Source organism: Vicia villosa, linkage group LG2, assembly GCF_029867415.1.
Source record: "Vicia villosa cultivar HV-30 ecotype Madison, WI linkage group LG2, Vvil1.0, whole genome shotgun sequence".
Lineage (NCBI taxonomy): Eukaryota > Viridiplantae > Streptophyta > Magnoliopsida > Fabales > Fabaceae > Vicia > Vicia villosa.
Genome location: NC_081181.1, coordinates 116,890,787 through 116,993,651, shown reverse-complemented (window position 1 = coordinate 116,993,651; position 102,865 = coordinate 116,890,787). Strand labels below are relative to the sequence as shown.

General features: G+C 35.8%; 3 protein-coding genes, 1 long non-coding RNA gene and 1 pseudogene across 5 annotated transcripts; 3 read left to right on the top strand and 2 right to left on the bottom strand.

Annotated features, from left to right (window-relative positions):
• The first annotated feature begins 12,872 nt into the window (after positions 1-12,872).
• LOC131651860 (uncharacterized) lies at positions 12,873-48,235 on the top strand. 2 transcript variants are annotated; one of them, XM_058921582.1, is made up of 23 exons: positions 12,873-13,117; positions 13,455-13,740; positions 14,145-14,213; positions 14,296-14,433; positions 14,550-14,667; positions 15,204-15,286; positions 16,429-16,524; positions 16,752-16,920; positions 17,029-17,171; positions 17,292-17,378; positions 17,635-17,820; positions 18,131-18,298; positions 18,972-19,092; positions 19,195-19,264; positions 19,978-20,065; positions 20,175-20,295; positions 20,432-20,625; positions 20,765-20,873; positions 39,217-39,375; positions 39,892-39,994; positions 40,188-40,361; positions 46,607-46,752; positions 47,725-48,235. In XM_058921582.1, the coding sequence occupies exons 1-23, from the start codon at positions 12,987-12,989 to the stop codon at positions 47,916-47,918; spliced, it is 3,153 nt and encodes a 1,050-aa protein (XP_058777565.1). In that variant the 5' UTR covers positions 12,873-12,986; the 3' UTR covers positions 47,919-48,235. The 2 variants fall into 2 exon arrangements, with proteins under 2 accessions (XP_058777565.1, XP_058777566.1); XM_058921583.1 differs by having other exon boundaries at positions 12,975-13,160.
• An 820-nt stretch (positions 48,236-49,055) lies between these two features.
• Positions 49,056-50,588, bottom strand: LOC131651861 (ubiquinol oxidase 1, mitochondrial-like). Its single transcript, XM_058921584.1, has 3 exons — positions 50,130-50,588; positions 49,410-50,027; positions 49,056-49,295 (listed from the first exon to the last, which is right to left on the bottom strand). Exons 1-3 carry the CDS (start codon positions 50,454-50,456, stop codon positions 49,236-49,238), a joined length of 1,005 nt encoding a protein of 334 aa, XP_058777567.1. The 5' UTR covers positions 50,457-50,588; the 3' UTR covers positions 49,056-49,235.
• A 2,737-nt stretch (positions 50,589-53,325) lies between these two features.
• On the bottom strand, positions 53,326-55,257 carry LOC131651862 (uncharacterized). The gene is made up of 4 exons (XR_009298501.1): positions 54,930-55,257; positions 54,726-54,795; positions 54,109-54,282; positions 53,326-53,990 (listed from the first exon to the last, which is right to left on the bottom strand). It is a non-coding gene; the product is annotated as an uncharacterized LOC131651862 (long non-coding RNA).
• A 9,803-nt stretch (positions 55,258-65,060) lies between these two features.
• Positions 65,061-69,086, top strand: LOC131649851 (uncharacterized). The gene is made up of 8 exons (XM_058919602.1): positions 65,061-65,267; positions 65,598-65,979; positions 66,403-66,645; positions 66,946-67,110; positions 67,816-68,052; positions 68,149-68,249; positions 68,382-68,628; positions 68,716-69,086. The coding sequence occupies exons 1-8, from the start codon at positions 65,061-65,063 to the stop codon at positions 69,084-69,086; spliced, it is 1,953 nt and encodes a 650-aa protein (XP_058775585.1).
• Positions 69,087-81,639: 12,553 nt separating this feature from the next.
• Positions 81,640-102,865, top strand: part of LOC131649850 (uncharacterized) — a 26,576-nt pseudogene continuing 5,350 nt past the window's right edge.

The following is a 102,865-nucleotide window of genomic DNA, read 5'->3' as shown; positions in this document are numbered from 1 at the left end:
GTTTAGGAGCTCTTGACGGCACTTACATCAAGGTCAATGTGCCTGAAGCTGATAAATGTAGATTCAGAACAAGGAAGGGTGATATAGCGACAAACGTGTTAGGTGTATGTTCACCAGATTTGCAATTTATATATGTATTGCCTGGGTGGGAGGATTCAGCAGCCGATTCTAGAGTCCTTAGAGATGCTATTTCTCGAACGTCGGAAAGCATTTTAATATTTAAGCAATTTTAGTTTTTTTTTTTTTTTGCTTTATAGCACCGGTTTAGTCCGGTTCGGGGGCGAGTTCTGGCATCAAGTGGTTCCATCCCCCTCCCGATCGCAGTTGCGGGGGATCGAACCGTGGTTCTCCCTACCAAGTCCAGCGCCAATCACCACTGGACCAACTAACGATTATTTAAGCAATTTCTATTTTATTTGTTTTATTTAATTTTGTTTTGGATTAAAAGCCCATAAGGCCCAATAGGGTTTATTTGTTTTATGCATTTAAAGACCTTTGGCATAGCCTTAAGGATTATCTCTTTTATTATATAGAATCCAAAGTTTTCTTTATTCCTGGTGGACTCCAGACCTTATCTATAGGGTTTGCGCTTGCAACCTTGTTTTCATTCAAGGTTTAGCGCTTGCTATTCCTTTGGACGGCTTTCCGACTGCGTCAGTTGGCATCAGAGCAGGTTTTCTCCTGTTCTTTTCGTAGCTTGACAACTATGGCGGATCAACCGGTGACCAAAGCAGATCTTGAGGGAATTACCACGGCTTTTACCGCGGCTCTAACTGCTTTGACTGAACAGATGGCGAATTTAGCAAATCAGGTGAACAACGCCAACAATAATAGGAATCGGCGAAGAGACAGGAGAGAGGAACCAATTAGGGTTCTACGGGGTGGAAACTGTGTCAAAGATTCGAGTTCTGATGAAGAAGAACCTCACGATGAAGAGGTTAATCGTGGGAATCTACAGAACAACCCTGACTATCGAGTGAAGGCTGATATTCCATTGTTCTACGGAACTATGGGAGTGGAGGAGTTTCTTGATTGGCAGATCGACGTCGACAGGTTCTTCGACGTTATGGGTGTCCCTGAGAACAAGCAAGTCAAGATGGTTGCGATTAGGCTTAAAAGTACTGCAGCTGTCTGGTGGGATAAACTTGTTGTTCAAAGGCAGAGGCAAAGAAAGGGGCCAGTCAGAACTTGACGAAGAATGAAACAATTGATGTTGGAGCGGTTTTTACCGGAAGATTATGAACAGATTCTTTATAAGATGTACATTGAGTGTGTTCAGGGCAAGAGAACCGTGACTGAATACACAGCTGAGTTCCTGAGGTTTTCTGAGCGCAATGAATTGGGAGAATCAGAGAATCAGAAAGTGGCTCGATACATCAGTGGCCTAAAGGGATCCTTACAGGAGAAGATGGGTTTACAGACTGTATGGACTGTAGCCGAAGCATCCAGTTTAGCTTTGAAGGCTGAATTGATGGAGAAATCTCCTCGAAATTTCTCGTCTATTGAAAGGTACTCACCCCAAAGTAACTGTGAATCAGCAGGTGACAAGGAAAAGAATGCAACATCCCGAGATTCCAACCTTGGGAATAAGGGGGCTAGCAGCTCTAGCAGTGTGCAGCAGGGTAAAGCACCAATTCAGAGGCCGAATAATCCATATGCTAGACCCACTATAGACACATGTTATCGTTGTAACAGAAGAGGCCACAAATCGAATGTTTGTCCAACAAGGAGAGCCGCTGTTGTTGTGGAAGAAAGGGAGGAAGATGAAGAAAGAGAAGATTCTACCGTTAAGAACGATGAGTATGCCGATGTTGAGTTTGCGGTGGAAGAATCTGATGAGAGGGTAAATTTTGTGTTGCAGCGAATGTTACTAGCATCCAAAGACGAAGGGCAGCGAAAGAATTTGTTCAAGACACATTGTTCTATCAAGAAAAAAGTGTGTAATCTAATTATGGATAGTGGCAGCATGGAGAATCTGGTGTCAAAAAAATTGGTAGATTATTTGAAGTTGTCCACAAAACCACATGAGAAGCCATACAACCTCGGTTGGGTAAGTAAGGGCTCCCAAGTTCGAGTAACACTAACCTGCAGAGTTCCTATCTCCATCGGAAAATATTATAGAGAAGAGGTACTTTGTGATGTTCTTGATATGGATGTTTGTCATATTTTACTTGGTAGGCCTTGGCAGTTTGATAATGATATCACTTATCGAGGACGGGATAACGTGATGATGTTTACATGGGGCACACATAAAATTACTATGGCTCCTGTTTTACACTTTGATAAGAATCCAGAAGGAAAGAAGTCTAGATTCTTGATGATGATGCAGAGTGAAAAGGAGCTTGATGAGGCTGTAAAAGAAACTGAATGTTTCTGTCCAGTGATGATCAAAGGGTTGATGAATGTTGTAAAGGAGGAAACAACAATTCCAGAAGAACTGCTAGGGATCCTAAAGGATTTCACGGAGTTGACCGCAGATGAGCTGACAAACGATTTGTCTCCTATGCGAGATAAACACATGGAAATCAAAGTTTTCAATGTGGGAGAAGATGTGATGGCGTTTCGGCGTAAGGAGAGGTTTTCAGTTGGTACTTACAATTATAGCAAGCTGCCAGAAGAAGTTCTTTATCAAGAAGAGAACTCGGGGTCGAGTTCTTCAGAAGTGAAGGAGACTGATGTAGGAGGATTGTGCGTATCAAAGAAGAAATCGAACGTCGGAAAGCATTTTAATATTTAAGCAATTTTAGTTTTAATATTTAAGCAATTTCTATTTTATTTGTTTTATTTAATTTTGTTTTGGATTAAAAGCCCATAAGGCCCAATAGGGTTTATTTGTTTTATGTATTTAAAGACCTTTGGCATATCCATAAGGATTATCTCTTTTATTATATAGAATCTAAAGTTTTCTTTATTCCTGGTGGACTCCAGACCTTATCTATAGGGTTTGCGCTTGCAACCCTGTTTTCATTCAAGGTTTAGCGCTTGCTATTCCTTTGGACGGCTTTCCAACTGCGTCACTCATTAACATAAAACATGTCTTTCATATTTATAGGATAATAACTTTAATTTTTGTTGGTGGTAGGATATTATTATTTATGCGATGCTGGATACATGAACGGGGAAGGTTTTCTTACTCCGTATAGAGGTCAAAGGTATCACCTTAGTGAATGGAGGAATGGCTTACACCTAAAGAGTTTTTCAACATGAAACATTCATCAGCTAGAAATGTAATCGAAAGATGCTTTGGACTTTTGAAGGGACGTTGGGCTATATTGAGAGAGAAGTCATTGTACCCTCTGAAAACTCAAATAAGAATTATAACAGCTTGTTGTCTTCTACATAATCATATTCGAATCGAAATGACACGAGATCCGTTAGAAAGGGATTTAGGAGATGTTGAATCGTCTAACGAGTTCATGTCTGTGGAAATGATACCTGTCGTGGAGTTCATGTCTAGAGATATATACATACAATTCTTGTCTGCTGGTTAGCATTTAGAGAGAATTTACTCAATTTGTAGCACAACCAAGTAAAAGCTTAATTTAATATATTTTACAAAGATGAGTCATGTTCCATGAAGACGAATTAGATGCTGGTTATAGTAATTTTTAATGATTCTATGTGCTTACCTAACCATAAGTAGGTAGCATTTGAATATAAGAATTGTTATTAAGCATGATAAAGTGATTTTTGGTTTTTATGATTATTTTTGTTATTAAATATAGAAAGGATATTTCAATAATTTTATAGTTTTTTCCTGGGATTATTATTCTAAACCAAACATTTTTTCCTATTCCCAGGAATTTTAAGAAAAATAATCCAGGAATTCTAATTGATAACCAAACCCTTTTTCAAAATATTCCAAGAAATATAATTCCCATTGTTTTATTCCTTGGAAACTTATTCCAGGGAATAATTTTTACATCCATGAAACAAACACACCCTACATCTACGGAAGATTTTAAAAATAGAGTGTTCCGTAGATGTACCTACGGAATATTCTGTTATATTTTAAATCAATTACATTTCACTCAAAAACTCAATTTTTATAACAAAAATGGAATATCAAATTATAGTAAATCAAAATAGTACAATTGAGGTTTTCCAATTACTTTGATTTACTATAATTTGACATTCCATTTTTGTTAAAAAATTGGAGTTTAGGAATGAAACGTAGTTGATTTGAAAATATAACAGAATGTCCCGTAGATACATCTACGAAACACTCTATTTTCAAAACTTTCCGTAGATGTAGCTGCGAAAGATTTCATGAACTTAATTAATTTGGGATTTTCCCAATTTTAACTCTTCCGGAGGTACATCTACGGAAGCAGAGGGGCAATTTTGGCAACTCGCATGGTGGGGAGAGATCCAAGGGGTGGGGTTAGAGATTCTCAAAAATTATGGTTTAGAGAACTGTATTACTAAACTGGAGGCAATTTCTTTTCCCACCCTTATGCCTTCTCACGAATCTTTGGTAAAAATCTAAAAGTATTCTTAGAGTTTGGAGATCCATCTTCGAATGCACCTATTCCCTGTTATACTTAATTTTAATTCGGAGATCCATTTCCAAATGCACTCATTTTCCATTATACTTAATTTTAGATCGGAGATACATCTCCGGAATTATATGTCATATGTTTCGGAGATATATATCCGAAAATATCTCTGATACTTCAAATGAAAAAAAATACAGAGACAGTATGAATATCATTAGTTAATCAGAAATTTAGTATTAATAATCATAACTCGACTTTAAATTAAAACACTCACATTACATAGATAATTGATAATTGATAATTGGAAAACTAACACTACACATTGCTATAAACGGGTAGTTCCGGACGTTGCAACATGTCGATAATATCTTCAACGAATCTTGTAATCTTTGCATCCAATTCAATCAGACTCTTTGTTTCGTATTGGTGAAAGTACTCCACATAACCTCTAAATCTGCACCCGTCTTTAGTTCAAAGTTGGTGAACTGTATCTTCCTGTTGCTGTCAAACAAGGGTGAACGATACTCGAACTTGACTACGCGTCGATTTTTTGGATATCACAGAAGCGTATTTAGTTCGGATATCAAGTCAATGCGAGTTATGTCCTCGCAGACCCTAAACTGAAGTGGCGGCTACTCACCATTGAAATACACAAATGCAAGGTGGAGTTATGAATTCATTTTATGATATTGGGTGTTTTGTTAAAAAAATAGGATGAGAGGCACCCTATTTATACAAGGTTTGGATCACTTTGCACCTTAGAAACCTTATCATGTCATCATAGCACTTTTCAGAGATGCATATACAGATAAATCCTATGATTTTACTTAAAAAGGGTTTATTCGAATATGCACATCCGAAAAGTTTTATCGTGTTTTTTTTTTAAATTAAAATGGGGTTTATTCGGATATGCATATCCAGAATCAATCCTGAACCAAAAACAAACAGAAACTTAAAAAACATAAACAGAAGTTGTAAACCAGAAAATGTGTAAACAAAAACAGTCAATATTTACGACATAATTACTGAATATATATTACTTATGTATTAAATCATATCAAGATTACATCGTTAACGATAATACATTAAAAAAAAGTATTGATTACAATTTAAAATGCATCAAAAGATGCATCACTAAATAAATCTATGACTGGTTCCACCTTCGACTTTTCCTTATTTAATTCTCTTTCAAACTCGCTCAATTTGGTGATCTCTTTCATCCTTTCCAGAAATTGATCCGGTCAAGTTTCTGCCTCTTTTATGGAATGTGTCGTCCACTCCAATGATGTACTTGGTATAAGACACCCCGGTTTCAAATAAACTTCAGCTAAATGTAAGAATTTTGAAAGCCACCCTATACACATGATGCATCCGGAAGAATCTTTAGGTGGGGCACTCTGAAGTGGAAAATATGTCTGTGTGAAACCATATCTTGTCAGATCGATATACACACTATGTCACGAACAATGATTTTATCCTCTCAACCTCTATATCTAGAAACATAGTGGTTGTCATCTAAAAGCTTCAAAAGTTGTTGCATTTAGGATCTTGAACCTCTTATTGCCATGTTATTTCAACAACGCACATTGTATACCTGTTTGATATTTGAAACACTTTCAGGTATTTTCCGTTTCAAATATGCAAGTAAGTTTTTAGACGCCATGCTTATTAAAGACATGGTCGAAACAATTTTCGTCTCCTCCAATTTAAGACAACATGCAATGGGATGACTGGTTAGCTCAGTTTGCAATGCATGTTTATGTAAGCAAGAAATCACATTAAATTTTCATGTATCATCTGTTTTACGGTACCCAGGCAATTTAAACGGGTACTTACATTGTCTTGATCCGGTGTCATCGCGTTTCAATTTTTGAATCGGTGGAACATACGTGTCACTTATCTTGCATCTCATAGTTACAAACATTTACATTCGACTAAAACCATTATCGTACATTCCAATCACACTGCCAACCCCAATTTCCCGGTCTCCATGCGAATCCATTCAAGCATATGTTCACGAGCAGTAAACAGCTGTTCATTTCTAAACTATTGACCAACATTTATCTCGACTTCAATCGGTTTAACATCGTCTTTTACCTCATCCGATTTAATATCATTCTTCATTTCATCACGTTTTGCATCATTACTTACAACAGCTTTGGAAAACATATCTAGGTGCACCATATCTAATTCAAACCAAAACAGAAAAATAATAAAAAAAATTACAGGAACTGACAAATTCAGAGATGCATCTCCGAAACATATAGCAGGTTAATTCAGAGATGCATCTCTAGACTCAACGCACATTTTTTCAGCTAAAGAACAAGATTAATGCAAGCAATGAAGGATAAAATGAGTGAATTTTACCTTAAATTGCACCTCTTTTGCTCCCTTTGATGCGATAAAACACAAGAGTGATGATTTGGAGTCGAAAAGTTCATTAAGAATGAAAGTTTTTTTAAAGGTTTTGGGGTATGAAGGATGAATGAAGCATGTGAGAGATGATCATGCAAGGTGGTGATATATTCAATTTCTAACTTGATATTTTCGGAGATGCATCTTTTAAAATTTCACTAAATGATTAAATGATAATTCTCATTGAAAAATACTTAGAAAATGGGCTCAGGGGTGTTTTCGAAGATTCATCCGGTGAGGTAATATCATTTCACTTATCTCTTTGTTCATAAGTTTTTATCTCCTGAGTTGGGATAGATTTCACTTATCTCTTTTTTCACTTATCACTTATATCCGGTCTTTTCGATAACAATTTGGGATAAACGATTGTAGATCGAGATTATTTTAGTGCACCAAATCTATGTTACCTAAAACATCTTTCAAATCTCAAAAAAAGAAATGAAATGAGAAACTTACCAAATTAGAGTTATGGATGAGAAGCTTGAATCGAGTGAGAGTGACTTTGCAGTAAATGAAGTAAAATAAAGTGAGTAAACATAAAGAAACATGATCAAATGGGATCTGGAAATGACTTTGCATCAAAATAGCTCAAACGAGATCTTTTTATAACTTTGTAGAAAATGAAGAAAGAAGAGGGAAGAGTCTGAGGTGTGTATGTGAAATAAATGCGTCCGGAGATGCATTTTCGTAAAACTCTTTAAATTTTGAATTAAGAATTTTTACGGAGATGCATTATCAAACTCACCCTTATGTTGATACGAAGATACATCTTCGGATTAACTTTTGTCAAAATAATAGTGACTCATCAATTTCCGCTTATGAGTGTAAAAAAAAAGTGTTCAAAGATGTATCTCCAATTACTAGGAGCAATTGTGACTTTTCACAATGATAAAGAAACAAAATGAAAAGTAATTCACTTCTTTTATTTTGTAGCTGTCTTATTAATGGGGTTGAGATTGAGTAACTTTAAGGAGGGAAAGACATGGTTCCTTTAGTACATTTTTGGGTGTTTTAGATAAAAAATAAATAAAATAAACATAATAATTAGGATGAGAGAGAGGAATATTGGAGAGAGATAGAGAGAGACACCATGCCTTTATCTCCCTAAAGTTAGTCAATCCTTACCCCCTATTATTGTTATTACCATATGTTATTGCTCCCGAGGATATGAGTTGCCCTTGTACATATTTCCATTGATTGCAGAATGTATTTCTATATGTATAGCTTTTTTATGTAGCTATATATAGGCTCTTAACTTAAAAAAAAAAGAAACTCCCAACTTCTTGGGGTTCTCACGCATCATGTGCGTTTTTAAAAATATTCTCGATTTCGAAAGGTGTATTTTTGGAAACACATTTTTTATTTAACGTTGAATTGTTTCGTAGGTGTATCTACGAAACCTTTTTTTAACGTTTAAACGGTCCTATAGATGAATCTACGGAACAATTCAATTTTGAATAAAAAAAAAGTGCTTTCAGAGATACGATTCTAGAAGTACGAGGCAAAAATAAATTTTGCCAAGTACCTAAGAATATTATGAGGTGGATTGAAATATTGGAAAAGAAAAAAGAAGATAATTTTTAGTAATTATGTTATATTTGATAATCCTAGCGTCTAGATTCATTCACAATACTCCTATCAGAATGACTCCGGGCAATGTGTTTCTTTTAACACACGATTGATTGCTTATAAATTTTTTTACACAATTAGTTTATAACAATTAAACTTGTTTTTAAATTTTCTTCAAAATTATTACATGAAATGCTTGTGTCATCTAAATAGTTCAAAATTTATTTAAAAGATTATTAACATGAAATGCAAGGAAGTTTTTGTTGCAGTCGAAGTAAAACTGTTATCGTCCTTGTTACATTTTAATCATTTCTTCTCTAATTACTAATTTCATAAACACATTTTAGTTCTAAATTACTTTAGTTAAGTTGATAGAGAAATATACTATCGTGTATGAATATTGAAACCGAATTTTGAAATTAAAAACCACACAAACACCATAAAAGGAACCGCATGCACAAAGTTTCTTAATTCATTTAAGGCTTATTTAGTCTTGAAGTCGTATAAATTAATTTCAGTTTTTATTTTGGTCCCTTATGTGATAAACGTTACAACTAAGTCCCTTAACAAAATTTTTGTTACTCAAGTTGTCCATTCTGTTAATTTGAGTGTGAAAACGTTAAGTTGGGTGATCTGGCATGACAATATGACTTATTTAGCATTTGTGACTCAACATATGTATTAAAAATTTATTTTTTAAACTACAGGGACTTTGTTTTTGGAGTTAAAAACCTCCGTAAATTATTAATAATATGTAAAAAATATATATAAGAACTTTTCTCCAATAAGCTTTTCTAAACAAAAGGTCATTTTACTACTGAAAAATTTGTAAATCCTGCACATAACACCACAAAGGAACCATTAATATAAGCTACAAAAACTTCATACTCAAACCATGGACAAGAAACAAAAATTCACTACATAGATCACTACAGTATAAATCCTTCTAACATTCAATACACATTATATAACGTCACTGATCATTGTATTTTCCCTTTCTCTGGTTATCTTTATCCCAAAATACCTGCCAAAATAGAAAAATCACAAAACATGCTTATTATTATTAATCAAACATCAATTCAAACACCTACCAAAATAAATGATCAAAATTACGAAACTTAACTTCAACTTCCAACTTCAACAACTGGAGTTGCATTCTAAGCCCTGTCAACAATATAAAGGCACATGCCCCTATGATATGTTCACAAGAATAAAGGCACGTTCCGCAATCTTTATGGGTCTTTAACCACGAGCTGAAGAACATCTTCAACAGAACATATTCATGTTATACATAGCCTTTTCTGAAAGGATCAATCCTTTGCCAATCTTCTCCAAGGTGGATTGTGTTTCTTGTATACTACAATCAAGTAAAAGTTTCATTATGATATGATTTGGAATTTTTAGTTATTTTAGAGTAGTTTTGAAATTGAATTAGAATGTGTTATTTAGGTGTAGAAATGAATTGATAGGTTTAGCAATAGTGTTTAGAGACAATGTAGGGGTTGTTTGAGGTTTTAAAAGGACGATCAAGCCACAAAAATTGAGTTTGTAGTGGCTGGAACTGTACTCAGACGCCATTGTTGCGTTTCTGAGTTTCAGTTGCTTCCGTAGATCCATCTACGAAAGAGATGGACGTTGGGGCTTTCCGTAAGTCCATCTACGGAAGCACCCAATGTTTTTGTAACTAACATGCTTCCGTAGGTCCATCTACGGAAGAACCCAATGTTTATGAAACTACCATGCTTCCGTAGGTCCATCTACGGAAAGAGTATTTTTTTTAATTTCTTGTTTATTTGTATTTCATTGTTCATGTACGGTTACCTATGCAGACATTATGACTCATGGGCCAGATAGAGATATACGTGGGAGGATTGCGCAACACGCATCTATGCGTCGCGAACGGACGCATGTTATATCTCAGGTGACTGATGGAGCTGCTGTTCCACCTAATACACCTGCTACAGGCATTCTACACTTATCCCAGTTGAGGGGCTCTCAGCTGCTGCTCGAGTTCATACACCCGCTACAGCGGGGCATTCTACACTTGTCCCAGTTGAGGGGCCTTCCCCGTCTAGTACTATTTCACGGAGGCCTCGAAATGATGCTGAGGGTTCCTCACAGATGCCACCCCCCGCAGACGTCATCGTGGCACTACTTCTACTTCTACTCCTGTGCCTTCTACAACCATGGACGGAAGATTAAAGATCTCGCGCAGCCTAACGAGCCATGGTTTCAGGAGGGTACTGGCAGCTTCAGGCATGAGAGACCTCTGTACGTTCGGCTACCATACTATACATAATGGTATGCTTGTGTCCTTTGTTCAGAGAGATGATGCATCCAGAGACATCCTCATTTCATCTACCCCATGGTGAGATTACCATCACCCTAGATGATGTGGCATGCCTACTTCATCTACCTATCAGGGGTACCCTCTTTCGTCACGGTAGGATGACGAAGGCAGTTGTTGAGCTGGGGGTTGATCCCGATGACGCTCTTGAGGAGGGGGAGAGGACACAAGTGGCCCATGTTCAGTTTATCTTTCTGCAGAGACAGTGTGATGCGAAGCTCACCGCGACACACCAGGCTAAGGGAGACGAGTTGGAGCAGGCTACACACAGAGAGCGGGCGTTGAGATGTTACTTCCTATATTTGATAGGCACTCATCTCTTTGTGGACACGAGCTCGACATACACAAACGTCGTCTACTTGACGTACTTATCGGATACAACACGTATCCATGAGTACAACTACGTAGTGGCTGTACTGGCGTACAATTACCACAAACATGAAGAGGGATGCCTGTGGAAGGCAAGGACAGATGCGGACAACTGTATTCTATTGGTGGTAACAATCTTATAATCTTCTACTTTTTTTTTATATTTTTCATAGTATTTTAAAATAACTGTGTTTTTTTTTCAGGGTTGGATACTACAGCACTTCCCAGAGATTATTGGCTTGGAAAAGGTAGAGGAGTACACAGAGGTCATGCCGTGTGCTAGTGCTTTCACCCCCCGTAGAGGGAACCAGATGCCGGATCCCTACTGGCGCAGTCTTGATCGCATGGCCGCGGAGGACATCAGATATTGCTGCTATGATGTGCACCGAGAGACGGTTCCGTTTGACGAGATAGCTCTATATTCTTGATGGTTGGCCGCCAGCTCGACCATTATTGTATGCTATCTTCCGGAGCGCGTCATGCGTTAGTTTGGATATGAGCAGACGATACCCCATGATCCTATTGTCTCAGCTCCAATCGCCATGACTTGCATGCAGTTAGAGGAGGTCTTTGCAGACTGGGAGCATCACCTGGTCCCTGAGGAGGTACGGGCGACGAGAGCAGAGCACGACTAAAGCTATGCCGAGGAGTACATCACTTGGTACTACAGAGTCTCACACCCATACATTCTTCAAGCTACAGAGGGAGGTCCGCCCAGACCAGCCCACGAGGAGATTCTCCGTGCGTATCAGGCTCAGTTGAACCACACTCAGGATCTTCTACGTCTGTGTCGTCAGATAGCTGACAGGGGCATCCGAGCCATTGCAGAGGGTTTATTCCCTGAGGGGACTACTTCTAGGCGTGTGCTGGATGATATGATCAGGACGACAGAGAGTGCATTTTTGTACCGTCGACATCGTGTCAGGACCCGTGGGACACTTGATGCTAGTGGTAGAGCCTGTAGAGCCCTTGGTGGACTCGGAGTGGATGATACGCAGGATGACACCCGACATACTCAATAGTTATATTAGATGATGTATTTATATTTTTTTTTTTATGTATTTGATGATGTACTTGACCCTTTTGCTTTCATTATTTATATATTGTATTTTTATTGGTCTACCTACTGTTGTCTTTTATTAGAATTTAGCGGTGTATATTTATGAACAATAAAGCAAACATTGGGTGATCTACAATACATTCAAAAAATTCAAAAAATAGCAGACAGTTCCGTAGATGGATCGGAAGTACCTTTGTTCCAAAAATATTGGATGCTTCTGTAGATGTATCTACGAAAGTATTGCTAAACAGAACGTAAGATGAAATTAACTGTGTTTTATACGCTTCCGTAGATGCATCTACGGAAGGAATCAAATTTTTTCAAAATATAGAATGCTTTCAGATGTGCACTTACGAAAGTCGAAGACAAAATTAAAATTTTGCGTGATGTGTAAAATAACCATGGGGCGGGTTGAAAAATCTTCAAACTTTAATAACTTCTCATAAAACTTCATTTTAAACATGATGCAATTTAGATAATTCCAATCTATGGAGTCAATTATTGGTACTTAGTTTTAGAAATAAATGATTATAGTCCAGCTGTCACTTGAACATAAACAAAGTATCACGTGTTATCCCATGTCTTAACGAATTGATTCTTCTACAGTTCCACTCCACACTCTCTTTCCTTTCACCTTTTCTTCCATTTATGTCTTAACGAATAAATAATTAATATTGATTTTAAAAATACAAAATGATATAAATAAAGTCCACGAGCACAAAAAACGATGGAACAAGCTTTGAGTTGCAGTTACCGAATTTCCAGAGCCGGAGCGAGTCCGTTTTCACCGCCGTTGGCATCTCCGTTCAGTCATCATCATCGGAACAATCCACTTTCCTCTTCGATAATCACTCTCAGGTTCCTTCTTTGATTCTTCCACGTCACACTTCGGAACTTACAGGTCCTTTTGCAATGCTACTATCTCTGCCTTTGAATTCAGTATTCCTTTTCAGTCATTGCATGCTTTAATCGCCGATCGATCGAACTGAACTTGTTTTTAGTGAAGCTTAAGTAGTTTATTCATCAATTTCACTTTATTTTTGCTGAATTGAGAAAAATGAGCGTTATTGTAATCATCATTATCGTTTTCTGACTTGAATTTTATAGTAGTTACTAGTTAAGCATTTTTACGATCATACTTTTTGTGTGGTTTGCACGGCTATAAATTGTTTTTTGTGCTATTTTTGGCTTGCAGAAGAAAGAGATTTACTGAGAAGTTTACATCCAAAATGGCTAATTATGAAGGACAAGTCTCTAGTGGTGGTAGCGATGTGAGATCAGGGAATATGATTTTTGAGCCTATTTTGGATGATGGAGTGTTTCGATTTGATTGTTCTGCTGATGATAGAGATGCAGCATATCCTAGTATTTCTTTTCTGAATAGCAAGGATAGAGAGACTCCCATCGCTAATACTCACAAGTTTCCTTCGTATATCCCTAGATTTGAGTGCCTTCTAGAGCAGCAAGTTGTTCAACTCGAGGTCAGTTGCTTTTTTTGGTTTGTGGTATCAGAACTTTTTGTTGTTATCGTAATAAAATGCGCGTAACCTTTTGGATTAAGCATTGTTTCTTTGTTTTATTTTCCCGATCCTGTTTGGATATATAACTTAATTAAGCACTAGCAAAAGATAAAATAAAGTCCACATGTATTTGTATAAGCTATAACTTGTTTTCATAAGCTATCGTGGAGAGTTTAGGGTAGTAAGCTGAAAACATCTTATGGACATATCATAAGTTGTTTCCGTAATCTCTTCCAAACATTATGACTAAGTACTCATGCCAGTAGTCAAACTCAAATAAGTCAATCCAAATAGGCCCCGATGCTTATACTATTCAACCTTACAAATTTGACTTCAAAGATTAATTGAATTTGTTTCCCAACCAGCTACCTACAGGTACTTCCCTCTACGGAACAGGAGAAGTTAGTGGACAGCTTGAGAGAACAGGCAAAAGAGTAAGTCAGCTTTATGAAATTTTTAGTTTCAAAGAGATTTTATAATTATCTATGTACTCATCTGTTATAATTTTATTTTAAGGTTTTCACATGGAATACTGATGCCTGGGGTTATGGTCCTGGAACTTCATCCTTATACCAATCACACCCATGGGTGTTAGCTGTTCTTCCAAATGGCGAGGCCCTGGGAGTTCTTGCTGACACTACAAGACGCTGTGAGGTGCTGTTACGTTTAGTATTATGTCATTTATTGAGGTTAACCTAGATATATCACATATGCGCTTTGGCAATGATATAATGATTCGTTTGATGATCTTTTTCTATGCTCGTGAGCAGATAGATCTAAGGAAAGAATCAACAATACGTTTCATTTCTCCATCCTCATATCCTGTCATTACATTTGGTCCTTTTGCTTCACCTACAGAAGTTTTGATATCTCTATCAAAAGCAATTGGTAATTTTCTAAACAGACTGCAATTATAAATGATATAGCGTCACATAAGATGCTATGCACTTTTTTGTTTGGACAAACTGAAGTTCCTCTTTGGTTAATAAATGTAGTTCATATCATTTGAAGAACATAGTACCAAAATTGACCCACATGAAATCAGGATTCATATGATACACATTTTATCATGTTGGATGCGGACACAGATATCCGTAATATACTAATATAGTATTCTTTTATTAAACTAAAAGCTAATCAAACATGTTTGAAAATAACGACACCATTGGTAATTTTGTTCTTATTCATGTAAAATTCAAATCGAGAAAATATGCGATGAGTTCTGTGTATTATTTATTATCTTCTATTCTCTGACATGCAATAAGATTCAGGATATTTTATGTTAAGATTCAAGAAAGGCCTATTTTAAGTTAAAATTCCATGCTTGTATATGTGAACGTTATTTTGTACAATAATTTCCAGTAGCATCATTTACTTTATTTTGGTGGGGAAAGATACTTCATTACAGATTCTGTTATCATTAGGAACCGTGTTTATGCCCCCAAAGTGGTCGCTAGGCTATCAACAATGTCGTTGGAGCTATTTATCTGATCAGAGAGTTCTGGAGGTACTTGGTGCTGCTCCCACTTTCTCTCAATAGTGATGATCCAAGGATTACTAGTTTAGTATCATCTGCATATGTAGAAAGCTTGAGCTTGAGATGCTGAATATGACATGTATTCCAAGTTCTGACTGCTTTTGACTGCTGTTATTATCTTTTCCCCTTTGTTATTTGTTTGGATAAGTGTGAAAGGAAATCCTTTTAAGAACTTTCAGATCTCATAATAAATCTGGAGTCTTTGTTTTGAGGCATGCAAAAGTATTACTGTAAAAAAGAGATTGGGAAAATAACATTATCATGTTTGGTACAATTTTTAAAAAATATTCCTGGGTATCATGGATTATTGGTAATGTCTTTTACCAATGTTGTCCTTCTTTTTCACCCCTATGTGATAAAGAATGAAAATCCTACATTCTCATGGAAAGAAAATTCATTTTAAAACTCAACTAAACCATAAATTCAGACTTCCATCTTATTCTACCTCAGTTTTATTTATTTATTTTTAAAGTAACTAATTTAAAAATATACCTAGGAATTTTGAGAATTACCAAATGTATTTATGAAAGATGCCCAAATATAATGTTTCTGTACTGTAGTATTATTCACAGGAACACCATTCTTGGTAATATAAGTCTATCCCGTAAAACAAACACAGCACCCCTTGGATTTTAAAATTCTAATGCACATCATACCAGATACTACCTCCGTCCCTAAATATAAGACCCCATAGAGAAAATTGCGAGAATTAAAAAAGTTGGTTAAAGTATTAAATTTAGACTATTTTGTATAATTTTACAAATTTATCCTTAGGAAAGAGAAATAGTTAATGTGTACGTAACTATATATTATATATTGCAGAAAAAGATGTAATATAATTAGAGGTATGTTTGGAAAAAAATCATTAATGCACTTTGAAAGTTGAGGATGGTCTTATAAAAAGTGACAAGAAAAAAACTCAAGAGGGTCTTTTAATTAGGGACAGAGGTAGTATATTACATGCTTATATGCATTGTATACGTTCAAATATTCGTTGCCATTACTTGCCATCATCTTTTAGTTTTTTTTGTATGTTCTGACTGTCTGTTGCTTGTTGATTTTGCCATAGATTGCTTCATTTTAATTACCTGTTAGCAATTTAACATTTGCAGGTTGCAAAGACATTTCGAGAAAAGAGCATACCATGTGATGTGATATGGATGGATATCGATTACATGGATGGTTTTCGTTGTTTTACCTTTGACAAGGCATGTTTTTCCTCTACAATCAGTAATCAGTTTACAGTGTCATTATTTTGATTTTCAAATAAGGTCTTTTTACTCTTGCACATTAATTGTTCAAATATGAGTACATGTAGTCTGCGGCACATAAGTTAAAGTAATGAATTGAAAAGTTTTCGTTTAGGGCCTAACATTTTTAATGCCTATAATAATAATTTTTTGACTAGAAAAGTAAGTAGTATGCTATCTTTCAGGAGCGCTTTAGGGATCCCAAGTCTTTAGTGGAAGATCTCCATTATAGTGGTTTCAAAGGTATTTGGATGCTTGATCCTGGGCTCAAGCAAGAAAAGGGTTATTTTGTATATGACAGTGGTTCTGAAAATGATGTCTGGGTCCAAAAGGCAGATGGAACACCTTTTGTTGGTAATTTGTACATTAATACTTCTTCACATTATTAATACTTCTTCACGTTATGTCCTTTTGTTGCCTTTTCCTTTTGGCGATGCATTGAGCCCACCTATCCATTCTCAGGGGATGTGTGGCCTGGACCTTGTGTCTTCCCTGACTATGCACAGTCAAAAGTTCGTGCATGGTGGGCAAATTTAGTTAAGGACTTCGTTTCCAATGGCGTTGATGGTATATGGAACGATATGAACGAACCAGCTGTCTTTAAGGTGATTATAATCTTATTGGTTTATTTTCTCTGAATAGTTAACAATATATGTACCAAGCCTCACTAATTGAGACTCTTGATATTTTCAATTACAACCTTTTTAAATTTCTTTCATTTCCAGACTGTAACGAAAACAATGCCAGAGACCAATGTCCATAGAGGAGATGGTGAACTTGGAGGTTGTCAGAATCATTCTTTCTATCATAATGTAATATTCTTTGCCCTTTATTATGATTTGTAGTCTTATATCTATTTACTATAAACTTGTGGACAATGCTTACAAGTGGCATGCACTTTGATTATGTAGACTCACTAATTTGATGTGAATATGGTGTGACTTGATTCTGATGTTAGTTTATGAATATATAGGTGTTGAGTTATTTTATCCCTTATCCTGTTGTGTGATGTGACTTGATTCTGGTGCGCGCTGGAATTTTATTATTTATCATGACTTTTCATTATAGGTGTATGGTCTTCTGATGGCAAGATCGACCTATGAAGGCATGAAACTGGCTAATGAAAATAAGCGTCCTTTTGTTCTCACCAGAGCTGGATTTAGTGGAAGCCAAAGGTATGCTGCAACATGGACTGGGGATAATCTTTCAACTTGGGAGCATCTTCATATGAGTATCTCTATGGTACTTCAGCTGGTAAGGGTCTTCAGAGCATCAAGCTACTTTTGTTGAACAACATTGTCATTCGATATATCCTTTTAGTTCTGCACTTTTTTGTAAGCATTATTCTGGTATATTGGATACACAATGTATGTCTGCCTGGATATAGAAATATTATTTTCACATAAGTAGTTTTATAATTTTTGGATATGTAGTTCAGTTCCAGAAGAATTGAGATGTCATTCTCTTGTTTATGATATAGTATTTATTTAAATTTAAATATAAAGTGTCACATTAAACATATTTTCAATTTTTTTTCTTCATAATTTGCTTTCATTATGTTCAGGGACTCAGTGGTCAGCCACTTTCAGGTCCTGATATTGGTGGATTTGCTGGCAATGCAACACCGAGGCTTTTTGGAAGGTGGATGGGTGTAGGTTCCTTATTTCCCTTTTGCCGTGGGCATTCTGAAGCTGGAACCACTGACCATGAACCCTGGTCCTTTGGAGAAGAGGTTGGATCAATTTTAGCTGCATATAATCATCAATCATTATAATGATTTCCATCCTGTCATATATGGGACATTTATATAAATTCGAAGATAAAATTGTCTCTGCAAATACATCATGGGGACTGCGGAATAAAATTCTTAAGGTTGTGTCTTTGAGCTTGATCATTAGCTTAGGCATCAGGTTACCAATTTTTAGTTAATGAAAAAAGAAAAGAAAATAGTGTCATATATTTCTCTAAATGCTTTAGGTTCTGGTTGTACATATGTTGTCAACATATTTAGTGTCAAGTGTCAACGTTTCAAACTTGTTTTGTAGCTTCCCCATGCCCTCCCAAAAAATTGGAATTTTAGTGGAACTTTTTAAACATTGGATTATTTTTTTCATCTCAATCAAGATAATCTAAAGCATAAAAAGATATTTACCTCGCCCTTCTGACTACATTTTGAATGAATGGTGGTGTTTCTTTAATAGAAATCCCTTTTAATTCTTTAAAATGTGACCCTAGCACTGTCAAGTGAGATCCAAGGACAAGTTTGTTTGATGAAGTATAGTATGGGACAACTGGTTGTCCTTATGATTCGTTTTTTTTTTCCTTATTTGACGAAATGGTGTTCTGTAGTTTCAAATTACTTATACGCTAAAACTGTGCATTACTAATTCAGCTCTAATTTTTAGTGTGAAGAAGTTTGCCGATTGGCATTGAACAGGCGCTACCGTCTTATCCCCCTTATCTACACACTTTTTTATTTTGCTCATACAAGGGGCACTCCAGTGGCAACCCCTACTTTCTTTGCTGGTGGGTTCTCGTGCTGTTGATTACTTCTAGTATCTTTGGTTTCATGAGTGATATTTGAACTTTCTTCTTACGCATCGTGAATTTTTATTTTTGATTTTGCAGATACAAAAGATCCGAGCTTGAGGAAACTTGAAAATTCGTTTTTGCTTGGCTCAGTTTTAGTGTATGCAAGGTTATAATACTTTCTTACTCTGTCTATCATCAATTTAGACGACAGTGCTATGTGTTAAGAGGTGTCTTCGCACAAATTAGGCTTGGTTTTCGTGATGCTATTGTGTATTTTAGCGGGTTTTTAATAGCTTTTAGTCACTGAGAAAGGGGGGATGATAGGAAAAGGATATTACAGGTCATATTTTCAAGTTGTAAAATAAGAGTAATTTTTTATCATACTAAATCTTCTATTAAACCATACAACGTCCATCATTTATTTTCTTTTATAAGCTATGCTAATGATGATGGTGGTGGTGGAACTGGTGTTGGCGGTGGTTCACCCTTGTGAATTATGATCATTTCCAAGCTTGTGCGTAGGATCAATTGGACTTTGAACATGCTGAAACTTCTAAACTGAAATTTAAGTCGGATCTGAATTATGAATCGGATAATTCAAAGCTTAATATAATCTAATTGAAACTATCATCCTAACAAACTTCTACACTAAAGTCAAGCTTTTCTATTTTTATTGAAACTCGAGATACATTATCACTGTCTATGGGCATATTCTACTGGTTTCTGCCGTTTTTTTTGTTTTATTTAAGATTTGTCCATTTCGCATTAGAGAGGCAAATATTTAAAATGGAAGAGTCATGTTTTTTATTCTCATTTATGACTCTATCTTACAAGTAGTACTGATTTAATATTTTAATGTCTTGTTGGTATCTTGATCAGCACCACACGCACTCAGGGGTTGGATAAGTTGGAGGTTAATCTACCAAAGGGGATATGGCTGGGTTTTGATTTCGGTGATGCACATCCGGTATTTTATTCTGCTCAGTTTGTTTGTATTTTATTTTGTACTACTGATAATTATATGTATTTTTTATTATCCTTACAAAAAATTATTTGTTCTGATTGGAGCATGCCAGGATTTGCCAGCTTTATATTTAAAAGGTGGCTCAATTATTCCCGTAGGCCTCCCTGTTCAGCATGTTGGAGAAGCTAAACCATCGGATGAATTGACACTTCTTGTGGCTTTAGATGAATCTGGTAAGTACATGCATTAAATGTTACCTTGCATGTTTGAATACGATAAGTAGATAACTGATATTTTAATATGGTCTTTACTCTTCAGATTAGTGTCTCGCTCTTAAAGACTTACGATTAAGATTTAAATCATTGTCAGGCAAAGCGGAAGGTTTTCTATTTGAGGATGACGGCGATGGCTATGAATTCACTAAGGGCAATTATTTATTAACACATTATGTGGCTGAACTTCAATCGTCGGTTGTTACAGTGAGTGTGCACAAAACTGAAGGATCGTGGAAAAGACCTAAGCGCAACATCCACATTCAATTATTACTTGGCGGGGGTGCAACGGTATGTTATTTTTCATAAGAGGAGATTATGAAGATGAAACTAGTGTACAGATGAATGTGCCTGCCTGGTTTGTTCATTGATCTATCTTTTTTGAGTTCAGTAATCTTAATATTTATATACACTTTGATTTTGTAAACAGGTTGATACTCGAGGAGTGGATGGGGAAGTTCTGCATGTTAGTTTTCCTTCAGAAGAGGAGGCATCAACACTGGTATCTACCAGTCAGAAGCAATACAAGGAACGTTTGGGTATGTGCTTGTTTAAATCCATACATGATCAATCTATGAATATTATCTAGGGTGAAAAAATTGTTATATTTGATGGATCAAAACAATTTATTAATCCTTTAACAATTCACTAAAAGCTCTTCAAAAAAATTTAATCAAATTCATCCACTGTCATGTTTTCAATTGACGGGTGTCCATCCAATCTATCTATAAAGGTATGTTAAAGAAATTAAGAAAACAAAATATGAAATCTTCCAACATTGGAGGCCAATTTAATTTTTCCAGCTATAGCTTTTACCGTTAAATCAACTTTTTTTAATCGTAAACTAGCTCGTAAGTTTCTATCAAATTTAATAAAATCTGTGGAAAGAAATGAATATTAGGGAAATGCTTGAGTTACAAAGCACTCAAGTGATCTGATTATATACAATCAAGAGAGTAATTACATGATTAAGATTGAACTATTTCCTAGGTACACGTATGTAATTTACAAGGCATAGATTCCTAGACCCCTAGATACATGAATAGGCACTTAAATTATATTTCCAATAATTCCAATAATTGGAATAATTCCACTAATTCCAACACTCCCCCTCAAGTTGGTGAATGGATATCAATCATTCCCAACTTGCAAGTCAATTGATTGAAACGATCAGGTGGCAAGCCCTTTGTCAACACATCTGCTAGTTGATGTCCAGAAGGAATATAGGATGTAGCTATTAAACCACTATCTAGTTTTTCCTTAATGAAATGGCGGTCAATCTCTATATGTTTTGTCCTGTCATGCTGAACAGGATTATGAGCAATACTGATTGCTGACTTGTTATCACATAACAACTTCATAGGCCCTTCACATTGTATTTTCAGATCATTTAGAATGATCTTTATCCAGAGTAATTCACAGATTCCTTGTGCCAAAGCCCGAAATTCTGCTTCAGCACTTGATCGAGCCACTACATTTTGTTTCTTACTTCTCCATGTGACAAGATTTCCACACAAGAGGGTGCAAAATCCTGAAGTGGATCTTCTATCACTTATCGATCCTGCATAGTCAGCATCGGTGTAGGCTTCTTGTTACAGACTAACAAGCAATAAGGAATGTAGCAGTAAAACAGTTATGAAAATATGAGGAAAAGAGGCTTTATTGATGGAAAATGGAAACAAGTACAGAGAATAGAAAATGTAAATCCCAGAATGGGCCCAGAGCTACGCTCCTATAGGATACTATGAGATCCTATTCATTCCTCCCAGATCTAGCTACAATCCAGAGATGATTATTCTCTCTGCTGACTGCTCCTTATATTGTGGAAACGTACTGCTCCCCTCTTTCATGCCACCTCATGATTGCTAACTAACTCAGCCCCCAATTCCCTTTTTGCCCCTTCTAGAATATACTTTCCAAACTTTGGGACCACTAGAGGCATAGTGAATTAATTGTTCTGGTAACTGTGAATTATTATTGTTTCTATCAATACTCCTCTCTTCAACTACAACCTTGTCCTCAAGGTTGAATTGTGGAAATTGACTTTTGAGCATGATATAATCCTCCCAAGTAGCTTCCTCTACTGTCTTCCCCTTCCAATGGATAAGTAACTGTTTAACCTCTTCACCTTGCTTCTGTACCTTCCTCACAGCCAGCACAGTTTCAGGTTCAAACACCTCTTCCTGCTCTCCTGCCATAAGGTATGGCAGCTCTTCATTCTCATGGTACTGTCCCACAGCTTTTTTCAATAGTGATACATGAAACACCGGATGAACTCTGGAACTTGTTGGCAATCTCAACTTGTAGGCGACAGCTCCAATTCTCTCCGTAATAGGGTAAGGGCCATAGTATCTAGCAGCCAGCTTAGCATTAATTCTAGTAACTACAGAATTTTGCCTATGTGCTCTCAACTTAACAAAGACCCATTCTCCTACTTCAAAGCTCCTATCACTTCTCTTCTTATCAGCCTGAGCCTTCATTCTATCCTGTGCTCTGTGCAAATGACTTCTCAGTTGTCTGATTGCCTCATCCCTTTCTATTAAGTCCCTCTGTACTGCCTCAACCCTTGTCTCTCCTTGAACCCATCTACCCATCACAGGAGGAGGTCTACCATAGACTAGTTCAAAAGGGGTGTGCTCTGTAGTAGTGTGAAATGAAGTATTGAACCAGTATTCAGCCCAATGTAGCCATGACATCCAAGTCTTGGGCTGATCGGAGATGAAGCATCTAAGGTACGTCTCTAAACACCGGTTAACTACCTCTGTCTGGCCATCGGACTCCGGGTGATAGGCCGAGCTCATCTTGAGCTGAGTTCCCTGGGCCCTAAACAATTCTCTCCAAAAATTGCTCATGAAGATAGGATCTCTATCACTCACTATAGATATAGGTATGCCATGCAACCTGACTACTTCCTTGCTAAAAATCTCAGCCAAACTTCTAGCCGTATATGGATGCTTAAGAGGAATAAAGTGACAATATTTAGACAACCTGTCCACTACTACGAAAATAGCTTCATACCCCTTGGATTTCGGCAAGCCGGTGATGAAGTCCATAGAAATGTCTTCCCAAATGCGTTCAGGTATTGGCAGAGGTTGTAACAAACCCCCTGGTGAAGAAGCTAAGTATTTTTGCCTTTGGCAAACATCACAACTTCTTACAAATTCCTGCACTACTCCCTTCATTCCCACCCAATATACATTTGCTGCCAGCCTTCTATATGTCTTATAAAACCCCGAATGTCCTCCTTGTGGAGTGCTATGGAACTCTTTCAGTAGCGTAGGAATCATGGCTGAATGTCTTGAAAGGACTAGTCTACCGTCATACATTAAAACTCCATGTTTGTAGACATATCCAGGTTTGGAAACCGGATCTTGTGACAGTTCAGCTATTATCTTCTGTAATTCCTCATCATTCTGCACCTCCTCCTTCATTAATTGTGCCTGATCCCACTGCATAAAGGATGTGATACTCCTCAACTCCATTCCCTCGTGCATTCTAGACAAGGCGTCAGCTCCTCTATTTAATTTACCTTGCTTATAGACAACCTCAAAGTCATAACCCAGTAGTTTTGCAGCCCAGTTTTGCTGCTCTGCAGTGGATATTCTCTGCTGCAACAGTTGCTTCAGGCTCTTTTGGTCGGTAGAGACAATGAATTTCCGACCAAGGAGGTAAGGTCTCCAATGTTGTATAGCCAACCCCAATGCCATAAGTTCTTTCTCATATGCAGACTTGGACAGATTTCTTACTCCCAACACCTTACTAAAGTAAGCTATCGGCCGTTTGTCCTGCATTAGAATTGCCCCTATACCACTACCCGAGGCATCACACTCGATTACAAATGGCTTACTAAAATCAGGTAGAGCCAGGACAGGTGCTGTAGTTAGCTTCACCTTCAACTCTTCAAAAGCTCTTTGAGTTTCATCTCCCCACTTAAACCCGTCTTTCTTTGTCAACTCTGTTAACGGCTTAGCTATCCTGCCATAGTGTTTAATAAATTTTCTGTAATATCCCGTCAGCCCTAAGAAGCCTCTAACTCCCTTCACATTCTTAGGTGTAGGCCATTGGGTCACACTGACTACCTTATTAGGATCCACAGCGACTCCCTCTTGGGATATGACATGCCCCAAATAATCGATGGATTTCTGAGCAAAGAGACACTTCTTCTTGTTGGCTACTAACCCATTGTCATCTAATACTTGCAACACCATTTGTAAATGTTGCAAATGGGTCTCCCAATTAGTACTGTATACTAAGATATCGTCGAAGAAAACCAACACATATTTCCTAAGCATGGGTTTAAACACTTCATTCATGAGGCTTTGGAATGTGGAGGGTGCATTCATAAGGCCAAATGGCATCACGAGGAACTCGTAGTGTCCCTCATGAGTACGGAAAGCGGTCTTGTGTACATCTCCTTCTTTGACCCTCACTTGATGATAACCAGATTTTAAATCCAGTTTAGAAAAAAACCTAGCACCATGCAACTCATCTAACAACTCTTGTATAACAGGTATTGGGAATTTATCAGGGATGGTTACCTTATTTAGGGCCCTGTAGTCTATGCACATGCGCCACGAACTATCCTTCTTCTTCACCAATATTACCGGACTGGAGAAAGAGCTTGTGCTGTTCCTGATTATTCCGGTAGCCAACATCTCCTTGATTTGTTTCTCAATTTCATCTTTGTGATGATGAGGATATCTATAGGGCCTTACATTCACCGGACTTGTTCCTTCTACTAAATTAATGGCATGTTCCTTCTCTCTGATTGGAGGTAGCCCCTTAGGCTCTTCGAACACCGAAGCAAAATTGTGTAATAACTGAGCCACCCTCTCTTTCTGTTGTTGAGATAAATGCCCCTCTTGTGCTCCACTCCCCTGCTTCTCTATACTCCCTAACTTCCTTTCTCTCCACTGCTTAGGCTTCTCTAATATACTTTGCAAAGCCACCATGGACTCATTGGTGCTCCCTAAGCCTTGTAATGTAACCCACTCCTTATTACTCCAAAAACTCATGAGTTGCTTCTTCCAATTCATAATCATATCTCCAAGAGTATTCAGCCACTCTATTCCCAATACGACATCGATTCCACCTAACTCAAACAGATGCATATCTGCTTGAATCCCAAATCCTCCAATCTTCAATTCCACCTCCCTGCAAACTCCTTGAGTCATAGTTTGAAACCCATCACCCAACTTGATTCGCATTTGTGAGCTTTTCTCCATTGGCCAGTCCATCTTGCATACCAACTTCTGAGAAATGAAGTTATGCGTAGCTCCGCTGTCTACCAACACAAGCACCGGAACTCCTTTGATCTCACCTTGGAATCGTATAACTTGAGGGGTGTGATTAGCCATCTGATCCAAATGCATCAAACTCATCTCTCCCATCTCATCGTCCTCCGCCTCATTCACTTCGATCGCCAAAACTTGACCCTCTATCTCCTCCGTATCGCTGTCATCAACAAGAAGGATTCGGAGGTGTTTATCGGGGCATTGATGTGTAGGAGAGAAAGGCCCCTTACATTTGAAGCAAAGACCCTTCTGTTTTCTATCCATCAATTCTTGATAGGATAAATGCTGAAATCCCCTATCACGAGGCCCATTCCTTCTCTTATCTCCATGGGCTGTTCTTTCCTCTCTAAGCCCAACAGGATTACTTTTAGAACCCCCATTCACCCCACCTTCTCTATTTTTCACTAAAACCCAATCTGAATTCCCTCGACCCGCTCCATGAGTTCCGGGTCGGTGTGACCCGTTTCCAGATCTGGTCCCCCTACTACTAGATGACCCATTTTCTCCATAGATCTCCTTCTCAACTGCACGAGTCACCTGTAACAACCTCGCGCGACTCATTTCCCCCATAGCTACGAAGCTGCGAACTCTACCTCTAATCTCCGCCTTCAACCCGTGAAGAAAATACCCCAAAAATTGCTTGTCAGGCAATTTCGGAATCTGAGCCATAAGATACTCAAACTCGGTGATGTATTCTTCCACCGTTCCACTCTGTTTCAGCCCTGTTAATTGCTCATATACGTCACCGTCGCCGTGACCACCATATCTGGCCAACAGTGATTCCTTCAACTTCTCCCACGACAAACCTTCTTCTTCTCCGACTAGAGAATTGAAGAAATGAATCGTAGCTCCCTCCATACACAACTGAGCTAGACTCACCTTCAACTCCGGTAGTGTCCCCTGAACACTGAAATACACTTCAGCACGTGAAATCCACCCTGCGGGATCTTCGCCGTTGAAAGACGGTAGCTCCACCTTCTTGATGGATTGACGGAACTCTGCCAATGCATCCCCACTGAGATTGTGAAGCACGGATCCGGAGGAGTTCCCCTTCCCTGATGAGCGTCCTCCTTTGTTAATCACACTATCTGCTTCTTCCCTCATCGTCTTGCCTAGACACCGTTCGAACATGGCCATGAGACTCTCATGGCTAGTCTTCACCGCATTCTGGACGTCTAACAACGTCGACTTCACCTCCGACATCTCGCCTTCTAACGCCGCTACCTTCGCTTCCATCTTAACAAACTCCGAGTAGTTAGCCTTCTTTGGGGGCATTCACTGGTTCCGGGAATGATATCCGGCAGGTCGGACCAGTTTGTTACAGACTAACAAGCAATAAGGAATGTAGCAGTAAAACAGTTATGAAAATATGAGGAAAAGAGGCTTTATTGATGGAAAATGGAAACAAGTACAGAGAATAGAAAATGTAAATCCCAGAATGGGCCCAGAGCTACGCTCCTATAGGATACTATGAGATCCTATTCATTCCTCCCAGATCTAGCTACAATCCAGAGATGATTATTCTCTCTGCTGACTGCTCCTTATATTGTGGAAACGTACTGCTCCCCTCTTTCATGCCACCTCATGATTGCTAACTAACTCAGCCCCCAATTCCCTTTTTGCCCCTTCTAGAATATACTTTCCAAACTTTGGGACCACTAGAGGCATAGTGAATTAATTGTTCTGGTAACTGTGAATTATTATTGTTTCTATCACTTCTATAGTTAAGTTTCCGCCTCTTTTGAACAATAGTCCTCTTCCCGGAGTAGTTTTGAGGTATTGTAAAATGCGATCAACTGCTTGTAAGTGTCGCATCCTCGGGTCATGCATAAATTGACTCACCACACTGACTGCATACGCCAAGTCAGGTCTAGTGTGTGCCAGGTAAATCAACTTCCCAACCAATCTTTGATATTGGATTTTGTCAACTTTGGCACTCTCTTCTTCAAGGCTCAACTTGTGGTTTTGCTCTATAGGAACACTTGAAGGTTTGCATCCTAATTTCCCTGTTTCCTGCAAGAGATCGAGTACATACTTCCTCTGAGAAATGAAAATGCCTTGATTCGAGTAGGCAACCTCAATTCCCAAGAAGTATTTGAGTTGTCCAAGGTCCTTCATTTCAAATTCTACCGATAGTTTTTCCTGTAACAATTCTCTCTCTATCAAGTCATCTCCTGTAATAATAATATCATCAACATAGACAAGGAGGATAGTTAATTTTCCTTTTTGTGAGTGCTTGAAAAAAAGAGTGTGATCTCCTTGGCTCTGCTTGTAACCTAAGTATACCATTGCTTTTGTGAATCGTCCAAACCATGCCCTAGGAGACTGTTTTAATCCATATAAGGCTTTCCTTAATCGACACACCTTATTGGATCCACATGTAGGGCCAAACCCAGGTGGGATCTCCATGTATACTTCTTCTTCTTCTTCTAAGTCTCCATGCAAGAATGCATTTTTGACATCAAATTGATGCAATTCCCATCCGGAGTGAGCAGCAAGAGATAATAATATCCGAACAGTGTTCATTTTTGCAACTGGAGCGAAGGTTTCTTCATAATCTATGCCATAAGTCTGTGTGTATCCTTTGGCCACTAGTCTAGCTTTGTATCGATCAAGTGATCCATCTGACTTGTGTTTTACTGTATAGATCCACTTGCAGCCAACTGGTTTCTTGTCTTTGTGTCTCTCAACAATCTCCCAAGTTCCATTTCTTTCAAGGGCCTTCATCTCCTCATTCATAGCTTGGACCCAATTTTGATTTTTCAATGCCTCTTGAACAGATGATGGAATAATCACAGAGTCAACTGCAGAAATAAAACTCTGATGCTGCAAAGAAAGATTTTTTGTGGAGACAAACTGGGAAATAGGATACTTAGCACAAGATCTTTTCTCTTTTTGTGGAAAGAAATGAATATTAGGGAAATGCTTGAGTTACAAAGCACTCAAGTGATCTCATTATATACAATCAAGAGAGTAATTACATGATTAAGATTGAAGCTATTTCCTAGGTACACGTATGTAATTTACAAGGCATAGATTCCTAGACCCCTAGATACATGAATAGGCACTTAAATTATATTTCCAATAATTCCAATAATTGGAATAATTCCACTAATTCCAACACTCCCCCTCAAGTTGGTGAATGGATATCAATCATTCCCAACTTGCAAGTCAGTTGATTGAAACGATCAGGTGGCAAGCCCTTTGTCAACACATCTGCTAGTTGATGTCCAGAAGGAATATAAGATGTAGCTATTAAACCACTATCTAGTTTTTCCTTAATGAAATGGCGGTCAATTTCTATATGTTTTGTCCTGTCATGCTGAACAGGATTATGAGCAATACTTATTGCTGACTTGTTATCACATAACAACTTCATAGGCCCTTCACATTGTATTTTCAGATCATTTAGAATGATCTTTATCCAGAGTAATTCACAGATTCCTTGTGCCAAAGCCCGAAATTCTGCTTCAGCACTTGATCGAGCAACTACATTTTGTTTCTTACTTCTCCATGTGACAAGATTTCCACACAAGAGGGTGCAAAATCCCGAAGTGGATCTTCTATCACTTATCGATCCTGCATAGTCAGCATCGGTGTAGGCTTCTATAGTTAAGTTTCCGCCTCTTTTGAACAATAGTCCTCTTCCCGGAGTAGTTTTGAGATATTGTAAAATGCGATCAACCGCTTGTAAGTGTCGCATCCTTGGGTCATGCATAAATTGGCTCACCACACTGACTGCATACGCCAAGTCAGGTCTAGTGTGTGCCAGGTAAATCAACTTCCCAACCAATCTTTGATATTGAATTTTGTCAACTTTGGCACTCTCTTCTTCAAGGCTCAACTTGTGGTTTTGCTCTATAGGAACACTTGACGGTTTGCATCCTAATTTCCCTGTTTCCTGCAAGAGATCGAGTACATACTTCCTCTGAGAAATGAAAATGCCTTGATTCGAGTAGGCAACCTCAATTCCCAAGAAGTATTTGAGTTGTCCAAGGTCCTTCATTTCAAATTCTACCGATAGTTTTTCCTGTAGCAATTGTCTCTCTATCAAGTCATCTCCTGTAATAATAATATCATCAACATAGACAAGGAGGATAGTTAATTTTCCTTTTTGTGAGTGCTTGAAAAAAAGAGTGTGATCTCCTTGGCTCTGCTTGTAACCTAAGTATACCATTGCTTTTGTGAATCGTCCAAACCATGCCCTAGGAGACTGTTTTAGTCCATATAAGGCTTTCCTTAATCGACACACCTTATTGGATCCACATGTAGGGCCAAACCCAGGTGGGATCTCCATGTATACTTCTTCTTCTAAGTCTCCATGCAAGAATGCATTTTTGACATCAAATTGATGCAATTCCCATCCGGAGTGAGCAGCAAGAGATAATAATATCCGAACAGTGTTCATTTTTGCAACTGGAGCGAAGGTTTCTTCATAATCTATGCCATAAGTCTGTGTGTATCCTTTGGCCACTAGTCTAGCTTTGTATCGATCAAGTGATCCATCTGACTTGTGTTTTACTGTATAGATCCACTTGCAGCCAACTGGTTTCTTGTCTTTGTGTCTCTCAACAATCTCCCAAGTTCCATTTCTTTCAAGGGCCTTCATCTCCTCATTCATAGCTTGGACCCAATTTTGATCTTTCAATGCCTCTTGAACAGATGAAGGAATAATCACAGAGTCAAATGCAGAAATAAAACTATGATGCTGCAAAGAAAGATTTTTTGTGGAGACAAACTGGGAAATAGGATACTTAGCACAAGATCTTTTCTCTTTTCTTAAAGCAATAGGCAAATCATCTTTATCAGTGTTACAATTTTCAGAACTTTTAAACTCAGTAATAGGTGGGTTAATTTCAGTACTTACCTCTGGTTCAAGTGATTGAGGCTGTTTCTGGAGTAGGTCGAGTTTACTTCTTCTCTGGTACACCAAGGTTGGTTCGCCAGCCTTAGTTTTTCTGGGAAGGGTTGAAGGTGATGATTCTTCCAACGAAGGAGGATCCGAACCAGAAGTGGATGACTCTAAGGTAGGAACTAAGGGCTCAGACTCTGATGAGGGTATAGAATTAGGACTCGAAGTGGGAGACTCTTGTAGATCTAGAAACACAGACTCAGACTCAGATTCCAAATCACTTGAATTCTCCCCCTGAAGCTGAGGGTGAGTGAAGTAAGACACATTTTCATGAAACGTGACATCTTTGGAGACAAAGTGCCTACGACTAGGAGGATGGTAGCATTTGTATCCTTGTTTATTGGGAGCGTAACCAACAAAGACACATCTGACTGCACGAGGGTCCAACTTACTTCGATTTTGTTTGTGAATATGGACAAATGTTACACAACCAAACACTCGTGGCTCAAGTTTTGAAATATGAACCGAGGGAAACTGATCAGACAGAAACTGAACAGGACTGATGTTACCTAACAGACGAGATGGGACTCGATTAATCAAGTAGGCAGCAGTCAATACTGCTTCCCCCCAATAGGATTTGGGAACAGACATTTGAAAGAGAAGAGCTCGAGTAACTTCAAGTAAGTGACGATTTTTTCTTTCTGCGACACCATTTTGTTGAGGTGTGTCAACACATGTAAATTCTTGGAGTATTCCATGTTCACTCGAAAATTTTGACAAGACATGATTTGTATATTCTGTGCCATTATCAGAGCGAAGTCTCTTAATGCTTCGTCCAAACTGGGTGTGCACCATATGATAAAATTTAATAAACAGTTGTGGGACTTCAGATTTGTCCTTCATCAAAAAAATCCAAGTGACTCTAGTACAATCATCAATAAACGTAATAAACCATTTTGCACCAGTAACATTAGAATTGGGTGCGGGTCCCCAAACATCAGAGTGAATAAGATTAAAAGGTTCAGTACTTTTATTGCAACTAGGAAGAAAAGGAACCCGATGATGTTTAGCAAACTGACATATATCACAGTTAAATGATTCGACTGCATGATATAAAAATAAAGTTGGAAACATAGACTTAATTAACGAAAATGGGGGGTGTCCAAGACGTTTGTGGAGAAGCCAAATTTGTGCGGCAGATTGGGAAGACTCAGACTTTAAGCAAGAGGACAACACCTTCGGACCATCTGTTTTTCCAGAGATGTAGTACAACCCTTCCTTTTCCTCACATGCCCCAATCACCCGATCCGTTGGAAGATCCTGAAAGACACCATAAGAGGAAAAAAGAGTTACTTTACAGTTATGATCACGGGCAAGTTTATGAGCAGATATAAGATTGTGAGAGAGTTTTGGAACATGCAGCACATTTTTCAATTCAAGAAATGGCTGCAATTGAACATTGCCAGAACCCTCAATGCGAGCAAATGAACCATTAGCAACTGTAATACATCTATTGCTTGTAGAGGGAGTATAAGAAGAGAATAGTGTGGAGTCGGGTGTCATATGATCAGTGGCACCAGAATCAAGAAGCCAAGCATCTTTGGGAATAGTACCATAAATGCTAAAAGAACGAGAGCATAAACCCTTACCAGTCATTACTAGAGAACAAGATCCAGAGGGCTTACTGAGAGATTCGAGTAGGGACTTCAACCGATTCAAATCATCCGTACTGATAAGAGAGTCATTTTCCACTGTTTTGGAGTTTCCTGTGTCGGGAGACATTGTGGCAGCATGGGCTTGGCTTTGACGTATACCTTTGAAGCCTCCAGAGCGGTTGAGAACATGGTTTTTCCCATGTAACTTGAAGCACCGGTCCTTTGTATGACCTGTCCTTTTGCAATGGTCGCAATAACGATCATCTCTACCGGTCTTACTGGCGGGTTGCTTTCCTGCTATGTTGGCAACAAGGGCAGTACCTTCAGAAGGTTTGTTACCAAGCATGACGTCACGACGACTTTCTTCTCCCCGCACAATGGAGAAAACCTCAGCAAGTGGAGGAAGACGATCCTTGCCTAAAATTTGCACTCTAATGGGGTCATAATCAGAATTCAATCCAGCCAGGAACTCAAAGATTCGATCGGTTTCAATACAAGTATTCAAAGCAATCGTGTCGTTGGCGGTTTCCATCTTGAGAGTTTGGTATTGATCCAACTCAATCCAATAACCTTTCATAGTGGCAAAATACTCAGAGACAGTCATGGTTCCTTGTTTAGTATTGAAGATCTTGTTCTTTAGATCAAAGCGGGCAGAGAGGTCCTGTTTCTTAGAGTATGTTTGCATCAGATTCTCCCAAATATCTCGTGCAGTAGGAAGAAACATATACTGACTACTAATTTCTGGAATCATACTATTCCACATCCATGACATGATGAGTGAGTCTTCATTGTCCCAAAGAGTGAAGCCGGGATCGGTGGCAGGGAGTGGGTCACCTTCAATGTGGTTCAATTTTCCCCGACCTTTCAAATTTGCACGCATGAACTGGGCCCAACTGAAATAATTCTTCCCATTGAGTCGATGACTTTGATGCAGAGTTGGTAGCGAGTTTGCCGTCATGAGGTTTGATGATTCAACAAGAGGTGGTGGGGGTGGTGGAGGATTTTGGACACCACCATTATCATTCTCTACCTCCATCTCAATAAGTCAGATTGCTGTAAGTTGGAAAGAAAAAAAAACAGCAACAGTATCGGACAAACAAGCCAAAGAGAACTCAAAAAATAAAGATTCGGAAATCAGAGAATAGAACTCTAAAACAGATTGAGAGAAGGTCAATCAACAATTTGTAACAAAGGAGGGTGGCGAAAAAAAGGTCGTAGGGAGGCGTATAAACCACAAGCGCTGGGACGGAAAGAAAAGGGTGGCGGCGAGTGGCGGCGAGTGGGGCAGCGGATGGTGGTGAGATTTTAAAGGGTGGGTCGGAATGTTGTGGTGAGTTTGATGGTGTGGGTGGTGAGGTGGGTGGAGCAATGTAGAGAGGTGAATAAGATAAATTCTAGAAAGGGGAAAGAGAAGACAAAAAACGTTGCAATGAAGGCAACAGGGAAAGAGAAAAAAAAAAAAAAAAAAAAAATTAGGGCTGCAATGAAGGCAGCAGTTAACCTGCTCTTGATACCATGTGGAAAGAAATGAATATTAGGGAAATGCTTGAGTTACAAAGCACTCAAGTGATCTCATTATATACAATCAAGAGAGTAATTACATGATTAAGATTGAAGCTATTTCCTAGGTACACGTATGTAATTTACAAGGCATAGATTCCTAGACCCCTAGATACATGAATAGGCACTTAAATTATATTTCCAATAATTCCAATAATTGGAATAATTCCACTAATTCCAACACTTTTCTTAAAGCAATAAGCAAATCATCTTTATCAGTGTTACAATTTTCAGAACTTTTAAACTCAGTAATAGGTGGGTTAATTTTAGTACTTACCTCTGGTTCAAGTGATTGAGGCTGTTTCTGGAGTAGGTCGAGTTTACTTCTTCTCTGGTACACCAAGGTTGGTTCGCCAGCCTTAGTTTTTCTGGGAAGGGTTGAAGGTGATGATTCTTCCAACGAAGGAGGATCCAAACCAGAAGTGGATGACTCTAAGGTAGGAACTAAGGGCTCGGACTCTGATGAGGGTATAGAATTAGGACTCGGAGTGGGAGACTCTTGTAGATCTAGAAACACAGACTCGGACTCAGATTCCAAATCACTAGAATTCTCCCCCTGAAGCTGAGGATGAGTGAAGTAAGACACATTTTTATGAAACGTGACATCTTTGGAGACAAAGTGCCTCCGACTAGGAGGATGGTAGCATTTGTATCCTTGTTTGTTGGGAGCATAACCAACAAAGACACATTTGACTGCACGAGGGTCCAACTTCAATTTTGTTTGTGAATATGGACAAATGTTACACAACCAAACACTCGTGGCTCAAGTTTTGAAATATGAACCGAGGGAAACTGATCAGACAGAAACTGAACAGGACTGATATTACCTAACAGACGAGATGGGACTCGAATAATCAAGTAGGCAGCAGTCAATACTGCTTCCCCCCAATAGGATTTGGGAACAGACATTTGAAAGAGAAGAGCTCGAGTAACTTCAAGTAAGTGACGATTTTTTCTTTCTGCGACACCATTTTGTTGAGGTGTGTCAACACATGTAAATTCTTGGAGTATTCCATGTTCACTGGAAAAATTTGACAAGACAAGATTTGTATATTCTGTGCCATTATCAGAGCGAAGTCTCTTAATGCTTCGTCCAAACTGGGTGTGCACCATATGATAAAATTTAATAAACAGTTGTGGGACTTCAGATTTGTCCTTCATCAAAAAAATCCAAGTGACTCTAGTACAATCATCAATAAACGTAATAAACCATTTTGCACCAGTAACATTAGAATTGGGTGCGGGTCCCCAAACATCAGAGTGAATAAGATTAAAAGGTTCAGTACTTTTATTGCAACTAGGAAGAAAAGAAACCCGATGATGTTTAGCAAATTGACATATATCACAGTTAAATGATTCGACTGCATGATATAAAAATAAAGTTGGAAACATAGACTTAATTAACGAAAATGGGGGGTGTCCAAGACGTTTGTGGAGAAGCCAAATTTGTGCGGCAGATTGGGAAGACTCAGACTTTAAGCAAGAGGACAACACCTTCGGACCATCAGTTTTTCCAGAGATGTAGTACAACCCTTCCTTTTCCTCACATGCCCCAATCACCCGATCCGTTGGAAGATCCTGAAAGACACCATAAGAGGAAAAAAGAGTTACTTTACAATTATGATCACGGGCGAGTTTATGAGCAGATATAAGATTGTGAGAGAGTTTTGGAACATGCAGCACATTCTTCAATTCAAGAAATGGCTGCAATTGAACATTGCCAGAACCTTCAATGCGAGCAAATGAACCATTAGCAACTGTAATACATCTATTGCTTGTAGAGGGAGTATAAGAAGAGAATAGCGTGGAGTCGGGTGTCATATGGTCAGTGGCACCAGAATCAAGAAGCCAAGCATCTTTGGGAATAGTACCATAGATGCTAAAAGAACGAGAGCATAAACCCTTACCAGTCATTACTAGAGAACAAGATCCAGAGGGCTTACTGAGAGATTCGAGTAGGGACTTCAACCGATTCAAATCATCCGTACTGATAAGAGAGTCATTTTCTACTGTTTTGTGGTTTCCTGTGTCGGGAGACATTGTGGCAGCATGGGCTTGGCTTTGACGTATACCTTTGAAGCCTCCAGAGCGGTTGAGAACTTGACTTTTCCCATGTAACTTGAAGCACCGGTCCTTTGTATGACCTGTCCTTTTGCAATGGTCGCAATAACGATCATCTCTACCGGTCTTACTGGCTGGTTGCTTTCCTGCTATGTTGGCAACAAGGGCAGTACCTTCAGAAGGTTTGTTACCAAGCATGACGTCACGACGACTTTCTTCTCCCTGCACAATGGAGAAAACCTCAGCAAGTGGAGGAAGACGATCCTTGCCTAAAATTTGCACTCTAATGGGGTCATAATCAGAATTTAATCCAGCCAAGAACTCAAAGATTCGATCGGTTTCAATACAAGTATTCAAAGCAATCGTGTCATTGGCGGTTTCCATCTTGAGAGTTTGGTATTGATCCAACTCAATCCAATAACCTTTCATAGTGGCAAAATACTCAGAGACAGTCATGGTTCCTTGTTTAGTATTGAAGATCTTGTTCTTTAGATCAAAGCGGGCAGAGAGGTCCTGTTTCTTGGAGTATGTTTGCATCAGATTCTCCCAAATATCTCGTGCAGTAGGAAGAAACATATACTGACTACTAATTTCTGGAATCATACTATTCCACATCCATGACATGATGAGTGAGTCTTCATTGTCCCAAAGAGTGAAGCCGGGATCGGTGGCAGGGAGTGGGTCAACTTCAATGTGGTTCAATTTTCCCCGACCTTTCAAATTTGCACGCATGAACTGGGCCCAACTGAAATAATTCCTCCCATTGAGTCGATGACTTTGATGCAGAGTTGGTAGCGAGTTAGCCGTCATGAGGTTTGATGATTCAACAAGAGGTGGTGGGGGTGGTGGAGGATTTTGGACTCCACCATTATCATTCTCTACCTCCATCTCAATAAGTCAGATTGCTGTAAGTTGGAAAAAGAAAGACAGCAACAATATCGCACAAACAAGCCAAAGAGAACTCAAAAAATAAAGATTCGGAAATCAGAGAATAGAACTCTAAAACAGATCGAGAGAAGGCCAATCAACAATTTGTAACAAAGGAGGGTGGCGAAAAAAAGTTCGTAGGGAGGCGTGTGGACCACAAGCGCTGGGACGGAAAGAAAAGGGTGGCGGCAAGTGGCGGCGAGTGGGGCAGCGGACGGTGATGAGATTTTAAAGGGTGGGTCGGAATGTTGTGGTGAGTTTGATGGTGTGGGTGGTGAGGTGGGTGGAGCAACGTAGAGAGGTGGATAAGATAATTTCTAGAAAGGGGAAAGAGAAGAAAAAAAACGTTGCAATGAAGGCAACAGGGAAAAAAAAAAGAAAAAAAAATTAGGGCTGCAATGAAGGCAGGAGTTAACCTGCTCTTGATACCATGTGGAAAGAAATGAATATTAGGGAAATGCTTGAGTTACAAAGCACTCAAGTGATCTGATTATATACAATCAAGAGAGTAATTACATGATTAAGATTGAAGCTATTTCCTAGGTACACGTATGTAATTTACAAGGCATAGATTCCTAGACCCCTAGATACATGAATAGGCACTTAAATTATATTTCCAATAATTCCAATAATTCCAATAATTCCACTAATTCCAACAAAATCCTGTACTATAAATTTGGATAGAAATTCTTGCTAAACATTAAAGAATGCAGATTGAATAATGTTTGCACAGTGATATAGAAAGTAAAAGACAAACTAGAAGAATGTCTCTGACCAGAAACTGGAAAAACAGACTTGAAGCCAACAAAGATGAAGAATTCCCGCTGCAGATTGACGAATGTGTGTACATTGATATTAAATAAAGACAAACTAGAAGAATGTCTCTGATCAGAATCTGGAAAAACAGACTTGAAGCCAACAAAGTTGAAAAATGTGAAACAAATAAAACATGACAAACATTTTTATGCTACAATTACTTTATGTGTTGTTTTTTAGTTCTAGCTTTTATAAGTTCCAGAATATGTTAGATTAAACGAGCTACCATTAATAGAGTAGTTAGATTTGAAGGAGGGGAGGGGAGAAATAGGAGAGTGGTAGTTCATAGTGGTGGTCTGCGGTGGCACTTGGTGGTCCCATGTGGCGGTAGCCGGAGGAAGAATTGGCAGGGCGGCATTGCCTGTGCTTTTTTATTTTTAATTAATCATAAACAAAATATTTAATTTTTAAAATGATTATAAAGTTTTTTTGTTCTTATAAATCTATTTTATTTAAAAAAACATAGTAACTATAAATAAAAGAAAAAAATGATCCATAGTAGTAGTTCATAGTGGTGGTCTGCGGTGGCGCTTGGTGGTCGCATGTGGCGGTAGCCAGAGGAAGAAATTGGAAGGGCGGCATTGCCTGTGCTTTTTTATTTTAAATTAGTAATTAACAAAATATTTAATTTTTAAAATGATTATAAAGCTTTTTTGTTCTTATAAATCTATTCTATTTAAAAAAAGCATATTAACAATAAATAAAAGAAAGAAATGATCCATTGGATTTTCAGAAAATGTTCGATGGGATTGATCAATCTATATTGTTAAATGGATGGATTGGGTCCAATACAGGAATAACTTTATCCTGTAGTGGATGAATTTATTGTTGGATGATGGATAAATGAACTCAATTGCCACCCCTAATATTATCTTATATCTGTCATATATGCTTATTATTAAATGTATATCTAGCTAGTGAGTTAGTAGTAAGCTAGCCATGTGTAACTGTCTGCACTAACACCTGTTAGTTGCTGCATTACTGTCACCTGCTACAACAGGTAACTGGTTGCAACTATAAATGCAACCAGTTCTCTCTTTCTGTAACTAACTTTCAAGAAATGAAAAGTTGTTGGATCATAATGAAAATAGCTCTCTATGTTTTCTATCACTTGTGAATAAGATAGTGAGCATTGAAAAGAGAGTATTAGAGTGAGTGTTGCTAGCACTCCTCTACACTTAAGAGTAGTCCTAGCAACATTTACTCCAACACTCACTGTCTTATTGGGTGAAATCATGTGGGTCCCACCACTTTATGGGAGATCTATTTTCATAATTGTTGAATGCGCATGGATTTCACCAATGAAGATAGAGTTTGTTGAACAAAAAGTATTAGAGTGACTGATGCTAGCACTCCTCTTACACTTGGTTCTTATTTTCTTTACCATCCGCCTTCCCCTTTATCTGTTGATCTATATGTTATTCTGTGGTATATTGTATTTTCTAGTTTATCTCTTGAAAGATATAATACGACATTTACCTAAGGTTATTTTTGGATTGAATGTTTACCTTGCTATTTCTATGATGTACTATCGATAGTTTTATCTTTCATATGGGTTTTACCCTCTCTCGAGAATCAAGATTCTTTTGCATGGGTTTTAGTTCTACTGCCCCCTCTCCATGGGCAGCGCAGAGTTTAAGCACTGGCAGTATTCTGCATATGTATCGAAAAAAATGCCAAATCTGTATCAACTTGTGCTACTATTTTCTTTTTGCAGAAAAAGCAATTCAAATTCCTGATGCAGAAGACGAAGTTTCTGGACCCAAGGGTATGGAGCTTTCAAGAACTCCCATTGAACTGAAAAGTAGTGAGTGGCTTCTTAAAGTGGTTCCCTGGATTGGGGGTAGAATCATCTCCATGATACACTTTCCTTCAGGTAAATTGAATATCCATTAGCTCTTTATTTAATATTTTTTTTTTAATATATGGAAGTGTAAGAAATTCCTGAAATTTTCCATTTCCCTTTTTATAAAAGAAAAAACTTACAGTTTATACAGTGCAGCAGTTATGCATTTAGGACATTTTTTCTCCTCACTCAGCTAGAAGGGGATTGCTTGTAATAATACTCTAGTGGCTTAAAGCCAATTTAAATAAACTTTTCAGAAAGTGTGCTTATGAAAATAAAAGTCAAAGGGATCTTGTAATGATTGAGTCTCCTATATAATAGCATCCTGATTCAGTTGAAACTTAAATCAGCTTAAACAGTTATAGAATTCTTATTATTTTCATAACCCATATAGTTATCAGATCCATAAATTGTAGACTCGGTGACTTAGTCCAGAGTCGTTGTAACATAGATGGATCCGTTTTTTCTTATGCTACAATGGAATAATTTATATTTTTCTTATAATATTCACTGTATTATTCATAACAATAAACTATTTGTTTTCAGGAACCCAATGGCTCCATGGCAGGATTGAAATCAGTGGATATGAAGAGTACAGTGGTACAGAATATCGTTCTGCTGGGTGTTCTGAGGAATATTCTATAATCAAGTAAGTTTCCCTTGCACTTCAAAGCTTCATTTGAGAAACAAACACTATTGTTGAAGAGACTCCAAAAGCCACTTCAATCCTTTTATATACTCTTTAATTATCATGTTCTTGTATTCTGGCCCTACCCTTTTCCCCGTCTTACATTTTGGTATTCAACATGTCCCCTTTTCGGAAAACTTCTTTTCCCTTGCAGTCGAGAACTTGGGCATGCTGGAGAGGAGGAATCTGTGGTATTAGAGGGTGATATTGGTGGAGGATTGGTTCTTCAACGGAAGATATATTTTCCAAAGAATGCTGCTAACATCATCCAAATCAACTCTAACATAATAGCGCACAGCGTCGGAGCTGGTTCTGGAGGATTCTCAAGGTTTTATTTGAAACTTTTCTTGTACACTAACAATAATAGCATTATACATCATTTATTGTAATTGTTGTAGTTGCAGAGTAAAGAAATATATTTTATATTTTCTTCTGTTTGATGAGAATTACATATGCTGTATTTATAGACTGCATAAGGCAGAATTTGAAAGAGCAATCTGACCTAAGAATCAAGGGAATTAATTTCCCATGAATGCTGATTCTAATTACAGAAAAGAACAGGAAATAATAACTAATTAATTACATTAATCCTAATCCTTAATGAGCTGTACAAACAGAATCATTTGATTCTGTATTAATTATTCCACACTCCCCCTCAATCTGGGTGGTAGATGTCTATCATACCCAGATTGGATCTGATATTCTCGTATATGTTTCTTGGAAGGGCTTTTGTTAGAATGTCTGCAGTTTGCTGGCATGATGGAATATGGTTAACACTTATAACTTCATTATCAATTTTCTCCTTGATGAAGTGTCGGTCTATCTCCACATGCTTTGTTCTATCATGCTGTACCGGGTTCTTAGCAATGCTAATAGCAGCCTTGTTATCACATAATATCTTCATGGGGTGATTGGTAGGAATTTTGATCTCATCTAGCATTCGCTTAAGCCAAATTCCTTCACAAATACCTTGTGACATAGCTCTGAATTCTGCTTCTGCACTACTCCTGGCCACAACAGATTGTTTTTTGCTTCTCCAAGTTACCATATTACCCCATACAAATGTGCAGTAGCCTGTAGTCGATTTCCTGTCAGATAAACATCCCGCCCAATCAGAATCGGTGTAGACTTCAATACCTCTGTTTGAGTTCTTTTGAAAATAAAGTCCTCGGCCTGGCGTACCTTTCAGGTATTGGAGAATTCTGTTCACATTTCTCATGTCATTTTCAGTTGGATTTGACATATAACGACTAGCCATGCTTACAGCAAAACCAATGTCTGGTCTGGTGTGTGTTAGATAGATTAGTTTTCCTACTAGACTTTGATATCTATCTTTATTAGCTGGTACATCCTCGTCTTCACTCCTTTTTACTTGTTCTATGGGAGTATTGGCAGCTTTGCATCCAAGCATACCTGTTTCTTGAAGTAAATCCAAAGTGTACTTCCTTTGAGAAACTGAAATACCATTCTTTGTTCGTGCAACTTCCATCCCTAAAAAATACTTGAGTTGTCCCAAGTCTTTGACTTCAAATTCTTTTGCTAGAATTTTCTTTAACTGGTTGACTTGTGCATCATCATCTCCCGTAATTACGATATCATCAACATAGACAATAAACAAAGCTATCTTCCCATCCAAAGAGTGCTTGACAAACATAGTATGGTCTGTTTGACATTGAACAAAACCATCTTGCTTGACAACTTTTGTTAGTCTATCAAACCATGCCCTTGGTGATTGTTTGAGGCCATATAGAGATTTGCGAAGTCGACACACCATGTTTGAGGTTCCAGGTGATTCAAGTCCCGGAGGAATTTGCATATATACCTCTTCTTCTAACTCTCCATTTAGAAATGCATTCTTTATGTCTAGTTGGTGTAGGGGCCAATCTAGATTTGCTGCCAGAGATAGTAGAACCCGGACAGAATTGAGCTTCGCAACAGGTGCAAAAGTCTCCTCATAATCCACCCCATATGATTGTGTGAATCCCTTAGCAACCAACCGAGCTTTGTACCTGTTTATACTCCCATCAGCATTGTGTTTAATTGAAAATATCCACTTGCATCCTACTGCTTTCTTCCCTTCTGGTATAACAGTGATCTCCCATGTGCCATTTCTTACTAGTGCTTGAACTTCTTCAGTTACAGCTGCTGCCCATTCAGGTTTCTGCAATGCTTCTTGAATATTATTTGGAATTTCTATGTTGTCAACAGCTGCTACAAAGGACCTGTAACTTTGTGATAGTTTTCCATAGGAGATATATTTTTCAATAGGGTGTTTAGTGCAAGTTCTAACCCCTTTTCTCATAGCAATAGGAATATCAATATCTGCTGTATCAACATGTTCAGAGTTAGGAAGAATATTACCTGTGGGAACTTCATTTTCTAGAGTCTGGTTTGACTCATGGCCTTGCATTGGAGATATGCTTGACTCTACCTCCTTCCTCCTTTTATAACAAAAACCCTTCCAATTACCTGTTTTTGGATCACAATCCTGTTGAGATGTGGTTGAGATTATAATTGGTCCTGTTTCCGTCATAGCTTCATTTGTCCTTTCACTCGGCTGAATATTAGAGGTTTGTTCTGGTAATTTTTCAGCTGGTTTATGCATAGGTTCGGCTGAAGTGTTGTCGGTTTGGTCTGGTAAGATTTTGTCATGTTCGGTTAGTTCAAGAGGCAAAAGTTGGTATTCTGAATTTACGATATGCTCCCCCTGAATACCATTTTTGGTGTAATAGGGTTGATTTTCAAAGAAGGTTACATCCATAGTGTGGTAAAATTTTTTGGTATGGGGAGAGTAACACCTATATCCCTTTTGGTGAGGGGAGTAACCAAGAAAAATGCATTTGATGGATTTTGGGTCTAATTTGCTTCGGTGAGGGTTGAGGTTATGGACAAAAGTTGAGCATCCAAATATTTTTAATGGAATAGAGGAAAATATTTTGCTGGTTGGAAATAGGTTTTGAAGTGTGGAGAGTGGGGTCTTAAAGTTAAGGATACGGGAGGGCATTCGATTTATAAGGTGAGTTGCGGAAAGGACAGCTTCTCCCCAAAAGTGTTGTGGGACATTTGTGGCTAACATGATTGATCTAGTCACTTCCAAAAGGTGTCTATTCTTCCTTTCCGCTACTCCATTTTGTTGGGGAGTGTCCACACACGAGCTTTGGTGAACAATTTCAACCTTTTGAAGATAGGAATTTAGAGCAAGGTTGCAATACTCACGACCATTGTCAGTTCTAAGTATCTGAATATTGCCTTGGAATTGTGTTTGTACCATGTTATGATAAATTTCAAATATTCTCCCTACTTCTGATTTTTCCTTCATTAGAAACACCCAGGTAACACGTGTGTGATCATCAATAAAGGTGACAAACCATCTCGAGCCTGTAATGTTGCGGACTCGTGATGGTCCCCATACATCACTATGAATTAATGAAAAAGGTTTGGAGGGTTTATAGGATTGGGGTGGGTAATGGTTTCGGGTATGTTTAGACAATTGGCAAATTTCACACTGAAAATATTCCTTGTTTTTATTGAATAAAGAGGGAAACATTTTTTCCAAGTATATGAAATTTGGGTGGCCTAATCTATAGTGCCACATCATTACAGGATTATCATCACTTGAAACTACAGCTGCAACATGATAATTATTCTTGAGTTTTGCCTCTGATTTTTCCACTTGAAGGAGGTAGAGTCCAGCACACTCTTCAGCATTGCCAATCGTCTTCCCCGACTCTAAATTCTGAAATTCACACAAGTTAGGGAAGAATTTAGTAACACATTTCAAATCTCTTGTAATCTTGCTAATAGACAACAAGTTACAATCTAGTTTAGGCACATACAAAACAGAGTCAAGTGTAATATTTGGTGAAATGATAATTGACCCTTTACCCATGACCTTAGAATGTGTACCATCAGCTATTCGAACATTATGGTTATAGGGACATGGAGAATAAGTACTAAACAAAGTAAAATCACCAGTCATGTGATCTGAAGCCCTTGAGTCAATAATCCATGATTTTGTTTTTTCCTTACTAGTGCTTAGAGCATGTATGTAATTACCTCTTTGAGCCACTACAGCAGTACCACCTTTTTCTGCAGTTAACATGGTTTGCTGAAGGAGTTTTTGAAGAGCCTGCATTTGTTCTTTGCTAAAAGGAGATGAGTTAGAGTATACCTCAGCTTCTTGATTGTTAAATGCTGTGTTACCTCTGCCCTCCTTGCCTTTGAACAATTTGGTCTCCGAAGGCTTTCCATGTATGATCCAACATGTTTCCTTTGTGTGGCCTGGTCTCTTGCAGTGATCACACCAGGGGCGGGTTTTCTTTTGTAGTTGCCGAGGCTGATTCCCTCTTGCTGCCATTGCAGAGCTCTCGCTGTACGAAACTGAGTTGGGTGTTCCCAACATGATTTTCTTCCTGCTTTCTTCCCTTCTCACTTCTGAAAAGGCTTCTCGAATTTTGAGAAGTGGTTTGGTTCCAAGGATCCTTCCACGAACTTCATCTAGGTCCTTGTTTAGCCCTAATAGGAATTTGTAAATCCTATCTTTTTCCACCAGCTCCTTATACTTCTTTTGATCTTCTGTACAACACCATGTAACCTCTTCATATACGTCGAGTTGCTGCCAGTGTTTGTTAAGTATATTAAAATACTCAGTAACAGAAGATTCTCCTTGTCGAAGGTCATGAAGAATGCTTTTAATCTCAAATATGACAGATGTATTGTCAACATTTGAGTATGTTTCTTTCACTGCATCCCATATCTCTTTTGCAGTGTCATAGAACATGAAATTTTCACCAATTTCATTTGTCATGGTATTGAGCAGCCATGACATTACTTGGCTGTTCTCAAGTTTCCATTTCTGAAAGTTTTTGTCTCCTTTTTCGGGACATTTAGAATCTCCTGTAGTGTAGCCTTCCCTTCCTTTTCCTTCGAGGAAGATCTTGACCGACCTTACCCATTGGGTATAGTTTTGACCATTTAATTTATGGCTTGTGATGAGGTGAGTGAGCCCTTCGTGTGAACTGGTCGGAAATGATCCAGTCTCCACTTTGAGTGATTCATCAGATTTGGGATCCTCCATCGTTTGGCGGCTCTAGGTTAGGGATGGTTCAGATCGTGCTCTGATACCATAAAGAAATATATTTTATATTTTCTTCTGTTTGATGAGAATTACATATGCTGTATTTATAGACTGCATAAGGCAGAATTTGAAAGAGCAATCTGACCTAAGAATCAAGGGAATTAATTTCCCATGAATGCTGATTCTAATTACAGAAAAGAACAGGAAATAATAACTAATTAATTACATTAATCCTAATCCTTAATGAGCTGTACAAACAGAATCATTTGATTCTGTATTAATTATTCCACACAGAGTTTTAAACAATAACACTTTGAATTGTTATTATTGACTACAAAGACAAAGCCCTGACCCTTATTTATACTGATCAGATTTCATATGGTGAAATAATTCATGCAACCAACCAACTTATCCCACTAAGTGGAGTCGGCTACATGGATCAAATAAAGCCATAATAATGTTTTATCAACGACCATGTTTCTAAAAATTTCGAGATCATCATAGTGAAATAACTCATGATAATGACTAAAAATAGTAAAACTAGTCCTAAGATTAGATTATAGATGTACCCTATGGAAAATAGAATCAAATAGAATTTCTTATGCGGCTAGAAAAAATGGCCACTAGTTCAAAAGAGAGAACTTGGGAAAGAAAAATGGCTGGAATTTGTTATGAGACAGAAAGAATAATCTTTGAAATTTTAGAAGATTTCCAAACTTTGGAGAACTCAACAGCGAAATAGGGATGAGAAAGATCTTGAAAGATAGTACTGCTCTGATCCCATGTTCAAGTTATAAGGTTTTAGACAAGGAAAGAGAAGAGAAAGAATAAATAAGATTATGAATTGTTCGGTGCTCTTATAGGCACCTTCTCTCCTATCATTTGAGTCTTGGTTTAAGCATGCAAATGGAGAGCTCTATTGTAGATGCTCTAATCATTATTATAATAGTCCTAGATTTGTAATTCTAATCAAATAGGGAAACAAATAATGATAATAAGTATAATCCTTAGAAATAAAATAAAATTTCTAAGTTGATTCTACAATTGAAGAAGTAATGACTAATGTATAAGTTGCTTCTATAAGCCAAACAATTCGTTTGCTATTTTTGGCAATTTCACGATCCAAAGTTCAGCTCACCAAATCCAAACAAGTTCATGTTTCAAACTTAATTTTGTGGGACATTCCCCAACATATAACTTATTCTATAAAAAAAAAATTCTTTCAAAAGAAATTTTACTCATAATCAGTGGTACAAATATTATCCAAACTCACATGCTCTAGCATTGTATTAGACGACTATATTTGATTGCTATGACTTTTTTTCTGAGCAAAGATTTAGGCTCAAATGAACCCAGCTAAATATTTTTTAAATTCTGAGTGACTACAGCACTTCTGAACATATCCTTTTATCTGTTATTTTCTCTACTAAAATTGATTTGGCTCTTGCTGATTCAGATACTATGATTTCTACTAAAATTTCTTATTTATTCTGCAGGTTGGTCTGCTTAAGAATTCACCCAACATTCAATCTTTTGCACCCGACAGAATCTTTTGTCTCATTTACTTCAATTGATGGATCGACGCATGAAGTATTTCCAGATGGTGGGGAGCAAATCTTCGAAGGACACCTTATTCCTAACGGTAATGGTCATTTTATCCTTTTCCTGATTTATTAGTTTATTACCCATATAAAATGATGTAATTTCTTCTGAGCCAAATAAATAAGTAAATACATAGGCAAATTAATCAAGATTGACTTGTTAGGAGATAGGCAAAATGTGTATTGTATATTTATAATGTCATTTTACTTGAGACATGGCAAAGCATAGACTCATCTGAGTCATCTCGTTATCCCATGCTAAATTTAAATCAATGACAAAAAAAGGGTTGGGGAGTTTTCAACCTTATCAAAGAGACACTATGTAAGTGTCACTCAAGTTTCTTTGGGGTGGGTAGTTTCTATTTTATTTTTTGTTACTAAACACATCAGTCATATATAATTGTTGTTCTATTTTCTTGTTTTTGCGCTCTCTCAAGTAAGTTTCTTACAATTTTTCTCGTATAACAAATTTATGATTCACCTCACCATATATGTTCATTGAAAACATTTAATTCTTTTGTTAGCAAATATAAACCAGAAGAGAGTGAATTCTGCCTTGTGTTTCAAGATACAATTGAATCTTGAATTCTAGATCTCAATTTACATTTGTTTTTATTTAGATTTTTATTTTGTGACTAGTTCTGTTCTTGTGTATTATTCCCTTTATGAAATTTGTATTTTTAGGGTTTCAGTTCAGAATATGATGAGTCTTCAGACTGACAAGTTTCACAAGAGAGTTTAAGAGACATTAACTGAAAATGTTTATTTATTAAAGGAATAAGAACCAATGATTTTAGACAATTCATACCATTAGACACTACCATGACCAGACCAAAAAGCAGTGGGCGAGATGCTTTCTTTCCGCATCCCATCTTTCCATACTCCCACCAAAATAAAGGAAAAAGAAAGATAAATCTAGCATCCCTTTTAAGACCGATGTACTTGTAGGTGGATGTTGAACAAGGTTTTTGTGTTAAAGTGCATAATTGTTCTTTATGAAATTTCTGTTTCAGGTGAGTGGAGGCTCGTCGATAAATGTCTTGGCTTGGCACTGGTCAATCGATTTAATGTTAAAGAGATTTTGAAGTGTCTTGTTCACTGGGATTTTGGCACTGTCAACCTGGAGCTTTGGTCGGAGAGCAGACCTGTCTCAGAGCAATCTCCTATTGAGATTTCTCATCAGTACGAGGTTATACGAATTCCTTAGTGTTTTCCGTTAGTCACTCACAAGGTTTCGGACTATTTGAAAGGGCAGAATGGTGCTACTACAGATTATTAAGCATATAACAACTATGTATCTAAATTCAAACAGGCTCTCCATTTGCACTGGGTATTTGGTTGGACTTTGATCATTAAATAAAATGGATGGAGTTCAGGAGGAGGAATAATGATAATAGCATATTGGAACTCTGAAGCCTAATAGAGTGTGCTCTTTTACTTGGCGGCCTAATGTATTGCTGGATCTTGTGTCAAAATAAATAAATAAAAATCAGCATTACTTGTCTTGTGTCAAAATAATAAAAATCAGCATTGCTCTCTAAGGCGGCCATGTGGGATTTGTTTTGTTTCAAAACAAAATTATACATATATGAAGGGGTTTAGCTCCCAATCCCCCGTCTCTCTCATCTAAAGCACACTTCAGTTCTTTGATTAAACTAAAATATACATAAGCCAATGTATAGAGCGTAAAGCTAATCAATTAATGATCATCATAATGCACTTCCATGGCAATTGGCAATCTAACACTGGTCAGCGCCTCAAGCTTCCAACTATTGCACCTTCAATACCCAGAATATGTGGACTAAAAAACAGTACAAAATATGTTGTTAAGTTTCAGACTTCATGGAAAAGGATAGATTATAACAATTTTATTTTTAAAAAAAGTTGAGTTGACCAAAACAAACCCTCATCGGGTTGTCCCGTTTGAGCTTCCCTTAGTCGGGAAAGAACAACGAGGGCAGAGCTTATTTTACAACTTTAAAAGCCAGAGCTACTCTTTTCCATGATTGTTGCCCCTTGAATTTCATCATTATATTTACTCACAATTCTTATAATCAAGCAGGATATATAGAAAGATGTTCTGAATCCATGTGGACGAAATTCCTCCACATATCCTCAAAACCGGTTCCACATTATTGCTTTTCCAAGATAATAATTTCATTCTTCTCATTGATCTCCTTAAAGTTGAAATCCAATTCCAGCATGTCTCTAACAGTAGTTATGTTACAATATATGTTATAGAAGCTTTGGTCAAATATAACAATATGTCAAGGAATCATTAAGCAAAAACTTATCATGAAGCTCTCAGAAATATCATACAGTAGAATTCAAACACTCTCATGACTTCAAACAAATAAAGATTCCATACCACCCTGTTTTTTACATTGCCATCATTAGACAAATCAATAACAACTAATACTAATTGTCACCAAATACTTTATTTCCTTTTTATAGCCAAAATGACTTCAGAATTTGAGTCTTAACTTTGACAGTTCACCACCAAAATAGACCAGCAGAATGGACTCTAGTGATAACCAATTGGAGCAGCAGCTTCTCTTAATTCCCTTCCCTGGTAATGTATATCCTGCAATTCATCACATTACAATACAATCAGAACTCTTCAATCTCAATCAACATAAGCAAATGAAGCATACATTTTTTATAGATATAAGGAGATATCGAGAGACGAATAACTTACTGATGCAAAGTGGTTGACATCGCGATGATGTGCTTCATCAGCTCTGACAACCATAACAACATCCCTCAAAGTAGAGTTTGGTGGAAGCTGCCAATAGTCAATAGCAATAGCTGGAGCAGGAACATTTTCTATATTCCCTTTATCAAGCTCCTTCAGAAACTCAGTATAAGAATGAATAGCTTCTTCCTCAAGGTAACCAACCATACGGTGAGCAAATTTCGGCGACACCAAATAGCCTAAGAAATAAGCATTAAAGAAAACACCTTGCACAGTTATGACAAGAGCACGCTCATACCACCTCGGTTTCGCTACTTCCATGAATGTCATCAGATGCATCCGCTCGTTCTCGGCTTCTTCTAGCAATGCCTTGATCCATCCACCACTTTGCTCGAATCGGCGCAACGATTTGCAGTGAAGTAGCATTCCTCCCACCATGCCAGGAACAGCGGCAACCGTCTCAAGCATCATTGCTCGGCATCCATACCTTCTCTGGAAAAAGAGATCTGTAGGGTACCTAAGACTCTTAACAGTCCAATAAGCCATTTTGTCCAGAAAAGTTGTTGGTGCATGATGTTTGGTCAGATCAATTGTAACATCTGCTTTGTATGTCTCCCATGGCTACAATTACAAAATCCAAAATAAAAAACGATTAAAAAAAGCTATATATGTATGTATATATATTATATACATATACAAAACATTGGATACAATGATACATACCCTGAAGCAATTCCACTTCCATTCAGTACCATCTTGTTTTGTGATCTTTGAGGGCTGAATACCCCAATAGCTCATTATTCCCTTTTCATCTTTGTTTCCACCATTAGCACCAGCACTACCTTGAGAAGATGATTTCATCTTCTCAAGATGGTTATTATTCTCCTTCTGATCTGACAAATTAGCAGCAAGAGTACTACCATTCCTCAAAACCAAAGAACCCCATTTGTTTGGAGCAGCAACTTCACCACCTAGTAAACCTTTCTTTGCTAAAAACATTGCAGTGTTCCTAGCACCATTGCCACCATGCCTCATCATCATCATCATCATTGATTCAAAACAATGAAATCAAACAAAAAGGAAGAGTTTATATGACTTGTTTCGAAAGAATATGGGAAAGTTTGTATAAAATGCGTTTTGTTTTGTATTTGGTTTAGTTTTCTTGTGGAGAACGAAAGGGTTTAACGGAAGGGTCTATATTTATATTTACGGTTTTAGAAGCTATTAACGTGTCCTTGTTGGCATCTTAAGCTGTCCATGTTAAATTATTCCAATTTTCCTTTTATTTATTTATTTTGTTTTTTATGATTACACTATTAAAAATATAGCATCATAGCATAATTTTTAATAAAGGAAAAATATATTATAATATAATTTGATTGAATGCATTTATACAATTTACTAATGGATAAAAATTAATATCATATTTATATATGTTGATTAAATATTTGGGGCAACTAGAGATAAAAATATAACAAATAAGAATCAAAATTTTATACTCCTTCTTAATATTCAATTATTTAATTATCTTTTTAATTAATTTAATTCAGGCAATTTGTATTTTATAATGTAGTGATGTAGTGTACTATCAAATTTGATTAATCTTACGACACATCTTACATGTCGTACCAATGCAGATACTTTGTACTACTTGTAATTCATAACCGCCATAATTTATTGTTATTTTCTAATTACCAAGAAAAACGACTTGCTATATTTTTAATATTTATTATTTATTATTATTTATATATTATGTACGATCAAATTTGAATAACCTTATATGTCGTACCATATTGCGTTTAGTATTTAATAACAGCCATAATTGATTATTAATTAATTGCTATGAAAACGGGTTTGGTATTTCTTGGAGACCAAGTTCGTTGAATTTTCGTGTTGTTCAAGTCAAAACCTCTGGTCCACATTCATGAGATGCTGGAGAATAAACGAAGGTTCGAAACCGACTTATATAAGGGTATGGTGGATGTTATAAATACGTAGCATACTTATTGAACCACTATTTTATTGATATATATTGAAAAAAAATCGTAATCGGTATTTTTCTCATCAGATCAACTAACAATTTATAGTATATAAACTAGTCAGAGACCCGTGCGGTGAATTTATTTTAATATTGACGAAATAATTTTTTTTACATACATACGAAAAACTCATATTTGTTGGAAAAATACAATGAAAAATTATGAAACAAAATATTATAATAAATAATATGATTCTACAAAATATAATGGAAAATTTGACGAATGATATATTTAGATACACATGTTAATTTATATTTAATTAGATAATGATAAAATAAATAATTATTATATAGACCCAATCATATTAAATAATTTTAAAAAAACTTGTGACATGTAGAAAAAAACTGATATTTGAAAATAATGGTAATAATTTGATAATGACTCGTAAAATAAAAAGTTATTGAAGTTAAAAAATAGATTAATTAGTATTTTTAGTGATAATAAACGAATAGAATAGATCAAATATTTTTTAAATACAAATTTTTTCAATATATTGGTCATATGATGAACAATGGTGCATCGTCTAAATCTTAAAAGAATATTGGTCGGATGATAATCATAGAATCTCATTTGAAAAGAAAACATGAGTTTTTATAGGATTCATCTAATATTACAAATATTTATGAATATCACTAATAATTATAAATATTTACAAATATTTTATTGATTAAAAAAATGTAAAATGGTGATAGTGACCCGTGAAAATAGTAAATTTGAGTGATTCTAATTTTCCCGTTCATCAAATTTTTGTTTAAATATAAGTCAAGATAATTTTTGTCAACCCGTTTACATGAATTTATTCTATTGGTTTCTAACATTGATTTTATATCTATTTTAATTTAAAGTGATAATAATTCCTTAATTTTTTTTGGCAAAGAGCAATAGACACGGGTTGTGCTTTTGTTGAATGGTTTCTTTTCTCAGTTTCCCTTTCTTCTTTAAGCAAAGTAAACTCTTTTTTAATTTGTGAAAAAGAAAGGTTGCTTTTTACATTCTTACTTATACCACTAATGTTAGAAACAATCATCACTAATTGGCGAATCATTTGGGAATTAATTTCATATAGGCTTTAAATTAGTAATCAAACTATTATGGTTGTTAATTATCTTTATGATGGCAAGCAATGCATGCGAGTAGGACTGTTTCACTATATTGCCTGAATTTCATTTTAAAGTATTTCTTGTTAGTAATTTTGGTTCTGCTTTAGTGTCCATGTTGATTGTTTATCTGACATTGGATATCAAGAATATTGATTTTGACTTCATTGTGTTAGGTGGTTTTAACTTTTTTGTTTAGTAAATTAGATTATTGGAATGGATACATTGGATTAACTGAATGGTTAGAGTAAAATATTTAACTTACTTTTAAAAGGTTGTCATTCATTTTATCATATTTCCAAGAGTTCATGACAAGAAATTATCAAACATGTGCAATAATAACTCTAGTACAAGTTATTCATTACATATATTTCAATGATAAAATTGATAGGAGTTCGTAAAATTTACTCTATTGTTTTTTTAAAATACAATAATAAATTTATAATTTTTTATAATAAAGTTTATAGAAATGACATTAAAAATTACAAAATTTATTAATTACCAAGTTGAGTAGATAATTTTTTATAATAAAATTTATAGGAATGACATTAAAAATTACAAAATTTATTAATTACCAAGTTGAGTAGCTATTAGACATAAAAAATTAGATTATTTTAACAATATGATTAAAGATATACATAAAATTAGATTAGAATGTCTTAGTAACCTGATATTAGCAATTGGGAATCTCCATAGTCATTACAAGTCAATCATTACTCATGTCCAGTTTTACTTTCTTTGTTGTATTAGCATGAAGCTGTAAAAAAAAAACCTTAAAAATATGGTTTTGATAGTCTTTTAGAAGTTAGGCTGTTAGAGGCGTTATGTGAAATTATGCATTGTATTTTTGTTAATTACAAAGGCCAATATTATTTCATATTATTTTTTATTTTTTTGGTAATGATATTATTTCATTAACCATACTTGCCCTTTAATTATACTGGAATACACAATGCTTTTAATTAGTTGACACAATGCAGATGTAGTTACTGTTTTTTTTTTAAAGGCCAACATAAAGAATTATATTAACCAAATGGTATAAGAGATACCAAAATAACAAAAGTTCTTGCTAACTAACAGCAGTTCACCACACAGATACCAAAAAAAGCATATTGCATAAGCTAAAACTCCTACATACTTGGACTTATAACTCAATGTAACCAAAGCAAAACCAATTCAACTAACAACTTGTTACATCTAATTTTCTGCAGAGAAACACCAACAACCCTGTCCAAAATGAGAGACTAAACACCATAACAGATTGCCTGAAAACCCAACGGCACCGCCACACCTTAGATCAATAACTGCTAACGCCATTAGAACATGCCTCCAAAACACGCGGCTGATGCGAGCAACCAGACGAGAAGCTATCCACACTGCTTTGCAAGCAGAGCCCTTGAAAAACAGCACCCCGAAACACACGAACATCGGTAAAGCAAACTTGAATTCTGAAAATTTAAAGATAATACATCAACAGCTCCAAAATGGGAAAGAGGGAAATGCCCTCTGTTAAGAAAGCTTGACAGCAGCCAGATCAACCTCTAAGATTTACAACTCCCTACATACCGTGGCTTGAAAGCTATCCAACAGTTATATCACAAAGTCTAAAGACCGATCGGGACAGCCATTTGGACAGAGCTTCTACAGAACCAATGCAGCCGACAGCTGCCCCCACCTCTCGAACGAACTTTTATTCTTTTCATCCTAAGCATAGTTTGTAATGATAATGTAGCCTAAGTACTGTAATCAAATTGAAAGTTATAGAAAAAGAGTAAGTCAATCCATTATGTGTTGTGTGTATAACAATGAATGAGCATATAGTACTAAATGTTAAATTAGAGTTAAGACCAGAAGTACTAAAAACCTCTGAACAAACCAAACCTCACAAACTGCTTCACAATAGAAGTAATTTCCTAATCCCGTGAGCTTCATCAATCACCAAACATACTAAGTACTTTACAAAACATTTACCTTGAATGAATTAATCATACATATAAATAAATAAAGATACAAAGCTTTGTCAAATGAAGCAAATCACAACTTAGGATGCATAAAACAGATCGCAGTAAAAACATTGTGTAATTAATTTAAAGAAATCACCCGGAAGAATGTCTTTTTCCAAAACATTGTGAAACTAATTTAAACATTCAGGAAATCATCTAAAGTAGTTATACATGACGAACCTTTTCGCTTCTTTTCTGTTTGTTTCTGTTCTTTTCTTAGACACTTTCAATCCAAAAGATAAATAAAATTCTGAAATAGAAAGTAAGAATAAATAATATCAAAAACCAAAACCCATATTTATGACATTTAAACTCTAAATAACATACTGAAACTAACTGCCTAATCTACAACAGATCTTTGTTTACGACATGGAACTTGAAAACCTTAGATCTAGATCAAGATCCAGTTTCTTCACCATCGAACTCAACCATAGGATCTGTGTCTTGCTGTTGAGAGTTTGTTGCAGTCACAAGTATTTTGTGTGTTAAAATCATCGAAAAACATTCTGCAAAAATCAAAATAAAAACTGTTTCAAAACCCTAATATAACTTAGTAAATATAAAATAGAGATGAAGTGGCGGCGGTGGAGAAAGGATGGCGGAGCTAGGGTTTCGAATTGGAGTTGGGGATGGGTAGAGTGAAGATGGAGAGAAATAGTGAAGAAGAAGGAGAGAAGGAAAGTCTCGGAAATAAAATACCAGGATGTTGAAATTGAATTTGAAATTTGATGGTGAGAAAAAATATATTTTAATTTGGACTAATAAAAGGATGACAAGTGGTGCATCTAGTTAAGAAAGATGATGAAGTGAAAGGTTAATTTGTCAATTATTAAGATGTCCAAAGTGTAGTGTAAATTTTTTTAGAGAAAAGGGTATTTTCGGGAGTTTGGCCAATCTCTTATTAATGGGTAGATAGTAGATAGTAGATAGATAGTAGATAATATGTATTATTATGAACTTAATAAAAAACAATGAAGTAGAATAGTAAAGGCGAAGGAAGGGAAAGAAATGATAAAAGAAAATATTAGAAAATATCTTACTCCACTCATTATCCTACTTCCGAGATCTCTCACCCCCTATACGAGTTGTCTAAAATATACTTCTGCTTCCGTAGATATATTTTTGAAAGCATTTTTTTTTTGTTTAATGTTGTTTTGTTCCGTAGATGTACATACGGAAATTTACAGAAACATTTGATGTTATATTCGCGTCACTCTTCCTCTCACCCATTCTCCAGTTTTCACATTTTCAAACACCCAAACTCTCCAAACCTTAAATATCAAACCTCCACAAAACTTGTTTTCTTTCTCTCGAGTTCGGCCGATAACGTCAACATCAACTCTCATCACATTCCAACAACTTCAAAACTTAATTTAATTGAGTTATTTTAGAATTTTTGTAATAGAGTTTGAATTCGATTTTTAGGTGTAGAAATGATTAGGTAGTTTTATAAATATAGTTTAGAGACAATGTAGGTAGTGTTTGATGTGTAAAACGGACGATCAAGCCACCAAAATAGGGTTTTCAATCCTCTACAAGAGTGACTAGACGCCATTCTTGCATTTTGGAGGTTTTAGAATCTTTCGTAGATTCATTGATCCGCTGTCGCGCGCGAATCAAAAACGAGTAGTTTTTCAAAAACGTAATATAGCGACAATGACTCGAGTCGTATCGCAAGGATTCTTGTTTTGTTATTAACTAATATAAATAAAATTGGGGTTTATGGTTTTAGATCGATTTATGAACAATAGGGCAAATAAGTGATTAAAATAAGTGATTATAAAATAAGCTAAAACGACAATTTGCTGATTCGGTTCCTATCTATCATTGATTATTGTAATTCCAATCTCCTAAGCGGATTATCTATTCCTATTCGATCATAATATCCATTGACAAGCGCAATTGATAGTATAAGTTGTATGTTCCTATTATCCGAATTAAGCAAACGGGATTAAGTTTCATGAATTAAGCAAACATGAATTAAACGAACACGATAACGAATTAAGCAAACGATAACGTGACTATAGTTAGGATCATACAACCAATCGAATTAAATCAATATAGTCTATGCAAATCGAATTAAGCAAACAAGAGACATAGATTAATATTGAAAGGAATAGAACTGAATTATAATTATAATAACCTCAAGGTCGGAACCTGAATACAGCAATTTGTCTCAAAGGAATTAGTTCTCCATGGAATTCGTGCAAGCTTGACTCATAATTTCTTGAATAATAAAAATGTCACAATAAACATTAGCGGCTAGACCTAGGTAAATGTGAGAAACAATAATTCGGGTCATAACCCAACTGGGTCAAACAAACATAATCCAGGCCCAAAACTAACGATCCAAAACTAAATCAAACTAATGCTGCAGCTTCAAACGAAATTCTGGAAAATATGCGCTCCGAATCTGACTTTGACTCCAACACGAAAGTTGTAGCTCTTTCTCTTAGCTTTCCGGCGATTATTAGAACGCCTCAATCGGATTCCCGGAGCTCCACTTATGATCATTTTAGTGCAGACTACTAATGCTGAAAATAAAGTGCGAAAATCAAATTAAACCAAAAATAAATTAAATTAGAAAAACATTATAAAACATAAAAGTAAACAAAGAAAATCAAAGAAATGCTTAAGAACAAACATAGGAGAATGTGCATTAAAATGCACTGATCATTCATCTACGGAAGAATGAAACGTTGGGTCATTCCGTAGATGCACCTACGGAAGAAAATCAGTTTTTTGAAACATAAGGTACTTCCGTAGATGCATCTACGGAAGAACAAATATTTTTTTTCTATCTTATCTTGTTATAACAACATATTATCTAACTCAATTTTATTTGTATCACAATGCAGACATTATGGCCAACCATCCATATCACATTATACATGGGAGGACTACCCATCATGCATCTGTGTGGCGTGAACAGATACATGTAGTATCACAGGTGACTCATGGAGTTACTGTTTCAGCGGATGTATCTGCTACACCCGTTCCAGCCAGGCCTTCTCCATCCGTTCCAGTCGAGGGGCTTTCTCCATCCGTTCCAGCTAAGAGGCCTTCTCCATCTACTACTTCTTCATAGAGGCCTCAGAATGATGTTGAGGGTTCCTCAACGATGCCCTCTGCCCGCAGACGTCGACGGGGCAGTTCTTCTACTTTTGTGCCTATGCTAGTGACGACCGAGGTAATATCTTTGATGCCACCTCCTGAGCTGCACGAGGATGATCCGGTGCCAGAGCTTGTTTGGTATCCGGGGGTCCTATAGATGCATTCCTGTTGACAGGATATACAGATCATTCAACCAGACATATTTAGGAGATGGAGGTAAATTTTCTTTGGTTATTACTTATTATTATTTTTCTTCAGTTTATGACTTTGCTTATTAATAACAGTATTTCTTTTTTTTGGAAAATTTCAAGATAGGGATCCCAAGAGGTTCTACAACCACGGCCGAAAGATTGCCACTCTCGTGCAGCCTGACGAGCCGTGGTTCTAGGATGCACTCGCAGCTTCTGGGGTGAGGGACCTCTGTCAGGTCGACTTCCAAACGATTCATATTTGGATGTTGATGGAATTTACAGAGAGGTGTCATCCAAATACTTCGTCCTTTCATCTTCCTCACGATGAGATTACCATCACTATTGACGATATTGCATGCATGCCTTTTGCATCTACTTGTCAGGTATACCCTCCTTGGTCACTGTAGGCTGACAAAGGAGGAAGCGGTGGAGATGGTGATTGAGGAGCTAGGGGCTGATCCTGATGACGTGCTTAAGGAGGTGGAGAGGACCCGCGGGGCACACGTGAGGTTTCACTCCTTGCAGCGGATATATGATTTCGAGCTTCTTGCGGCACATGAGGTTGCTGGTGACGAGGCAGAGGCGGATATACACAGAGATCGGGTGCTGAGTTGTTACTTCTTATATTTGATAGGCACTTAGCTCTTTGTGGACAAGAGTTCGACGTACACAGACGTCGTTTACCTGACATGCTTATCAGATATTGCACATGTCCATGAGTACAATTGGGGAGCTGCTACACTAGCGTACACCTACCACAGACTCATAGAGGGATGCATGTGGAAGGCAAGGACTGTGGTTGGCAGTTGTATCTGCTTAGTGGTAACAATCTTATATCCTTATACATTTTCTCAAAGTCTATTATATATTTGTGATAGTATGTTTGATCATCGTATTTTTTCCAAGGTTGGATACTACATCACTTCTCTAACATTATTGACTGGGGAGAGGTGCCGAGTTACACTGAGGCGATGCCACGTGCTAAAGCCTTCGTCCCCTCAGAGGGAACCAGATTCCAGATCCTTACAGGGGATGTCTTGCCTGCATGGCCGCTGAGGAAGTCCGATATGACTGTTATGATGATCACCGTGAGACGGTTCGGTGGGATGACATCGCCCTATATTCTGGATGGTTGGCTTCCAGTTCGACCATTATTGTTCGTTATCTTCCAGAGCGCGTCATGCGTCAGTTTGACTACTAGCGGACGATACCCCGCCAACCATCTGACACTGCTCTTATCGCCATGACCCATCGGCAGCTAGATGATGTCTTTGCAGACTGGGAGCATCACATGGTTCCTGACGAGGCTCGGGCGACCAAATCAAAGGTAGACTAGAGCAGCTTCGACAAGTACATCACCTGGTACTACAGATTGTCACACCCATACATGATTCCGACCGCACCTGGATCACCGTCCAGACTAGCCAACGAGGAGATTTTGTAGACTCATCAGGCTCAGTTGGACCACACTCAGGATGCTCTTCCTCGATATCGTTAGATAGCTAACATGGGATGGGCAGGCATTGCAGATGGTTTCTTTCTTGAGGGGTCCGATCCCAGACGTGTAGTGGATGGTATGATTAGGCTGGCAGGGGAGGCGTTTACGTACCATCGACATCGTGTTAGGATAGGTGGGGCACTTGAAGGTAGAGGCAAAGTAGCAGCAGACGGCGTGGTGGACATAGAGGCGGAGGCGGGTCATAGGCAGAGGAGAGGCGCAGGATGATGTCCGACACACACCGTAGTGATGCCTGTGATTTTTTTGATATCTATATTTATATTTCATTTATGTACGTTACTTTGATTATGCATTTGACATTATGGCCGATGATTTATACGATGTATTTTTTTGTGTACTATTTGCTATTGCCTTTAAATTGCATTACTTTAATTTACTATAATTTTATTTTCCATTTTTTTTATAAAAATTGAGTTTTGGAGTGAAATGTATGTGATTTGAAAATATAGCAGACTCTTCCGTAGGTACATCTACGGAACACTCAGTTTTAACACGTTCCATAGATGTACCTACGGAAAGAAACAAATTTTTTGAAAAAACATGTGCTTCCGGATATGCATCTACGAAGCAGGGGTCATAATTAAAATTTCGTTAGATGCCTAAGAGATTCAAGGGGTGGATTGAGATTTTCTCAAATATTATTGTATTATTTTAAGTCATTTTGTATTACAACACAAATCATATTTATAACACATCTACTTAATATAAATCCAAGGTTGTCATGATAGCAACCTCAGACACAACCCTAATCCTAAATCCAATGTGGCATCATATTAGAAACCTTAATCCAATGTGGCATTATATTAGAAACCTATTAAATTTTGAATTTTTTTTAATCATTTTTTTTAATCTTCACATCAAATCATTATATTTATCCAATCTAATACCCTAATTTTATTATAATAAATAAATAATTTTTAATCAAATGATTGGGTAAAATACTAAAATAATGATTATTTTTAAGAATAATTTTATAAGGATATTTTGAAAATATTTGTAGTTACGGTGTAAGTTTTTCATTCTTAAGAGTATTTATTCTATTTTTTTACAAAAAAGTAAAAATGCTTTTTGAAATTTGAAATTAAGATTAAATAATAATTTACACATTGTACCTAATAGACTACATCTACTTAATATAAATCCAAGATTGGCAATTTTAGTTTTTATTTATTATTATATAAAAGTTATAAAAGTTAATAACACTACAATAATAAATATATACAAAATACAAATTTAAAATAAATTTCATTTTAATGATTATTAAAATTGCAACTAATATTATAAAATATTTTTCAATTTTTTTTACTACTTTAGTCATAAGATATTAAATTACAATTATTTTTTAAAGTTTCCAAAATCATGTTGATAATAATTATTAAAAAAAAATCTTTGAAATAAAAAAATATATGTTAAAAAATTGAAGTATATAAAATTTTATAAAAATAATAATTAAAAAATGGATCTAAAGATTAAATAATAGGATAGTCTAAAGTTCTTAAGCATTTCATTTTAATAATATAAAATAAAAATGCTTTTACCAAACTAGAAAATATGCGTTAAATAATTAAAGTAGATAAATATTTTTAAAAATTTAATAATTAAAAAAAATACTAAAGACTTATTGATATAATAGTTAAAGTTTATATGAATTTTATTTTAATATATTAATAACCTAAATTATAAAAAATAATAACACTAATATAACTATAAATTAATTTTTATAATTTCTTTACCTTTAATATACTATAATTGAAAATTACTTTTATAACGCCTTTCATTAATTTCTCCTTTAAATAATCATGAATTGACGGTTTATCATACTATTTCTAAAATTTAATACTTACATAACTATAAATTAATTTTAATAATTCTGTTACATTTTTATTGAATTTAATATTTATAAAACTCTTTAATTATAATTGCTCACATAATAATTGTATTAATATCAAATTTTAATAATAATTTTTTTGTTATTATTTTATTAATTTCTATTGGACCTCTTTCTCGATGTTAGTATAAATATGTGACTTTAGTTTCAGAACTTCGTTTTTATGCTAATCTTTAAATTTGTATGATAGTTTTTATCTCCTATTTCTTACTTTATACATATGTATTGATTGTTAATTTTATTTTTGTTACAGGACAAAAGATTATACATTTGTTAATGGCATCTCAGGTAAGTATTTTGATGTTTTTAACATATCAAATATTTATCTTTCAATGTTCATCCACAAATCTAACCTATCATTATTTTTATATAGATGTCTGAATGCAATTTTATATTCACATTCAAGTAATTGTCTTTCAATGCTCTCAACAAAAGTATGAATTTCTCTTGCTATTACATCTCTATTCTCTATAATTATTTTATACTAATTTTTTCTAGATGTTTCATGTCTCTATAATTATTTTATACTAATTTTTTCTAGATGTTTCATGTCTCATAGCTATCTTAATAAATTAATGTTGTTATAAAGAGAATTTCAAGGTCGGTCATATATGTAAGCAAGCTTGATAGCTATCTTAAAGAATTACTACAGTTATAAAGATAATTGTAAGTTGGTCATAAATGGAAGTTGAAGATACTAACAATATGTTTCAATTTTTAATATTGTTGTAAGATTATCCATATAAAATATACTATCTTACACTATACAATCATTAATTTTTCTCAAAAATTGTATTATATTACCAATATTTTTAGCATATTATATTTAAGTTTCAGGTAGAAATTTATATCATTTACTAATAATATCTCTATTATATTAATTATAATTTCACATTCAAATATAAATTATTTATTTTATTATGGTTTAATACATATTTGTCAAGTCTATAGTTTTCAATTCTAGGTATACAAATTTAAATATAAATACAATGTTTTGTTTTTATTTGCAGCATTTTCTTTTGAAAATTCATACTACAATTTAAATATATTTTTAAATGTGCTTATTATAATCTACGATACATTTCTAATTATATATATATATATATACCTTAATTATTTAATTATATTATTTATTAAATTGATATTATAATAATAATTAATATAATTATTAGATATTGAGCCAGTGCTATAAAAAAAATAATAATAATAAGTTTTAAATTATAAAAATTAAATTTGATGCACAGAATAACATAGAGATATTGAAATCAAGAATTAGATTCCACTTAATTGAAACAAAGAATTAAATTTGATTAAATTTGTTAACCTCTCAATCAATTAAAATCGGTTAAAAGACATTTAAGTAAAGAAGTAAATTTGGTTGGATTGATGTAATACCCGACATTATATTTATTCGATCTTTATATTTACTAATAAAATTGGTATAAAATAAGATGGATAAATATGATGTATATTCTATTAATTGGTCTTTAGTGCTAACTAAACCTATTAGTGGCAATAGGAGGGGTATAATGGTATTTTCGCCTTTAAGTAGAATAGAGACATGTTTGGATCCCTCATTCTTTTCTTAATTCAAAAACAGAATTTGTGAGAAAGAGAAAGAGAAGGAAGCGTGGAAAGAGAGGAAGAGGAAGAAGAGTTCCAAAACTTGGTCCAAGCTTCATTTTTGCATGCAACCGATTTTGTCCCAAATCTTGCTCCTTTCATCATCTCCATCTTGCTTTCAGCTCTGTCATCACCATCTTCTTCATTCCTAAGGTGAGTCCTTAGTTAGATACTTTGGATTTGCATGTGAGGGTTTCAATTGGGGTTTAGGGATTATGAGTGATGTATGAATCAATAATGCTAATCATGTTAATTCTGCTATAATCCTTGCCTACTGATGTTTCTAAGTGTGTTTGTATATTATAATTTCGTTAGAACTGAGTTGGAAGTGTAGGGGATATATTTTTGGGCATTGGGACTGTCATAGACAGTAGAAAACACAGAAAAATGATTCTGGTACAGTGTAACCGGTTACGGGTTTTCGTGTAACCGGTTACGCTGTTGAAAATTGGGAAATCTGGGCATTTTGCGTGACCGTAACCGGTTACGGTTCCTGGTGTAACCGGTTACACTGGGCGCAGAAGGAAAAATTCAGCAGATTGGGAAATTCATATCTCCCGTTTCGTGTACCCGTTTGACGCGTACCATATACCGTTAGAAAGCTAATTGAGTGTACTATCTAGGGAAATTAGCCTCGGTGTTTGAATATTATTTTTCGGTGTATCTGACATACCTTCAGTTAAAGTGCGACACTGATATTATGTAAATTGTGTATAGTTAGACTGAATTAGCTCATTATTTCTAACTGCTATGTTATGCTGAAATAAGAATGCTATATTATGATGAAATATGATCATTCTATTGATGCCCATTGTTTCGGTTAAACAATTGGGGTGGTGTGCTTGCGTGCTTTAGTGCTTGTTTATGTGCGTGTGCTGAATCGAAGTAGATCAGGTACTAAGTTACGATTCGGACCGTGGGTCTTTGAGTTGTCCGTGGGACTGCCCCGATCATGGATCTTAGAGGCACATACCTGAACTACCGTTGCAGTGTGCTTGTGAGGGTCTGGAGGCATTTTACTCACTTGCCGTATACACACTCGCGTGCTCGGTATGATGGCGTTATGCGGCTAAGTAAGCCTACGTATAACAGGTAAACCATCTCTAATGATGCCATGTAGGCTACATCATTAGGTTCCTACCCGGATGGGCTCATGCGTCGAGACGGCGTGTTGCACTTGCCGTTAACACCACGTGCGTATAAATGGTTAATGGGACGGTGTCGCCTCTTAGGCAAGGTCACCTCGCAGCCATGTAGGCTTATGCGAACCCGTTTAACCATTCTTGCAGGGTGCTTGTGCAAGTCTCTTGACAAATAGGCATGGGTGAACCCACCGAGGGTGTGTTAGTAACTTAGTCTAGTGGTATTAACGTACTTCTGGATTCCCCGTTATGGAAGTGGGTTTTGCATACTTGTTTGCTATACCATGTGTATCTGTTTGAGGCAAGTCCAATGGTGGACGAGTCACTTTGTTTACTCCGTATTTGTACCGGAAGTGAGAACAACCCCGAATCCATGGTGGATTCGCCCAGTTTGTATGTTCCCTTTTAGATCCGAGCGGACTAATAGGATAGGCGGACTCACTGAGATTTAGTAATCTCATCCCATTCCAATTATTTATTTTTCAGGTGGTTCGAGGCAAGATCGCGGTAAGGGAAAGATGGATTAGATCTCTTGGCGATGCTTGGATGTCTCTTTTAGTTTCTTGTCGTGCTTACTAGTTCATGTATTTTGGATATGTACTGATATGATGTACTTATGTTTTGGCCATGATACATTCGGCTTATGTATTAGTGTACTTCTATTTCCGCTGCAAACATTATGTAATTGTTGTCTTATGAACCATATTTAAATACTGTATGCATATTATTCTAGACAAATATGTGTGGGGTGTTACAGTTGGTATCAGAGCAGGTCGATCCTCGACTTTGCTAAGACGCATCATAATGCAGTACAATTCTGCCTCATATGTGTATAATCAGTATGATTCCTTATGTCTTATTTATGGCATTGAGTCTGATCAACTTGATTCCATGCGTAGGACAGACAGGGAGATGGCTGAGCAACGCAGAGGTCCCGGAAGGCCCAGAACTAGGAATGTGGAGCCCGAGCAACCGTCCGGAAGTGCAGGCGTGCCTTGGCAACAGATGATGCAGCAGATGATGCAACAGAACCAGATGATGGCTCAAATGATGCAAGGCATGCAAGGACAACAGCCTCCTACTCAAGCTCCTGTTCCTCAAGCTGCAACTGGACCAGACTTTCGTGCTTTCTTCAGGATGGATCCTCCGGAGTTTGTTGGCGGACTTGATTCACTCTTGGCTCATGATTGGTTAGCTGGTATGGAGAGGGTGTTTCAAGCTATTCAGTGTACTGAAGAAGAGAAGGTGATCTTTGCTACTCAGAAGATGAAGGGACCAGCTCTTAGGTGGTGGAACACTGCATCTACCTATTTCACCACACAAGAGATTCCTAAGGATTGGCAGCACTTCAAAGTAGCATTCTTGGAGAAGTATTTCCCTAATAGTGTGAGGACTCAGAAGGAGCGAGAATTCCAGAACTTTAAGCAAGGTGACATGTCTGTTTCAGAATATGCAGAGAAGTTCGAGGACTTGGCAGACTACTCCAGACAAGCTGTTTATGCTCCAGATGAACTATGGAAGATTGATCAGTTCATGATGGGTTTGAGGGCCGACATTGCTCATAGTGTTTCCCAGAGAGAGTTCACTACTTATGCTGAGTGTTTGAGGCAATGCTATGTTGCCGAAAACAGTTTGAAGAGGGTTCAAGAAGAGAGGGACCAGAACAGGGCTAATTTTAGGGAGCAAGGAAGATCTACTCAACACTTGAGGCCCCGTAATCCTCCCCCAAAGATGAAGCAAAGCCAAGGTGACCGTTTCCCCCGACCTCCCTTTTGTGATAAGTGTAGGAGGAAGCACACTGGAAATTGTGAGATCTCTTCTGTTAGATGTTATGAGTGTGGCGAGCAAGGTCACATGATAAGGAACTACCCGAAGAAGAGAGCTCCAAAAAAGACAGCAGGTCGTGTTTACACTTTGGATTCAAGAAAGGCCAAGGGAAACAACAATCTCATTGCGGGTACGTGTTATGTTAACAACCAACCTTTATGTGTTTTAGTTGATTGTGGAGCCACTCATTCTTTTGTCTCTACCGAGTGTGTTTACCGACTTGGTTTGGAAGCTACTCCATTACCCAATCCTATGATTATTTCTTCGGCAACGGATGATACCGTGGAAGCTCGACTAATTTGCAAAGATTGTTTGGTGTCTTTTAATGGTCGTGACTTCCCGATTGATCTAATTTGCTTACCCCTCAAGAAGCTTGATGTTATTCTAGGGATGGATTGGTTGTCTCTTAACTCGGTGTACATTGGTTGCAAAGAGAAGGCCATATTCATTCCTGCTGAAGAGATTTCTTCCGATGATGCAATTACCAAGTTGATAGAAGGTACAATCAGCACGGTTAATTATCTCTTTTCTCAAGAAAGATCCTTTCTTTTAGTTCTTTCCAAAGAACCTTCTGTGAGAGTTGAATTGTCAGAGATTTCGGTGGTGTGCGAATTTCCTGATGTGTTTCCTGAGGATATCACTTCTCTTCCTCCGGAAAGGGAAACGGAATTCTCAATCGATCTTGTTCCTGGAACAGCCCCAGTTTCCATCACTCCATATAGGATGTCTCCTATTGAACTCAGAGAGCTGAAGAGCCAATTGGAAGAGCTTCTTGCTAAGCATTTTATCCAACCCAGTGTTTCTCCATGGGGAGCTCCTGTTCTTTTGGTGAAGAAGAAAGACGGAAGTATGCGCCTGTGCATCGATTACCGTCAGCTGAACAAAGTTACCATAAAGAACAAATATCCTTTACCACGGATTGATGACCTCCTAGATCAGTTGAAAGGAGCCAGTGTGTTCTCGAAGATTGATCTTAGGTCAGGGTACCATCAAATCCGAGTGAAGAGCTCAGATGTGCCTAAGACTGCATTCAGGACTCGATATGGTCACTACGAGTTTTTAGTTATGCCTTTTGGTGTGACTAATGCTCCGGCAGTTTTCATGGATTACATGAATCGAATCTTTCAGCCATATCTGGACCAGTTTGTGGTGATTTTCATTGATGATATTCTTGTGTATTCTCATACTCCCGAAGATCATAAAGAGCACTTGCAGATTGTGTTACCTACTCTTCGAGAGAAGCAATTGTATGCCAAGTTCAGTAAGTGTGAATTTTGGCTATCCGAAGTAAGTTTCCTTGGTCATGTCATCTCAGGAGGAGGCGTGGCAGTGGATCCTTCTAAAGTAGAAGCAGTGGTGAATTGGGATCGACCAAAGAGTGTGACTGAAGTCAGAAGCTTCCTAGGTTTGGCAGGTTATTACCGAAGATTTATTATGGGGTTTGCTAAGCTAGCCTTACCATTGACAAGGCTTACGCGAAAGGAAGTTGCTTTTGAATGGAATTCCGAGTGTGAACAGAGTTTCCAGAAACTTAAGAGGAAGTTGACTACTGCACCCGTGTTAGTGATTCCGGATCCAAACCGATCCTATGAGGTGTTCTGCGACGCTTCTAAGAAAGGTTTAGGAGGAGTATTGATGCAAGATGGTCAGGTGGTAGCTTATGCGTCTCGACAATTGAGAACTCATGAAGAGAATTACCCGACCCATGATCTTGAGCTTGCTGCAATAGTTTTTGCACTTAAAGTGTGGCGACATTACCTATATGGCGTTCACTTTGAGATGTTCAGTGACCATAAAAGCTTGAGATATCTTTTCGACTAGAAGGAGTTGAATATGCGACAAAGAAGATGGATGGAGTATCTCAAAGATTATGACTTTGAATTGAAGTATCATCCAGGAAAAGCCAACAAAGTGGCAGATGCTTTAAGTAGGAAAGAATTTTGAGTTGCGGAATTGATGATGTTAGAGCATGGATTGTTGGAGAAGTTTCGAAATCTTAACCTTCAGTTTGAATGGACGCCCAATGGTGTGTTGATTAGTAATTTGAGCATCCAGAATGAGCTACGAGAAAGAATTCAGACATCACAGGAGTATGATGAGCAATTAAAGGCGAACGAAGGCATGTCTGATTTTGTGAGAGCACCTGATGGAGTAATCTTGTTTAAGCAGAGAATGTGCATACCGAATGATTCTGAGTTGAAGCGTTTGATTCTTGATGAAGCACACAAGAGTAGATTTTCTATTCATCCTGGATCGACCAAAATGTATCAAGACTTAAAGAAGGACTTTTGGTGGCCAGGTATGAAGAGGGAGATTGCAGAGTATGTAGCACAATGTTCCATATGTCAACAAGTTAAGATTGAACACCAGAGGCCAGGAGGAATGTTGCAATCACTGGAGGTACCAACGTGGAAATGGGATTCTATCTCTATGGATTTCATTGTGGGATTACCTCGTACTCGAGGCGGACATGATTCTATATGGGTAATAGTGGACAGGTTGACTAAGTCTGCTCACTTTTTACCTGTAAAGACCACTCACAAGGTGATTCATCTCGCAAGGCTTTTCATAGCAGAGATCGTACGGTTGCATGGCGTGCCATCTAGTATAGTGTCCGATCGTGATCCAAAGTTCACTTCGAGATTCTGGAAGATGTTTCATAAAGAATTAGGGACTAGGCTGGATATGAGTACGTCTAACCATCCTCAATCCGATGGGAAGACGGAGAGGACAATCCAGATGATAGAAGATATGTTGAGAGCTTGCATTTTAGAAGAAGGTGGGAGTTGGAAGGATCATTTGCCGTTGGTAGAGTTCGCATATAATAACAGTTACCATGCTAGTTTGGGAATGGCTCCCTATGAAGCTCTATACGGGAGAAAATATCGATCACCATTGTGTTGGGCCGAAGTAGGGGAGAAGAGTATTCTTGGACCGGAGATTATACAAGAAACTACCAAGAAAGTTAAGATGATCCAAGATAATCTTAAGAAAGCCCAAAACCGACAAAAGAACTATGCGGACAAGCGAAGGAGACCTTTAGAATTTGAAGTTGGTGATCATGTGTATTTGAAGGTTACTCCAAGGTTGAGATTGGGAGGACCGTTCAAAACGCATAAACTCAGTCCGAGGTATGTGCGACCATATCAGATTATGAGCCGGGTAGGTGAAGTGGCTTATCAGTTGGCATTACCACCTTCACTATCCGGGCTGCATGACGTATTCCACGTATCTTAACTCCGGAAGTTTGTGCCCGATACTTTTCATCCTATTCTTCCGGATACTGTTGAAGTAGAACCATATCTTTCCTATGATCCTCAACCTTACCGTATCTTGGAGCGTGCAAGCAAGTCTCTACGGAGTAAGGAGATACCTATCGTGAAAGTGATGTGGGATGAGACGCGTCCTGAGGAAGCTACATGGGAGCTTGAGTCAGAGATGCGGGAATCCTATCCTCACTTGTTTTGGTAAGTTTTTGAATTCGAGGACGAATTCTATTTAAGAGGGGGAGAATGTAATACCCGACATTATATTTATTCGATCTTTATATTTACTAATAAAATTGGTATAAAATAAGATGGATAAATATGATGTATATTCTATTAATTGGTCTTTAGTGCTAACTAAACCTATTAGTGGCAATAGGAGGGGTATAATGGTATTTTCGCCTTTAAGTAGAATAGAGACATGTTTGGATCCCTCATTCTTTTCTTAATTCAAAAACAGAATTTGTGAGAAAGAGAAAGAGAAGGAAGCGTGGAAAGAGAGGAAGAGGAAGAAGAGTTCCAAAACTTGGTCCAAGCTTCATTTTTGCATGCAACCGATTTTGTCCCAAATCTTGCTCCTTTCATCATCTCCATCTTGCTTTCAGCTCTGTCATCACCATCTTCTTCATTCCTAAGGTGAGTCCTTAGTTAGATACTTTGGATTTGCATGTGAGGGTTTCAATTGGGGTTTAGGGATTATGAGTGATGTATGAATAATAATGCTAATCATGTTAATTCTGCTATAATCCTTGCCTACTGATGTTTCTAAGTGTGTTTGTATATTATAATTTCGTTAGAACTGAGTTGGAAGTGTAGGGGATATATTTTTGGGCATTGGGACTGTCATAGACAGTAGAAAACACAGAAAAATGATTCTGGTACAGTGTAACCGGTTACGCTGTTGAAAATTGGGAAATCTGGGCATTTTGCGTGACCGTAACCGGTTACGGTTCCTGGTGTAACCGGTTACACTGGGCGCAGAAGGAAAAATTCAGCAGATTGGGAAATTCATATCTCCCGTTTCGTGTACCCGTTTGACGCGTACCATATACTGTTAGAAAGCTAATTGAGTGTACTATCTAGGAAAATTAGCCTCGGTGTTTGAATATTATTTTTCGGTGTATCTGACATACCTTCAGTTAAAGTGCGACACTGATATTATGTAAATTGTGTATAGTTAGACTGAATTAGCTCATTATTTCTAACTGCTATGTTATGCTGAAATAAGAATGCTATATTATGATGAAATATGATCATTCTATTGATGCCCATTGTTTCGGTTAAACAATTGGGGTGGTGTGCTTGCGTGCTTTAGTGCTTGTTTATGTGCGTGTGCTGAATCGAAGTAGACCAGGTACTAAGTTACGATTCGGACCGTGGGTCTTTGAGTTGTCCGTGGGACTGCCCCGATCATGGATCTTAGAGGCACATACCTGAACTACCGTTGCAGTGTGCTTGTGAGGGCCTGGAGGCATTTTACTCACTTGCCGTATACACACTCGCGTGCTCGATATGATGGCGTTATGCGGCTAAGTAAGCCTACGTATAACAGGTAAACCATCTCTAATGATGCCATGTAGGCTACATCATTAGGTTCCTACCCGGATGGGCTCATGCGTCGAGACGGCGTGTTGCACTTGCCGTTAACACCACGTGCGTATAAATGGTTAATGGGACGGTGTCGCCTCTTAGGCAAGGTCACCTCGCAGCCATGTAGGCTTATGCGAACCCGTTTAACCATTCTTGCAGGGTGCTTGTGCAAGTCTCTTGACAAATAGGCATGGGTGAACCCACCGAGGGTGTGTTAGTAACTTAGTCTAGTGGTATTAACGTACTTCTGGATTCCCCGTTATGGAAGCGGGTTTTGCATACTTGTTTGCTATACCATGTGTATCTGTTTGAGGCAAGTCCAATGGTGGACGAGTCACTTTGTTTACTCCGTATTTGTACCGGAAGTGAGAACAACCCCGAATCCATGGTGGATTCGCCCAGTTTGTATGTTCCCTTTTAGATCCGAGCGGACTAATAGGATAGGCGGACTCACTGAGATTTAGTAATCTCATCCCATTCCAATTATTTATTTTTCAGGTGGTTCGAGGCAAGATCGCGGTAAGGGAAAGATGGATTAGATCTCTTGGCGATGCTTGGATGTCTCTTTTAGTTTCTTGTCGTGCTTACTAGTTCATGTATTTTGGATATGTACTGATATGATGTACTTATGTTTTGGCCATGATACATTCGGCTTATGTATTAGTGTACTTCTATTTCCGTTGCAAACATTATGTAATTGTTGTCTTATGAACCATATTTAAATACTTTATGCATATTATTCTAGACAAATATGTGTGGGGTGTTACAGTTGAAAAATATACTTAATTTAAATTTATTATTTTTAACTACCCAAGTTATTAAAATCACTTTTAGAATATCAATATTCAAAATAATTTTTAAAATTAAAATTATATTTATTATTTTTCAATATACTTATAATATTAGTGAATTTTATCATTCTTCGTCACCTTTATAACCATGACTAATCCTAAACGTATTATTTATTTATCACTTTTACACTTTTTTCTTCTTCTTTTTTTCCATATATCTTATTCAATGAAACGATTTTTCTTTTCTTTTTTAAGACAAAAAGAAATCATAAATGATTATATTCATATCTTTCTTAATGCTTTTATTAATATTATGTCAATCAAAATTAAAATCATTCAAATATGGTATAATTTGAACATAACTAAGTAAAACGAATTTATTTACATTATGAATTAAGTTTTTTCCAACTATTTTTTTTTTTAAAAATAGTTTATCACTCATCTTTCTATTACAAATATGATGCTCTATTATATTTGAGACATGAGTCATAAAATATTTATTATTTTTATATTCTATATTTATTAATTGACATGTGTGCTCATAATTGTTGTTTTTGTGTGCACGAGAACAACAAATACATATTTAGAATTATAGGTCAAATAGAAGGTTTGTTTTAAAAAAAATGCCTAACCACCCTATTTGTTGATTTTTTTTTTTGTAGGAGAACAAAATATACATGTTATATAAATTATATAAATTAATTGTTCTTATAGAATTTCTCATATTTATCATCCGATATTAAATGTTACAATAACATCTCACTAACTCGAACTTTATAAAATTATGTATACCATTAATAATATATTTCATTTTATTTATATTATTTTTATTTAAACAATGACAGCGTCAAAATTTTTAATAGATACTAAAAACATATGAAAATGTTTTACTTCTATGTAACAATTTTATTTTGTAATAAATATTTTAATACAAATAATAAGCCTTTAAAACAAAACTATCGAAATAAAAAAAATTGATAAAAAGAATAACATAGTGATATCAAAGGACAAAATCATTAAAATAAAGAATTAAATTTGACTACAATGAATCGAAGAATTAAATTCGCTTCAATTTTTAATTTATAATGAATATTTTAATTATAATTATTATAATTATAAAAATTAAAATTAAATATACAAAATATTAATAAAATATATCTTGATATAGGAATGTAATTGTTATAAATTAACACTAATTATAATAACAATAATAATAATAATAATAATAATAATAATAATAATAATAATAATAATAATAATAATAATAATAATAATATATTAAATTTTATAAATATTATATTTTTCAATCCAAAAGTACCCGTGCATCGCACGGGTCAACAATCTAGTAAGTATAAAAACATATTATTAAATCTCAATAATTATAATCTATCATAAGGGAAAAATCTCCCTTTTCTTGATCATTGGAACTGTCCACATCAGCTGCTGTCTCCACAATATTCCACATCAGCAGCCTCAACCTTCTATTCTTCAATCCATAACTTCCAACCCTTCTGCCCTCCACCTTCCACATTCCAAAACGGTTTTATCATTACTATATATATATATATATATATATATATATATATATATATATATATATATATATAGTAATGATAAAACCGTTTTGGAATTTCCACGATTAGGTTTGATGAACATGATAGAGAATGTGAAAGTATGATCGGTTATATATATATATATATATATATATATATATATATATATATATATATATATATATATATATATATATATATATATATATATATATATATATATATATATAACCGATCATACTTTCACATTCTCTATCATGTTCATCAAACCTAATCGTGGAAATTTTGGTTTATACTATTTTTGCAAATCCAGCCATTCCTACGACTATTCATGGACAGACCGGTATTTAACCTTTGTTACTTTCTTTTCTTGATAGAAAATATCTTTCATGTTATTTGCAGGTTGAATTTCTCCATAGTATATGGTTCGTTTTTTACCTGGTTGTTTCCAATCCCTATTTTCTATTCTTTTAGTAACAATTTAAATATTGTCCTAATCCATGTGTTTTGGATTTTTTTCTAGTGCAAACAATAGCAAACATCGACTATACGATTCGTTTGAAATAAATATTCTTCTTTGACTGCCCTCGACTATACGATTAGTTTGAAATAAATATTCTTCTTTGACTGCCCTGAAAGTTTGAGCAGTAGAAGTAGAAATCAGCTGGTGTCAATATACAATGGGGAATCTGCTTGAAATTATTGGGTTATGCTTGCTAAAGTTTTGTCGAAATTGTAGATATTATAATATGTAAATAACATGATATTTTATATTAATTCATAGAATGAAATTTAATTTTTTATATTGTTAAGTGCAAATGTTAATAAATAAATCTCATAGATTGATTGACTGATTTTATGTTTGAGTGATATTTATATTAAATCTTAGTAATTATCGAAATTGTAGATATTATAATATGTAAATAAGATAATATTTTATATTAATTCATAGAACTAAAGAATATTTTAGTTAGGTCAAATTAAGAAATTAAGTTTATCAATATATATAAAGTTAGTTTTATAAAATATTATTGATATTTTTTATTGTAAGGTCGAACAAAACAAAAAATAAAGATATAATATAATAGAATATTACAAATTAAAAATGTATACATAATTTTGAAATGTATAAGAAAATAGAATTAAATAATAAAGAAAAAAATAGTATTTTTTTAGGTAAATAAAGAGTTTTGAAATGAAAAGACATAAATCATTTACCTATAAAAAAATTAAATATCATAATCATCTTTAATTGATTGCAACTTTAATTTTTGATTTAATATGATTGCTAAAGAATTGTTTGTTGAAATAATGAAGAACGTGATTTTAAAGAATGGTTTGTTGAAATAATGAAGCAACACGACTATTTTCTTGATATGGAAATAATTGGTATATTATTGCAAATTTTAATAAATAAATTTCATTGATTAATTGATTTTATGTTTGAGTGATATTTATATTAAATCTTAGTAATTATAAAAATTATAGATATTATAATATATAAATAACATAATATTGTATATTAATTCATAGAACTAAAGAATATTTTAGTTAAGTCAAACTAATAAATTAAGTTTATCAATATATATATATATATATATATATATATATATATATATATATATATATAAAATTTATAAAGTTAGTTTTATAAAATATTATTGATATTTATTTATTGTAAGGTCGAACAAAACAAAACAAAAATAAAGATAAAATATAATAAAATATTACAAATTAAAAATATATACATAATTTTGAAATGTATAAGAAAATAGAATCAAAGAATAAAGAAAAAACAGTACATTTTTTTAAGGTAAATAAAGAGTTTAGAATGAAAAGGCATAAATCATTTACCTATAAAAAAGTTAAATATCATAATTACCTTTAGTAATCATTGATTGATTGATTGCAAATTTTAATTTATGATTTAATGCATGTGATTGCAACTTTTGATTTCTTATTCTTTTAGCACTTACCACATGTATTTTTAAATTATTAGACTTGTGAAAATATTGTACTTTTATATTTTACAAAATTATACTGTTTTTACAATATTGTATGATTTACCTAAAAAAAATATAATTTTGAAAAAATATTGTACTTTTGTATGATTTACCTAAAATTATCTAATTTTGTAAGATATAAAAGTCTTTTTAACGACTCATACGTTAAAATCATTACGTTGGGGATAATTTAATTGATATAGAATCAATACATTAAAATCATATCAATTACTTATCAATATCTTAATTGGTATAAAATAAATACTTTACAAATATATTTAGTACTCCAATTATATTGATGTTGTATCACCAAAAATTGAGTGAATCAAATTATCATTAAAAATTAATAAAAATAATTTATCTAACTTGATTTCCTTCAAAATTATTTAATAGAAACTTTCCAAAATAATGAATTTATCAACCTAATTTTGAAACCAAATTTCATAGGGTTAGAAGATGTCTAACCTCTCATTTAACAAAAGAATTAATATTATTAGATACATATTTTAATAAAGTGTTTTAGGCATATCATTGCTTTTATATATTGTATGAATTTTTTGATAAAAAATTCATTATTAAACTAACTACTATTTTCTATTTTCACTTTAATAAGATTTCTTACTAGTACTACTAAATTATTTAAAATATAATATCTGAAAATTATATATATATATATATATATATATATATATATATATATATATATATTAATTGAATTTTTTAGAGATTATCAAATAAAATAAATATATTAGATCTATTGACTATTTTTTTTAAAACATATTTAAAAATAACTATGAGTGTTAATAAGTATAAGTAATCGAATGAAACATAAGTACTGTATGAATAAATAGTAATACTAATAGAATGAAACATAAGTAATGTATGAATAAATAGTAATAGAATGAAACATAAGTAATATATGAATAAATAATATCAAAATTGTATGATATTTTTTATTAGTCATACAATTTGTTTGTCATTTATAAAATTTAAAATTTTAACTGGACAAGTTTATCAATAATCAATATATATTTATCTATATATAATGTAATATAATTGAAATATTACCATTACAAATTTAATGGGGTCAATTATATCCAAATACAAAATAATATATTACGGATACACACGGGTAATTATATGGTACGCGCATATGGTACTGATATTAACACATTTAATTAAATGTTGAATAATAACGAGAATAAGTTTACAATTGATTTAAATAGTTTTATAAATAATTCCAAAACAAAAATATTGATGAAAACATGAAGTTACTGATCGAAATATTAAATATTAACGGAAAAATAATATTTATTGATCAAAATATTTAATATTAAAACAAATGAGCGTACCACACTGGTCCCAGTGCGAATATTCAAAATATAGAATATTAACTAGAGCACGGAGTTATTGATTAAAATATTGAATATTAACGGGAGCACGAAGTTACTGATTAAAATTTTGAATATTATCGGAAACATTAAGTTACTGATCAAAATTTTGAATATTAACGGGAATAAATTTTGAACATTAACGGGAACACGAAGTTACTAATCAAAATAATAAATATTAACGGAAATACGGGGTTATTGACAAAATATTGAATATTAACGAGAACACGAAGTTACTGATAATTTTTTTGAATATCAACAGAAACATCAACTTACTGATAAATTTTTTCAATATTAACGGAAACACAGAGTTACTGATCAAAATAATGAATATTAACGGGAACATGACGTTACTGATAAAAATATTGAAGATTAACGGGAACAAATTTGGAATACGTTGAAAGTAAATGTGACTAAGTTTATTGCATTGGACAATCGACATTGTGTATTCTTTATTGATCTTCCCAATTTTTATTGCATATTAATAAAATAACACTTCATTATTCTATTCTTTATCAATTTCATTTTTAAGTTTATTATGTATCTTTGCTGAACGAAATGTATCATAATAATAATTACATCAATTTATTTTTTTTATAAAAAAATATAATATTGAACAAAATAAGCAAGAACATGAAGTTACTAATCAAAATATTGAATATTAACGGGAACATGAAGTTACTGAATAAAATATTGAATATTAATGAGAACATGAATTACTGATCAAAATATTGTATATTAACGGGAACATGAAGTTACTAATCGAAATATTGAACATTAACGGGAACATAAAGTTACTGATCGAAATATTGAATATTAAAACAAATGAGCGTACCACACTAGTCCCCGTGCGAATGCACGGATATCCCGTTAAATATTTAAAATATTGAATATTAACGGGAGCACGAAGTTATTTATTAAAATATTGAATATTAACGGAAGACAAAGTTACTTATCAAAATTTTTAATATAATCGGAAACATTAAGTTACTGATCCAATTTTTGAATATTAACGGGAACACAAAGTTATTGATCAAAATAATGAATATTAACGGAAAAATGGAGTTAATGATCAAAATAAAGAATATTAACGGGAACATGAAGTTACTGATAAAAATATTGAATATTAACGGGAACAAGTTTGGAATATTAACGGGAATACGAAGTTACTGATCAAAATAATGAATATTAGCGGGAACATGAAGATATTAATCAAAATATTAAATATTAACGAGAACATGAAGTTACTGAATAAAATATTCAAAATTAACGAGAACATGAATTACTGATAAACATATTAAATATTTACGGGAACATGAAGTTACTGATTGAAATATTGAATATTAACGGGAAAATAATTTTTATTGATGAAAATATCCCAAACTTTGCCCCAACCTATTAGAAAGAAATTTCTATATTTTACACATCTGGTTTTATGACATTTACCTCTAAAATAATATATAGTGAACAAAATAACACGGCCACAACGGGTACCCGTGCGGACGCACGGGTATCAAGCTAGTTTACTCATAAAAGAATAGATATTCAAAGTAATACTAAATATTATTCATAAGACATATCTCAAATATTATTGTATTACTTTAAGTTATTTTGTAATACAACACAAATCATATTTATAACACATAAGTATAAGAACATATTATTAAATCTCAATAATTATAATTTACTCATAAAAGAATAGATATTCAAAGTAATACTAAATATTATTGTATTATTTTAAGTTATTTTGTATTACAACACAAATCATATTTAAAACACATAAGTATAAAAACATATTATTAAATATCAATAATTATAATTTACTCATACAAGAATAGATATTCAAAGTAATACTAAATATTATTCATAAGACATATTTTGATGTCTAGCGGAAATGTGTCTTATTGGAGTCTTTTAGATAAAAAGATTACGGTGCATGATCGGGTGTTGAAAATGATTCATTAGATCTCTCCTATTTTAAATAGGGTTAAGCTGAACATAGATGGTGCTTGTAAAGGAAATATAAGCGCGGAGTATGGTGGTGTTATTCGGGGGAGTCAAGGGGAGTGGCTTGGGGGCTTTGCTAGATGTATCGAGAGATGTAGTGAGTTTGAGGCAGAACCGTGGGGCGTGCTAGAAGGGATCAAATTAGCTTGGTAGATGGGGGTTTAAGAATGTTGAAATTAACTCGGATTCTGCGACGGTGGTGAATGTGATTAAAACTGGGAAAATTACTTTGCTAGAAGGTTTTTCCTTAGTGAATTAGATTAGGCGCATGATGGCCAGAAACTGGAAGATTAATATTGTTACTTGTTTTCGAGAAACCAATCGGTGTGCAGATGCTTTACAAACCGAGGTGTATCCTTGATATGGATAGTAGTTTATTTTTATTTTTATGATTGTCCTGTTTTTATTAGGGATATTTATGATGGTGATGTGAGGGGACTTGCTACTCCTAGACTTATAGTCGTGTATCTTCTTTTTCGGGCTTATGCCCTTTCTCTTATAAAAATAATACAATATCTATGAGAGAATCATCTCATTAAAAACCTTATCAGAAAAATTTAATGAGACAAAATCATGGTGACGGAAAACATAATGTATATTGTATTTTTATTTTTGCACTATTTGATTGAAAACTATGATTGAACAAGTGACTTTGTAAATTATTTGTTTCTCTTTTATTATAATATTCTTCCAAATAGGCAAGCACGTCAATATCCTTTTTTGTAAGAATACCTTTATTTCTTCCCAACAATCATCTCTTCGACGATTAAGATCAATCTTTAGTACTAGTTGGTTAAAAATTCTATTTGAAAGTGACTTCATGTACTGTTAAAAGTTCTACATGATTTAATGCTGCTATGAGATGTGTTCTGAACAAGAATAAGATGATGATTGGATAAGTTGAACTAAGTGTTCTATTAAGATGGAGCTAACCTCCAAGGTTAGCACTTTAATGCTAAAGTTAGTGTATGAAATATATAGTTAAATTTCAAATAGAAAAGTGTGTACATTTGAATGGAGTGTTAATACTACTTTTCTAGAGGAGTTTGTTAATAGCTAAAATGCAAAAAAAAAGGCATAGAATGCGAATGACTGTGGGATGAATCTAATGACATCTGTTTGAGTTCTAGACGGAGTCATGCGTAATGAACCAGGATACTTCCTTCTAGTTCCTTTGATATGCTTTGTCCTCCTTTTATATTAGGCCTTGGGTCCTACAGGGCCCTAATGACTGATCCAGAACAGTTTCTCTCAAACCTTTTTCTCTTTGTTAGTAGTAAGAGCATCGAAATAGGTATTTTGCATATGGATGAGAGAGATTACAACTTACACGTGCCTTCTACTCTCATTGGCCGTCCCATGATTACCTTAAGGCGCTATAGTGTCAACTTAATGGTCGCAAAGAAATCTCAGTTGTTGGTAATAGGGCCAATAAACAATATTCTTCAAAATATTTTCCTTCCTTCACTTTCCAACAGAGCCAATAAACAATATTTTGCAACATAAAATGAAACTGATAAATATCTAAATCACTGGATGAACCAAATTATATTATCATTGGAAATAAATATGCATAAAAACCAAAAATAATATAATAGTTATAAGCACAAACAATCTTCATCACATAAATAACAGTGAGTGACAGTAGTAGACAAACATTTTAAGTTCAGCAACAAGGAAATTTTGGTGGATCAGAGGAGTACATAATTGCAGTTGGTTCACTCTGGTCTATAACATGAGGATAATAAAGAAAGTTTAAAGGTGAAAGCGCTGCTCAGGTGGAAAGATTCTGTTTCGACCTGCATGTCAATGGAAAGTCCAATTGTTACGCTAACCATGTGTAAGTGAAGCTAAAACATTTAATCTAAGGGGTAGATGTAGTCATTGTATTCATGTACTAAATATGTCATGTTGTTCTATGTAAATCTAATAATGTTATAATATTGGTGACTCTTTAATCTTATGTTTGTTTTAGTTTTGCAACCTAAAACTTGTTTTTATGGCGTGACATCTGTAAAAGAGTTGATTATAGTATTTCATTTATTAGTTCCAATATTTGCATGGGTTTGACCATTTTACCGTTTTCACCATTGATTTATCTATTTCCCAACATTTCTTTAATTTTATATCTCACATTCTTTGTTATGAGATACCGGCACAATAAAGCATATGATGCAGGAAATATTTTTATAACATAATCCATTAGTGAAGTATCGTGATTAGTGACAATCACTTGTGAACTATTTTTTGAGTCTTCCAACAGAATGAGATATGTTTCATCCTCAAACACTCTATACCTAAAAACATAATGATCCCCATCTAATTCTTTCTGCAATTGTTACATTTCAGATCTTGAACCTTTTATCGCCTTGTTGTTTATGTTGAACATTATAAACTTGCTTAACATTTCAGACAATACCGCATTTTTTTTCGTTTCAAAGTTTTGAATATGTTTTTGGGTTGAATCATGTTCATTGTCATCTCACCAACAATTTTCTTTTCATCAAAATCTAAATGACTGCCAATAAGATGATTGACAAACTTGCGATTCAATCAATGATTATTTACACCATATAAAATTTAAATTTTCAAACATTTTTCATTGTATAGTACCCATGCAACTTAATGACATCCACATTTCCTTGTTTGGGTGTCATCATGTTTCAACTTACGGATATGTTCTTAATATAGACCATTTATTTTACATTTCAACGTAGAAAATTTCGGTCTTCAATTAGAACTAGAACCATACCTCTTGATTATTATCCCAAAACTTAATTTAGCAGCTTCCGCACTGATCCATTTAAGCATATGATCAAATGATTGAGTGTTGAATTTGGTTAAAAATTGATATTTTTAACATATTGATTACTTTACTTTACCCGTTGTGTTACTTTACTTATTGTTGTTATTATAATTATTATATTTTTGCTTATTACGATAGTAAAGTAGGCAATAGCTAATGATGCCTACTATTTAGAGTATATTTGCTTTGGATTTTATTTTTACTCCAACAAACAAGCTTATTGCTTGGCTCTATATATTTTGTAATTCTATTATCTCTTCTCCACCACTTTACCATAAATTATGTTTTTCTTACATGGTATCAAGAGCTTCGTTGATCTTAACGAGTCTGTAAGGAAAGAAAACCAACAAGAAAACATTAAAAAAAACCTTTAAACACCATAAATGGCTTCCAACAGTAGTTATTTTCCTCCACCTCCTATGTTTGTAGGAGAAAACTTTAATTTGTGGGCTGCAGAAATAAAAGCTTATTTAAGAGCTCAAAGTTTATAGGATGTTGTGGAAAATGGAAGCAACCCACCACATTTTCCAAATAATCCAACAATAGCTCAAATAAAAAATCACAATGAGGAAGTGGCAAAAGAAGGAAGAGCACTTGCCATAATACATGCAACACTTCATGATGATATATTTATCAAGATCTTGAATCTTGAGACTGCAGAAGAAGCTTGGGACATGTAGCGGTGAAAAGTTGAAACCGAGGCCATTGGATTGACTCAGCTTGTATTTTAGTGAAAGTCGCCACCGCGCTTTATTGTTTCCAAAGGAAATGAGAAAAGAGCGAAAAAAACCCAAAGAAGTTTTTAAATAAAAACTAATAAAATAGACAAAGATCTTAGGTTCGGGGATTATTTGCACCCCTCACATCTGTTGTACTCTACAGGAACCTCTTTGAAAATATATATTATTGTTTTATTGTTATTGTTTTGTTATGTGAAATAGAGTGGGATGGTGAGAAAAGAGTTTTATTAAAAGCGTGTGCTCGGCAAGACACCGCATCTTGTGCCTACACACTCCTTAAATGAAATAGGGAAGTCAGAGCATTTGTAGTTCCCCTTAAAAGTAAAATAAAGAGCCAAAATGGAAAAATGTTTTTGGGTGTTCAGCTTTAACAATACTTGACAGGTTTTTAAAATCTAAGCGTTAACAATACACAGTAAGTTTTAAAAGGTGCCAAGCTTTAACAATACAAGGCAAGAGGGATTTAAAAGAGTGGTGGTTGAGCTTTAACAATACAAAACCAGGGTTGATTTAAAAGAGGTTGAGATTTAACAATATAAAACCATTCCTTTGGATTTTTAGAAACAATGATGAATCATACATCTCAAGCAAGCATATAAGGGTAAGCATCACAAATGGCGTGTGAGACATGACATGTGTATCATGGATACAATCAAAGTGAGTTAAGTATAAACAAAGACATCTATGTATAAACTCAAGTGTAAAAAGAGGTTATGAATAAAATAGATGACATACCTCAAGGTCAATCATATCATGTATGTATGAGTATGATGTATGATCAAATGTATATCTCATGTATGTGGGATTAGTCAACAATGTATATATATATACAAATAAAAAGCATAACCAAAGTATATGATACAAGGGTGTAAATTAACAAGCATGTATACAAACAAATAAACAAAGAATGATCATGGCAACAAGTTAATATTAGCATGGTATTGCATTGAGATCAAGGGAAAGATCAAAGGATATTAAACTAGGGTTTTAATATATAGAAAAAACCTAATCATTTAGAAGTTAAACAAAACATAAGTAGATAATTATAGGGATCATGTTATGAACTTTAAAGGAAGTTAAATTTAGCCCTAAAAGAATCACACAAGTTTAATCAAGACATTTGGTAAAAAAATCATTTTAAAAATATTTGATTAGAAGGCCTTTTAAAAGGCATAAAAGTACTATTTTTGATTTAATTAAAAGGTGATCAAATAATAATATTTTTTGAGATTTTAAAAAATATACACAGAATGTATAAGATAAATAAAGAGTGTACAAAAATAAAGTCAAAATAATTAATTTTTCTAGGTTAAATAATTAAACAAAGCTGTAAAAGAAAATGGAATAAACAAGTGATAAAAATTTGTTTTGACACCAAAGGGTCTTGAACCCATGTCCTTGTAATCACAACTTAAAACCTTAGCCATCAGGCCAAGCGCTCGTGGCATTAAACATATGAAATCAATTAATAATATAGGAAAACATGTGAACAATCATAAAAGAAAATCAAATTGCAAAAAGGGGATTTGAACCCACGCCCTTAGGGACAGAGAGAGACTTAAAACGGGCGCTTTAACCACTGGGGTGGTGATACATTAATTATAAAAAACACTTCCATGTTATTATATGTAGAACAAAGTTTAAAAATTCAAAATTTCACTTCATCTTCAACCTTGGGTTTAAAGGATTTTCAAAAAACGTAACTTGTTCATCTCTCAACCAATTGCAAACATATAAACATGAAATGGGTTCCATTTTTCAAGACGAATCAAGATATGTATCAAATATTAATTAATTCTAACTGTAACTCAAGAATTTTCCTAAAAACCGCATGAACCCTAATTCTTTAAAACTAAATTAAATGATGATCATGATGAATAAATGAAAAGTGATTGAGGGCTTTTGATCCTCACATGATGCTGAACAAGATAGAATCGAGTTTTACTCAAAATGGTGCCTTAAAAATGGAGTTTGAAGTTTGAGAAAATTACCTCTGAAGTGAAGATCGAACTTGGAGCTTCTGCTCTTCCAAAAATGTTTTGATGATTTGGAGAGCTTACTAGGACCTTCCTGAGGATAACTGAATGCTCAATTAGCTTTGGAGGTGCTTGAATTCTTCTGTCCACTTCAGGTTGCAAGTGTCAAAAGTTGGAAATGGAGGATGATACTTGAGCTGTTACAGATGCAGTGTTAAGGTGTCTACGAATTCTATGTGATGTATATGAGGTGTTTAGATGTTTAGTTTGCAAATATTTTGAGGGAAACTCAAAATTTGAAAGTTTATGCAAGGTTGAAGAAATGGAGATTTCAAGTGAGGGAGTGACTTTGGGATTTTCTATGTGTTTGGATTCAGAAGAAAATGCCTCTATTTATAGGTAATGTTTTTGGTTTATGAGGGGGAAAATCTGATCAAAAAGATGTCCCAAGTTCAAATTGTGTTTGCTTGCTTCTTGGTGAAGAAAAGTGGAAGTTATCACTCCCATGGACTTAGCAAGGTTTATTCTCAAATATAGGGTGGCTCTTCTGAGTTTTAGGATGTTGCTTCTTGCTTTAGGTTGGAGTGTGATCAGATAAAATACTTTGGAAGCTCAATTTAAGAGTTGTTGGTGATTAAAGTAGCTTTACAAGAAAGGAAGTCAAGCCTTTATGCCCAAAATGGAATGATCTTATGAACAAAGACTTAATCACTTGGATAATGGCTCAAAAGTGTGTGTAATCTTTGATTAGAGGAATATTTGCAAGCAACATGGTCTGTAATCAAGAGATATGCAGGTTTAGTTCATTATTTGTTCAAGTTAATGCCTTGCAAATGACCTATAATTCAAGTATGAATGCCTAACTTCATCTCTTCGAATCTTATAGCACACAAATGTTATGGATGAGTTATTGTCATTTTTGGAAAGCCATGAACATCCTATACAACTTTGGTGTTTGGTGTTTTCTCAAATTCACAAGGGATTATTATTGAAAATGGCCTCAAAGTTAGGTACTTTTTGGAAACAATTCTGCCTTGAAAATTTTCTAAGTGTTGGAAAAAATGACATCAACTTCATGGCTTCATAGCTTAAAATCCTTGCACATTTTGAGAATTCCTCCTCAAGGAAAAGATCTAATATGTAACTTGCTCTTTAATTTAACCTTTGGAGCATGAAAAATGGTGACTTGATGAAGAAGTTACAAGCTTCCAAAGTTGAGTATTTAACCATGTAATTTCTTCATAACTTGGGAAAAATAGTCAAAACCCTAATTTTGACTTTTTGAACTTTTGATTAATTTTCTTGATTAAACTTGGTCAAATGGATTCAATAATTATATATTCATGATTTTTTTTTACCTTAGAAGTCCATAGTTGACAAAATTTCCCAAAAGTCAAAGTTGATTAATGCACAATTGACTTTTGCGAGTTGAATTGCAATCCTTCCAATACCAATTAAATCAAATTCTTCTAGATAAATGGATGACATGAGTGGGCTATAATGAAGTGCTTGAGGTCTTTGAATCATGATTTGAGCCTTAAGATCAGGCTTTGACCAAAAGTCAACTTCCTTAGAGAATTAGGTTAAAGCCCTAATTAAGGTACCAGATGAATATGAAAGTTGTTGATATTGATTCAAAGTATTCTTGAGCTTGGATATTGATGAGGGAAATTATTTGAGCATGTGAGAAGTTTGAGTCTCTTTGTGATTCACAAAACCCTAATTTTCCCGAGCTCCTCGATTAATCACCTATCTTTAGCAACAAGCAAACACAATCTTTTTGTATATTTTGGGTTAACAAATAATGCATGAATGATTTTATATGAAATGAATGATGATATTGAAGTGGGATCTTAGCGTCAAAATTTTGGGTATGGCAGGACAAGCTGAAGGAGGAGTTCCAAGGAAGTCAGAGAATAAAGAAGATGCAAGTGTTAAACTTGAAATGAAAGAAACCAAAATTGTTAAAGAATTTTCTGCAAGAATTTTGAAGGTTTTTTCATAAATTAGATTACTGGGAGAGGAACTCGATGATCAAAGAGTTGTGGAAAATTTTTTGATGAGTCTTTCAGAGAAGTTTGAAGAAAAAATATCCTCTCTCGAAGATACTAAGGACTTTTCTCAAATCACACTTGTAGAGCTTATTAATGCTTTGCAAGCTACTAAGCAGAGAATATCTTTAAGGATGGATGAAAATGTTAAAGGTGCTTTTGTGGCCAACACCAGAGGAAAAAACTAAAGCTACAATAGTTTTGGAAAAAAATCTTTTAGTGAGAAGAAAGGAAAAGGAAAAGGGAGGAATACAACAGCAAAGGAGAGATATAGAAGAAAAAAAATCCCACTTTGTCAAAATTGCAAAAAGGATACTCATTTAGAGAAGTATTGTTAGTACAGAGCAGGATTTAAATGTAGAGCATGCAATCAACTTGGTCATATGGAGAAGGTTTTAAAAAACAAAGCACACCAACAGGGACAACAAGCCCAAGTTGTTAAAAACCACCAACAAATGGAGCAATTATTCATGGCTTCTTACTATTCAGTCAATAGTAGCAAAGAAACATGGGTAATAAATAGTGGGCAAATACCCTTTTTGGTCCCTTAACTATACCCCAAGGTCCATTCTGGTCCCTTAACTCTAAAAAGTGTCAAAATGGTCCTTTAATTGTTCAAAAAGGACCACGTTTGTCCTTTTTGTCCAAATGGCACAAACGGACGTTAGGTTTGTATACGTGGCAGGTGATGTGGAATGTTATATACTCCTTCTTCAACCTTGTCTTCTTCACCGTTTGCCTTCAGAGTTCTCCATCTTTGTTTCTTCCCCAAATTCTAGGGTTTTGTTTCAATCCCAAATCAGTTTCCAAAATTGATTGTTTAAAATGAAGCAGACATCATCATCAATCGCAGGGACATGTTCATATGAATCTAACACGAAGAGTGGTGGTGGTTTTGCTGGAAATTTGAGATGGAAACCCGTATGTGGGTGTGGAGAGATAGCTTTGCTTCGTAGGGCTTCAACTAGCACGAATTTCGGGAAGCAATTTTGGGGTTATTGTAATTACAAGGTAAAAACGAATTTCACTTGTTTATTCATCTCATGTATTGCCTTCTGATTAATTGGAATGTTGAAATTCACAAGTGTAATACGGTGAACTGACTTTAAAGAAATGTTGCGGTAAGTAAGAGTCGCCACCGGCTTTTATTTTATCCAAATTAATAGAAAGGCTAAAAGAACAGGAATAACCTTTTAAATGAAAACTGAGTTCGGGGGGTAATTTATACAAAGGGAAGGTGTAAGGCACCCTTTGCATCCATGGTTTTCCATGGCCTCTTAATTGCTTTGCTCTTTCAGAAACCAAAAGTTTAGAAATGTAGAAGAAGAAGAAACAAGGACTTTAGCTCGTAAATGAGCGTAGCCTTGTGAGTTTTTTAGAAAAGAGTAGAAAAAGAAGTTTTTAAACCAGAGCATGCAATTAAGGGCAAATTACCTGGTTAGATGAAAAATGTTCTTTAAGCCTTTCAGGGCTATCCACACCATAGGAGGGTAGGAAAGTCCTTTTATTTGGAGGTTAAAGGGTCGTCGAGTCATCGTTCGCCACAAGACTTTCCCTGCCATAGAGGGGCAAGTAGTCTAAGGGAAGGATCAGAATAGCCATTATTTTTTAGGCAACTAGAGGATACCTCAGCACTTCGTAGGCAACTTCGAGGGACGAGATCATATTAGCGAATCGAATGCAGCATCATTAGGGACTTATGATCTGAATGAACCGAGGGCAACATTGCTGAGGTATCCTCGTATCCGAGGGACTTGGCTATTCTGCACTGAAAAACACAAGGCAACAGGCAACAGGCAACAAGAGGGGTACCATAAAAGGTGTGTGGGTGCACAATCACGTGATCGGATTCAGTTATATTATCTTGTAATTAGGTGATTCTAGATTCAGTTAACAGTCTTGCACTCCCTAAATTACTAACCACGCATTTAATATAAACAGTGTTAAGTGCCTTCAAGGTCACACAATACAACCAGAAACAAATACATAATCAGCCATGGGGATGGGGAAAAAAAGGCAATAATAAAACCCCAGTAAAGCAATAAGGGTTGACATAAGTAATAATAAAAGGAAAAATTAAAATAAGTTAGGTTTTAGGGTTACCGAACATTTGAGCTTTGACCGGTTGGTTAACTCTGAAAATTGGAAAAGGAAAAAGAAACAGAAAGGTGAGTGCGTTACCAATTCATTGATAGTTAAGGTTAACCCTAATTTGATAAAAAGAGGCAAAAATAAATAAATAAGGATTAAATCAGGGACTTAGCTTTTAATCTGATATGGTGCGTAGGCGGACAAACCCTGATGATAACCCTGAAAAACTGCACAACAAAGAGAAAAATTTTCAGTGTAGGAATAATCCTCGTAAACCCTGATTAGGGCACAAGTTAATCCTAGTTAATAGAATAAATAAATCAATTTAATTAATTATTGGTTTTCCAACCTAATTAATTAAATCGGTGAAAAATAGGGTTCTGATTAAATATTCTGATCCAAATATTTATTTTCATCAATTAAAAAGGTTAACTAATTAAATAAATTATTCTAAAACAAAAATAAATAAAAAAAATAAAAAATAAAAAACAAATTATTATCAAAATAAATAAATTAAATGAATATTATTAAGATAAATTTTGTGAAAAGGGACATTTTAAAAGATTTTTATAGTAAATATTAATAAACAAAACAAATAATAAAAAGATTATATAATAAATAAGAAAAGTTTGAAGAAACTTAGCTCTGCTTGTATGTGATAGGCCCTTGGGAGTCTATGGTGGGGAGGCGCCTTCTGGACCTTCAGATTCTGGTCTCTGCAGATCTGTTGGTTGATATGTGAAGGCGCATGGTTGGCTTTCACGCATGAGATGCACAGGATCTGCAGGGTTATTTCAATAAAAAAATAACGTTGGGACAAGGGATCGAACCCCCTTCCCTTTGGTTCACATGTGCTTCCTTTACCAACCCAATCAAACGCGCTAGCTGTTTTAAAAACGAGTTTATGAAATAATATATGAAAGTGAAGACTCAGTGGAAAGAAAATGCGCGTTAATTCAAAAACGGCCAGTTGCGTGATGCCACGTCTTCATCTTCCCCGTGAAAACAAATGAATCAGGGCTTTTACAGCGCTTCTTACCAGTAAGCTGTAAAAAACCCATAGCTATTACACCTGTCCACTACAAAACGATCATACACGCATAAAAACCAAAATTAAAGCTATGGCTGGATTCGTCTTGTCCATACGAACTCAATGATACTTGTTTCCAGGTTTAATTTGGACTGAATCACACGATCCCAAATTCACAATTAAGAAACATGCACATAAACGCAATTAAACGTCCAGAATCGTTACACACATCAATATAAACACATATATGCAATCAAATCGAGCAAAGGATGCATGAATCATCAAGGTCGAAGCAAAGAAAGGAGTGCAAACCGTAGGGGTATTGATGCGTGTTGTTGATGTTTCAGGGCTTGATGAAGATTGTAAATCACTCAGTGACGATCCAGGAACGTTATGGAGTGCTTAGAATACCTTTAATTTGCCTCAAACTCGAAAACACTTTTGGAATTCTCCTTGGTTTTTTGGACTCGGGTAAGGGCTTCAAGCTGTAGAAAAAACTCTACATTGCATCTGGAATTGTTTGGTACTTATAGTGGAAGGATTAGGTTAACAATTTTGAACAAAATCCAATCAAATCCTTGATTTGTAAATCTTGAAAATATGGTTCATGGTGGTTTCTAATTTTGTCAAACTTCACATCCAATCTTCTCTTAATTTATTTGCACGAAATTTGATTAATATTTTGGTATGAATGATGATTGGATTTGATTTCAATAAGATCTCTAAGTGAATATTTGAATTTCATATGATTTATATAAACTAATCATCATTTTTAAATGATAAAAAATTCATAAAAAATCAAATAATATTCAAAAATTCGTGGTAATTAAATTTGAGACCTTGGATGACTTGTGGATCAAGATTGGGCCAAAAGAGCATGGACTTGTTTGAAATAAAATCCATTTTGAACCACTTTCCTTCACATTTTTCTCTTCAAAATTAGTCAACTTTGACAAGGTATATCTCCCTTAATTTTTAAGATATGGAAGAGTTCTAGGACTTTTTAGAAACCTTGAAGATTCCTCTAACCAATGTTTTTGGTCCTATGTCAAAATAATTTTCCATGCTCCTTGTGTGATCTTTTGAAAAAGATGACTTTTGGTTGACTTTTGAAGAGGACCTATAATGTTTTGAGTCATATCTCCCAAATGAAGCATTTTTAGACTTGGTGTGTGAGAGACAAAATTGTAGAGAATTCAATTTCCATTAAAATGAGCTTTGGATGGAAAATTTATGATGTTCCATGTGGGAGTTATGACTGGTCACAGTTCAGTTGACTTTCTCCTATGAAAACCCTAATTTAGAAACTTTTGGATTTGTTGATTTCTGATCTTTTCTTGATGAACCATGATCAATCCTTGATCAAATGGTGAATTATACTTCAAAATAAGGATGTTGACAAAAAATCAGGAGTTTTGACTGTACTATGACCATAGTTGACTTTTAGGTCAAATCAGTCGACTGTTGACTTTCTGAGTAATTGAGTGATCAACTCTTTGAATTGAGGCCTGAATTTTGTCATGGAGGTAGTTTGAAACATCATAAACCATATGATATGCATTGGAGCTTTTGTTTAGGAGGGATGTCTTTGAGCTTTGTACCTTGATCTGAGTCTGTTTTAAGAGAAATGAGATGGGCAAATTTTGGGGTATGACAACAGGGTTCAACCCAAACAGGGTGTGGTTTTTTTCAATGGTTCTTTGATGATGTGGTGGACGAGAAAGACCAGTATATGAAGATGCAAAATAGTAGGATGGAGAAGCTTCAAATTGAACTTGATGCAGCAAAAATGGAGTTGGTAACTCTGAAGGCATCAAATGATAGACTAAAACAAAAGACAAGGGAGCTGAAGAAGATGATGAATTCTGAAAAAAATTGGAAAAGGTTGTTCTGTGTTATTTTAGTGTTGGTCATTTGGAAAATTCTGTATTAGTATGTTGTAATGTTTTGAATTAGTATGTACTGAATTTGACATTTGTTCATGTATTGAATTGGAGTTGGTCATTTGTTTTAGTGTTGTAATGTTTGGAAAAGTATATTGAATTTTTAAGTTATCAATGGCAAATGATTTTTTACACACTGCTAATAGTATGTATTGACTTTTGATTAATTGTATGAAATGGGAAATGATTGGTAAGCAAACCACTAATAATTATAGGACAGAAAATGGCAAATATTATAGGTCCAAAATGCTTAACATTAATATTGCTATCAGGCATCACAGGTCCAAAAGCACAAAATTACATGTCAGGTTCAAAATACTTAATATTGCATAACAGGTTCAAAATACTTAAACACAAAATATTACATACAGGTCCAAGACACTACATCATAATAACTGATGTCTAATATTCCAAAACATTACATAACATAAAAAGAGACTATGGTTTCCATTTTGGTGTGGCCCTTTTTGTAGGTTTTGTCCTCCTTGTTGTTGGACCTACAGCTGTTTTTGCAACAGTTAGCCTTGTTGTTGGACCAGGTGGGATAAAAGGTGCATTTGGCCTTCTAACTGCCAACTTATTTGCTTTAGGAGTAGTCTTCTTGGATCATTTTGGAGTAGTCTTCTGAGCTTGAGTAGGTTGAGATGATTGTGAAGGAGCAGCTTGGGATACTTGTGCAGCAGTAGCTTGGGATACTTGTGAAGTAGTAGCTTGAGATGACTGTGCATTGGTAGCCTGAGATGATTGTGCAGTAGTTGATGGTACCTTGCAAGTAAGTTTGTTGTGTCCTTGTTTCTTGCATCTACTGCACTTCATAATGAATCCAGTTCTTCTCATCTTTCTATCAGTGCCATCCAGTTCACCTTGCTCCAAATTCCTCCTTTTTTTGGTCTTCCTGGCATTTTCCTAAATTTGGGTGGCAGAACATCAGGGTACTCTGTTCTCTCCCATAGGTTTGAGCCATTGACTGGAAAAATGACTGGCTTGTACACTTGCATATATCTTGATCTCCTGTAATACTCAGGAACATAATCATCAATCTTCCGGTTCCTACTTTTGATTGATGATAGTGAATGAACACAGGGGAGGCCTGTCAGCTCCCATGTTCTACATGAACAAGTCATTTCTTTCAGATTGACTGTAAATTTTTCAGCATGGTTTTCCAAATTCCTCACTTCAAATATAAACTCATTAGACATCCTAAGACACAAATAACATCAGAATTTAAATGAGAATTGAAACTAAAATCAGAATACTATAGGTTACTTTACAAGCAGAATTTAAATACGAATTTAAATCAGAAATGAAACATGTTTACCTTACAAGCCACATGTTTGTGTATGAACTTGTTTTGTCAATCTTCTTCTTAATGTTTGGTAGCACATCAACATCTTCCAATTTCTGAAACCTCATCTTATTTGTTGCCCATCTTTCCATCATGTATATCCTAATCTCTTCCACCATGGTGATCAATGGTTTGGCCCTTGACTCCAATATGACACTATTAAAGGCTTCTGACATATTATTGAGTACAACATCACATTTGTTATGAGTTTTAAAGTATGGCAAAAACTCGATCGGTAAAATAGCAAGTGTACTATTTTGCCTCTGTAGTAATAAAGGGAAAATTCCCCGAATATCGATAAAGTGCTATCTGCCCCACTTGAACTTCCAGATTTTTAATTGAGGCCGAAGTGTTTCTGTGGTTGTTTCTTGTTTCTTCTTGGAACTGAGAACACTGCCCAGCTAATCTTTCAATTGCCACTTCCCACTCTGCCTTCTGGGTACCTTGTTGTTGTTGATCTTTCCAAGCAAAATTTGGATGATTCTTCCACCCTGGATTATAGGTGTTAGAATACGGGTTGTTTTGCCTTAGGAATTTGATTTCTTCAATCTGCTTGGGAGTAGCGAAACAGTACACCGTTTGGTGTGGGCCATTACAGATTTCACAGCTGACAGGTTGAGCTTGTTGAACTTGAGCCACCTGTTGTTTACCTATATTCATAGCCTTCAATTTCTTTTCAACTTCTGCGGCTATCGCATCTTCAACCCGAGTTTTAGAAGTCTCCAGCTTGAGATCAATGATTCCTTCCGGTTTGCTAGCACACCTGTCATACAATTCCAAATGCTCATTTGCAGCTATTGCTTCAATGATTTTGATGATTCCTGAGGCTGTTGTGAAATTTGTCGAGCCTCCAGCTGCTGTATCAATTAACTGCTTTGTTTTGATTCTGAGCCCATTGACAAATACTTGCATCTGTTCAGTCTTGTCCATGTTGTGAGTGGGACATGCCACTAGAATTCTTTTGAATCTTTTGTAGGCATCTCCTAAGGGCTCACCCTCCTGCTGCTTGAAATTTAGAATGTCATACCTCTTCCTTATAAATACCGAAGCGGGAAAATACTCATTTAAGAAAGCTTTTTCCATCTCTTCCCATGATGTAATGCTGCCCGCTGGAAGGGAATAAAACCACTCTTCTGCTTCTTCTGCCAAGGTGAATGGAAACATTCTCAGCTTCTTGGCCTCTTTTGTATGACCTTCGATTTTTAAAGTTGTACTCATGGTCAGAAACCTCTGTAAGTGCTTGTTTGCATCTTCATTAACCTTTCCGGTGAAAGGCTTTCTTTCGAGCTGAGTGATGGTGCTTGGGTGCAGTTGAAAATTAGGAACATTCACCGGTTGGTTGATAATTGTTTGTCTTCCCCCCGGTGTATTTGCAACTCCATAGTCTCCGAGGAGTCTCTCCGGTGGTGGTACCTCGCCCATGACTTCTTCTTCACTTTCAGAACCTGAATGAACTGTCACAACTTCTTCTTCGGATTCCAGTTTAGCTTGATGAGCTTGTCTGCGCCTGGCGTGAAAAGTCCTTTCAATTTCTGCGTCAAAAAGAAATTCTGCTGAGGCCTTGCCTCGCATAAACAGATTAGACAATTATTAGAATGAGGAAAAAAAATAATATAAAAATATTTTTTATTTTTTTATATTATTTTTTTTTTTGAAAATAAAATTTTAGTCGCAGAGCAACAAAATTCTAATTGAAATAAAACTAAAACTCTACAATTTTCGGCAGTCCCCGGCAACGGCGCCAAAAACTCGATCGGTAAAATAACAAGTGTACTATTTTGCCTCTGTAGTAATAAAGGGAAAATTCCCCGAATATCGATCTCAAGGACTGCGTGAGATTATAGAGTTAGTCGCACTTCAATTAAACAAAAAGCCTTGGGGTTTTGGTTCTTTGTGATTAAAATTAAATTGCAAATAAACTTAAAAAGGTTGAATTGGCCAAATATGGGTAACATGCCAGGGTAGGTGTGTGCATTAACATGTAACAATTCTGAACCCTTATTTCATTAACAAAGTTCAACTTATCAATTACCGGTTCTTAAGGGTATTTGCTCCTAAGTCCTTAGTGGGCAAACTTTTGAACATTGAAATCCTAATCCCAAAGTCCTTCGAAATTAGTGATCAAATCAAATATTATTATAATCAAGAACAATCCGGTTACTATAGGGTATCCCTAGTCCTAGGTGATATCTACTATAATATAATGGTATAAAAACCCTAACAATGGAGGTCAATCCTAATTGTCAGTCATAAATCAATCCAGTTGGTCCGACGAGGAAAGCATTAAAAACCTTATACCATTAAATTGAATGTAAAAGAGAAACATGTTATTGAAATTCGGAATTCAAAATCATCACAAATGTTAATTAGGGACACCCCCCTAGCATTGGGGGGTTTAGCTACTCATATCATCCAAAGAAATTACAAAGATATCAAATAAAGACATTACAATAGAGATGATGAACTTTGATCTTCAATGGCTTCCGCTCATGAGAGTTCTCCGTTCTTCTCCAATTGCATAGGCTTCTTCTCTCAATCCTCCAATTCTTCGTGTGGCAAAAAGATCCCTAATTCATCTTGGAAACCCTCCTAAATAGTGCAGACTCACTTAAGTTGGTTGGAAATTCCAAAAACACCCCTGCAGGCCAACCACTGAACTAAATAATAAAAATCACTGAAATCAGCGTCATCACCCAACACGGGCCGTGTTGTGCAACACGGGCACCCGTGTTGGTCCCCTGTAATTTATTTTTCAAGATCCAAGTCCCAGGCTTAGCAACACGGGCCGTGTTGAGCAACACGGGCACCCGTGTTGCACCACTGTTTTCCATTCTTTCCACACTTTGTTCCAGCGCTCTTCCTGACACGGCCCGTGTTGAGCAACACGGCCACCCGTGTCAGGCCTCCTGTAGCATGTTTTCTGAACTTCCTCAAAACTTTCGAGTTTAACACTGCTTTACTCCGATTTCTCCATATGAACCTGAAAACATTAAAACATACAACCAAAGCATAAAATGACGAATAAAGAAACAAAACACTCAATAACAAAACTTAAACATACTTAAAAACAACGATAAAACTATGTGTGAAAACCACTGATCAAACTCCCCCAAACTTAAACCGTTGCTTGACCTCAAGCGACAACTACAAAAGTTAATGACCTTCAAAGCACACGGTGTTCATACGTGAGATATCTGTCTGTATTGATCAAGAAACAGTGATTTGGCATTCACATGACGCGACGAGTTTTGTTACCACATTAATCCTCAAGCTCCCGTTTCGGATACCTCTCCAACTATGCTTTGCACTTAAGTCTCTTTCCGATTTTCCTCCTCTTTCATTCGGACAATCATATTAAGGCACTGCATTTCTTATAATAATCATCACCTGCATGAGACGGATCAAGGCTTCTTATTATTTTTTTTCCTGGCACCAAACTAGCAGCATTTGCTACTTTTTATTACCGATGAAATTTTCAAACCTTGCAGTTATATATTGTCCTTTTGGACGACGTTTGGGGCTCAATCTCCTTTGGGCTGAATAACCGGGTGAGGGTTACCCAACTTAGCGAGCCGATTGCCTTTTACCGCCTTTTCATCATTTGGTGCCAACTTTATATCTTTTTTTTTCTCAACCAGCCATCATGCAAGTGAATCCGAGTTATGCCAGACTGTATCAATAAACTACTCGAGAAGTACTTCTCAGGAGACAAGTACTATGGTGCAAATCTACACGTTAGACTCGTATCTCTTTCAGGGAACCAAGGGTGCTTAAACAAACCTCTTGTCACATTATTCCGCACTTCCTGTCCTCAAACAATCCTCGCTTCATCTCTATATACTATTCCCGATCGCTCTTTAGGATCAAAACTTCTTCAACAAAAATTTAAAATTTCGGTAAAAATTTGGGCAGAATTCACTTTATGGTTTCACATCATACCAGTAACATAAAACTAACATAAAAATAAAATGCACAGAGAAGAGCCTCCCCCAAACTTGAACTAAACATTGACCTCAATGTTTCAGAACGAGTTCGAGAGAGGTGACTCACAGAGGGTAATGCACTCTCATGATCACTTCCAAGCTTTCACCAGAGACGTCCTCTTTTATTTCCTGAAAATAAAATAAACAAACAGAGAAATTAATTATTAAAACCATGGGTTGCCTCCCACGAAGCGCTTCGTTTAACGTCGCATGGCTCGACGGTCCATTACCCTTTATTATGGAGGGTATTTCCTTTTCCAAACCTTGTTGCTTGTCACTTTCGCAACCACTAACTCATGAAGACGAAAAGCATTCACCGCTTTTCTCTTTAATTTACTTCCCACATTCTTCTTCTTTCCTTGCTCTTTCTCCTCCACCTTCTTCTTGACTTCCTTAGCTTTCTTAAGATTTTTGACAACTACATAAGATGGTTCCACCCGGGAGGCTATGCTTGACACTTTTTCTTGGAGCTGTTTAGACTTCTTGTTCTTTTCCTCACTTTCTGTCATACCATCATAAGTTTGATCATTCACAACCGCCCTCTGTCTTTTGACTCCTAACATCTTCAACGTTACTTCTTCATCAAAAGATTTCAGCGTCAGCGTTCCTTTTTCAATGTCGAGGTTGCAGCGGCCTGTCGACAAAAATGGCCTCCCAAGAAGGATAGGAGTTTCTTCGTCTTCCGGAATGTCCATGATGTGGAAGTCAACAGGGAATACAAATTTATCAACTTCCACTAGTACATCTTCAGCTACCCCATATGATTTCTTAACGGTGTGATCGGCAAACCTTAACTGGGTCTTACTTTCACTAATCTTTTCCAACTCAAGCTTTTTGAAAATGGACAAAGGCATTAAACTCACACTAGACCCAGAATCGAGGAGTACCTTTTTAAATGCTATATTCTTGATAGTGCATGGTATCGCCACCGCCCCAGGGTCTTTCCTCTTTATTGGGATCTTTCTTGCTGTCGAGACTATACCACACTTCTCGATTGCAATTTTTGGCTCTCCTCCTAGTGATCTCTTTTTCGCCAACACCTCCTTCATAAATTTTTTATACAAGGGCATGTGTTCAAGTGCTTCAAAGAATGGTAGATTTACCTCTAACTTTTTGAACAATTTTGTAAACTTTTCAAAGTCTTTCTCTCTTGAAACCTTCTTTGTCACTCTGGAGGGGAAAGGTAGTTTTATCACCGGTTCAACGTCTTTCTTATTTTCTTCTTCAATTGGTTTAACCGGTGGTACCACAACTTCTGGCTCTTTTGGATTCTCTCTTATTTCCAGATCCACCTCTATTACCATGGGGTCATCTATTTCCTCTTTCTCTTTTTCTTTTTCAGATTCTGCTACTCTCCTACTTCTTGTAGTAACAGCATTAATCTTCTCTTGGTCTTTCGGATTTTTCACAGTTGAGCTCGGAAGGGTACCTTGTGCCTGTAGAGTGAGATGTTGTGCTATTTGCCCCACTTGAACTTCCAGATTTTTAATTGAGGCCGAAGTGTTTCTGTGGTTGTTTCTTGTTTCTTCTTGGAACTGAGAACACTGCCCAGCTAATCTTTCAATTGCCACTTCCCACTCTGCCTTCTGGGTACCTTGTTGTTGTTGATCTTTCCAAGCAAAATTTGGATGATTCTTCCACCCTGGATTATAGGTGTTAGAATACGGGTTGTTTTGCCTTAGGAATTTGATTTCTTCAATCTGCTTGGGAGTAGCGAAACAGTACACCGTTTGGTGTGGGCCATTACAGATTTCACAGCTGACAGGTTGAGCTTGTTGAACTTGAGCCACCTGTTGTTTACCTATATTCATAGCCTTCAATTTCTTTTCAACTTCTGCGGCTATCGCATCTTCAACCCGAGTTTTAGAAGTCTCCAGCTTGAGATCAATGATTCCTTCCGGTTTGCTAGCACACCTGTCATACAATTCCAAATGCTCATTTGCAGCTATTGCTTCAATGATTTTGATGATTCCTGAGGCTGTTGTGAAATTTGTCGAGCCTCCAGCTGCTGTATCAATTAACTGCTTTGTTTTGATTCTGAGCCCATTGACAAATACTTGCATCTGTTCAGTCTTGTCCATGTTGTGAGTGGGACATGCCACTAGAATTCTTTTGAATCTTTTGTAGGCATCTCCTAAGGGCTCACCCTCCTGCTGCTTGAAATTTAGAATGTCATACCTCTTCCTTATAAATACCGAAGCGGGAAAATACTCATTTAAGAAAGCTTTTTCCATCTCTTCCCATGATGTAATGCTGCCCGCTGGAAGGGAATAAAACCACTCTTCTGCTTCTTCTGCCAAGGTGAATGGAAACATTCTCAGCTTCTTGGCCTCTTCTGTATGACCTTCGATTTTTAAAGTTGTACTCATGGTCAGAAACCTCTGTAAGTGCTTGTTTGCATCTTCATTAACCTTTCCGGTGAAAGGCTTTCTTTCGAGCTGAGTGATGGTGCTTGGGTGCAGTTGAAAATTAGGAACATTCACCGGTTGGTTGATAATTGTTTGTCTTCCCCCCGGTGTATTTGCAACTCCATAGTCTCCGAGGAGTCTCTCCGGTGGTGGTACCTCGCCCATGACTTCTTCTTCACTTTCAGAACCTGAATGAACTGTCACAACTTCTTCTTCGGATTCCAGTTTAGCTTGATGAGCTTGTCTGCGCCTGGCGTGAAAAGTCCTTTCAATTTCTGCGTCAAAAAGAAATTCTGCTGAGGCCTTGCCTCGCATAAACAGATTAGACAATTATTAGAATGAGGAAAAAAAATAATATAAAAATATTTTTTATTTTTTTATATTATTTTTTTTTTTTGAAAATAAAATTTTAGTCGCAGAGCAACAAAATTCTAATTGAAATAAAACTAAAACTCTACAATTTTCGGCAGTCCCCGGCAACGGCGCCAAAAACTCGATCGGTAAAATAGCAAGTGTACTATTTTGCCTCTGTAGTAATAAAGGGAAAATTCCCCGAATATCGATCTCAAGGACTGCGTGAGATTATAGAGTTAGTCGCACTTCAATTAAACAAAAAGCCTTGGGGTTTTGGTTCTTTGTGATTAAAATTAAATTGCAAATAAACTTAAAAAGGTTGAATTGGCCAAATATGAGTAACATGCCAGGGTAGGTGTGTGCATTAACATGTAACAATTCTGAACCCTTATTTCATTAACAAAGTTCAACTTATCAATTACCGGTTCTTAAGGGTATTTGCTCCTAAGTCCTTAGTGGGCAAACTTTTGAACATTGAAATCCTAATCCCAAAGTCCTTCGAAATTAGTGATCAAATCAAATATTATTATAATCAAGAACAATCCGGTTACTATAGGGTATCCCTAGTCCTAGGTGATATCTACTATAATATAATGGTATAAAAACCCTAACAATGGAGGTCAATCCTAATTGTCAGTCATAAATCAATCCAGTTGGTCCGACGAGGAAAGCATTAAAAACCTTATACCATTAAATTGAATGTAAAAGAGAAACATGTTATTGAAATTCGGAATTCAAAATCATCACAAATGTTAATCAGGGACACCCCCCTAGCATTGGGGGGTTTAGCTACTCATATCATCCAAAGAAATTACAAAGATATCAAATAAAGACATTACAATAGAGATGATGAACTTTGATCTTCAATGGCTTCCGCTCATGAGAGTTCTCCGTTCTTCTCCAATTGCATAGGCTTCTTCTCTCAATCCTCCAATTCTTCGTGTGGCCAAAAGATCCCTAATTCATCTTGGAAACCCTCCTAAATGGTGCAGACTCACTTAAGTTGGTTGGAAATTCCAAAAACACCCCTGCAGGCCAACCACTGAACTAAATAATAAAAATCACTGAAATCAGCGTCATCACCCAACACGGGCCGTGTTGTGCAACACGGGCACCCGTGTTGGTCCCCTGTAATTTATTTTTCAAGATCCAAGTCCCAGGCTTAGCAACACGGGCCGTGTTGAGCAACACGGGCACCCGTGTTGCACCACTATTTTCCATTCTTTCCACACTTTGTTCCAGCGCTCTTCCTGACACGGCCCGTGTTGAGCAACACGGCCACCCGTGTCAGGCCTCCTGTAGCATGTTTTCTGAACTTCCTCAAAACTTCCGAGTTTAACACTGCTTTACTCCGATTTCTCCATATGAACCTGAAAACATTAAAACATACAACCAAAGCATAAAATGACGAATAAAGAAACAAAACACTCAATAACAAAACTTAAACATACTTAAAAACAACGATAAAACTATGTGTGAAAACCACTGATCATATGATCTGCTCCAAAATCTTGGAGGAGTGCTCATCATGTGCTTGTATGCTTCTACATTGACCTCTTTCATTACTTTCATCTCTCTTTCCCAAGCTTGGTAGTAAGTTGACTTGGCTGCTTTCCATATAATCTCCTTTAGTTTTTTTCCAGGATGCTTCTTCCTAAAATTATTGTAGAGATTCCTAACACAAAATCTCTGTTCAACCCTAGGAAGAAGTTCCTCCATTGCAGGCAATAACCCTTAAGTCATCAAAAATGAATGTAACATGAGAAATTTATACCATATCAAATTTATAACATATCTAAGTGTCATACCTTTTGTTGATCAGAAATGAAAGTGCATGTGAGGAACTCTTCCCTCCCACCAAGATCATCAATAAGCAGCTCCAAGAACCAGGTCCTGCTATCTTTGTTTTCACTTTCAACCACTGCAAATGCTATTGGTAGCATTTGATCATTGGGATCTCTGCCAATAGCTGCCAGTATTTGACCTCCACAAAGGCCTTTCAAAAAACATCCATCAAGTCCTATGAAATGTCTGCTCAACTTGAAGCTTTCCTTACAAGCTGCCAAGCATATGTACAACCTCTTGAAATGTAAATTCTGAACATCGCTACCTTCTTGTGAAGGCTGAACACCAACCTTAACAGTTGAACCTGGGTTAGATCTTAGTAACTCATGTGCATAGTCATACACCCTTGTATAATCCCCTAGAAATGATCCATCAACCATGTCTCTGGCTGCAAACCTAGCCTTTATAGCCTTGGTTTTGTTGACCCCAACATTCCACTTCTTCTGAACCTTTTCCTTAATGTCCTTAAGCTTCATTCTAGGGCTGGTTTTAAGTGAATTCTGTAACCTCTTGCTCAACCATTTTGTCTTCAATAACTTTACATGATACTGTCTACTGCAACTATGAGTGTCAACTACTTTTCTTATTTGCCATGAATCCTCAGTAGGCAACTTAGCACAGTAAGATTCCCATTCACATCCATCCTTACACCTGACCCTAACCCTTATCTTGTCATTCTTAGTGAACCTTAAATATCTGCCTGAATGGACTGCATAAGTAACAATTGCCTCCTTGAAATCTTCCTTTGTAGTAAAATAGGTTCCCGCTTCCCATTTGTAATTGGACATATCCTTTAAAAGCTTGAAAATTGGATACTTCTTCCTCCTATCCCTACTGCTATCATCACTATCACAATCACTTCTAAGATCCTCACTATCATTATCACTTCCTTTACTATCTTCTTTGTTTTCACCAGACATTTGTTTTCCTTTTTTACTTTTCATTTGTTCATTATCTTCAATATCATAGTCCGGTAGGTTTCCCTCTTCCTCTTCCAATTCAGTACCATAATCATCAGAATCATCATCAACTACTATCTCCATTGCACTATCATACTCGAAGTTGCTATCATCAGAACTATCATCAGTCAGTCTTACATCATCATCAACCTCACCACCCACAGCTCCATTATCAGCTCCAACTGCATTCACATCATCTTATGTTACATCATTGTTCCTCACCTCATGTTGTGATACATCATTGGTCCTTACATCATCTTGTGTTACATCATTGGTCCTCACATCATCTTGTGTTACATCATTGGTCCACACATCTTCTTGTGTTGCATCATTAGTCCTCACATCATCTTGTGTTACATCTTTGTTCCTCACATCAAATTCCTTCATAATCTCCTCAATCTCTACTTCTACCTCATCTATTATCTCATTAAGTGGAATCTCATCCAACACAACTTCAGTCTCATCAACAAAAACAGGCTCGGACAATGTGTGCTTAATAAAGACTTCAACACTAAGATGGACCCTATATAAATCAGCATTCTCTAATGCCCCTCTGTCATCTACCAACAGATTCATCCCAGCAGTTGGATCCTTATAATATATGGTTTCTATGGCTGGATAACCTAGTTCCTTGATACTACCTAACAGCTCAAAAAAACTCCACTTATCAGCATCTACTCTCAGACTATGCCCTAGATAGAAGCGAAGAACATAAATTTCAGAAACATGGAATTAAAACCAAAATAGAGTATCAGACCTAACTACGTTACTAATACAGATGCAGAAACTTACCTCTGATGTCGTCTTCGTCTTCGCTTTCACCTTGAATGTCGTCTTCATTTTTGTTCGCAGCAACTTGATCTTGGAGATTCGTCAATGGCAGC

Excerpts from the sequence above, each read along its gene's own strand:
- LOC131651860 (XM_058921582.1), top strand. The coding sequence starts at position 12,987 with ATGGAACAAGCTTTGAGTTGCAGTTACCGAATTTCCAGAGCCGGAGCG. Across the intron at positions 13,118-13,454 it reads TCTTCGATAATCACTCTCAG|AAGAAAGAGATTTACTGAGA; the intron begins GTTCCTTCTTTG and ends TTTGGCTTGCAG. Across the intron at positions 16,921-17,028 it reads AGATGGAACACCTTTTGTTG|GGGATGTGTGGCCTGGACCT; the intron begins GTAATTTGTACA and ends ATCCATTCTCAG.
- LOC131651861 (XM_058921584.1), bottom strand. The coding sequence starts at position 50,456 with ATGATGATGATGATGATGAGGCATGGTGGCAATGGTGCTAGGAACACT. Across the intron at positions 50,028-50,129 it reads GGAAGTGGAATTGCTTCAGG|CCATGGGAGACATACAAAGC; the intron begins GTATGTATCATT and ends TTGTAATTGTAG. Across the intron at positions 49,296-49,409 it reads ATGTCAACCACTTTGCATCA|GATATACATTACCAGGGAAG; the intron begins GTAAGTTATTCG and ends GATGAATTGCAG.
- LOC131649851 (XM_058919602.1), top strand. The coding sequence starts at position 65,061 with ATGGCTCAAATGATGCAAGGCATGCAAGGACAACAGCCTCCTACTCAA. Across the intron at positions 65,268-65,597 it reads AGTGTACTGAAGAAGAGAAG|AGAGAGTTCACTACTTATGC; the intron begins GTGATCTTTGCT and ends AGTGTTTCCCAG. Across the intron at positions 68,629-68,715 it reads AGCTTGCATTTTAGAAGAAG|CTCTATACGGGAGAAAATAT; the intron begins GTGGGAGTTGGA and ends CTCCCTATGAAG.